The sequence below is a fragment of the Echiichthys vipera genome, assembly GCF_963691815.1.
Source record: "Echiichthys vipera genome assembly, chromosome: 21".
Classification (NCBI taxonomy): Eukaryota; Metazoa; Chordata; class Actinopteri; order Perciformes; family Trachinidae; genus Echiichthys; species Echiichthys vipera.
Window position 1 is genome coordinate 2,911,937 of NC_139846.1, and position 144,179 is coordinate 3,056,115.

General features: G+C 41.9%; 1 protein-coding gene and 1 pseudogene across 3 annotated transcripts; both read right to left on the reverse strand.

Moving 5' to 3' along the window:
- Nucleotides 1–34,582: 34,582 nt before the first annotated feature.
- Nucleotides 34,583–100,368, reverse strand: LOC310963267 (palmdelphin-like). 2 transcript variants are annotated; one of them, XR_014593686.1, is made up of 9 exons: nucleotides 100,267–100,368; nucleotides 73,168–73,218; nucleotides 68,353–68,433; nucleotides 55,619–55,749; nucleotides 46,216–46,330; nucleotides 44,182–44,206; nucleotides 41,070–41,180; nucleotides 38,476–39,844; nucleotides 34,583–36,286 (listed from the first exon to the last, which is right to left on the reverse strand). XR_014593686.1 is itself a non-coding variant. In XM_083936002.1 (8 exons), the coding sequence occupies exons 2-8, from the start codon at nucleotides 73,210–73,212 to the stop codon at nucleotides 38,541–38,543; spliced, it is 1,812 nt and encodes a 603-aa protein (XP_083792128.1). In that variant the 5' UTR covers nucleotides 73,213–73,218; nucleotides 100,267–100,368; the 3' UTR covers nucleotides 34,583–38,540. The 2 variants fall into 2 exon arrangements, 1 of the variants encoding a protein (XP_083792128.1); XM_083936002.1 differs by having other exon boundaries at nucleotides 34,583–39,844.
- LOC310963083 (peroxiredoxin-1-like) lies at nucleotides 92,149–92,736 on the reverse strand (annotated as a pseudogene). The gene has a single exon. The product of its transcript is annotated as a peroxiredoxin-1-like (transcript).
- Nucleotides 100,369–144,179: the final 43,811 nt, after the last annotated feature.

Here is a 144,179-nt window from a genome sequence, read left to right on the forward strand (position 1 = left end):
CTTGTTTCTGCTGCCCCATGACCAAAAAACAAACAACTCATACTGCTGAAGCCTCATCATCGACCAATAACTCTTAATATATGTATGGAATGTGTGTACCAATAGTCTTATCCTTTACTCCTACCCTCATAAATAATAATTTCAAAAATTTCACTGGCTGCTTTTCTTTTTTATTGTGTGCTTCTAGGTTGGACATTTTAAACAATTATTCAATAGGCAAGTCATGATCCACAAATTATTGCATGACACAAACTGATAAGCTGGATTTGACCCTCATTTAAACTATCACCACTTGCAAGTATTTTTATCCATAATTAGTTTTGAATTAAAACTGTTGGCACTATCCCTGTTTATATTGTTATAATCATTACTTTACTACTCCACAACTACAACAAGTAGCAGGAGATGTAGCATAGTAAGAGCTGAAACCAGCAGCCTTCCAGCTACAGTATGAGTGTTGATCCAAATGTGCACATGCCAGAGTCGTGTGGGTATCTGAAAATAATGCAATGTCTGGCCAGAATCAGGTGTTATCTGTGTCCATGGTGCAGTATAAAACTGTGTCTATGGGTTGCATATGCATTTTACCCAAAATAATGTGGCCACAAACGTTGTAATTTTCTTGCTAGTTTTTCCCAAAGCATCACAGAAGCGGAGAGTTTAGGTTATGTCATACGATAAACAAACAATTGCAACACTGCGTTTAACTTGAATGAGTATACCACGGACAATCGCTGGCCTTATATGGCAGACTGTTGACTTGGTCCTCCTCAGTCGTTTTTTGTGAACTCGCCCGCCTCCCAGCGCAGAGCCATGGCACTCTTGCGTCTTCCTCCTGTGTAGACCTCTGGAAACTAAGAAAGACAGCTGATTGTTTACCTGCTTTCAAAGGACCTCTTCCTCCTCCACCTCCACCTCCTCCTCCTTCACTTCCTCTCTTAGGTTATTAGACTGAAGGTGGGATAAGTAAATCATTTTTAATCTTATGGTAATGGCATCTTATGGTAATATTCATAGTTACATTTTGCTATAATGCTGTCTTTAAAAAATTAAGACATGGTATATTTAATCCGGCTGTTCAGTCGTAACATAACGCCCTTTCAAAATATGATTGCCGGTCCAAGTCTAGTATTTCTACAATGCAGCAGTGCCGTGTTCCCCGTTGTTTGAACGGATCGGACAGAGTTTTTAAAAAACAACGTAATTGTCATTTTACCTCTTTCTTATTGATGAAAAATGTGTCTGACTGACCAGAGAGGTGATCATAATTGTTCACATATTTGACCATAGACTATGTATAAAATATGGACGTAGCCTCTCGGCCAGGGCCCGTTCTCTCAACTTGATCCAATTGTACCCACCTCTGGGAGCCGCCATCTTGTCAGACTTTGACTCCTCCTCATTTCCTCTTACCAAAAAAGGGCATTTATGTGATGTTTGGAGGAGGGAGATATGGCCACCTGGCTGACGTTTACAGAATTAACCAAATTAGCTCACATTAGCTCCACTGCCCGGGAGCTAGGCTAACAGAACTAGTTAATAGATAAACAGGAGTGGGATTCATTGTTGAAATTTGTTCCGGGACCGGGAGGGAATGAGAGTCATTTTTAGCCTCAATTTATAGCCTCTATTTTTAGTTGGCTTGGCGAGTCTAGTGCAGGCACTTTTGTGTCTCTAGGGGAGATTACACTGGCTCCAGGAGTAAAGTGCAGACAGCCAGCATTTATGATATATGATTTAAACTGATATTCAACAAAGTACCATGCCCATAGACTGTAAAACGTTGACCCTCACAGCCAGAATCCTCCCTGTGATCCAGACTAGCTTTTAGTGAATGTGCCATCGATAGTAGGCTGTATTGCATACTATTAACATAACAGAGCTAACGTTAACATGGCGTGCTCTTAAACCATCTGTTTGTACAGTTGATCGAAGAGCAAACCATCTTGTCACTTATAGTAACACCAACACACGAATGACCACAGACCAGGTCCAAATGAGTTAGCATGCTAATCCTGACAACTTGCCTGCGAGGCAAAGTGAGGGTCAGTGGCTAGCTGTCACTCAGGGGTGTGGTCTTGGTTTGGACCCGGAAATTATATTTTAAAAGGGTGTTACATCAAACTTAACAGCCGGATAGATGCACACAAATGTAGAATATAAAAATGTGTAATGCAATGTTATTTTAGATATAATACAAAACATAAAGCATATTCAATTATTTCTATATTTCTATTATAATCTATATCTATAAAATAAGATTTTTGAGAAGGAAATGTTTGAACTTACTCTGTGATCACAGGATAAAGCAGAGCGATCCATCCTGTAGGCTGTTTTCATTGGTGATGATGGAGAGGACTTGCACTTCACTGGAACATCAACTAATAAAAAAAGAGCAAAATATTTCGTTTGAATGTATATGCACAGGAGAAAAGTATAACAAAGTATGTGTAGTGTTGTACATAATGTATTGTGGTCAGTATTTGCTGACACACCTGAATTGTCAAACGCCAAAGTGTCCATGTTATTTGACAATATCCGTTCATCATTGAACCTTTCTTTGCCATACAGATTTGCCCGCTCTTTCCTCAGCTCATCCTCCCGCTGCTTTACCATCTTAATCTCTTCATCCACCAGTGACATTGTGCTTCTTGAACGTAGCTTGAAAAATGGGTTGTTCAGGAACATTTTTTCTTGGGGCTGCTCGCAAGCTTTGTTGAGTGAGAACTCTGAGGCACTGCGAATAATCAGTTTGGATGTCTCTAGGATTATGACGTTGGAGCTGCTGTCCTCGGAGCACCACTCGCTGGACTGAGCTGACATGTTGTCTTTGCCATGTCTGGGAATGGAGGTGAATTCATTGCTCGGGTCGAGGATGATAACGTTGTTTGCTGATACTTCATGGTCCAGTAGTTCCTTAGTGGGTGAGGCAGTAATAATGAATGATGGTGTCAGTGGAGTACTTATGGATCTGGGTATACTTCGTGATGGAGTACAATCAGTTGATTTGCCCATCCTGGAGAGGCCCCTCTCTCTCCTGAAGTTTTCCTCCCTCTCCATCGCTATGCGAATTTCCCTTTCAACTGATGTTTCAGGGTCATCGTATGGGGACCTGTAACTGGAATCATCCAGACCAGAGTCCTCTGAGCAAGGGCTGAATTGGGTGTGAGGATAATCGCCAACCAGATTCAAGTTCTCCAGATCATGTGCTCTCTTTTGAGTTTTTTCAATGTTGCGGACAGGTGTGTACATAAGGCTGTGGCTGCCATGGAAACTTGGCTGCTTGGTTGTAGGTAAGACGATCTTGTTCATGGTCTGCTCCTCCATTTTCTGCCACTGTTTACGAGCCAGTTGGAAGTCCACGTGTTCTGTGCTAACATTCTCGCTCCTGGTCTCTTGTATCACACAGAAGTCTTTAGGTAGCTTCTTGTTCAAATCTATATTGATGTGTTTTTGGTGAGTGGCATGGTTATGATTTCCATCTCTGCCATTTTCATTCTCATCTTCAGATATTTTGGACAAACCTTGAAAGCCTAAGGGATTGTATTTAACCTCCTGTGGAGGGGTAGGAATAGAAATGATGTCCTCAGGTTGTTCCAGAACGCCTTCCGCTTGGGGAACATCAAAACTGACCTCTTCAAAGTTGTTGATGTCTTGTTCCTCAAAATCTTTCACTTCAACTTTCTGCACAAAGAGCTCCTGGGCACTCAGCTGAAGGCTATCCAAATATGAGTCATCATCTTCTTTATTTATAGAGGAAGAGAATATTGATCTCCATTTTTCATCTGTCTCACTGTCTGAGGAAGCTGCTGCAATCTCAACTATGAGGCAATCATCCATTTCATCAGTCTCAAGATTATGGCAGGATTCATTGGAAACATCTGACATTGCCTCTTCTCTAATACACTGCTCTGATATTGACTCCCCTGTAATGGGTGGGTCAACTAGGATGCCATGGGCCTCTGGGTCTGCATCTGTGTCTATTGCCGCATTTTGATAGCCATGGTCTTTGAGATTGAGACCACCATCATCAGCCTCAGGCTCTGGTTCAGGGTATAACTTTAACTCAGGGTATTGCTTCGGCTCAGGGTACTGGTCTGTTTCAGGGTCTTGTTCTGGCTCAGGGTAGGACCCCAGCTCAAGGTCTTCCTCTTGCTCATGGTATTGGCGTGTTTCAGGTTCTTGCTCTGGCTCAGGATACTGCTCTGGCTCAGGGACTTGTTCTTGCTCAGGATCTTGTTCTGGCATGTCCTGCCTCTTACGATGGGCTTCATTCTCATAAACACTGTCAGCACTGGAAAGTGTGTCAGACACAGATGAGGTGATTGACTCATTCCTGTTGAGCTCTTCATCCCCTGATTCTAGTATCAAAGCTTCATTTTGATCCTGACAAGGCATTTCTGTGCAAGCACTGGTCTCAATGCAGTCAGGCTTGTCAATCTCAATTGTGCCAGTTGGTAGGTCAGTTAATAATTTGCCAAGTATCACTGTTTCCCCAGGGATATCTGACGATTCTGCCTCTAAAAGATCCTGCTCATCATCTGCACTGTAATCCTTCCCCTGCTCAGGTGAATCAGCCACAGCTACCTCCACTTCACACTCCATAGCCAGCTCTGATTGTTCAGTGGTTTCCATGGTGACAGAAAAGGAGCTGTGATTCTTGGTCAGGTCCTTTCCATCTGCCTCTCTATCCACCAAAGTAGCCTTCTGAGAAAAGAAAAAACAAAGAAAATAGACTTTCATTTTCTTAGAGGGAGAAAGAGAATTCTTAGATTGTACCTTTTCTAAATGCATAGCTGGGTTGGGAATCAATGGCAGAATTTTTCACAGCAGCCTTTCTTCTTGATGGCATGAATTACAGCCTCCTCTGCCTGGTCTACTCCCAGTGTATCCCTACATTTAAAATGTCTTAATTTTCAGTCCATGCTTTGAATCTGCATGTGTGATATCCCCCCAAAAAGCCGGCAAAGACATCATCAAGTAGTTATAGAGATGATGAATTGCACTCAGCCCCAGTTTAAAAAAAACATGTGTTCAATATTGCACCCAGCATGTAACACAGCACATTAGAGGAATCAATTCATCATAGCTTGATTATATGTACATGTAAAGTGAAACAAATACAGCACTACACTGTTGCAATGCATACAATAATACACCCTGAATTGCCAGACTGACTTTTATTTGTTGGGATAATGAGTTTCATGATTAATACAGAACTCATCACAATGATTGTCATCCTCAAAGCCATCATCAGCAACACAGACAAGAACACTGGACTGGCTCAAAAACACTTCAGTTCAGATGTTATTGTGTATGTAATCACACCAATGTGATTTTGGCAAATTCTCCTGAACAAGTCTTAAAGTGCAATAAGCACACTAAAGTTGTCTATGGACAGCACTTAAACGTCATCTGGCATCTGTTGTTTGTGCTTGCCGTTGCTGTGGTGAGCAAATGTTTCCCTAAGTGCAGAGAGAGAGGAATCAAATGAAAAGCAGCTGAATATGGCATGATATGCCTCCCACACACTGCCAGAGTGTCTGGTCTGCAAGATTATTGGCTAAGCCCCACAATCTCTGTGCTCACACTTGCAAACACACACCCACACACTCACAGACATTTCAGTTAATATTTCTTGTCACTGTGAGGACCATTACTAGCTACATTTGATGACTTTTCAATTTCAAGCTACACTCCCTGAATGCCATTAACTCTTCCCAGCTCACTGCGGTAACTCATCTCATCTTCATCCGCTTATCCGGGGTCGGGTCGTGGGGGCAGCAGCTTTAGCAGGGGACCCCAAACTTCCCTTCATCGGGCCACATTAACCAGCTCTAACTGGGGGATCCCAAGGCGTTCCCAGGCCAGCGTAGAGATATAATCTCTCCACCTAGTCCTGGGTCTTTCCCGAGGCCTCCTCCCAACCCCGGGCCCCCGTCGGGGCATGGCTCCAGATGGGGGCCCCGGGCTTCCTCCGGGTAGGGTCTCTCTTCCTCTTCCTTGTTTGTCCATTGAGTCATTTTGAACCATTCTTAGTCCGGCCCCTCGCCTGGGACCACTTTGCCATGGGAGACCCTACCAGGATCACTAGGCTCCAGACAACGCAGCCCTCAGGTTCACAGGGACACTCAAACCTCTCCACCATGATACGGTGATGGTTCCCGGAGAGGCAAATTACACAGACTTAAGCAAAAACTTAATTCACAAAGCATTTGATTTGAGCACACATTAAAGTTGTACTACATAAGATTTGAGATACGTTGTTTCTAGCAGCCTCTTTGGCAGTAAGATGTAATTGCAGGCGAGCCTGTTCTTTCAGTTCCTCCATCTTGCTACATTCATGGTCACTATGTGTGTTGACAATGTTATTGTTTTTTTTTTTTTGCTCTTTTGTAAATTTTTTTGAAACACATTCACCTCTCTACTTCCAGTCCGTCCCCTATATGTTACCCTCTTAAATCCATACACACACACACACACACACACACACAAACACACATGTTCCTATTACACCTTTGTCCTTATTCAGCCTTACTTAGCCTGACTCAGAAGAAATTTCTGATTTCCCACTACAAGTTAACGCAGCATAACCATTGGTGATGATCTGGTCCGACAGACCAACTGCTGTTAGCAACATCACTAACATGGCAGCTGATTTACATTTAGCCTGGGAATGTCTCCACAGACACGGATATTGGAATACTCATCAAAAAGGTAGAATATCTTTCATTAGCGGGTCATATGATCAGTAACTCAGACAGTAATGAAATAGATGGAAATTTAAGGGTGTACAACTTTACGTTACACTCTTCTGTAGCCCCACTCAGCTGCATGAACCTTTATGTACAAATCAACACAACAATGCATTGATCCCTTTTAGTTCGTCTTTCAATACTTCCTGTCCACTCCAAGATGCTCCAAGTCCAGTGGTTCCTAGTGAAGATGTAAATCATTAATTCATTCATCTCCAACCGCTTGTCCCTATCGTCACGGGGGGCTGGAGCCGATCCCAGCTGACATCGGGCGTGAGGCGGGGACAGGACGCCAGTCTATCACTGGGCCCATAGAGACAAACAACCATTCTCACCTACAGGCAATTTAGTGTCATTTATTAACCTGCATGTCTTTGGACTGTGGGAGGAAGCCGGAGAACCCCACACAGACACAGGGAGAACATGCAAACATGCACAGAAGGGCCTATGCTGGGATTTGAACCAGGAACCCTCTCGCTCTGAGGCGACAGTGCTAACCACCACACCACCGTGTCCAAGGCACATTTGGGAGAGGTGGGCTTTTGTAAAGCATTTTTGCACATGTACAAGCATGAGCGTGCGCACGTGTACGAGCACGAGCACGAGGCCTACGGCGGTTCTGACGTCATTTTATGTGCACCTGTTCGGCCTGGTCGGCTCAGGATATGTCCAGATCCACGCGAGCCCGAGAAAACTCTGGTTGTTGACAGCCATCCACTGCCTCATATTGAGGAGGTGTTTCATGAGCTACGAGGAGCACGAATGTTCTCCTCTATTGACCTGAAAAATGCATATCATCAGGTACCTCTGCACCCTGAGAGCCGAGACCTTACTGGTTGTATAACTCATGATAAACTTTTTCGGTTCACTAAGGTCCCCTTGGTCTCGCATCAGCCCCAAGTGCATTCAAGAGGATGTCACAGATTCTGGCAGGTTTGGATGGTGAGACACGACTCAAAGCTATACTGCACCGACTGAACAACAGTGGACTGAAACTAAATGTGGTAAGTGCCTGTTCAGGAAAAATTAACTTTCGTTTTTGGACCAGGTTGTCTCTGCTTCAGGCATCCGTCCCAACCAAGATCATGTTACTGCTATATCAAACAATGGTGTCTATGGACCTTGCAATTGTTACTACAGAGCAGCTACATACTGCCTACCAAGTTTGCCCAGTACTGCGGCAGGTTATGGCTTATCAAAGAAATGGTTGGCCCTGTTCAGCTAAAGGCCCTGAGCCTGCCTTTCTGCCCTTCTGTTTAGTTTTGGTTGGAGGTACACACCGATTTGTGATTCCAAAGACTCTTAAGCCACAACTCATACTGCTTGGCCACAACACTCACCAAGGCATGGTGAGGACAAAACAAAGACTTAGGGAGCTTTATTGGTGGCCTGGTATTGAAGCTGCCATTAAGTCATGCACCACCTGCTCCCATCATTACAAAACTGCCATAACTAGAGCTGCCCCACTGCAACTGTTGTCCCTTCCCAATGCAGCCTGGGAAAAACTTGCCATGGGTATCGTGGGCCCATTCCATTCTGCTCCTCCTGACCGCCATCACGATGATGGAGTATTATATTAAATGGCCTGAAGTGGCATTAACATCAGATGCTACATATGCTACTATCATTGCATTCTTGTCTGCTGTTTTCAGTCGTGAAGACAACCCCCTTGTTTCGCTGAAAAGTAGTTTACTGATTCTAGAGAATACTGAGATCTTCAGAAGCAAATTTCTGTGAGGAATTATTATTTATAGAAAAAAGAGATATATGGTATATACGTGTGTGCCTGCATACATATATCATGCCAGTGGGTGGCAGTGTCACTCCTTGTAACTCCTACATTCTGAATATATGCTGCACTTGTCCTGACTCCTGATAAGTAAACATTGTTCCTTTTGATTAATTTGCCTGCGAGCTTCCTTTTCATTTTTTACAACATAACAATTTTGTTAAGCCTAATGATGCTAAAGGCCTAGTCTGCCATGGGATAATACTGTTCCTGATACTCTGAGCTTTTAACCTTTCTGTCTGTATCATTCATGTCTCATCAATGCATGTTACTAATTCAACTTCATATTTACCACTGCAATTGCTATTGTCATTGTCATGTGTAAAATCATAAATAAGTCATATGGTTTGGTGTATACCTACTCTGTAAAGTGTCCTGAGATAACCTTTGTTATGATTTGGCACTGTAAATAAAAATTAATTGAAATGGATTGAATTGTTATTGTACATTTTGAGGTTTTGACTTCCTCAGTTATACATGGGGGTGTAGGTATCATTTTAATTGTTTTAATAAAAAGTGGAGCCACTGAGTCCAGGGTTCTCAGTCATAAAATTGCAGGGTGCTATTAAAGTTTGCTCTGTAAGATCTGGATAAAATACGCAGCCACTTCAGAAGTTAGGTAGCGTTTTCTCACTGTTCTCACAAGGGCCTCCTGCTGATTAAAACTGTGGTCAGATCACAACAGAGGGCGCACGAATGGACAGGCCAAAAGAAATAACCAGGTCCAAGGTGCACCCACTGCTATGGGTCAGCTGCATGACATGTTCCTTAAAATCAAGGCAGTTTAAAAGGTTTCCCATTCATTCCACTTAAAGAATGACAGAATGACAGTATTTCAGTACAAAAAACAATTCACACCACTAGTGTAGCTTTCGTCATCGAAAATTATGACGAAATATTGTTGTCAACGAATCTTTATCACGTGAGGAAAACTAGACGAGACGCAACGTTAATGCTGGTCATGTGACGATAACTATAATTTAAAATATATTGCAATGTTTAAAACGAGACCAAATGTGGATAACAAAATAAAAACTATGCTAAAATGTCTTTTCATTTTCGTTGACCAAAATGAGCCGAAATAACGTTGTTTCATCTCGTTTGGTCACATTATTATTATTATTATTATTTTGCAGTTTTTCTGTTTTCTGTGTCTTGCGTCTGGGGCTGGGCGACGTCACTTCCGATATCCCCACACGCGGCATTATTCAGATTCAGAAGATGCAGCTGCTATGGGTTAGCTTTAACGACAACTAAGAAAGAAAAATTAGAACAAGGTCCGACACCGAGAAAGGGACAGATGGCCGGCCAACCAGGGATTGTCTTCGGGAGAAAAAGAAGAAACGACATTTGGACACACTTTCCTTACATAGACGTAGAAAAGAAAACGGAATGTGTTGTGGAAAAAAATGGGGAGAAATGCGGCCACAAAATCACAGGAAAAAACACCACAAAGTCAAGACATCAATGTAACGATACTCTCTGTTTGAGAAAGCTCATGCGACCTGCCAACTCATGAGGCTACGGTTAATGTGTCGACTTTAGCTTTAGACGTTATCCACTGGAAAGGAGAACGAGACAAATGTGTGTGACTAGCGTGTGTATGTATATTTGTTTGTGAGAGAGTGTAACGTGGGTTAACGTTTGTGAGTGTAAAATGGGTTTTTAGTTCCTACCTGACTGACTCACTAGCAATCACACTGAACTGAATTTGGCATCAACAACATGACTTATTCTAGACCCGTACATACATGTAAAAGAAAATGTTGGGTTCGTCAATACTACTAGGTACTTTTATTACATTCATTAAATATAATTGCATTACTAAAAAGAGACCACTATACAATTTTCTTTGACTAAAACTAGACTGAAATGTCATAAGTTTTTCGTCGACTAAAACTAGACTAAAATAGTCATGGACAATTCTGATTAAAATAAGACTAAAATGCTCAGATTTTTAGTGGACTGAAACTTGACTAAACTAAAAAGAATATAACCGTGACTAAAACTAATAAAAACTAAAATGACAGCTTGACACAAAGACTAGACTAATACTAAAAGTAAAACAGGCAGCCAAAAACAACACTACACACCACCACAACATTAATCTTAACGCCATTGACATCTTACTCTATCTAACCACCTCTACAGCAGGGCTTCTGGCTACTCCATCAATTGGTCTAAGTCCGAGATTCTGCCTCTTAACCACTTTGACTGGGATGCTACAACCATACTACCCAAACCATTAAATACCTTGGAGTCCCTATTTCAACTAATCGAAATTATATATTCAAACTCAATTTTACCCCACTACTAGAAAGCATCAAAGAAGACTTGACCGGATGGAACAAACTCCCACTCTCCTTATCGGCCACATATCTACTGTCAAAATGAAAATTCTTCCAAAAAGCAACTACCTATTTGCCATGACGCCTGTTAATATGTCCCTGATTCTCCTCTCTAAATAGAATTGTCAATATATTTTACTGGGAAGAAAAGAAACCTAGGATTAAATTAACCACTCTTCAAAAACCCGAACAGTATTGCGGACTGGACACACCAAATTTCTACTACTACTTTCTTTCCCACCAGCTTCAATATATTCGCCACTGGACAAACAACCATTGGAGCTCGACATTGAACAAACCATCTGCAATAATCTTCCCATTCAACACATTGCTTTAATAGACAAATCAATTAAAACACACCACTGCTTCAATTTTCATAGAGTAAACACCACCCTCACTGCCTGGTGGAAAGATAATGACAACCTCAACGCTCACGGACTGCATAACAGGGTACATCAATTTCTGTGTGGACAGCGTTGTTCCTACAGAGACTGTACTCTGTTTCCCAAATAACAAGCCGTGGGTCACCAGAGACATCAAGGTCCTGCTGAATGCGAAGAAGAGGGCCTTCAGAGAGGGGGACAGAGAGCAGATGAGGCAGGTCCAGAGGGAGCTGAAAGAGAGGATCCAACAGGGCAAAGACACCTAAAGGAGGAAGCTGGAGCACAAACTCCAGCAGAACAACTTAAAGGACGTGTGGAGCGGCATGAGGAGCATCACTGGCTACAAACCATCTGGTAGCCAGACGGTAGGAGGTGGTACTGAACGTGCCAATGAGCTAAATCTGTTCTTCAACAGATTTGATGAAAGGGCTCTGGACCACCTCCCCACAGCTCCTCTACAACCACCCACCTCCAAACCTCCAACCCTGCTGACACCTCCCCCTCAATTCCTTCCTGATTTTGCCCTACCTGTCCCCTCCCCCCCGCCATCACCTCTCTCCACCCCCACCAACACACACAGCAGACAGACCTTCACTGCAGAGCAGGTGAGGAAGGAGCTGTGCAGACTCCGCCCAGGCAAGGCAGCGGGTCCCGACAGTGTCAGCCCGAGGGTCCTCAGAACATGTGTGATCCAGCTGTGTGGAGTCCTGCAGTACATCTACAACCTCAGCCTGAGTCTCGAGAAGGTCCCTGTGCTGTGGAAGACATCCTGCCTGGTACCATTACCAAAGAAGGTGCGTCCCAGCACCTCAGAAGACTACAGACCGGTGGCGCTGACATCGCACCTGATGAAGTCCCTGGAGAGGCTGGTTCTTTCACTTCTTCGGCCCCTGGTCAGCTCATCACTGGACCCTCTACAGTTTGCCTACCAGCCGAGACTAGGAGTGGAGGATGCTATCATCTTCCTGCTCAACCGTGCCTGCGCCCACCTGGATAGAGCGGGGACCACAGTGAGAATCTTGTTCATGGACTTCTCAAGTGCGTTCAACACCATCCGGCCTGCTCTGTTGGGACGGAAGCTGACGGCGATGCAGGTGGACCCTCCCCTGGTTTCCTGGATTACGGATTACTTGACGGGTCGACCACAGTATGTCAGACTGCAGGACGGAGTGTCTGACACCGTGGTCTGCAGCACTGGAGCTCCACAGGGTACTGTTCTTTCCCCATTTCTGTTCACCCTGTACACCTCAGACTTTCAGTTCCTCTCTGAGTCCTGCCACCTGCAGAAGTTTGCTGACGATTCTGCAATTGTTGGCTGTGTCAGTGAGGGGAAGGAGGAGGAGTACAGGGGCGTTGTGGACTCCTTTGTCGACTGGTGTGCAGCTAATCACCTGATTCTAAACGCCACCAAGACTAAGGAGCTAGTGGTGGATTTGCCGCAGGAGTAAATCTGCCCCCACACCCATTTCCATCAACGCCGTGACTGTGGATGTTGTCCAGGATTACAAATATCTTGGAGTATACCTGGACAACAAACTGGACTTTTCCAAGAACACTGAGGCTGTCTACAAGAAGGGCCAGAGTTGTCTCTATTTCCTGAGGAGGCTCCGGTCATTCAATGTTTGTAACACCATGCTGAGGATGTTCTACCAGTCAGTGGTAGCCAGTGCCATCTTCTTTGCTGTTGTGTGCTGGGGCAGCAGACTGAGGGCAGCAGACGCAAAGAGGATCAGTAAGATCATCAGGAAGGCTGGCTCCGTCCTGGGGGTCAAACTGGACTCTTTGGTGGCGGTGTCTGAGAGGCGGATGCTGTCTATACTGCACAGCATCCTGGACAACAACACTCACCCTCTCCACCAGCTGCTGACCTCCAGCAGAAGCACATTCAGCCATAGACTCATTCTCCCACGGTGTAATACTGAACGCCGGAGGAAGTCTTTTCTTCCGGCGGCCATCAAACTTTATAATTCATCTCCCCCCGGTCAGGTAAGGAACAGTGGAGACACTGTATCCTGAAAATGTCACTTTGTCACTTTATACCATCACTGCACCACTTTATTCAGTTGTACTTTATTCAGTTGTACTGTCACTTACTTCAGTAAGTAATGCTGCTATACTACACTGTCACTTTATATCACCACTACATCACTTTATTTATTTATTAATGGTTTACTGTAACTATCTGCTGATACACTTACTGTGTTTTAGGACATGCTGCTACATTTCACTGTGGTTTACTGTAACTGACTGAAGTACGAAATGCTGCTACACTCCACTGTGCCATACTGTCACTTAGTTCTGTAGGACATGCTGCTACATTTTTAACATTTTTAACACTTATAACTTATCGCTCCTTCTCACTTATCTAGTTTGTACTTATTTTATTTCAATCTGCTGCTAAACTGCACGCTGCGTATTGTTGTATATTGTATATACCTACGCTTAACCACGACGTCTGTTGCACTCTGTCACACTTGGTTCATTGCTTAATTTATCTGACGTTAGCTTTATTTTGATTTGATTTATGTTTATGCTATTGTTACTCTGATCCTTTTCTGCCTTTGTATCGAAACTGTTGCACAATAATTTCCCTCGGGATAAATAAAGCTTCTTGAATCTTGAATCTTGAATCTTGAATAACGCCACAACCACCTTCAAGAAAGCACAACAGATACTGTACTTCCTGAGAGTTCTCAGGAATAACAATCTGACTCAGAAACGTTTGGTGGCATTCTATCGTTGCTCCATAGAAAGCATCCCCACCCTGGAAGAACTGTACAGCTCTCGCTGTCTTAGTAGGGCTAAAAACATTCTAAGGGATTCGTCCCACCCAGGCCACCAACAATTTGAATTAATTCCAGGTCTCTAAATGCTCAGACAAATAGACTTAAGAACAGTTTTTATCCAAAAGCTATAACAGTGCAGGCATTCTGAATAGGGCTTTCCTTGCAAGGGAATGATTTGAAAGAAATTCACATGAAGAAAGCTGTTCTTGATGCTTACTGCATCAACCTTTCTTTACTTACTGGCATTGTACCTAAAATTACAAAATAATTCCTATTTTTAAATCCGGTGACTGTAATGACATGAGCAATTACCTGGTCAATCAATTCTACCTACTTCTCAAAAGTAATGGGGAAAGTGGTATACAAGAGACCAAGTGACTACCTAGATAAACTAGCTATTCTTGTTCCATCTCAATATGGTTTTAGAAAAAAGAGCACAACCTTAATGGCAATACTTGACCTAATAGAACAAATCAATGACTGCACTGAAGAGGGAAAATATGGTGTTGGCATTTTCTTGGACCTATCAAAAGCCTTCGATACCATTGACTCAGATATTCTATTGTACAAATTGCATCACTATGGTATCAGAGGTATAGCACTTAAATGGTTCAGAAGTTATCTACATGAGAGAGAATAGTATGTCCATGCCAATAATTATAACTCTAACGATCAGCCCATAATCCTTGGGGTCCCCCAGGGTTCCATTTTAGGGCCACTTTTATTTATCCTATATATAAATGGTCTTATAAATTCCTCTAAAATATTTCATTACATTATTTTTGCTGATGAGACAAATTTGTTTACATATCCCAAGAACCCACTTACTCTACAAGATATAGTCAATTCAGAATCATCCAAAGTGGACTCCTGGTTTAAATGTAACAAACTGTCATTAAATGTCAGCAAAACAAATTTCATCTTATTCAAATCAAGCAAAAAAATTAAATATGCTGATCACTGCCAGATTAAAATGAATGGGCAGGAGATAAAAATAAGGTATTCCACTAAATTTTTGGGGGTCCTTATTGATGACTCTCTCAACTTTAAAGGTCACATCTACCACCTTATACATAAACTGTCCAAATATGTTGGCTTATTCTACAAACTTAGACATATCCTTCCTCTGTCTGCCCTTCTCACGTTGTACAAAACTCTCTTTGAACCACAACTTAATTACTGTAATGTGATATGGTGCAACACCTTCCCCAGCCATCTTAAAAAATGTATATCCCTGCAAAAGAAAGTCATACGAACTCTGTCCTGGTCAGAGATAAATCCCCCCACTCACCCTCTGTTACACCGCTTTGAGTTACTAAGACTGGCTGAGCTAAATGAATATCATAATGCCTGCCTCATGTTTCAAGTTGTCAACAAGCTGAATTCTAGACTGTGTAGTCTTGTTCCCATCTCCAGTCCCCAGCACACATACCAAATGAGAATCAAACCACTTATATCAGGAAAATGTTGTCGACCAGCATGAGTATTGTCTGTAGGGGGCTGCAGATATCGAACAGGATTGATGATGGCCTTAAGGTGTTGCCCTTTATCTCTTTAAAAAATCACTACCTATAAAACTATATCTAATATAGATCTGTTTCCTCACGGACAACTGGGATGTATGCGTATGATTGTATGTGCATGTCATGTATTAATTATGTATGTTTTGTGCATTTACTCATTATTTTTGCTTACAGGTGGTAACTGTGTATTTTTGACCACTACCTTTTCATGAACCATGGGGTCCCCGCCTATAAGCTTTTCTAGCTTCCTTTGGGAGACCCTTACACTCTACCCAATTAACTTTGTAATATCAACTGTATTATATTATATTATTTTTGAAGTGGTATTTGTGAATAAATGCAAATCAAATAATCAATCAATCAATGTTTCTTCATCTTTCTTGATTGACCCTTATTGACAAATTTTCCCCCGACACCATAAAAAAGACAATTGACTTCCGCAACTTCCACAACCTCAACCCCCTTACTATCAAAACACTATCACTAGAACCCCAAAAATTACATTCACAAATGTATAAATTACTTTCTCACCATGACATCACCATCTCTATACCAGCACACGTATGGACTTCAGACTTAGAAATAGCTCTGCCCACACATCAGCCGTTATCTTTCTGAAAATGTGAACTCCTGAACAACATAAGATAGCCTCGCATACATTGTAAAGTATGTCCTCATTCTCAATATTTGCCTGTTGGAACAACATTGCCGCTCTCTTGTCCCCCACCCTAAAAGGGAAAGTGTTCCACTTCATTTGTGGGTCAGTTTCATTCACTATCATTTTACGAGTTTTGAGCAAGTCATAATTTTGTCATTAAAGAAGGTCATGAAGTCATTACTACTGAGGGTTATAGGAATACATGGCTCAACAGAGCTGTGGCTCTCTGTCAGCCTGGCTACAGTGCTGAAAAGAAATCTAGGATGTTCTTATTCTCCTCTATTAAAGATTAGTAATAAGCTGCTCTGGCATTACGGAGGGCCTTCCTATATTTTTTTAGACTTTCTTGCCAAACTAAACGAGATTCCTCCAATTTAGTGTTTCATTATCTGTATAAAAGATTATAAAGTAGCAACAGAGTCGAGTGTTGTTCGTAGTGAGCCTGCAACCATGTCAACAAGGTGATCAATTTCAGAGAAACTAATGTTAGTACACAAATCTTGAATATAAGAATAAGGCATTAAATTAAATGCAGATGGAATCACTTCCTCAAATTAAGTTACAGCAATATCAGATAAACATCTAGTGTAGACACTTTTGCACAGAGGTGAGTAGTCCAGTATTATGAATTCAAAGGTTATTAAATAATGGTCTGATAAAATAGGATTCTGTGGAAAGACTATTAAGCCATTGATTTTCATAATGAGTTTCACCTTCCATTCTTGCTATCTTCTCTCCAATAAATTCCCATATCCCAGCAGCATAATTCAAAATAGGAGAAACACATGCATCATACAGTTGAGAGGAAGTGGAATAGCCAAAGTCTTTACATATTTTGAACTTGTTAAAGCTATGTTCTACATTCTGAAAATCAGTTGAGCCTCTGAGACAGATTTGAAAAAAGCACCCCCCCACCGCCACCCCACCCCCACCCCAACCAAACTCCTCCCCTCAGTATAATAACAGAAGCTTCGGTAGCTGAGCTGCTAAGCTAATCACTAGCCACTTAGAGTTTACAGAGAGGGAGGGGATGAGGCTGGATGACGAGAAGCATGTGAGACGAAATTAAATTCCCTTGTGGGAGTCATCTCAAAGGGATCAAAAAATAGTCTATACAATGTTAATAATAATTACCAATATTCCATATCATAGACTATAGCTTTCACAACAGACTGCAAAGCTCCGCTGAACCAGTCGAAGGTTTAATTCCATTTCCATAAGTAATAAATTCATCAAGAGGAAATCCCAAATATTTATACTCACATACATATTCCAATGTCATGTTCCAGAAAGTAAAAATGTTCCCAATTATGTGTTTTACTCTGATTTATTGACAGCCTCCATCTGTAACACAAGGTCTTTAATAAATTTTACATATTCTGTAAATCATCTTCTGATTCAGCCAGAAGAGCAATATCATCTGCATACAGCAACATAACCACAGTAAAGTTATTTAAATGTACACCTAAATAAGCATTCTTGATTGAGAAAAAAAGGAAGGAAAACAAGCTAGGGTACAGGACATCACCTTGTTTAACATCAAAGGGGTTTTTATACCAGGCCATTTGTAAATCATTTACCTGAACACAAGCAACAGGGCAACTATACAGGGATTTTAGAGTTTGATGGAATTTACCATCAAATGCACTACATCCTCCTGGTGAGTAATGTTACATACAGACAGGGTTAAAAGCGGCGTGAGTGCTCCTGCCGACCGTCCTAGGATCGTTTATAAGCAGACACGGAGGGAAAAAGTAGCAGACAGTGTCAAGCTTACGAACACCACAGAGCCCGTCTGTAAACGATGCTTTAAATCAATACAGACCAAGGGAGCCAACACGACCAACTTGGAGAAACATGGAGCTGACAGACTTGCTCAAAGAGTTCAGAGAGCTGAAGGTTAGAGATAGATAACATAGATTTCCCCCGGATGTAACGTTAAGTCATGCGAGTGTTTGTTTAGTGACAAGTGAACTTTTTTTTAACATCGAGGCAGTCGGGGGTAAAGCTAACTGTTTAACTGTCTGATGTGATTCACACATCTCTGCATGCAAACACTGGAGACATTAACTTTACCAGAACATGAGCTGGTGTTCACAAGTATGATCAACAACACAAGTTATAAATTATCTTTTTTTTAAGTCAATTAATGCTGGTTATATAATCATAGCATGTATATTTTTGTAAATAATTTATAATATATTTTGTAATTTAAAGTGATCTGATTAGAGCACAGCCCTCCACCAGGTCTGGGTCATTTGTGTTGTACTGTAGTTACTACTGTAGTTTGCAGGGTTTGAACTTTATCAACATAAAAATGCAAATTTTCCCTTTGTGGGGGGAATAAAGGATTATCTGATTTTATGAACTTAACATGTGAGGGAGCTATAAAGTTCAGCAGCTTTTACAAAAATATATATTTTTATAAGTGTTTTTAAGTGTTTTAATAAATACAAATAAATAAATAATTACTTTTGATGATGTTGGTATTGTGGTATTGTTTCAGTATCTGTAGGTATTTTAGGCACGTATCGTCATCATTTTGGTATTGTGACGACGCCGATTGAGAGCCGCACAAGCATATTGTTGGTTTAGGTCTTCTAAGACATCTTAGACTTGTAGTGGTTGTAAACCTTAAATCATATACAACATGCACCATACACATTTAGAGCTTGATAGAATTTAACATCCACCCCTGCTTTTAAAAGATTTAAAGCAAGCACATATATATATCCAATCAAAAGCGTTTTGGAAATCTACAAAACATATAAAAGTAGATTTTCTTTTCTGCAATCCTTGTCCTAACTATTGTTCTAATTGTGCAAATATGGTCAATGCAGGCTCGATTTATTCTGAACCCATTCTGCTCATCAACTAAATATTCTTCTGTTTTCAGACACAGGGTCAGCCTCACACTCAAAATGCTACTATAGAATTCATACACTGTGCTAAGACTGATGACTCCTGCAGGTGATTTGTATTCTAGGGTCATTCTTAGATGACTTAGGGTTAGGTTTGATAATAGATATATGCCATGCAGAAGGAACAATACTATATTTAAAGAGGTCGTGACTTTAATATTTAATTTGGGATTTATTCCTCTCCTATTGCTTTTCTAAGCTTAGACCTGTTTACTAGTGATGTGCAAATTGAGCTTCATGATGCATTAGTTGTATTTGTTGAGCTCTTGGTTTAAAGAGAAAGGCTCAATGAATGTTGATTCAGTGTGTTTTCAACCCTTTGTTGAACAGGGAGCTCCATCTAGTGGACTCAGAGAATAAAGAAAAATGCTTCAGGAAGCTTCATTGGGCAACACTACTGTTTACAGCAGGTCTCACTTCCTCCAAAGTGATATTATATTTCAAAAACAAATTAATTAATAGTTTTCTTGCCTCATATTTTGCTCCAAGTTATCCCTATATTCACATATCTTTAGGAAAGTATCGAATAGGACTATATCGAATGTGGAATAGGACTTCCACAGATGGCTGCTCCCATCTTTTAATTACAAACTATTTCCTGCTTTCCAGGATAACATTACTTAGAACAACCTCCATGGGTATTTCATTTATTCTTCTCTGTCCTAATTTATCCATTTCCCTCCAAAATAGTTGTGAACTTTTAGTTCGGAAGTAATCTAATCTCAAGGACTGCCCTCCCCTAAATTTCCTTTTGTAGAACCCTTGTAGACTGTGCTTGCCTGTTTTTTCTCTCAGTTGTTGTTTCCTCAAAGGATCATTACATCCCAAAATGTTATTTTCAGCTATTTTTTGTTCATTCGACAATGTTTGAAAGTGAGAGTTCCATTAAGTCGTTGAGCCCCTCTTTACCTGCTGAATTTGTTTTCATTTAAGTTCTTGGTTTGACATTTATCATTTCCAATGATCATATAACAAAAATCATTGTACCATCTATCAGAACTATTTTAAGTTGTCTAGTTAACTCTGATAATGCCAAGCTACATGTATCAGAGGACAGAAAGTTCTCAGGGAAGATTCTCTAACTCATTTAGGATTGTGAAAAGGGTATATTTTCTTCTGTTATTTGAACTCCAACTTTAAATGTTCACATCAATAATGAATGATCAGGTAAGTGACATTTTTCTCCAGTGAGATCAATTCAGGATGCAGCATTTTGATCAAAAAGATCTGTAGCAGTAATAACTTTAAAGTCAAGACAAGAATAAAGGCAAATATATAGTACACCACAGCTTTTCCTCTTACTGATATGGAGGTAAAATTATCCTGACTTAGAATTAGACAATTTAAGAGCATTTAGAATTCTTAGGAAATTTAAGGAAGGATTCACCAAGTCTATTGAGACACATATCTATAAGTGTGTTTCCACTATGGTTGAATACCCAGAATGTAAATGTAAAAAACGACTACTCGAACCCCTGAGAGAAGCCTGGTTGCTCTCATTAGGATGTTACGTGTGGTAGTAAAGACGCAACAACAACACAGCGGAGTAGAGTAGACACTTTTATCCAGTGTTGTAGAAGAACGCAGCCCAAAAAATGATGTGTGCACGCACATCTTTGCACAGGCTTGTTAAAATGAGTGCTGCTGTGGCCGGGTTGGATTCTGACCTATGGTCCTTTGCTGCATGCTCCCTCTCTCTCTCTTTCCCATTTACACACACACACACACACACACACACACACACACACACACACACACACACACACACACACACACAAACACACAATTTTTAAGATGTAGTCTTTTCTTTCTTGTTACTTGTACATGAGTTGACGTTGTGAATCATACGGGCCACCTTAGATCAACTATTCTGTAAGAGCGGCGCACCGCTGTATCCCTGATCAGCTGATCACTGGCGATCTAAAACCCATTCAGAGTGATACGTTACCTCCGAAGTCTGGTAAATCCCTCTAGGGGACACTGCAAGTAAACGGCCATTTGAGCGGGTGTGGACTGAAACTTTCCGAGCGGCCACATTTTACATTTACATTTTACATTAAAGCCACTATTAGAACATTGTCTAAATCCCAAATACAGTCCTCTTTTTCAGCAATACGACTTTTAAAGTTGGCACAAATCTAAATTGTGTCTGTATCCAAAGAATTAACCTGAGTGCTGCTGAATGAACAACTGAAAAACGTGTTGTAGTCTCTTACCGTTACAGATCCTTCTGGGGACAAATAACAGGAGGAAACCACTCTGGCGCACATTGCAACTTGTGTCAATGTTTGCTCTCAACTGCAGCGTTCCTCAAACACTTCTATAATTTTTTTGGGCTAAATCTTCATCTTAATGATAAGGTGAGCCCGTAATGACAACCGACAAATCGAGGTCATATTTGTTTGGAGCTTTTGCATGGCTTGATTTATTTTTTTTCTTCGAGCTGATCCAAGCTTGATTTAAGTACGCCGACTTCTAAATCAATATTGTCCTGTATTTCTTTCAAGCATTCTTAAATTCTCTCTTCAGGATCTATTCCAGCGATTCCATAGAGTACATCCACCTTGCTGTTCAGCTGTTTTTCCAATATTATTCATTTTCTCTTTCAGAAGCATGTTTGTCTCCTTATCCTCATCCTCGTCCTGCGAGTTGGCTATTGCATTGATTTTCTAGCCATTTCAGATTCCGTTTCAATTCTGTCTTTCTTAGGCCCTGTTTACACGTCCACGGTAATTTTTTAAATACAGAGACATTTCCCTGCGATTGTGCCCATCGTTTACACACAATTGGAGAATTCCCCTCTCAAAACGTTTGTCTCTAATAACTCCGGCCAGAGTGGAGATTTTGAAAAACTCTGTTCACGTGTTTGCATGTAAACAGAGAAAAACAGAGTTTCTTGCAGCAGATGTCAAATTATATGCCAGAACAAGCATTTTCAGTTTCCATTTCCATTTGGTTGTGGTGATCTTTAATCATTGGCTAAAGAGGGCTTAAGCTTCTCTATACACTGTCATCTACAGGTTTGGCACACTCTTGATGGCATATACACACGGGTTAGTCACTAACGAAAACAAAACGAAAGTCAACCGAAAGCCGAGGAAATATGACGGAGCGTATGTAGCGCTTGGCTTCACTGTGACTACGGGCTGAAGATGAGAAAAGACCAGTGTGTTTACTGTGTCGGAAAATGTTGGCAGAGGACAGCATGAAGCCAAATAAAGTGCAGTAAACCAGGGAGCACTGTTAGCATCATATAAGGTGGCACCAAATTTCTTAGTGCAAAAAAACCCACACCATAGCAGAGGAGCTTATATAATTTATTTCTTAATTTATTATTATGTGAGTTTATTGAATATTATTTCACAGTATCAAAAACTCCAAGTCAGCGAAGGTGTAAAGGATTTCATTTTTTGTGGAATTTCAGGCAAATTGATGCACTTCAAATCTTTTCTGCTACAGACTAAAAAAAAACAATGTTAATTAAGTCATTCTTTGTTGTAAGTTGATCTATATTTCTTTCTCTTTTTTGGTTTTTTGTTTTCTTTAATGTTAATAAGGATACAATGTTATGCAGAGGTGTACTTTACAGACAAATTATACTATTTATAGTCGCAACAACAAGTGTGTGTGTGTGTGGGGGCGTAAAGTGTCTTGAGATAAGTTTTGTTATGATTTGGCACTGTAAATAAAATTGTATTGAGACGGTGAAATGTCAGTTTATGAAAATAGCCGTCCATGTGTAAACGTAGCCTTCTATGATCGAATAAAATATAAATCACTGAGTTGCTTACAAAGCCTCGACTAAACTGAAGTTAGTCAGAGACACATGCAACTACGCTGGCCCAGTCAGATGATGTGTAAAGGAATTCTTCTCAGTAAGTGAAAAAAGATCATCCACACAGAAATCATATCCAGGGAACAGCTTCCAAATAACACAAATAGAACAAACTACAATGCTACTGTATACTGCCCATATGGAAAGGCTTTGTTGAAGGAGTAACCAAACTTTGGTGGCCTGCATGGATGCATGGACAGCTGTGTTAAACCGACACACACACAGGATAATTGGTACAACTGTCATTCAGATTCAGCTGAGACTGGAGATTAGGCTTAGCTTAGTTTCCCAATGACACACACACACACACACACACACACACACACACACACACACACACACACACACACACACACACACACACACACACACATGCGCACACACAATCCCAATTAACAGTGCATGTACTATCAGTGCAGTGAGAACCATAACTAAACCTTTAAAATAAAATGAGAATGCTACAATTTTGAAACTCTTTTGATTGCATTGAATTTCCACAAATCATCATTAAATTAGTAGAAAAGCATTAGATTAGAGGATGCTGAACAATAATGAATATGTCTCTATCAATTGTGTTCCAATAAATGTTTTGTGCTGCACAGATAGTGATTATTGTCATGCTTATAGAGACTAAAATGGCAGCTTGAAATAATAATATGACACTGTCATTGTCATTGCACCCCATGAAACTGTTACAAAAGGCCGTTACAGAAATAATTCAAGAGTGTTTTGTGATTCCCCACTTCTATATTTAAGCTTTCGCAGGGTTTAGGAGCTAAAGTTAGAACAAACAGGGGAGACCAGACATGTGTAAGATACATTAAACAAAAAAAACCTAACACTATAGGGTAGAAATCAGGACAGAGAGAGAAGCTCCAGTTGTTGAATGTTCACCCTTATGAACTGTTCTGATTTTTGCTTTAGGAAAAACCCACAATGCAAATGATTTTAAAATGATAGAATGTATAAAACATGGACATAGTGTCTGTGACGTCACCCATATGTTTCTAAAGAGCTGAAATAAAGCTCCCAGGTGGGCTTAATGAAGCCTGGCTTTAAGCTACCAAGCAAGCAAAGGCTAAGAAGCTAGTTAGAGTAAGACAGGCGGGGAGGAGAGCCGTGGGTGTCTTACTATGTGAGATTAATATCTTGAATATGAGTGTTTAGAAATAATAATGCTTACATAACTATAACATTGCACTACAATTTCACTCAATAACTGGAGCACATACTTCTTGACCGTTCCTTTAGTCCAATGAAATGCACAGCAAACCATATTATTAGTCTGATATTTGCATGAATAATTCCCCCAAAAGCACCAAACATTACAAACACGGCTGAGAACTGAAAGGTGTAGTAATGGTCGCAGACAGACATGCAGCTAGCAGCTGTTAGCCTCCTGTTCCCAGCAGCGACCTGCAACTCAAAGAAGTATCCCCCTTAATTATGCATAACGTTAAGCCTTAATATAACTCATACAGGTGAGTTACATAAAAATTCTTCCCCCAGGAACAGTTGGTGTTTTTCTGTATGTGCTTTCTTTCTGTTTTCTGGTCTGAGTTTGTTTTCCTGGCAGGTGATTCTTGTTGGCACTAATCACTCTGTATATCAACCCGGTACTGAGCCTCACTCAGTGCCGGATCATACCCTCAACATACCCTAATGTCTCCCTGTGTACCTGTGCCTCTTGTGTCCATTCATCGTGTCAGTTTGTATCAAGTTCTCTTCGTGTTTTTCTTTTGTGTTTAGTCCACCTTTTGTAAATAAGTTTTATTAGATTTGTTAATACTGTCTCCTGAGTTTTGTGTCTGCATTTGGGTCCCCTCCTCCGTGTATTCTCCGTCATCACACATGACATTTTGAGTTGCTGTAATATTGGTTGCCACAATTACTCCCTAATTTGAGAGCACACTCCTGCTGCAACATGTCCGGTTGTGTTGTGTTTGGTTTATAGAGCATTATTTGTAATTTCTGACGGCTGCCCACTGCTAAGATATTTACCTACATAGTAGTGGCAGAGAAAGCTGTAATATTTGTTGCTTGCGTTGTTCATTGCTCCTTAATTTGAGAGCACACTCCTACAACATGCCTGGTTGTGTGTTGTTTTTGGTTTATAAAGCATTATTTGCGATTTCTATTGGTAGAAATCGTGTTTTATTGCTGCAACAGAGTGTCTCAGAATGAGGGAGAATAGGTGCAGCAGCCATCAGCACTATGAGAAAAATAAAGTGTTTGTTGAACATTAATGCATGTAAACATGTAAATACAGAAAAATACATGTATTAATCTGAAAAAGAGTGTAGAAGTTAAATCTGAACAAACTAACCAAGTTCAGTTAGGAGCAGTAGAGACATTTAGCCCTTCGTGACATGGCACATTGAAGATGTGGTGTTGGCCATGTGCCAGCATTATCAGGAGGATTTTATCCTACAAACTGAACTTGCAATGAAGGGCATCTTTTATCAGTGTTCATTTGAGTGCAACATGCTGAATAACACCTAAAAGGCTTTCAGACTCTCTACATCTACTGGATGTGAAAAATCCTTCCCCCTGAAAATACAGGACAATTAAAGACTTCCAGTGTGGGATCAATGATAGTCAAAAGGCATCAGAACAGCACTAACTTCTGCTTTGATTTGATTTGATGAAGATGGCAAGATAAGGGTGTTAGAATCGTAACCTGATGATGGCGTTTATCACAGGCCATTGCAAAATCGACAATAACCTCTTAAAGAGCCGCCATTATTGTTTTGAATGTTTATCTCTCCCCGCTCCCCCTCAACTGCCAGTAACTTAGTGCTCTCCAAATAAAGCTTCATGAAGCATTAGTTGTATTTGTTGAGCCCACTAGATGGAGCTCTTGGTTTAAAGAGAAAGGCTCAATGAATGGTGATTCAGTGTGTTTTCAACCTTTTGTTGAACAGAAAAAATAAGGAAAATGCTTCAGAAAGCTTCATTTGGACATCATTACCAACTACTGTGCAAAGTACCTCCCATATAACACTGCCTGCTTTCTTCGAAATATACTGTATTTCAACCTGTTACCATCAAAAGAAAAGATTAGGGCTATTGGGGATTTCTGTCTTCAAAGCAGCAGAAACACAGACTGGGTGCATACAAAGCAGTCTAACAGATGAGACAAATGTGATAGAGACATTGTAGTTCACTGAGAGGCATACAAATCTGTCAAAGGGATACAGATGCCACAGATGCTTTTGTGTGTGTGTGTGTGTGCCTGTACATGTGCATGTGTGGGCACGTGTAAGTCTTTGTCGCAGCAACACACCTGCACTGAAGCGTTTCTGTTTGTGAAAGCCTTGAAAATGCTGGCTCCATCCCTCTCTACACTAAGAATTCATATGCAATCATTGCAGCGGACTGTGCAAGACATCTGCAGACTAAACTGCAAATATGGGGGGTTGAGGCTTTCTGGGTTTTCTTAAATAAACTACAAAAAGACTTCAAGAACACTGCAAGCTGCGGTAGCTTTTTCTAAATGAATTAGCTTCACCTAAATTACAGACAGACAGACCACTTTATTAATCCATTCTGTTTGATGACAGAGACTTTTACTCACAAACCCCCGGCTAAGCGCCACAGTGTTGGAGTTTACCCCAGTGGACGAGAGGGTCGCCTCCTTATGCCTGCGGGTGGTAGGGAGGAAAGCTCTGACTGTTTGTGCATATGCACCGAACAGCAGTTCAGAGTATTCTGCCTTCTTGGAGACCCTGAATAAAGACCTACATGGTGCTCTAGTAGGGGACACCATAGTTCTGCTAGGAGACTTCAACGCCCACGTGGGCAATGATGGAGATACTTGGAGAGGTGTTCTAAATCTGAGCGGCCGTCCGTTATTAGACTTCTGTGCTAGTTACAGATTGTCTATAACGAGCACCATGTTCGAACATAAGGATGCTCAAAGCTTCCATTGCAGAAGCTGCGGCGGTGAGCTGTGGCCTCAAGGTCTTAGGTGCCTCAAGGGGCGGTAACCCTCGAACACCGTGGTGGACACCAGTGGTCAGGGAAGCTGTCTGACTGAAGAAGGAGTCCCTCCGGGATATGTTATCCCAGAAGACTCCGGAGGCAGTTGCAAGGTATCGACGGGCCGGAAGGGCTGCAGCCTCTGCCGTGTCAGAGGCAAAGCAGCGGAAGAAGTTCGGAGAAGTCTGCCTGCCCCTGCGACCCGACCCTGGATAAGCGGTTGAAGATGAGTGAGCGAGTGGGCTGTCGATAATCTACATTTTCCTCTAAGCTACATCATTGTCCAAAATTATTACAAATACACCATTGGGGCCCACCGCTGCACTGAATGACATGTTCCTTTATTACCATGAACACACATATTGGAGTTTATTTTGACTGAATCATGCTGCCCAAATGCTCACTATAGCACCAAATGTGGAGTTATCTGATGCTGGTAATAGTCCCCAACTCATGCACTATTTCCCTGTGTTTGAGTAAAGTTTGTTAAACACTGCACTGTCCAGCTGTTATTTTAAGATGCTAATGTTCAGTATTGTTCTTCATGCACCTAACCTATAACTGGATTTAATCGATTGATTGACTGACTGACTGTTTGATGCACTACAATCACTAGTGCCTTGCCTGGAAGGGCTAAGGGCCCGACCGATATGAGTTTTCTGAGGCCAATATGGTGCCGATTTTAGAGGGAAAACTTCACAGATTACCAATATGGTGGCCGATATAATGAATTTTTGAGCTGGAATGAAAATAGACCTTTTCTATGGGATTGTGCAAATCTGACTCCGCAAATGTAATTGGAAGATTGCTTCCCTTAACAAATAACTTTATTTACGGAGTAAATATAGAATAAAGAAAAATAAAATATAACTAAATATAGATAAGTACGGTATGTTTAGTATCAGTCGGTTGCTGACCACACTCTGCTGGACAAACTACGTAATGACACTATAATCACCCCAAACATAATTTTATGTATTATACTGTATGTTCAGTAACAATGAATTTTCATATAAGAACACACATACGGCAATACCAACATTTCTTTGTGAGCCCAATATCAGCCAAGATTTCACAAATGTCCAGAACTACATAAATAAATGCATTATACGTTAAGGCACAAGGGAACCAAATCAAAACAAAAACCTTTACAGCATTAAAGATCACAATCACACAAATTTGATGCTCTTCAGGAATTCCTTTGAATTGAGCACTCAAGGACTGAATATAGTGGATAAGCAATTTCTGATTGTTGAGTCTGTTTAGTGCATAATAATGTATACATACAAAAGCAAAATATACCAAACCATAAATGCTCATTTCACACATTACAGAAAATATATATTTCCTCAAAGACAGATATGTCCAACTGGACAAATCCAGCTAAAGCTATATGTATGGCTAGATGGCACTAGTGAGATAAATCTATTTAAATTTGGGTCAACCAACCTTTAGACAAATATCATTAGTCAAAATTGAATATGTTATCTAATCAAAAACATAAGCATTTCCCCAACTCCATACAATGACAGTCCAACCTCCCTGCTTATTCCCACCCTTAAGCCCAGGACACACTCACAGACTGCTGCAGCTAGTCGAGACACAGCTATATTATCAACCCAATAACTCTGCTCTGCTCGAATGCTTGCGGCATCCCTCCATCCACATCACTACCAAACACATGAGGTAGCCACAGCAGATAATGCAGTGCTACACTCTGACACAAAGGAAAATCCTTGCAAACTTCCGGATGTGTATGAGTGTGTGTGTATTAATGGACCTACCTGAGACAGTGTAGCGGGCTAACGCACAGGGCTCTGCTCTGTTTCTGAGTGCAGCCTCACACTGGCAGCTCTGCCTGGCTGCTGCTGTCTCTGATAGGATGGCTGGTGGAAGGGGGATGCACTGGAGACAGCCAATACTTGAGCTTTCTCTGGTGAAGCCACATTCAGGCAGAGAAGAGCTCATCTTGTGCTCATACACACACTCTATCCCGTAGCTGGACTGATTTGAAGTGTCAGTCTTTTAAATGCCTGGAAACTACATTAATGTTTCATTGAAGAGTTTGGTATATAGTTGAAAATAATTTTGCATTGCTATAGGCCTGCTGCGTAAAACAGAAAATATTCACATAGCTTAGTTTCTGTCTCGTAAAATAGCCTGTATTAAAGCATTTGTTCAGTAAATGTGTTGTCTGTCAAACAGTTGCTTGTTTACACATGATCCAGCAGTTACAGAGCAACATGCATTCATTGTGTGTGATGTTTGTGTTTAGCCTAATCTGACTCACCGGATGCACAGTACAGGGGTCAGTTTCACAAAGCAGGTTTAGTGAAAACTCTGAGTCTTTTAACCCTGAAATGAGGGAAACTCTGAGTTTTCCGTTTCACAAAGGGAGGTAACTCAAACCAGAGAAAGAGGTGTAACTCTAGCCTGTTTCACAAAGAGAGGTAACTTAAACTCTCGGTCAGTTACCATGGTAACATGCTCTCTAAACCTAACCTGGTCGGGACCAGGTTTTTCTCAACAAACCTCGAGTCTCCGCCACACACGGTATTTGATTTCCTCATTCATTCAGTCAGCAGGCGAGTTTTGATGTAGTATAGTTCTGTTATCTGTTTTTTTCCGAAAATCATTGCAGAAATCAGACATTAGAAGCTATATTAGGTGGCGACTATTTCCACTACCATGGCATGTCCTTTTGATAATGATCCCATGGATGAAGGTGCAGCAATACTGCGCAGATAATTAAATATCCGTCGGGAGATGATTATCAAACTATTGATTATAGATTTTCATGCATTTCCAGGCAATTATTTTTTTGAGCGGTACAGTTTCACGTCACAGTCCATCATTTACGTACACAACCTCATCTGTCCTTACATAACCAACATTAACAACCAAAGTCATGCTCTCATATCCCAGCAGATATTGTGTGTTGCGCTGCTTTTTTTTGCAAAAAGGAGTTTTTTTATACAACGTATAAAAATCAGTCAGTAGGTCTACATTAGAAGTTATATTAGGTGGTGAATATTTCCACTACCATGGCATGTCCTTTTGACAACGATCCCGTGGATGAAGGTGCAGCATTGCTGCACAGAGAATTAAATATTTGTCGGGAGATGATTATCTTTCCTTTTTGATAAAGCTTACAGCTAGGGCTTACAATCCCTTAACAATGTTGTTATTTTTTAAATGATTTTGTTCTTTACTTTTACCTTACTCTACTCTACTTTTCCAGATACTCTGAGCTTCTCTCCTCTCTGTCTGTATCATTCATGTCTCATCAATGCATGTTACTAATTCAACTTCTTCCCCGGAGTTGTTTGTGCTTTGTCGTCTCGCAGGTCTCTGCTGATCGTGGTGGTGCCTGCTGCCGTGGTCCTGCATGACGCTTCCTGCTGCTATTATCACTGTTACTAATATATACTATCACTAGTCTAATAAACTATAAAATTTGCAGCAATAAAAACACCATCAGTGGTATGTCTTGCTGTATCGTAGCTGCCATTGCTACTACTCATCATTGACCATGTTTGCCACCATAATTATTATCATTGTCATATTCTATCACCTTAGCTGTGCTTCTTTCTACTATTCTGCTGTATTTACTGCCATAATATATAAGTCATATTTACATTACTATAGATATTATTATAGTAACTGTTACGCTTTGGTTGCTTGCATCTCTGGAAGTGTGTCTGTTTGTCTCTCTCTGTCCATCTGTCCGTCTTTTCTCTCTTTCTCTCTCCCTTTCTTTCTCCCCAACCGGTCAAGACAGATGGCTGTCCTCCATAGAGCTGGGTCTGTCCGACGTTCCTTTCTGTTATAGGGAAGGTTTTCGTTGCCACCGTACTCTATGGAGGAATTGTTGGGTATATGTAAATCATAAATAAGTCATAGAGTGTGGTCTTTACCTACTCTGTAAAGTGTCCTGAGATAACTTTTGTTATGATTTGACACTATAGAAAAACTTGTCCATGCCTTTATTACCAGTAGGCTAGACTACTGTAATGGTCTCCTTGCACGTCTTCCCAAAAAAACTGTCAGGCAGCTACAGCTTGTTCAGAACACTGCTGCTAGAGTTCTGACAAAGACCAAAAAATGTGAGCACATTACACCAATTCTTAAATCATTACACTGGCTTCCTGTACGTCAGAGAATTGATTTCAAAATCCTCCTGCTCACATATAAATCACTACATGGTCTAGGGCCGAAGTATATCACTGATATGCTCCCACTACATAAGCCTTCTAGATCACTAAGATCCTCTGAGGCCAATCTGTTAGTGGTTCGCAGAGTAAACTCAAATCAAGGGAAAGCGTCTTTCAGTCATTATGCAACAAACAGCTGGAATAAACTTCCTGAAGATGTGAGACTTTCACCCACTCTGACCACTTTTAAAACTAGACTGAAAACTTTTATGTTCACCTTAGCTTTCTGCTAAACCTTTGCACTTTTAACGTCCGCACTGTTTTTTTGTCTCTCTTTGTCTTTCTGTAATGCATTTTAATTCATGACATGTTGTGCTGTGAAGCACTTTGAGTCTGCCTTGTGTATGAAAAGTGCTATACAAATAAAGTTGCCTTGCCTTGCCTATAAATAAAATTGAATTGATTTGAATTGAATTAGCACATTTAAAACACAAAAATGTCAGATTGAATAGGACTTTGACTGTTCACACTGTCAAAAGCAAATCAGATATGGGTCCCCTATGAGCGAAACAATTGGATTCAGGTCATATGGAACTACAGTGTGAACTTCGGTGCGTTTACGCCTGTAATTATAGCTTTCCTCTAAGGGCGCATGTTAAGCCAACATGGAGGTGCAAACAAGTGCAGTTCCTCAAATGGCCACATGAAACTGGCTCCAAAAGTGAGTCAACTGGCCCCTGTATTTATTAGAAATAACCTGGCATCACTGCTGTTTGGGAATGCGTTTTCCACACATCTGTCAGTTGTGAATTGCTTGTTGACTGGTGTATAGAAGGGAATTTCTGGTTTGGCTGCACTGCCTTCTCCTGTGCGAACCTGGCAATATAGCTTATGGTTACATAGCTCCAGAGTTTGGAGCTTGTGTACTTTACCTGAATTCTGGAGTACTTGCTCTGAATGTGTAATATGACAAGCACCAAAGGGTTCCAACATTTAATAGGCTCTTAATGTTTCTGTGGTTTGCAGAAACCAGAAATGCCAACACTTTTTTTCTGGTGAGTGGGTTGCAGTCCAGTTCACTCACAACTCCAGACAACAGCATGGGTGTTACTAATAACTGTGAGAATGAATCACATTACACCGCATTTCATTAGAACTGTATTTGATATTTTTTCACATGATACATTGATTGATTGATTGATTAATTGATTAATAAGCCTGCATTATGGGACAGGTTACTCATCCCAACACATGTGGGCCTATACTTAATTTTCATTGATATTTGGAGCCAATTAAGGCATCTGTTTTTTTAGATATATTTTCTTTCTTAAAATATGTTCCCTTACATTGCTAATAGAGTGAAAATAGGTTTTCCACAACAAACAAGCCCACTGTTGTAACTTATGTCCGGCATGAATGAAGTAATCAGTTCTAATGTTTAAAGTTATAATCACTCAGATTTTCAATCGTCTGTTGAGTTACTATCTATCAAAGAGTTAGTGTAAACAGTGGTAATTGAGCATATCACTATGGAAGTAAATCTGTTCAGATCAGGTCAGATTTCAAAACTCATTTCCACCATTATTGTTCAATGTTCACAAATTCAGAATAAAAAAAATCAACATTAAACAATTTAATGTACCAAATTCAGATGCTAAATACACTGTATAAAATTAAACTAAAATATTTTCAACTTGCTCAAATTCAATAGGCCATATTCAGATGCAACATTCAATGTATACCATATATTTATACCATCCAGAAAGGAGAACTGTGAAAAGAGTGGCTGGCTAGTTTGCTAATCCACCACATACTTCACATATAAAGTATAAACATAATAATGTATGTATAATCACCTATATAGTAATCTATAGGTGTTTTTACACCGGGCAGCAAGCCGGCAATTTGGCTGCCTTGCAATATGGTTGTCATGAAGCATTCATTTTATTTGTTGAGCCCACTAGATGGATCCATAGATTTAAAGAGAAAGGCTCAATGAATGGTGATTCAGTGTGTTCACTCCATCTAGTAGACTCAGAAAATAAAGAAAATGCTGCATGAAGCTTCATTTGTACAGCACTACGGATCACAACTTTAAGCACACATTTGTATAATGTTTACATAGGGCCTGTTGTCTTTTGTTATTTGTATGTGTTATATAGGGTCTTATGTTTTTATGACATGGTGAAACCCAAGACAAATTTACACATTGTGCAAAATAAAGTATTCATATTCCCAAATTCAACATAAACAAGAAACTCCAGCATTGAAAAGTCATGCTGCAGGTCAGAGTCAAACCCAGGATGCTGTGGCGAGGACCCAGCCTTGTATATAGGCTATACCAGCTCTACCAGGTGAGCTACGGGACACCCCTTTGCCCTTCCTTCCTAACATCAGTCCTAGCACTAGCCTAGGAAATTAAATTTTGATGCTGGCTTGTGTGAAATGTATTGAGTTTTTTTTTTTAATTAAATCTAATCAGTGATTTGAGTTTGTTTTAAAATCAATATGGATAAATAAATAGATATAATCTAATCCCAGCTCGAGTCTAATTTATGTCCTAAAATATTGATATTTCAAATGTTTTTTTCAGTCAGAGTCCTTACTAACTTGTATCCACAAAGTGACGCCCTTGGTTACACTTTATTCTGGATTTGTCTTTCTCTTTTTAAGGCTGTTCAGGATGGAAGTGCGAAGTACATCCACAACGTGCTAATCAATCCACGATGAGTAAAACATGAGTCATGCTATCAACCAAAAAAAAAAAAAGATTTCTCAGTTCATGAGACGTGCATTAATATTAGAGGACAGTAGAATATAGTCACACAGTGGTTAAGTACATTCTTCCAGCTAATGAAAGACAGATGGACTATGAATATTGAATTTCAGTGACAGTGTTAACAATGGAGGGCCCTGGGTTTCTCAATTTTCAGATTTTTGTCTTGCATACAAAATTGCTGTTATATAACTCTATCCTTTAAGCATGAAGTCAAAGTTGGCACCTTCTTTTTTCCCTCCACCCTCCTCAAGGTTTTTCATAATGCCACAGATAGACACAGAGAGGAAGAGAAAGCAACCAAGGATAAGTGTTTTACAAGAGGAGCAGAACAATAACATTCTCTTTACTTGGTCCTTCAATTCCGAGCAAGCCTGCTGTCCTGGCTTAATACAGAAAAGTTTAGACCTTCACACATACAGCTCTTTTAGCGCTTCCATGTTTTTTCACTGCTATTTAAAGCTGTGTACTTTTTGCTTTAAGTTGCTGCCATAAAAGCATTATTAATTAATCAATTCATAAGTTTAAACTAAACTAATTATCTCTAAAAAGAGATCTCTAAAATAATTCTCAGATGTACCAAAAACACTGTCACTATGAGTTGATGGAGAAATATTTTTAATCACAGAGGCAGTAACATCACACAGACATGTTAGTTTACACAGTTAAGCAGATATTCAAACCAAAGCATGTCTTGTTCACTGCAGCATGATCTACATCTTTACTTGAAAAAAAGCACCACCCTAATTTACAGTTTATCTAGGTTGTAACAAATGGCTTAATTAATGATAAAAACGTGATTTATGAATGTTTTGTATCATAAAAAACACAAGGTATGCAGACACCTGAACATCCTTTTCGTATGTGATTGTTGAACATATGATTCTGACACAGCAGATATTAATGTGCTACTAACGTGCTTCTGATTTCAGGCAATCCACCAAATGTCGGAACCTGTAAGTCAGAGCTTTATGCAGGCCAGTCGAGTTCTTCCACATCAAACTGGGAAAACAATTTCTTTTTGGAGCTAGCTTTGCACACATGGACCTTATCATGTTGAAACAGGAAAGCAAAGCAGGAAACAAACTCTTGACACTTATTGACACTTGCTTTTAAAATACCACTGTTTGCTAGTCATATCCAACTACAGCTTCATGAAGCATTTTCTTTATTCCACTAGATGGAGCTCTCTGTTCAACAAAGAGTTGAAAACACACTGAATAGCCATTTATTTATGTGTGTTCTCTTTAAACAAAGAGCTCCATCTAGTGGGCTCAACAAATACAACTAATGCTTCATGAAGCTTCATTTAGACATCACTACTGTTTGCTATAGTGTGAAGATTCCCCTTAATTTGAGCTACAGTAAGGGGCTAGAGACCAAACAGGCCCAGACTCAAATAACAACATACATCTGGCCACATTGTGTAGCACAGTCATAAGGCATAAAGATTAAATTTGTTTTGCCAGATTGTGAAAAAATCCCTGTCACTGATTTATCGCACAAAAAAATGATTAACAATTCCAGACTTGATGACTCGTTAGAAGGAGAGTCAGCCATTAATGAACATGACTTAAACTGAACATCTGCAGTGATACAGTCATGAGTAACTCACTTTAAAGCTGAAGTTGGTAACGTTCTATGAAAAAAAATGTTTTTATATTTTCTGGAACTGTCACTATACACTGACAGCACAATGACAAAGACAATTTGTGAAACAGCAATGTCCTGTAACTCTGCCTCCACCTTCTGTTCCCAGAGGCCTCTCTGAGTCATGTTAATGGCACCTGCTAGTTTCCACCACGCTCAAAGAAAAACAACCAATCAGAGCAAAAGGGCCTGACTCAGAGTCAATGACTGACTGACTCTGAACTCTGATCAAACTGTGAAACTAAACAGCTGATTAAATATGAATCAATATTCTGTTACTGTTTTGCATATTTCTCGTATTTAAAGTGTTTTCAGAAACATATTCTATATATCTATATATGTCTAGGGTTTAACTGTAAAATGAGAAAGTTTGTGACGAAGTCAAAACAATACCACCTGCTGACTGGCTGGGCAAGCATTTTCATTTTACCACTAAACCAGTGGCGGCCGCTGGTCTTTCAAGGAGGGGAAGCTCATCATAAATGTGTTTGTTTATTTATATGTAAATTCTACCGTTCCTTGCTTTTCAAATTAGATGATCTGTGACCTTGTCGTACCAACTAGGCATCTTTTCCAGGGACTTGACCAGTGTCCTCTCAATGGCCAGCAGAGCTAGGCTGCTTAAACGGCCTTGGCCCAGCTGGAGCTGCTGCGCCAGGCTACTGTGAAGTGTGACCACCTGTGAGTTTGGGTGATCGTGGCGGGGAAAGAGGCTCCGCAGCTGCCGCTGCTTGTTGGGGAAAGAAACCGCAGAGTGACAGATCAGAGTCGCCAAACACAACGCTAGTCGTTTTTAACAAAGACAAAGTCCACCACTCACAACTCTCCTTCTTTCAGCCACTTCCTCGCTAATTTTACTTTAGCTTAGCAGTTAGCTTCATAGCTAGTGATGGCTTCCCTCGCTCTCTAAGATCCATGAGATATTAGTTGCCAATCATCAGATATTAGTTGCCAATCATCTGGATGACTTTTTACATAATAATGACTTATCTGATGACTTCCAGTCAGGATTTAGAATGAATCATAGCACTGAGACAGCACTGGTAAAAATTACTAATGACCTTCTAAAAGCTTCAGACAAAGGACTTGTCTCTGTACTTGTTTTACTAGATCTTAGTACTGCCTTTAACACTATTGACCATTGTATCCTGCTACAGAGACTGAAGCATCTGATTGGCAATAAAGGAACCGCATTAAGCTGGTTTAAGTCTTATTCATCAGAACGATCTCAGTTTGTACATGATATTGACAAATCCTCCATGCACACTAAAGTCAGTCATGGAGTTCCACAGGGTTCTGTCCTTTGACCGATTCTATTCACCTTATATATGCTTCCCTTAGGAAATATTTTAAGGAATCCATGAATTTTCATTGTTATGCTGATGATAAAAAATTATATTTATTGATCAAACCAGAAGAAACTGATCAGTTTGATAAACTTCAAATGTGCATTAAGGAAATAAAAAGCTGGATGACCGGCAATTTTCTGATGTTAAACTCAGATAAAACTGAAGTTATCGTACTTGGCCCCGAAGGCTTCCGAACCTCAATATCTAAAGATATTGTTACTCTGGATGATGTTGTGTTGTCCTCCAGCACAACAGTAAGGAATCTTGGTGTTATTTTTGATCAGGATATGTACTTCGATTCTCACATAAAACTAACAAGGACTGCATTTTTTTCACCTCCGTAATATTATGAAAATTAGGAACATTGTGTCTCAGAAAGATGCAGAAAAACTTGTCTATGCATTTGTTACTTCTAGGCTGGACTTTTGCAACTTCTTAATATCAGGCTGCTCCAATAGGTCTAACTCTGTAAGAGTCTCCAATTGGTCCCAAAATGCTGTAGCTGGTGTGCTGACTAGAACCAGTCTAAGAGATCATATTTCACCTGTATTACTTAAAGAGCTCATAGTGCCATATAACCTGTCTAGATCGCTGCGCTCTGAAAATGCAGGGCTACTTGTTGTTCCTAGAGTCTTCAAAAGTAGTTATAGTTAGCTTATAATTATGCTGCTATAGGCCTAGTCTGCTGGGGGATAATGCTGTTCTGTGATACTCTGAGCTTCTCTCCTCTGTATCTGTATCATTCATGTCGCATCAATTCATGTTACTAATTAAACTTCTTCCCCGAGTTGTTCGTGCTTTGTAGTCTCGCAGGTCTCTGCTGATCGTGATGGTGCCTGCTGCCATGGTCCTGCATGACGCTTCCTGCTGCTATTATTACTATTACTCATATAAACTATCATTAGTCTGATAAATTATAAAATTTGTGGGACTGTTTGTCTGTCTTCCTTTGCATCCGTCTTTGTCTCTTTCTGTCCATCTGTCTGTCTTTGGGTCTGTCTTTGTCTATCTCTTTCCATCTGTCTATCTCTTCTCTCTTTCTCTCTCCTTTTCTTCCTCCCCAACCGGTCAAGACAGATATCCGTCCTCCATAGAACCGGGTCCTTTCAACGTTCCTGCCTTTTAAAGGGAAGGTTTTCGTTGCCACTGTGTGCACACGATTGCTTGATAGATACTGTATATAATAACGATAATATTATTACTACTTTTATTAGAGATAGAAGATTCATGGGGAGTTGTTGGTTCTCTGTAAATTATAAATAAGTCATAGAGTGTAGTCTTGACCTTCTCTATATGTAAACTGTCTTAAGATTAATTTTGTTATGATTTGGCTATGCAAATAAAATTGAATTGAATTGAATTGAATTAAATTGAATTGAATTGAATTAATGCATATGAAAGGCATCTGTAGAAAGGCATCTGTAGAAAGGCATCTGTAGAAGGGCGAGATGCACTGTATGTTGGATTGCCAGCAGATTATGCATTTACACACAAGATATGTTCAAACTAATGAAGACCTATAAACATGATGGGCCAGAAAGAAAGAAATGATTGCTTAACAAATCACCTAAATTCCATTCATACATTTCTTCTTCAAGGATCCAGTTTCTCAGGAAGTGGTGAAGTTTCGTCTTATCTCCCTGTTGAACAGAGCTTCATCTTCTCCATATTTATTCTTCCTGTGTTTGCAGAATCATCCATCCTCTGTCCCTGAAGGTAGGGACTTGGGTCTCCAGACTTGTGGATGAATGTTGGCTTGTGGAGCCCTAAATCATTCCAGTTTGTGTAGGTATCTTCAATCATATCTCCACAGCCTGTAACCTTGGCTGTACCCATTTTTGGCTGGAATACTTTGCTCTTGTATCCCTTTGGGTGGTATGAGAGACACTCTTCCCTGACACTTTCATTTTTATCATATTGGGTCTCGTCATCATGCTGATCACCACCCTCATCATAATTTTTAATGTTATCATCATTGTCATCATCATCATCGCTGTTGCCTATGATCACCAGCTCAGCCTGGATGTCTTCTTCATCCTCGTCCTCAGCATTCTCATAACCCATGAAGATCATGGTAACAGGTTCTGAGTCTAGCTCCTCTGGCAGGGTGTTGACAAGGTACAGAGAGGCGCTAGTCTCTGCACAGTAGGGTGAATGTCCATTAAAATTATGCAAGCTCTCTATCAAGGCATCAGGATCAACATCAGACTTGTGGCTGGCTAGTGAAGGACTATGACTATCTACACTCCTGTGAATCGGTTGCACTGGTGCTGGCATTCCTTCAGACCTGGCTTTGACTGAAACAAGGGCTGCTGGGTTTGGACTGCTCCCACCTGTCTTACTGTTGTTAAATCCTTGTGGAGTTTTGGCACCAAAGTGAGGCTGTGAACCCTTTGATTGTCCTGGAATGTGGTAGTAGGGCAGCTTGGTTTCTTCTCTTTGTCTTTGGATTATTGATGTGGAATATTTTTGGATGAGGCTAGGGCTGGCTGTTTTGCTTATGGTTTTCCATCTATCCAGGTCTTGGCTGTGCTGGCTTTTCTCTCTGAGGATTTGACCTCCATTTTTGGATGAGAGTGAGCTCTGAAAGAGGCTGGGGCTCGGTGTTTTAGGTGGTGTCCTGGGTGTTGAAGGTCTGCTACTCCCTGTGTAGGGTACAGAGTAGACAGGCTGATTGTACTGCACCTCAGTGGGTATGTTTTTATCTGTGGCCTGGTGCAGCAGCTCTTCTACCTCTGTGGTGGTCAACTCTCCAACTGCTCCATTGTGCATTTTGCATCTGTCTGGGTGGAGTGCATATACAGACTTGCGCCCATCATCATACACCTTTAGCCCTCTCTCCTGGATGGTTTCTGGAGTGATGCTTGCTGTAGACACCACCTGATTCTTGCCTGTTCTCTTGTCATGCTCCACACTAATCTCCATTGCAAATGTAGCTGAAATGGAGAAAATACTTAGATAAAGGTCTCTGAACAAAGACAAGAAAATAAATATTCTACAATGAAATGACTTGGAACTGAACATTTTTTATGTTATATTTTCATTTTACAATAGGTAGAAACACAGAAAACTTGTCTTACTTAAAATACATTCCTAATATATTGCATTTAAATTGAAATCTATTAATAGCAACCACATAACACAACATTAAATTAATCAACAGCTTTTATTTTCTAACATCCATTGGTGCCAGCTTCTCAGTTATAAGGATTATGTTTCTTTTCTTGTTTCCTATGTGATAGTGAACTGAATGTTTTGGGGCTTCAGACTGCTCAGATTTAAAGACTGGAAATTGTAAATGGCATCAACTGTTTTGACATTTTGTACACAAAAAGATGAACTGGGGAAAAATAATCAGCAGACTAGTCAGTTATAACAAATAATTGTAAGTTGCAGCCCTAGGTATATCAAATAATGTGTCTGACCAACAAATTAATATTTTGACACTTCCTTATCTTCATCCAATTAATTGACCTCATGTCACTGAATAGTAGGCTGAACATAATTTAAATTATATAGAATAATGCACATTTAACTATATTATTACTATTTAACACATACGTATTAGTGAAAAAATACAAATCTAAATTCCATGATAAACTGCAGCAGCCCATGGGTTCTGTATATGCTGAAATGTGTTTGTGAGTTGGTCCATATGGGACAAACAATATTAAGATTTGTATATCTGAACACAAAACTGCAACATGTATGCAATACATGGTTTGCTCAACATCAAGGAAAAGTATGAATACTTCCACATTAAGGCAGTTCAATTTTTTAAAAGTACCTCTTTCTCTCTGTTTCAGCCCTCCATCCAGACTAAATATATGATATGAGCGTTTATCCCTTATGAAAACGTTTCTGTCTCTGATGTGTAACTCCAACAAGGTTCCAAAATGGTAGGCATAGAAATGTTCAGTTCTCCTCAAAGTGAAATCTCATTGCTTTATAATTAGCATCCTGGTGACCAGACAGTTATGTTTAAAAAGCACAAAATGGATGTCTGCATAACCATGGAGCTAATAGACTATCTATAGTTCTATTCTATCTAAAGTTTCAATTTGACTCATTTACTCTCTCATTGTGTACCAATTGACTTTTCAACAGATAATCCTGACAGATTTATAATCAACGAGCAAAGCAGAAACTGGATGTCTGTACCTTTCTTTGGTTCTTCACTACCAGGCTCATGTATAGGAGGGGTTTTCATTGGTGTCAGTGGGATGAATGAAGGGATGTCTGGGAGTGGTGAGGGGACATTATCTGTCACATCTGAGGAGAAACATTTGACCAGTAAAAATGCATCTTGTTGAATTGAGGTGTCAAACCATTATTATGGTAAGTATTATGTAAGGGTTAATGCCCGACAAGGTGTCCAAATACCAGGCATTAATGGATGACGTGGAGGTGAGAACTGTTAGGAAGAACATTTGCCTTTGAAAGGCCATTAATAACTGATAATTGGAAACCTTGAAGCCTGCCTTTTTGTGGTAAAATTAAAACGTTTTTAAAAAATATCAACTTGTTGACCTTTGCTACTACTAGTCTACCAATACAAAACGTAATGCAACCCAGTTCAGACCAAGATTTGCAACGAGATGAGTTGACAACTACTTGCAGTGTGCAGGTCTGCAACAAACCTGCCGGTTCACAACAGTGAGACGAGGCGAGATGGTATCATCAGCTGGATATAATTTGTAGCATCATAAAATATAAATGAGGAAAGAGTTAGTGAGATACTCGCTACAGCTGCATTTCTAGTTGTGATAAAACGGCGAAAATAACGTTTTATTTCCCTGATTCACTGCTTTGTTCTGGATTACAGTGCTCGCTCTCCTTATTCATTGTATTACTCGCTCAACCCTCTCTCACTCCAGTCTCTCTCTCTCTCTCTCTCTCTCTCTCGTTCTCTCTCTCTCTCTCTCTCACACACACACACACACACACACACACACACACACACACACACACACACACACACACACACACACACACACACACACACACACACACACACACACACACACACACACACAGACACACTCGTTGAGCATCCTTCCAAAAATGCTGGACTGAATTGCAGAAGACAACATACAACATAGCAACAGAACATAACGACCAAATGCCTCTTTTTTCTCTATATTTTGGCTTCTGTCTGTTTAAAGTGATAGAAGTGAGTAGCTGGTGAGACGCAGTACTGCGGTACACCATCATACTGTTTGAGCCTGTGAATGTTCTCATTTGTCCAGGTCATCGTCATCCCCCAAGCAATTTCAGTCAAAAGCAATTGGGCTTGGTTATTTGTCTAGGAAGACGTTTCCCCTCTCATCCAAGAGGCTTCATCAGTTAATGTATGCATCTGTGCAGGCTGGGACTGGTCCAACTAACTGGTGTGGAGATCCAGGTATTTAACCTCTCACAAGGCCGATGATGTCACTAGAACACTTTGTGCTCCAAGTGCCAACAAGGCCAACTCCTAACTCCTCAGGCCTGGACTCTGCTGTCCACTTACACTTACATCTCAAGGAGGAAGCCCACTCCTTTGATGACAACAATGTCCAAATCCTGGACAGAGAGGACAGATGGTTTGAAAGAGGAGTAAAAGAAAAGTATGCAAAAGTAGAGAAACCATCGCTAAACAGAGGAGGAGGTCTGAGACACCACTTATCTCCAATTAACAATGCTGCCCTTTCATCCCTTCCCAGGAGATTCAACAATCTAACCTCAAAGAACAACTGTTCACGAATGGCCTCCTGTGACTCCAACGACTGTCATTAAGACTCAATAGAGCACTAACAAAGTCGAAACCAACTTCCCACCAATGATTGTCAATCTAACGACAGTCGTTGGCACTTGGAGCACAAGGGGTTCCAGTGACATCATCGGCCTTGTGAGAAGTTAAATACCTGGATCTCCACACCAGTTAGTTGTACCAGTTCCAGCCTGGTCAGATGCGTACATGAACTGATGAAGTCTCTTGGATGAGAGGTGAAACGTCTTCCTAGACCAATAACCAAGCCCAATTGCTTTTGACTGAAATTGCTTTGGGGATAACGATAACCTGGGCAAATGAGAACATTCACAGGCTCAAACAGTATGATGGTGTACCGCAGTACTGCGTCTCACCAGCTACTCACTTCTATCACTTTAAACAGATAGAAGCCAAAATATAGAGAAAAAAGAGGCATTTGGTCGTTACGTTCTATTGCTATGTTGTATGTTGTCTTCTACGATTTAGTCAGGCATTATTGGAAGGAGGCTCAACGAGTGTGTGTGTGTGTGTGTGTGTGTGTGTGAGAGAGCCTCAGCGCCCAAGGTAGCGGTGCGCACCGCTCAGTTTTGCCTCACTGCTGCTGCGCTCAAAATTCAAATCAGGTGAACTTTGACCTAGTTGCCTCTGACCTTTCAAAAGCTCAACCAATGAGACAGAAGCTTTGAGTGTGATGTTTACGTTTCCTAGGCAACCAGAGAGCGACATCAAGCCTGTTAGAAAGATTGAGAAAAACGTATTGTGTGTCTGAGTTTCCTGAACTATTTAACGTTACATTAGAATCATAACGGTTGTTTTAATACTAACGTTGATTCAGCCATTAACTGGGTCTCTGCGCCCAACCTCGTAGTGAGCCCAGCGCAAAACTCTTATCATGTGAAGGCCCCTTAAGTGTCTTAAGAAAAGGGCAGGATTCAGGATGTGGTTAGCCTAGCTCAGCAAAAATACTGTAACCAGGGGGAAACACGTAGCTGTTCAAATTAGGTATTGATATGTATAATATTTTAGACTTGGACAGAGCCAGTCAAATTATTTCCCCCTGCTTCCAGTCTTTATGCTAAGGTAGACTAACCACGTCCTGACTTTATTTTCATATCTCACTCAAACTTTTGCATATTCCAAGGTGTAGAACTATTTCTTAATAACTATGTTGAGATCTGAATCATTTTGTGGCCATCTGGACTTCATCATTTATCTGAGGATGTGTTGTTTATGGTCTATCCAAGCCAGGCTTCAATAATTCCTCCTGATTGTTATCTCCACATTATTTAACTTAATAAAAAACATTGTTTCTGAGGTGTTTCAAGATACCTACTGTAAATATGTATCTATTTAAATCACTGACATTCCTTTTTTGTTAATTATAATGTATGATCTATTAATAATGAATGCGAATATAGCCTATTCTTACATATATTAAGAATTTTAAGTAAAAAAAAGAAGTTAAAAAAACCCAAAACATTACAGAACCACACCACACCAAAATGCTACAAAAGTCTTTACCTTTCTGGAACTCTGCGTTTAGCTCCTACGTGTGAAGACAGAGTAGTTGAGGGTCAAAGTGGTGAGGGAAGCAGAAAGTCACACTTATTTTTCTTTCAGCTTAAATACAGACAGCAACCAGAAAGTGAATTATGCATATTAGTCCTATTGCACCGCACACCCACCATCTGAGCAAGCCATTTAGCTGTCATCTCATTCACTAAAAGCAGCCTCTCAAGGATCAAAGCACACCCACACAGTCCTCAGTGAGTGCTTCTTGTTAGAAACAAGCATAGGTTAGAAGAAGAGTCACCTGCAGCATGTGGCAAGTAGAAAACAATGATATTTTAAGTCAGCACATCTAACAGAGTTAGAGTGTTCTAGAACCTCCAAGAATATTGTGATATTTAAGCAACAGTGTGCAGTTAGCTGAGTTGTGGCTAGATGAGGTTGGTTATGGGTTTCGGCTATGCATGTGGAACTGAAGTGACATCATTAGCTATCAGCCACTAGAGTTGCAGCAAACCACTAGTATCATTCATTTCAGTTCATCATTGTTTCATTTCTTTCTATAATGGAGGTTTACCAGCTGCGACAGCAACCCTGGCATTTTATTCATTGTGTGTGTGTGTGTGTGTGTGTGTGTGTGTGTGTGTGTGTGTGTGTGTGTGTGTGTGTGTGTGTGTGTGGGTGTGTGTGTGTGTGTGTGTGTGTGTTTGTGTCATGGCAAAATGTGTACCTACTGTAGGGGAAACTACCGCAGAGGAGTATTTTGCCAGTTGTTTGTCTGTGGAAAGATTTTTCTCACTGCAAGATACAGTCACAAACCTTTACAGGTGTGTAGTTGAGATCACAATGAAGGCCAAGTTTGAAAATGGGTGTCATCCAAGCAGGGGGGCCGACATAGGAAAGGGTCCCACCAACACGCACACTTTACTAGTGATGTCCAAATGAAGCTTCATGAAGCATTTTCTTCATTTTCTGAGTCCACTAGATGGTGCTCTCTGCTCAACAAAAGGGTTGAAAACACACTGAATCACCATTCATTGAGCCTTTCTCTTTAAACCAAGAGCTCCATCTAGTGGACTGAACAAATACAACTAATGCTTCATGAAGTTTCATTTGAACATCACTAGTCATTGCTCCACCACTGGCCTGATTTGGAATCAAAGCTGATGTGAGCTCATTGCAAGATGCTCTCCAGGTTAAAATAAAGTTAATTGTTTGAAAGAAGAAATATACATTACGAAACAAGGGGTGACTTAAATAAATATACTTATACTTGGTGTTAATGTTGCTGTTTCCCAATTCCATACTCCATACTAACAAATGCACATACAAACGTAATGCAACCCAGCCTTCGGTCTAAACAAAGTGTTTAGAACATGAAATAACACTGCACACACAATTATAAACTTTAATCTGAAACTGTGATAATGATGCAGCATCAAACAGCATTGGCCAATCAAATATGCACTAACTTAGATTCTAATACTAGCAGTACTGTACAAATACCATTGTTGAGCTTTTATGTGCCCAGTGACATATACGGAAACCATTCACTCTCAAAGTCACACCTACGGGCCATTTAGATTTCACATAACCTGAACAATAGACTGTTGACTAGTAATGATTAAATTGTTAACTCTACAGCTCTTTATTCACTGTGACTAATAACAAAATTTCATAACTGAAGGCAGTAATGGCACCAGCGAGAAGGGACATAATAATCAAAAGAGAAGCCACGCTGAAACAACCTTTAAGTGCACAGTGTTTTCTACATCAGTGTCTGTCAGGAGCAGCTACAGTTCTCTCCCAACATATCCATTAGGAGCAATGTTTGAAATATACAAACCCATGTCTTTACTTCACTTTATTCTCACATCAGGAATCAGCAAATGGTGTTTGTTTAAAGCTAAAGGATTGATACCATAGATAGCATCATGAGTCATTGCCTTGAGGTAAAAAGTTGTGTTTTTATCAGCAAGCAACACACAGTAGTAAGAGACCGCAAAGCAAGCACAGTATTATAAGGCAGCCATTAATTGAGCCTACCTTGATAATGTCCTCAGCTGTCCTCTCCACCTCCTTTAACCGTTTCAGAACGACTTCTTCATTGGCAGAGATGTTGAGCTCCTGTGATTCCAATGCCTCAATCTCCTTCTCTATTCTGTGAAAGAGAGGAATGAACTGTGTTGATTTCTGGAACAAGCACTAGCAGAATAGCATTTTCAGAAATTATTAACTAACAGCAGCAGCAAGGAGTATTTAAATGGGTTTTTATAAAGCAAGCACAACACACTTTCTTCAGGGCTCCTGAAAAATCCATGTCAGCTGCATAGATGAAGGAAGGAATGAAAGGAGGAGGGCTGAAAAATAGAAAGGAAAGAAGGAAAATAGGAAAGGATGAATGTTGAAAGATGGGAAGTAGGGAAGAAAGGAAAAGTTACGAAGGGAGGAAGGAATATTTGGAAAGGAGGAAGGCTTGACAATAGGAAGGAAGGGAGATACAGAAGAAATAAGAAAGGAAGGTAGAAAGAAAGGGATGAAGGCAAGATACAAAAGAGAAGATAAAAAGAAATGAAGTAAGAAAGGAATGATGAGAGGAAGGAATGATGGAAAGGGAGTACGATACAAAGCAAAGAAAGAAGGAAGGAAGGAAAGTAAGATATGAATAAATAAATGACAATAGAAGAAGGAAGGAATAATGAAAGAATTTTAGGAAGAAAAGATAGAGAGGAAGAGAGGAAGGAAGAATATAAAAAAGGAGGAAAGAAAGATAGGATGGAAGAGACTGGAGCATCTAATTGGCATTAAAGGAACCGCATTACGCTGGTTTAAGTCTTATTTATCAGATAGATCTCAGTTTGTACATGTTAACGACAAATCCTCCATGCACAGTAAAGTCAGTCCCACAGGGTTCAGTCCTTGGACTGGTTCTATTCACCTTATATATGCTTCCCTTAGGAAATATTATAAGGAAACACTCCATACATTGTTATGCTGATGATACACAATTATATGTGTCGATCAAACCAGAAAAAAACGATCAGTTAGCTAAACTTCAAATGTCAATTAAGGACATAAAAACCTGGATGACCTGCAATTTTCTGATGTTAAATTCAGAAAAAAGGAAGTTATTGTACTTGGCCCCAAAGGCTGCCGAAACTCAATAGCTAAAGCTATTTTTACTCTGGATGATGTTATGTTGTCCTCCAGCAGCACAGTAAGGAATCTGGGTGTTATTTTTGATCAGTATATGTCCTTCGATTCTCACATAAAATTAATGACAAGGCCTGCATATTTTCACCTGCGTAATATTGTGAAAAATAGGAACATTGTGTCTTAGAAAGATGCAGAATAACTAGTCCATGCATTTGTTACTTCTAGGCTGGACTATTGCAACTCCTTATTATCAGGCTGCTCCAATAAGTCTGTTAAGAGTCTCCAGTTGGTCCAAAATGCTGCAGCTCGTGTACTAACTAAAACAACTCAAAGAGAACATATTTCTCCTGTCTTCGCTTCTTTGCACTGGCTACCTGTAAAATCTAGAATATAATTTAAAATCCTTCTTCTTACCTACAAAGCTCTTATTGGTCAGGCTCCGTCATATCTTAAAGAGCTCATAGTACCGTATTACCTGACTAGATCACTGTGCTCTGAGAATGCAAGGCTACTTATCGTTCCTAGAGTCTCCAAAAGTAGAATGGGAGGCAGAGACTTCAGTTACCAAGCTCCTCTCCTCTGGAACTAACTCCCAAGTGTTATTCGGGAGGCAGACACTGTCCCTATGTTTAAGCGTAAACTTAAACTTTCCTTTTTGATAAACCTTACAGCTAAGTGTCGTCTTTACCTACTTTGTAAAGTACTGAGATAACTTTTGTTATGATTTGGCACTATATATAAAATTGAATTGAATTGAATTGAATTGAAGATAGAAAGAAAGGAAGGAATGATATGAAGTAAGGAAATGTGTCATGATCACATCATGGCAGCCCTTCTCCTTTTTAGTCGCTGTGTTTTGTCTCTCTCTGTCTCTTTTTTCTTGTATGTGCTCCCCTCTCTGTGTTTTCCTTGTGAGCTGGTTTTCCAGGCAGCCTGATCCAGGTGGATCTCGTTGGCACTAATCACCTGCCTTCCTGTTTATTAAGCCCGACCTGAGTCTCATTCAGGGCCAGATCGTTTCTCCAGATACTGCATCAGCAGAGTGGTACGTTTCGTGATCTTTGGCTTCCCATGTACCTAGTTATTCCTACTCTTCTCTGTGTACCTCTGTGTTATTGCTCCTGTGCTTCTTTACCTCAGTCACCCGTGATCCTGTCTACCTGTCTGCCTGCCTGCCGCTTGTGTTCTCCCTGTGACCACCTCACAATCGTTTTCAACCAGAAGGACGGCATTGCCTCATGGAGAGACGCTCCATTTGGAGTTGAGAATTCACCGACACTGGACATGCTCAGGAAAGCACCGCACTCACTTCACTCCCGCTGATTTTCCCCTCGTGCACTAGACACTTTTGTATATAGTATTTTCACCAATTAAAACACTTAAACCTGACTCTGTTTTCCGTGTCTGCATTTGGGTCCCAGTCCTTTGTGTTTTCCCTGTCACCGTTTGTGACAGAATGATCTGGACCCAGCAGACACTGAAGCAGACCCTCAGATTGTTTCCGTCCGCCACGGCATCCTGCTTGGCCAACATCCCCAGATGCTGCAAGATCCTGCAGCGCCTGCTGGAGAACCGGCTCTATGTAAAGGCGTTGAAGTGTGGACAACTGTTCCAGTCAGTGGTACGGCCGACACCTGTTCCCAAGTTCCAGATGGCGGTCCAGTCGACACCTGTTCCAGTCGGCGGTCCGGTCGACACCTGTTCCCGAGTTCCAGTCGGCGGTCCGGTCGGCACCTGTTCCAGTCGACGGTCCGGTTGACACCCGTTCCAAGGTTCCTGTCGGCGGTCCGGTCGACACCTGTGTCAGTCTGGGGTCCGGTCGACACCCGTTCCTGAGTTCCAGTTGGCGGTACAGCCGACACCTATTCCTGAGTTCCAGTCGGAGGTCCGGTCGACACCCGTTCCCGAGTTCCTGTCGGCTGTCTGGTCGACACCCCTTCCCGAGTTCCTGTCGCCGGTCTTGTCGACACCTCTTCCAGTCGGCGGTCTGTTCGACACCTGTTCCAGTCGGAGGTCCAGTCAACACCCCTGCCCGAGTTCCTGACGGCGGTCCAGTCGACACCTGTTTCAGTCGGCGGTCCGGTCGACACCTATTCCAGTCGGCTGTCCGGTCGACACCTCTTCCAGTCGGCTGTCTGGCCGACACCTGTTCAAGATAGCGGTCCGGCCGACACCTATACCCGAGTTCCAGTCGGACGTCCGGTCGACACCTGTTCCCGAGTTCCTGTCGGCGGTCTGGTCGACACCTGTTTCAGTCGGCGGTCCGGTCGACACCTATTCCAGTCGGCTGTCCGGTCGACACCTCTTCCAGTCGGCTGTCTGGCCGACAGCTGTTCAAGATAGCGGTCCGGCCGACACCTATACCCGAGTTCCAGTCGGCAGTCCAGTCGACACCTGTTCCAGTCGGCGGTCCGGTCGACACCCCTTCCCGAGTTCCTGTCGGTGGTCCGGTCGACACCTGTTCCAGACGGCGGTCCGATCGACACCTGTGCCAGTCGGGGGTCCGGTCGACACCTGTTCCCGAGTTCCAGTCGGCAGTCCGGTCGACACCCGTTCCAGAGTTCCTGTCGGCTGTCCGGACGACATCCCTTCCCGAGTTCCAGTCGGCGCTCCATTTGGAGTTGAGAATTCACCGACATGGACACGCTCAGGAGAGCACCGCACTCACTTCTCCCTCGCTGCTTTTCCCCTTGTGCACTGGACACTTTTGTACATAGTATTGTCACAAATTAAAACACTTAAACCTGACTCTATTCGTGTCTCCGTGTCTGCATTTGGGTCCCAGTCTTTTGTGTTTTCCCCGTCACTGTTCATGACAAAATGCAAGTAGAAAGGAAGATAGGAAGGAATGAGGAGAAATTGGAAGGAAAGGAAGGAAGATAGAAAGAAGGAAGATGTGAAGGAAGAAAAAATAAGGAAGTAGGATAGAGGGAATAGGGAGAAGGGAGATTGGATGGAAAAAAGATAGAAAGAATAAAGACAGATAGGCAGGAAGGAAATATTAAGAAGGAAGTAAATGAAATGATAAGAAGGAAGGAAAGGGGGAAATAAGGAAGTAAGGGGAGGGAGGGAGGAAGGAAGGAAAGGGGGAAATGAGGAAGGAAGATATGAAAAAGAAGAAAGACAGAGGAATGATGGAAGATAGTGCTTTCCTTTCTATCTTCTGTCTTATCTTTTCCTATTTTCCTTCCTTCCTTCCTACCCTATGTTATTTCCTATCCTGTCTCATAGAGAGATAGGCTTCTAAAATGTGCCTGCTCCAAATAAAGGCCTGGTACTCTGCAATCAAGGATAATAAAGGCATTGTTCACTCGAGTTTTGCAGGTAACCATGGCATTTGCACTTTGTTTGTATTGAGGAAGTTGAGCAGATGATTGATCCCAGTATGTTTTGTTTGTTTTAGTGCTACTCACTCACTCAGCGACATACTTTACTTAATTTACTGCAGGTTTGAGCCTCACTTTGATGCGGTTTGAAAAACAATGTGGGGATGAGGGGGTTACATGTTTACATTATTGTAAGAGTAATGTCTTTTTTTTTAAATAAAAAATGAAATTAGGGGTGGGCAAAAAAAATTGATTCATGTAAAAATCTAAATTGGATGTTTACAAACTCTTTTTCTGTCTCACCGTGCGCACTTAACGGCCTCCGTAGTACACCGTTGCAGAAAACTAACGGCTAATCATTTACTACAGGAGCCGTTTAGCTCAAACATGCAGAGAACACCTGGTAGTTTGATCAGATCGAGGTCATGTTCCCACCACAAACTAATCGCTCCAGAGTTCATTTGAGACCGAGCCGAAAACACCTCCTCAGAGGGTGCGATTGTTTTGGTCCTAACCTGAGTGTGATTACTGTGTTCACTCTGGGAAAACAAACCTGAGCAGGTGTGAAAACGCCCAAACTGTAAAAAGCCCAATATGAATTTGAGGCTGCCGAAACTAAGAGTGGATTGTATTTGTAGTGATTCAATTGTATGGCTTGTGTATATTTATATTGATTGTTGTAATAAGTTTCTTATAACTCATATAAACCAGATTCTGTAACATTTAGCTTTTTCATAGTAGTGCTGGTGTTATTGTATAGAGATTGGATAACATCTGTTGGGCTGTGGCCACTTTGAGGTTTTGACACATAAGCAGGTGGATGGACACATTCAGGTTCAGGGTCCTTTTCTGCAGCAATGACAAATCTTTGTACCTGTAATCTGAAATATGCATTTATGGTTTATGAACATGTTTGAACAGACTTCCTAGGAAAATCCTATGGACACGTAGAGCTGTAATAATACCTTTTTTCCTGATCATGCAATATTCATTCAAAATAATCAACATTATTCAGATAATTGTTTCGGGATCATGATAAACTAAAGCGTGTTTTATGCTGTAATCACAAAATAATAATTAAAAAATAATGACATTTAAAGTCTCTCTAGCCTCCCATAGCAAGACATAATTTGGATAATTTAAAGTCTAAATAGACTAAAAGAAAAAGAATGAAATGGATCAAATTTTGAAATGTGACATGTCCTTCCTTCATGCTTTGCTGCACATTGTTCAAAGGATTTACTTACAGCAGTACAACGGTCTGTGTTAAGATAGAGGATGTGAAGATTGCATGTGTTGTTACTACAAACACTAAGCCGGGGCTAAGTAGTAAAACTGTCTGTGCTTTGACTGACACACATGCTGCTGACAGGTCATTGAGGTGAATCCGTCTGCTCCTAATCCCTCACTGCTTCCCAAAGTGGATCACAAACACACAAACACAGGCACAGGGCAGCCTCCAGGTTGTAGAACAAGCCTATCAGTGAGTGGGTGATGGTTCAAAGCACTTTGTGTCCCGTGCTCCCAAAAATGACATCTGTTTGCAAAACTGTCTTAGTGTGTATTCTGAGTCTGACCTGGTATCAACATTGGTCTGAGTGATCCGATCCCAGGTGGATAGCTCTCAGTCTTTCTGTTCACACCTGTGTCTCCACATGCATCTTCAGTGACCACTTGTGATCTGATTCCACTTCCCCGCTCTGTTTGTAAATCCCCACGTACATAATTTCTGTTTAGGATATAAAGATAACCAATATATTTGAATCCAAAAATCATGTTTGTTAATGGTGTGTGTGAATTTCAGTTGTTCCTCTTTCACATAAATCATTATTACCGAAACGTGAGATGACTCATCAAAGAGCATTTTCCTACTTCCTACTTTTCTCTCTCACAAACAAACCTCCCAATGTGGTTTTTGACATTGGACCTCAATGCGTCCTCAGTTCGTCCTGAGAGTGTTTTCACCTGTAGTTAGAGCTGTGCACTTGTGTTCGGATCACTCAGACCGCATGTTAGTGCCAGGTGCTATCCAAATTAAGCATTTTAGATGCAGATCTCTGTTCAACAAAGGGTTGAAAACACATTGAATAACCATTCATTGGGCCTTTCTCCTTAAACCAAGAGCTCCATCTAGTGCAGGGATTCTTGAGATCTGGGACAAAACATGTATGTGTCATAAATCAAAGTTTTTTGCTTAAAATGTGCAGAATATATTTTTAAAAACCTAACCAAAATCCTAAACAGGTCAAGGACAGCACCACAAAGTGTGTTTTGATGTTGTCTAACATTATGTTTGTATTATACTGTAAATTATATATGTGACCAGTGCCTACCAAAAAAAAAAAAAAGAATGTCCGGGAGCGGGGCTCATCACAATCCAATGCTTAACAAAGTCCAAAAACTAATTGTAAATTAAACTTTTTCAATTTTATGTGTAATTAAGTAGTATTTATTTCACAAACATTAATAATAATAATGTTTGTTATGTACTTTCTGGTCAATTGAAAAGGTGTCCAGAGTTTTCATCAACACCATCAGACTTTTTTAAATTGGGTAAAAAAAACAGGGATAATTTAGGGCAGCTATAACTCAAAGTGCCCCATTCCTTCCTCCTTTGTCTTCGTGGTGACATGAGAAAAGTTTAGCTCTGGTAAGTTTTTAATAATCCTTTAAATTCCATATCTATTTACTAATGTCTCCTGTGAGACTGCCATGTGATATAAGGAGAAATGTGCTTTTTTGTCAACACCATTAGACGTCAACACCATCAAAATTTGTGTCCGATGATGTTGATGCTTTCTCTGATGGTGTCGACAAATGCCCTTTTAGTGTCTATTTTAATCATTTTAATGTTGTTTATACCAATTATATTACTTCTTATGCATGTTTATTGTTATTTAGGTTTCTTCTGTCAAACCTAAAAACCTAGTTGTGATACACAGTAGTGTACCTGAATGTGTTTAAAGTGGTAATAAAGTGGTGCATGCTTATCAGGGTATTCAGGTTAGAATGGCTAAGCAGAAGTTGTCCACTGAAGAACGAAGGAGAAGGAATAGAGAGTATCAAAAGAGAAGGAAAGGAAAAATTGACTGTAAGCCTGAATTGAAATAGGAAAAAAAGGGTGAACAAGGGCAAAATTAAAAAGATCAACAATTTGGAAGGGAAAAAAGAGGCGTAACACTCCACCACATAGTAGGTATTAGCAGCCGGGTATCACTGCAAAGTGTGAAATAGATACGTTGGTCCACCTCACAAAGCGTGAGTGGCATGTTTTGCCTGACCAAAGTGTGAAGAGTGCATGCTTTCTTCTGCCCATCTAAATGAATGGAGGAATAGCTCCAACAGGAGGCAACCCGTTCTCCAAGCATTTCATGAAATATGAAAGCATGAGACGTAAGCCAGGGGAGCTGGGTTCAAGTCTTGTCTGTACTAAACTAATCCACGGCCTTTATTCTAATCCTAACTGTTTTTCCTGCCTTACCATAACCAAAATTTCTAGTGAGAAATATACAAAACGTGACATTCATGGTTTGCAAGGTGGACCAACTTATCTATTTCACGCTTTGCGAGGTGGACCAACGTATCTATTTCACGCTTTGTGAAGTGGACCAACGTATCTATTTTACACTTTGTCGTGATACCGGGTTGCCTTTAGACAACAGCATTTAGGAGGTTCTTTTAAACAATTGATGTTTTGAACTAGATGATCCAAGGAGGGAATTAAGGCCCATCGACACGGAAACATGTTTTCCTATAACCGCACAACTTTAGTATCCTTTTGGCCGACCATCTACACCTAGCCGGCGTTATTGGAGCCTGAAAACGCTATCTTTTGAAACTGTCTGGATGCCCAAACTGCATACTTTGATAAATGATTATGCATCTGCATTGCCCCACCTCAGACCTCTAACCCCTGCGGCGTCACATAACAACAACAGTGCTGCTGCGTGAGAGGAGAGAGACAGACCCATAGACTGTTTACTGAAGTGCATGGGAATTAATTAGGCCGACCACATATTTCTTCCTTTTCCCTAATGCTAAAGAAGTCAAAGAAGTGAAGTCGCTTAATTGGTCGCTTTTCATAAATAAAGTTGCTAAGAAGGTGTGAAAAATCTTGCAAGAATGTGCTTGCCTGTGAGTGCTTTGGGACGGGGAAGGGGCTCACAGCAGCACCTGCTGCTCGTTGAGGAGACTAACTGCGTGATTCGTGCATCAGAGTTGAAAACACCAGAAAAGTCTCCAATAACACAAGAAACAGTTGACAGATTTCTCTCTAGGATGTTTACAGCGTCTCTTGCCTCTTCTTCGCCGTTGTTGGTGTATTTCTGCGGCAGTTACAGTGCCACATACAGGCCTGGCATGTGTACTACAGTGCTTTTTTGGGTGGTTTCACTGGTTTCGTGTGGTCACTTCTTTTTACATTTAGGGGCATGACCTCTTGAGTGACAGGTTTGGTAAGAGGAAATGAGGCGGAGTCAAAGTCTGACAAGATGGCGACTCCCGTAGGAGAAGGCGATTGGATCAAGTTGAGAGAACGGATCCCGACGGGTATGCTACATTCATTTTTTATACAGTCTATGTGTACAACCTGTTTGTTCTGCTCAAAATTATCTTGTATGTGTCTTGGATTTAAACATTCAGTTACAGGGATTTCTCTGTTCACTAACCATGATGTAATAGGCAAGACTCTGTGGTGCCCTTACGTTTAAAACCAATCCTACGCCTTGTATGAAGCTTTAATGATAGATTTTTTATTAGTTTCAGTTATTTGAAATGAATTTGCTCATGTATTAATTGCAGTATTCATTTATTACTTTTGTCTGTTTCTATAGTGAGATTTCAGACCTCATTAGTAGAATAGTTAAATAGGCCAAGAGTACTCCTGAAATAACAGAAAGAAGCGCCAGCTCTCTGCCTGGTGTGTGCAGTGTGGGATATACTGTGGGAGTATGCAGTTTTCGGGTTACCTGATGATGTTGCTCTTTAGCTGGTCACTCTGCTGCTCTTCGTCCTGAGCCTGAAGCTTCATGGCCTCCTGTTCCTCTTCTGACTGCTGAGTCAGACCATCCATCAGCCACTGCTCCCGCAGTGCTTTCTTCTGTCAATCAAACACACCAACACACAGGCACCTTCAGGCTTTAGGTACCACAAGAGTATTCAGACTTCTATTCATATTTCAATCTTTCCAGGCCTCTCCACTAAGTGCCCTCAGAGTAAGTATAATGATGTGATCACACCAGCTGCGATGGACACGATAGAAGCAGCGTGATTTCATACAAAGTCAATCTACGGTCCAAATATGATCCAAATATGATCCAAATATGATCAAGCAGAGCGTTACTTGCGTTTCTTGCGATTTCATCACATCTATTCCATGCAGTGTGATCACAGCATGAGAGTTCAGTTGTACTTTAAGAGAAGCGTTATAGCTCAGACCATTTTATTTCTGGTAATCTATAGTTCAGTTGATGATAGGTGGAATTTTAGAAGCAAAGTAACTCTTGGTGTGATGATCTTGTGGATCTGTGGATCTGGTCTGTGTTCTGTGGATCGTGTATCATGGATGTTTTAAGTTAACCATATGGACTCACTTAGTGAGGATGGAACCAGGGGCCCATGTCAGCAGGACCCTAGCCTAGGTCAGAAGGATAATAATGAAGGAATGATATTCTTATGAGTTATATTTCAACTTGGTGCCAGAAAGTCTGGTAAACAACTTGCATAATATATATGTGCATCTGTTAATCAAGTATATGCTGAATGAACTGAGTATATGATATGTGGTTTTATCTGAATGCGAAGAGAGAGACTTGCATTGTATCGCCCAGCATACCGCAGTGCCAATTTCCTGAACAGAAGATCCTGTGTTTGTCCTCTTTGATGTCCATCTTTCCTAGTCATGCTATCAGGTAAGTTCAAATCTCTCACCATTAATCACCTTTTCAAATGTGTTACATCTTCTTGAGCTAATTTGGAACTCCAGACAAATGGCTACTGACTATCAATGTGTTAATAAATGCACTACCACACAGTATCTGCAAAAGAGGGCATGTGGTCAGTTTGTCAGTAAGAGGAGAATAGTTCAGACACTTGAAGCTAAGTGCTAAATGCACCTTTAATTGAAAGCTTATATATTTGACGGGTTATTGATAAATTGAAGAAATGTTCTAACATTAACTAACTTTACCTTTTTATTACACTGATAAGAATACACTGTTGTGACAGTTCAAAGATGCACATGCGTTATCATTTCCCCTCCCCACTATTAAAGTTACTGTAGGCAACTATGAGAGCTGGTAAAAAATGTTCTGCTCATTTCGGTGGCTTTCACTGCACTCACAGTAATACATCTTTTCAAGCGGTAGTGCTAAACCACGATCAGTACAGATGTTCTTCCTTTCATTTGACCTAAGATCTGCCTGAATGCCGTAGCATTAAGGGCGGTCAAACATGACTTTTTTCTTGTACATTTTACTGGATGCAGTAGCTGCAGTGCACACCAGGTGGCACATGTGAGCAGCGCAGATGAGTTATACAGTCTATGGTAAAGATGGCAATGGGAGAAACAAGATGAAAACACATGGGAAAGAATCACAGCCCTCTATAAAATTATCTGCTGGACTTTTACAGTATACTTACACATTACAGAGTCTTAATTTTATAGAGGGCATGTTATGTTATGTGTTATGACCAGAGACGTATAATAAAATAAGTGTACAGACATGCTTCCAGCCAAGTCTGAGTGTGCACCTAAACCTTCAGTTATACAGTTTATGGTCTCAGTCTCTAGTTTCCAGTCTTCTTCAATACAGAATGCTGTTCAATTAGACAATTATGATGCCATTTGGGAGTAAAATAGATCGAAAGCAGCGGATGCTTTAGGGTGGGGCTGCACGGCCACCGGTCAGTCAGGATATGTGTAAACATAGTTGTATGTGTATCCACGGCACTGTGGACTTTAAGGACGCACTCACACTGTCCATCCGTACCGTGCCCCAGGACGTTACACGGCCAAAGTCTAGTTCATTTGACCAGTGTGAATGCTCCTAGAAATACGCTTGGCATCCACGGCCCGTTTGGGAGAGGTGGGATTTGTAAAGCACGTTTGCACATGTATGAGCACGAGCGTGGGCACGGGTACGAGCACGAGCAGGAGGCCTACGGCAGTTCTGATGTAATTTCATGTGCGCCTGTTCGGACATAGAAAAAAAGAAGGATGGACCATGCACGGACATTTAAAACAGTGGAGGCGGAAGGTTCACGTTGGTGTGATGCAGAGGTGGAGTGTTTACTGCAGATTTGGTCGATGACGTATAGGCAGGCAAGAAGCATTCCGCCGAGGCCCAGGTAATGTGATACAAACAGGCCTGGCCCGTGGGGGGAGAGGGAGGGGGAGACAAGTACCCTAAAGCACGGGGCACAGTACGGATGGACAGTGTGAGTGCGCCCTAAAATAGCCCTGACTTGTTTTTGGGTGTTGTCTGTGTTAAAGTCTCAGGGGTTTGACCCTCACAGTGTGTTTTCACTTCATTACAAAGCTTGGCACCAATTTTTCTTCAAACCCAGGAACCCAGGAACCAACTGTACAACCTGATATGTTCTTGGACTGCTTTTCTACAGTTGACCATAACAAATTAACATCTACTATTTACGCATCAAAGCCCTCTACTTGTCTCCTAGACTCTATTCCAACTAGGTTACTTAAAGAAGTGTTACCTTTAGTTAGCACTCCTGTATTAGATATGCTTAACATGTCTTTATGAGCAGGTTATGTACCACAGTCTTTTAAAGTAGCTGTAATTAAACCTCTCCTTAATAAGCCCAGTCTTGATCCTGATGTACTAGCTAACTATAGACCTATATCTAACCTTCCTTTCCTCTCTAAAATTCTCAAGAAATTAGTCGCCAATCAGCTGTGTGACTTTTTACATAATAATGAGTTATTTGAAGACTTCCAGTCAGGATTAAGAATGAATCATAGCACTGAGACAGCACTAGTAAAAATTACTAATGACCTTCTAATAGCTTCAGACAAAGGACTTGTCTCTGTACTTGTTTTACTAGATCTTAGTGATGCCTTCGACACTATTGACCATAGCATACAGAGACTAGAGCATCTAATTGGCATTAAAGGAACCGCACTGAGCTGGTTTATCAGATAGATCTCAGTTTGTACATGTTAATGACAAATCCTCCATGCACACTAAAGTTAGTCACGGAGTACCACAGGGTTCTGTCCTTGGACCGATTCTTTTCACCTTATATATGCTTCCCTTAGGAAAAATTATAAGGAAGCACTCCATAAACTTTCATCGTTATGCTGATGATACACAATTATATTTGTCGATCAAACCAGAAGAAACCAATATGTAAGATAAACTTCAAATGTGCATTAAGGAAATAAAAAGCTGGATGACCTGCAATTTTCTGATGTTAAACTCAGATAAAACTGAAGTCATTGTACTTGGCCCTGAAGGCCTCCGAAACGCAATAGCTAAAGATTTTATGATTTTTTTAAAATCATTTTAGATCAGGATATGTCTTTCAATTATCACATAAAGGACTGCATATTTTCACCTCCGTCATATTGCGAAAATTAGGAACATTGTGTCTCAGAAAGATGCAGAACAACTAGTCCATGCATTTGTTACTTCTAGGCTGGACTACTACTACTACAACTGAAGGCCTCCGAAACTCAATAGCTAAAGATATTGTTACTCTGGATGATGTTGTGTTGTCCTCCAGCACCGCAGTAAGGAATCTGGGTGTAATATTTGATCAGGATATGTCCTTCGATTCTCACATAAAACTAATGACAAGGAATACATATTTTCACCTGCGTAATATTAAGTCTGTTAAGAGTCTCCAGTTGGTCCAAAATGCTACAGTTCGTGTACTAACTAAAACAAATCGAAGAGAACATATTTATCCTGTATTAGCCTCTTTGCACTGGCTACCTGTAAAATCTAGAATAGAATTTAAAATCCTTCTCCTTAACTACAAAGCTCTTTTTTGGTCAGACTCTGTCGTAACTTAAAAAGCTCATAGTACCGTATTACCCGACTAGATCGCTGCGCTCTGAGAATGCAGGGCTACTTGTCGTTCCTAGAGTCTCCAAAAGTAGAATGGCCTTCAGCTACCAAGCTCCTCTCCTGTGGAACCAGCTCCCAAGTGTTATTCGGAATACAGACACTGTCCCAAAATAAAACTTTCCTTTTTGATAAAGCTTACAGCTAGGACTTACTAGCCCTTAGCAATGTTTTTATTTTTAAGCTGATTTTGTTCTGCTTAATTATGCTGCTATAGGCCTAGTCTGCCGGGGATAATACTTTTCCAGATACAGGTCTGTATCATTCATCTCTCATCAATGCATGTTACTAATTCAACATCTTCCCCGGAGTTGTTTGTGCATTGTTGTCTCGCAGGTCTCTGCTGATCATGGTGGTGCCTGCTGCTGTGGTCCTGCATGACACTTCCTGCCACTATTATAATCTATAACCTTAGCTGTGCTTGTTTCTACTATTCTGCTGTATTAACTGCCATAACATATAAGTCATATTCACATTACTATAGATATTATTATAGTTACTGAAAGTGTGTCTGTCTCTCTCTTTGTGTCTGTCTTTGTCTCTGTCTGTCCATCTGTCCGTCTTTTCTCTCTTTCTCTCTCCTTTTCTTCTTCCCCAACCGGTCAAGACAGATGGCCGTCCTTCACAGAGCTGGGTCTGTCTGACGTTCCTGCCTGTAATAGGGAAGGTTTTCGTTGTCACCGTACCCTACGGGGGAATTGTTGGGTCTATGTAAATCATAAATAAGTCATAAAGTGTGGTCTATACCTAGTTTATAAAGTGTCCTGAGATAACTTTTGTTATGATTTGGCACTATAAATAAATTGGAATTGAATTGAATTGAATCACACTTCACCGGAACATTTTGTCATCTGGAAATACAGCTTTCGGTTGCACTTTGCTAACCAAGCTACAGCAGTTAGCACAGGGTCTGTGTGTCTGCAGGTGAACAGAGCCGACAACCAGAGCACGCCGCTCAAACAGCCGACTAAAGTATGTTGTTGAAAATCATCAAAGTTTCCCTCTTTAATGAATTAGCATTTAATACAGCAGCGCATCCCAATGACACTGGTTTATGTTGTGTTTCAGTTCAACCTGGAACTCGTAAATTCTTCACGGTTGGATATTTCAAGTGCAGCAAGCTTGGAATAAGACACAGCACAGAGCCACAGGTCGGAGTGGAACCTGTGCTGCTGAGGAGGAGTTTCAGCCTCTGTACATGGAGCCTGCTTTAACCACTGGACCACCGTCAGTTACTGTAGCACAGCCGTCTGCTCTGGGACTAATTCATCAGATTGTTACAGAGACACTGTGAATGTTTTTGTCAAATGCTTTATTTTTGTTTGATAATAAACACTTTACCTTTATTGCTGCAATAATAAAAGTAGGCTCCAGTGGGGTGTACTAGGAATACAAATACGAGTGGTAGCCAAAAAAAAAATACAAACAAAAATAACAATAAAAGAGAACAATAATCTTTCTTTATGTTGCCATTTTCATTATATTACATATTACAGCGTGCTTTACAAGAGAAAAAAAAAAGTGCCAGTTGTAACCAATGACATACATGAGAATCAGGGGTGCAGTCCTGTCGGAACATCTGCACTTTTTTCTCCAAGTGAGAAAAAAGAAACAGGAAGCCGAAGCAGGAAAAGCTCAAACTGAGAGATATAACTCGAAGATATTTAATTGAGTTTCCTTTTAGTGAAAGGCTCTGACTGAATTTAAATTTCCTCTGGTAAACAGTCAACTGTTGTGTAGTGTGTGTCTAGAGCTTCTATTGTGAAAGGTCAGAACGTTGCCTTTGTCGATGTTGAAAGTCAAATAGTTTTCCATCTGATTCATAGATGAATGAGGTCTAGCAGCAGACCTTTGTGGTTTTATAATCCTAATAAGTAAACTACGAACCTGATTGGTTGATGTTTTTATGTGCGGTGCAAAAATAACGTCACTTTTCGCAGTGTAAATTTCATGTTTTGTTAAAGTTAATGAGAAAAACAACAGTTATAAAAATATATTTAACTTAAAATGAATCACAGGAAAAAGACACGGTGTGTAAAGGCCTTTTTTACAGTTGACTCATACCAGGTCTATGTAGACTGACAGTAGGTCACACAACCTTTATAAAAGGCAGTGGCGAACCGTGAGCACTACAGCTGGGCCTTCACCTCACCGCCGAGAAGAAAAAAAATCATCGCGGAAAAAAGCAACAGTACAACGAATTAAAAGGGTTTAACAAGTGCAAATTTAATTAACGATGACAAGGATGTAAACAAATAGACCATAACGTCAATAACATTCTCCGCAACAAGAAACATTCTCAACATTAACTTCGGAAAATCTGGAAATATAAAAGGTCACCCAGAATGTCACCCCGTGACGCTGCGGACACAGAGGCTCATTTCATCACCTGGGACAGCGCTATGAAATCACGGCGCATGACAAATCATTCACACATATATTCATTAGCATTATCAATCTACAATACAATTTCAAAAGTTACACAAAGCTTGTAATACAAAGACTATTTTTTAAAGTTGCAATGAAGTGCAAATGACTCTCCATGCGCAATTACGCATAGCGCAATGAATACCGATGTCAAATAAATTGAAGTCACAATTTTTACTACTATACCTCCTTAATTCTCCACAGGGAAAGGGACAGACAAGTGAACATGAAGAGAATAAAAACCCTCTAAAAATCCAACCACACACTTATGATACGTTTGATACATTGATTGATTGATTGATTGATTGATCACATACTGAATTCAAGGCAATTTGCGCTGGGACAACCTCCGCAATAAATACAAATTCCCAAATGTCCACTTGGCCAGTAATCTTAATCCCTTGAAATAATAATCAAGGTGTATTATAACAGAGGCCTACCTTAAATAAACACGAAGTCCATTCGTCGGTCTCTCTTTGTGAAGTGGGCGATGGCGGCGTCATAAAGTTTGTCCTTTGATTTGAGCTCCAAAAGAAGTCCTTTCTCTATGGACATCAGTGCCAAAGCTCCCAGGCGGTCCTGTCCAGTACTGTTCCTAGCGTGCGTCTTGATGCGCTTCAGAGCCGAGAAAGACCGCTCCACGGAGGAGGTGGACACGGGGATGGTCAGCACCAGGCAGGTGAGGTGATACAGCTGCGGCATGCTCTCAGTCAGCTCTTTAAGAGTCAGAAAGTGCAGCAGGTCTGCTGGGCTCCTTGCCTCAAAGTTTGCCATGTTGTACATGACCGTCAGTTCAGTCTTGAGCCTGGGGAGGTCAAAATGCAGCCCGTAGCTTTCCGTGAGGCTCTGGAACTCAGAGCTGGGGAAGTTTTCTCTGTGTGAGGTAAACTTCTTGGGGTCCAGAAGGGCAAGGAACATGAGTTTTTCATGATCCTGGAACCTGTTCCTCAGCTGGGTGAGGATGTTGTCCAGGATTTCACTGTGCAGCCGCTGGTACGCTGCGCGCACATCTCCGACTCTCCGTGCCCTGCGCCCGCTGGGAACCCCGACTTCGCGCACAGTGTCCTCATAGATGGAGTCAAATTTTGCCTTTTCTCTCTCTGTGGTGCTGCAAAAGTCCTCGATGCTGGACAAACAGAACTGCATGTCACACTCCTTATTCTGCAAGATCCCAAAGAGCATGTCGGAGTAGGCAAACACGGAATTGAATGTGGCGAGGAGAAAGCAGAACTCGAAGTCCATCAGCAGTGCAGTGTATCCATCAGCGCTGTGTACAGCATCAGCATCAAAATCATTGTGGTTGTCAACAATGAATTCAAAGAGCTCCAAGAGTTCTTCTCTCCGCTCATACACAGTGCAAACCAAACGTGATGAGAAGTTCCACCGTGTTGGAGTCACTCTGGGCAGTCTTCGCTGGCATATTTCATCCAGGAGTTTCGTGCGTTTGGCTGACCTTGTAAAGAAGGCTGCGAGGCCACTTAGGTGGGAGAAAAAAATTTTGCACTCTTTGATTTTGGCAGCACTTTGAGACATGACGAGGTTCAGAGAGTGCGCATAACAGTTAACAAAGAGAGCTTGTGGAATTTTTTCCTTTATTTTAGCTTGCACCCCATTCAGTCCAGAGGCCATGACTGCAGCTCCATCGTAACACTGGGCAATTACTTTATTGGTGCAGGCACAGTCCTCCAGAAACTCCAAAACTTGACGAGCTATGGCCTCTGCGCGCTTATCACCACTGACATCACCAAACTGGAAAAAGCGCTCCTTGACACCACCGTCAGTGGTGTAACGCAAGACATATGACATCTGAGCAGAGTTACTTACGTCAGTTGTCTCGTCTACCATAACGGAGACAAAAGACGTGTTCCTCACCTCCTCCCTCATTGCTTCGGTCATTACATCTGCCACCGATTGAATCAGGTCATTCTTAATTTTGCTGGAGGTGCCAATGAAAACAGTGGCCGAATCCAGATGACAGCGCAGAGGGCTGTCATACCCCGCCAAAAACTCCAGAAGCTCCAAGTAGTTCCCCTTGTTTTCAGAATCTTTACTCTCATCATGTCCTCGAAATGCCAGCTCTTGCTTTCCAAGAAATGTGACAACATTGATGAGACGTTTCAGGATTTCTCTGTTCTGCCTGACCTTGTTGTTGTGGGCCGTTGTATGATTCCGGCGCTGCTCATCTAGCTGAAGATCAATTCTTGTGTCCCCATAGTTTTCAAATTGACCATCGCTTGCAGGTGTGCCGCAGAATCTTGATGTCGATGGGCTGACTTTGTCAGATTTGTAAGGCTGACAAATCCGCCGCTGACCCAGGTGGATGACTTGTCAGTTGTAAAAAGTAAACAACTCCAGCAGTACAGCCTGTTTGTTTCCTTACAGCCAGTCAGTCATCCATGGATACCGCTGATAATTTTCGGTCTTGAAATGCCTTTCCACTTTCTTAACCTTTTCTTTTAATTCCAGCTCTGGAGTTGGTCTTCCGTTTTTTATTATTTCAAGTTTTTCTGTGAAGGCCCGCCTTGAAAAAGGCGATGCTATCAAGCTAGCCACAACGTCACTCTCGTCTTCCGCCATTTAAATCAACCGCTCTCACCACTCTGCATAGATTCGCTGCTTGGACTTCATGAAGGCCTTCGATCTTTTGTTTAATTCCGGCCCTCTTGAAATCAAACCGTGATTGGTCGATTTGCCCGTCACTCACCACACCAAAACATATAGCTTGGCCTTCCCCGGGATTCGTGAAGTCCTAACCAATGAATGAGCCAGCTAACCTGGCCTTAATAGAGACAGACGATTATGATTGGATAACAGGTTTTCAGGACATGAACTTGACAGAAAGCTTAATTTTAGAACAAAGATGAGAGAAAATGTATTAATATATTGTATTAAATTAAATGCGATATAAATAAAAAAAAAATATTTTTTTTTTATTGAATACTTCATTATTATTATTATTGAATTTATTATTATTTCTTATTTATTTAGGCCTTCTCTGAAGGCGTAGAAGGCCCTGAAGGTTCCCCACTGATAAAAGGTGTACCATTTTATAATGCACATGCACACATGCATCTGTCATAGATGCGCTCCAGTAGTAAAACATATAGCACTACAGCCCGAGAACTTCATTTCATGTAGAAAAGACATAGCTCATACAGTAACAAGTAACCTGCCCGACACTGCTCCACCGAGCTGGTTAATTCTTTTGCTCGGACTGATGGGCCATTTATGACCAACCCCCACACACAAACCTACAATAGACAGTATCACTTTAACAGCAGATCTCACCGTATTTTCACTTCATCACACTTAACCGGAACATTTTCGGCCACTGGAAATAACCTAACGTTACAGCGTTCAGTTGCAATTTGCTAACAGAGCTACAGAAGCGTTACAGGGTCTGTGTGTGTGTGTGTGTCTGTGTGTGTGTGTGTGTCTGTGTGTGTGTGTGTGTGTGCGTGCATGCGTGCGTGCGTGCGTGCGTGCGTGCGTGCGTGTGTGCGTGTGTGTCTGCAACTGGCTGTCTTGAGTCAGCTGGTTGAAATTCATCAAAGTTGCCTCTTCAGTGAATTAGAGATAGAGAATAATAATTTTTATTTAGATTGCCGTTTTCATTATATTCCATTTTCTAAGCAACAGCGTACTGTACAAGAGAAAAAAAAATGCCAGTTTTAAACTATGATATACATGAGAACCTGCCAACACTACCCCAGAGTTTCTTGATCCTTTGGTTTGGGCTGATGGGCCATTTGCCATCATGTTGTCTGTGTCAACAACCCCCACACACCTACAGTATAGGCAGTATCACTTTAACAGCAGATCTCAATGGAGGAAAAAAACAACAGCTGAGTTTCTCCGGTTCTGTGGCTTCACGTCCTCAGGGCTGATAGACAGGTTCAACCACGGACCTACAGTATTAAATGGGAAAAGGAAGAAAAAGAAAAGACAAAATAAAACGTTTGTTATTTCACAATTTTTGCTATTTAAACTGAGATTACACATTGTGCTGCCAGCAGAGTCTAGCGTTTTAAGCTTAAAAAAGGACATGCAGATGTTATATTCTGAGCTGATCAGCTGATGTGGGCTGTTCAAGACGAACGGCCTACTGAAGAACGCAGCGCAAACCAACAGTTTATATATCATTAGCCTATCAACGGATGATCTCATGCATTTATCCTCAAATTTGAAATAAATTAAACAACAGGATCACAGGAATGCAGCCGGAGTCCCTGCTCTTGCACCTGAGGAAGGAGCAGGCCGACATCGCTAGTGTTTTTTAAATTGTACCCACTAAAATAAAGGGTTTTTAACTTTTTCAAACCCACCTGAGTGCCTTCACTTTTTTCTTTTAGAAATAAATTAGATTGGGGTTATCTGTAATTCTGAAAATTGAATTTGTACTATTTAAAGACTACTCAGCAAATACAAAAATCAGCTGAGCAAATGCATTTAAATATACTGTCTGCCACATTAACGCTAGCTGAAGAGACCATTTAGGTGGACAAACTGAATTAAAACACATGTAAACAATGATGAAATCACGTCACGTCTCGTCTTACCGTTGATTCGGCTCCACAGCAGAGAATTGGCTGAATAAATATGATGAATATCAGTCTTCCAGTCAACATCAAGTCCTGTGAATTTCAGTCACCAGAAACATGGCAAGACACAGGTATCTCAGATTTCGGTTATTATTTTTTTTAGCTAACTGTAGCCTCTTTGCTGTAGCTGTAAGCATCACATTACTTCTTCAGCTGCTTATTTCCTGTGGAGTCAACATGCAGAAATAAGGACAATGCCACTCTGTCATTGCAACCCACTTTGTGGTCGGAGGGTGTATTTTCCTTAAATCCTGTCAGCAGATTTCAAGCATACTGCTGCCCCCTAGTGTCTAATGTTATCAAGTGCAGTCCCCCCGCTTACCGCCGCAATGGCCCTGTCGTGGAACGCAATTGGATGAAAGGAGGAACATCTGTAGGTGTCTGCTGATCGTGGTGGAGCCTGCTGCAGAGGTCCTGCATGATGCTTCCTGCTGCTTTTATTAGTATTACGCATATAAACTCATCATTAGTCGTATAAATTATAAAATTTGTAGCCATAAAAACACCATCAGTAATATATTTCATTTTATTACAGCTGTTATTACCACTACTCATCATTGATCATATTCACCACCATAGGTATTATCATTGTCATATTCTGTCACCTTAGCTGCACTTGTTTCTACTACTCTACCAATTAACTGCCATAACATATACGTCATATTCACATTACTATAGATATTATTTTTGTTAATGTTACTTTTATGGTTGCTTGCATCTGGGACTGTCTGTCTGTCTGTCCGTCCATCTGTCTGTCTGTCTTTGTCTCTCTCTGTCCATCTTTCTGTCTGTCCTTTCTCTCTTTCTCTCTCCTTTTCTTCCTTCCCAACCGGTCAAGACAGACCTCCACAGAGCTGGGTCTGTTCCACGTTCCTGCCTGTTAAAGGGAAGGTTTCCGTTGCCACTGTGTGCACATGATTGCTTTTGCTGCTCATGGGGGAATTGTTTGGTCTCTGTAAACCATAAATAAGTCATAGTGTGGTCTTTACCTACTCTATATGTAAAGTGTCCTGAGATAACCTTTGTTATGATTTGGAACTGTAAATAAAATTGAATTTAATTTAATTGAACCCAGACTATGCCCTGGGTTTTGCTTTTTAGGCTTCACACAGGTTACTGTAGCTTTAGACACTTCATTGCTCTATGATCAATGTGGAGCACTCCAATATCTCCCTTACTCTTCTTCAGATGAAAATGACACTTTAAATGGCTGAGATATGTAGTACTTAAATAGATTGACTGTGGGCCAGAGTAAGTTGACTCCAAAAGTAATACAGGTGTAAGTACGATATTACAAAGTAATATAATGCTTGTGCAGAGGGATTCCAGCCAATATTTGTAGGTGTGGCCTAGCTTTGTATTGTAACGGAGTTTCTCACGAAATGAAACACTTAGTTGTTATGTTATTAGCTAGCTAGTAAATTAAATCACACAAAATTCATCCCAAAGTTCCTCCTGAGAGTCTTTATAGTCTCCGTCCAGTTTCTGCTGAAGACACACCTCTACAATTAGATGTTGGAATCACATTCAACACATTTGGTGCCATTGATCTCCGTTTCTTGTTGTTATTCCAGTAAAAAGTACCTTAATGTACTGGAGTTTTAATTTCTCCTCTTCAATCTGTCTCCTTTTCTTGGCGATGTTCTCCTGGATTCTTCTTTTGTCCTGGTGGGGGCAAATCAAACACATTTGCATCATGTGCACATGTTACAGCATGGAAACTATTCCACCTGTTGTCCATTGACACTTTAACCTTGAGCTGACAGATGGACAGCCTTAAATAGCTAAAAAAGCAACACAACTTTTATGACCTGACCCTACCTGTTGTTGTTGTTGTGTGTGTGTGTGTGTGTGTGTGTGTGTGTGTGCGTGTTTGTGTGTGTGTGTGTGTGTGTGTGTGTGTGTGTGTGTGTGTGTGTGTGTGTCTGTGTGTGTATGTGTGTGTTGGAGTGTGTGTGTGTGTGTGTCAGTGAGAGTGTGAGCGTGTCCCTTTGTACACTAGAACTTTCCCTGCTAATTAGCACCTCCTGTACAGAAAATAATGTATCTTACATTTAGACATTTAAAGTTATTTAATAAATGACACACTGCTTAATGGCTTTAACTTAGCATAAAAACACAAGCTCTGTGTTCCTGGATGTCACAGTGAGGGCACACTGTGGGCTAAAGTTAGCTTCTGAATCTTGGATCAGAGTGGCACTAAGCCCCAGTGAAACAGGATCTCCCTGATGACGCCTGCAGGTATTTTTAGTTCTGTCTATGTCTGCGTCTGATTGTCCTTTTCAAAGACTTTGGCACCATGATAATTACTCATCATGTTTTTTTTTCCACTTTCACATATATGGGTGGGGATTCAGATGTGTCTGAATTGTCTACAGAGGACCCTCACCGACTTACTTCTTCACAGCTGACTGGAGTTTAAATGAAAGTGTTCTGAATTAGAATATTCATAATATTTATTTAGTAATAATCTATTGTCACTGTTAGATAGAAAAAAAAGAAGCCATGTTTACACTCCCTTCAGTAATGACTGACTATAGTTCCCCCCTTCTAATTAGTCAGTATTAGTTAACTTAGTGTCTAAGGCTATGTTCACACTGCAGGTCTTAATGCACAATTCCGATTTATTTCTCAAATTAGATTTTTTGTTTGTCTGTTCACATCACTTCTTTAAATGTGGCCTGTCTACAGATTGCTGTGTGAACAGCTCACGCTCCTGAAGTGACCCTCATGCACAGTTGATCACTGATGACACCACAGCACAACAGTGTTTATAGAAGCAAACATGGCAACGGCAACCAGTATTGTAGGACTTCATGGCTTAATGAAGTGTCACCCCAAATACTGATGAGGTCTAAAACTTTGTTATCCCTCCACTGGCCGCCTGCTTCATTGCTGTCCTCCATGTTTGTTTTGATTCTGTTTCTGGCTCCCGCCTTAGGCACACTTTTTTTTTTAATCAACTTTATTTGTCAGTCATTTACAAAACAGTGCAGCGCGGGTCAGAATCACGTCAGTCGCATTCAAAAAAATCAGATACTTAGACTTAGACTTTGACTTCTCTTTATGACTCCCGCAAGGAAATTGAGTTTCCAGCAGCTTACAAAAACACAAGGGAGATGAAAAAGTACAGTATAGGATAACCAATGAACTCTTTGCTAAATAAGTACAGAAAGTATAAAAACAATAATAAACAGTAAACAATAAAGTCTTACTCAAATATATAAGAGGTAGATGTAAGAATACAGGTCAAGTAAAATTCACGGAAAATATGACGGAAATGACCAGTAAGATTCAATTATTGCACTTAAGTGGTGGATAAAGTTATTGCACAAAAGAAGAAGATTATGTCCAGGTATGTAAGAGTAGATTATTAATTGCACAGTGAGTGGCTCCCACCCCTTCCCTTCTGTCCTCTTTATTTCCTCCTCCCCCAGAGTGAGGAGTTGTAGAGGATGATGGCCTGAAAGACAGAGGAGATCTTTAGCCTGTTGGTCCTACACTTAGGAAGGAGCAGCCTTTCACTGAACAGGCTCCCCTGGTTGCTGATGTCAGTGTGCAGGGGGTGGCTGGCATTGTCCATAATGTCCAGCAGTTTGTCCAGTGTCCTCCTCCCTACCACTGTCACCAGCGAGTCTAGTTTCATGCCAACCATAGAGCCGGCCCGCTTGATCGGTTTATCCAGTCTGGAGGTGTCCTTCTTGGATATGCTGTCACCCCAGCCACCACAGTGTAGAAGAGGACACTGGTGACCACAGACTGGTAAAACATCCACAGCAGTTTCCTGATACATCCCACGATGGCTCTGTCATTGGCGTACTTCTGTATGTGACACAAATCTGAGTTGTAGCAGAAGTCAAGCTGTTGTTTTTTGGTGGGAGAGTCTACAACCTGGTCAAAAACAGCCAAAGTAGAATCCAAAGTTGCATGGAAATGATACGTATCCGATTCAGTACCCCATTTAAAAGTGGCCTTATTTTGACTGGAAATTGTTTGATGATTCAATGGGACCTGTGCTGTTCACACTGTTAAAAGCAAATCAGATATGGGTCAGATATGAGCAAAAAAATCTGATTCAGGTCACTTAGAACTGCAGTGGAAACGGATCCTTAGTTCTGCTTCTGCTTGCTTAAAGCAGAAACTCAAATGAGACAAATTGTTGATGTGGAGCATTCAGCTTCTGTCCCACCAATCAGATTCCTGATGCTTTCAAACTGGGTGATTTGTTGGAATCCACGAAATCCAGGTTTTTGCTCCAGAGAGCTGTAAATATTGTCAAGAGTGAATATCAAGACAAACTGGTATCTAACTACCATGCCTCCAACCCCAGAAACATGTGGGCTGAGCTAAGAACTATTACAGACTACAAAAGAAAAACTAGCAGTGCATCTCTCTCTGCTGAACACCTTTACCAAAGTCAGGTAAAATATTGAGAGATGGCACGTCTATCCATTTCTTTATGGTGTAGAGCAGAAATGATAATTAATATGTTACCTAGATTAACATTTCCTATATCACTTAACTCCACCATATTTGTTCAAATAAACCAATAAGTTATTAGAGGATTCATGTGAAGGGAAAGGAAAACCTAGAACCAGATTCCGTTCAATGTAGTTCTTCAGGCTGACAAAACTCAGATCGATCAGCGCTGATCAAATATGACTCGATTTACTGTATGTACGTATGTATGTCTATTTCTCTCCTTAAATGTTTTCAGAAACATTTTAGTGTACTGTTCAGCTGTGCCCATTGATTTTCGCCAAACAAGCACCTCCATTTTGTTGCTGTGATGATTGATTGTAGACCTATCCAACAGCATCTAGAAGCATTTTGCTCTGCACCGTTGTTAATGGCAAAATGTGGTCCTGGAGACACCTACTGTAGTGGGAACTGCCACAGAGGAGGTAAGGAGTGTATGCTCAGATGTCTTTATGTATGTCTGTCTGTCTGTCGGTCTGTTTTTCTGTCCAAACCATGCAAGATACAGATAGATATTTTGCAGGTGTGCAGGTGAGATCAAAATGAAGACTGAGTTCAAAGGTGGGTGTGGTCCGAGCAAGGCCGCTGGAATAGGGGCTTGGAAGTAGGGAAGGGCTTATTACCCCCCACTTTACACCCTTGACCCCATCTGGTATCTTGGCTGGTGAGATCCTATCAAAAGTTGATCTCTTATTTTGACTTGTTTTAAAGCAGAGATCTTCAACAGGAGTCAGGGACTCTCAGGGGTTCTCAAAGTTAGTGCAGGGGGTCCGCCATTGGGGTCTCCCCAATGTTTTCTTTTCAAAAATATGTCTGAAAATATAAATTAACATAAATACAATGTATTGTTAGCAAAGATGAAATCCTCCCCTTGACATAAGGCTTACTGGCTTTTTGAAATACATACTTCAGTCTCTCAACCAATGTATTCTGCCAATTTTGTATTTGTGTTATGACACTAAATACTTACAAAACACTAATTACAAACATTTTAATTCCAGACTTTTTATAGCCTGATGTTAAAGAAGCTGCTAGGGCCCACATGTTATGTGTTAGGCGTTTGTGTTATGGTGCTGACGGCACTATCTTCTTATAGTGCTCACTGCATATATACTGTTCCTCTCTTATCTGTCACTCTGCCGTTTCTAGTTATGCCAAAATGAAGCTTCATTTAGAATTAGTTGTATTTGTTGAGTCCACTAGAGGAAGCTCTTGGTTTAAAGAGAAAGGCTCACTGAATGTTGATTCAGTGTGTTTTCAACCCTTTGTTGAACAGAGAGCTCCATCTAGTGAACTCATTAGCCATTTCCACATATTGATATTGCAAGACAACTTTTCTATCGCAACTATCGCAACATTTTAATATCGCAAGATCTCGTCACACCCCTACTTGACACATATCAGATTGTCTTTTAAGGGAGAGATGCACACCCCTACTGATTTCAATAATTTCATAATTCACGGTCATGGCAACAACAAGCAGGTTTCTGTCTCCGCATGTATGCAACATGTTGGGCTCTCAGGGTCACCATGCTTTTTTACATAACCTTCATCTATTTGTTATTGGCAAAATAACAAATTTACCTAATGTGTATACAATTCATAGTGTCCTAGGAAAAATATACACACATACACACACTATTGTATTGTTACTACAATGTAACCAGTAGCCTAAAATAAGTAACCAATGCCTGAACAGTCATCTGATGTCAGCACTTGCAAATGACTTGTGTTGGCACTTTGATAAAAGATAAATCAGACCACCGACTCAACTGTGGTCATTCAGAGTTGATTATGAAGTTGAGTGGCCCTTTCACCAAATAACAGTTACATTCCACCCCCAGCACAGCAGCTCTCAACATGTGATAGAGATTATTTGCCTTCTCATATTACTACCAGATGCACAGGATTTGTACTTACTGTGATTGCCTGGAGCCTCTCCTTCAGCAGGTCAGCCTCTTCCATGATGGTCTACAGGACAAGGCAAGGCAAGGCAAGATTATTTGTATATCATAATTCAACAACAAGGCAATTCAAAGTGCTTCACATAAAACATTAAAAGCATTGGGAGAAAGAACACATAAAACATATACATTTAAAACACATAAAAGGTCATTTAAAACATATAAAAGTTTTTAAATGAATAAAAGGGCATTTTTAAAACATATAAGATGGTTACCGTTACAGAAGTTACAGTGCAGTTCACTGAAAATCAGAGGCCAATAGAAAAGTCTTCAGTCTTGATGTAAAAGAACTAAGAGTTGCAGCCGACCTGCATTTTTCTGGAAGTTTGTTACAGATTTGTGGTGCATAAAAACTAAACGCTGCCTCTCCATGTCCACTCTGGGGACACAGACCAGACCTCTCCCAGACGATCTGAGAGGTCTGGATGGTTCGTAGCTGAGCAGAAGATCAGAAATGTATTTTGATCCTAAACCATTCAGTGCTTTGTAAACCAACAGAAGTATTTTGAAATTAATTATTTAACAGACAGGAAGCCAGTGTAAATATCTGAGAACTGGAGTGATATGATCGAATTTTTTGGTCTTAGTGAGGACTCGAGCAGCAGTGTTCTGAATTAACTGCAGCTGTCTGATCGAGTTTTTATGGAGACCTGTAACCATTACAGTAGTCGAGCCTGCTGAAGATAAATGCATGGACAAGTTTTTCTAAGTCCTGCTGACACATAAGTCCTTTTATCCATGATATATTCTTTAGATGATAGTAGGCTGACTTTGTAATTGTTTTAACGTGGCTGTTGAAGTTTAGGCCTGAGTCCTTGACTACACCTAAGTTTCTGGCTTGGTTTTTTTAGCATTACTGTTTGAAGTTGGGTGCTGACCTCTGATCGTTCTTCCTTGGCTCCAAAAACAATAATTTCATTCTTTTCTTTGTTTAATTGGAGAAAATTCTGCTCCAATCATCGATTTGCTTGATGCATCTGCTCAGTGCTTGTATTGGACTATAGTCGGCTGGTGATATAGTTATGTAGATTTGTGTGTCATCTGCTGTGGTATGTTGTTGTTTATCACGATCCGAGCCAGTGGAAGCATGTAGATATTAAACAGAAGATGCCCCAGAATAAAGCCTTGGGGAACTCCACATGTAATTTTTGCCGGCTCAGATGTGTATTTACCTATCAACATAAAGTAGTCCGTGTCCTTCAAGTAGGATTCAGACTATTTTAATGCTGTGCCAGAAAGTCCCACACAATTTTCCAGACAGTCTAGTAATATGTTGTGATCGACTGTGTCAAATGCAACACTGAGATCCAATAATACTAAGACTGAAATTTTGCCATTGTCCGTGTTTAAATGGATATCATTGAAAACCTTAACAAGGGCCGTCTCGGTGCTGTGGTGTGGTCTAAAACCTGACTGGAATACTTCAGCTGTTCATTAACATGAAGTTGTTCAGATGCTTAAAAACAGCTTTTTCAATGATTTTGCTGAGGAATGGGAGGTTTGATATTGGTCTATAATTGTTCATTAGTGAAGTGTCTAAATTGTTCTTTTTTAAGATAGTCTTGAAATCAGCAGTTTTCAGGGCCTGTGGGGACACATGAGAGAAGAGACGTGTTTACAATCTGTAGAAGACCTGAGGCCATGCAGTTTGATACATCTTTGAAAAGGTCTGTTGGGAAAATATTGAGGCAGCAGGAGGAGGATTTCAAATGTTATATAATGTCCTCCAAGGTCTTATGGTTAATCAAATAAAATTTGCTATGGCATTTGAGTTAGTGTTAGGTGGACACATGAACAGCACATGTACTGCACCTGATGTGGAGGCACTGGCTGTTTGCCTAATTATTTTAATTTTGTCATTGAAAAAGGAGGCAAATTCATTGCAGGCTGTGGAAAGCAGTTCAGGGGCTACTGACACAGGAGGGTTTGTTAGCCTGTCGACAGTAGAAAACAAGGTACGTGCATTATTATTGTTTTTGGCAATGATGTCTGAGAGGAAGGATTGTCTTGCATTTTTGAGCTTCAAGTTGTAGATTCGAAGTTTTTCTTTATAGATGTCATAGTGAACTTGGAGACTTATTATCCGCCACCTGCATTCAGCTTTCCAACACTCTCTTTTTTCTATTCTTACCAATGTGGAATTTCTCGATGGAGACTTTTTTTTGCCAGAGCTGCAGCCAGGGTTGGTTTCTGACCTGCGGCCCTTTGCTGCATGTCGCCCCCTCTGTCTCTCTCTCCCATTTTCACTCACACATACACATACACACACACACACACACACACACACGCGCACACACACACACACACACACTGTACTGAGCTTTTCCTGAACTGAGATACACTATATAACGTCCTCTGCGCTGGTGACAACACTTTTTGATAACTACTAGAAATTTTAAGGTGGATGTATGTATGTATGTATGTATGTGGTGCACTGTCACATCCATTACACCTGCACTGAAATTAATTCCACCAGCCAAGCCATGTGGTAATAAAAGAAACATGAACTTGAACACCATTTGGTGTGAATGTAATGAATAGTAAAAAAAAAAAAAAGTTGACATATGACAATTTCTGTTAGAAATTGACATTTGACAATTTCTGTAAGAAATTCAGCAATTGGAACACTTTTGTAAACTGCAAAGAACCCCCATTACTGTGAACATCTGTAGGGAAGCTATCCATCCCTTTGAATGCTCCATGTCTCTAGTCTGTGGTTGTAAAGTTGCATGAGGCTGTGTTTCAAAAATGCTCTGGAAACTATGGAAATAAATAGAAGAAAAATATTACAATATAATTTTAGAATAAGACAAAATACCACATTTGTGCTGCAGGAGAAAAAACTGCATGTTTTTATCCCCAGACTCCACTCACCTTGCCTCGTGTGAATGGGTAGTAGACTGTATAAAAAATGGTCAGAGCCTCTCCGTCGAGGTCCGTTCTCTCAACTTGATCCAATCATACAGTATTTGCTTATGGGAGTCGCCATCTTGTCGGACTTTGACTCCTCCTCATTTCCTCTTACCAAAAAAGGGCAATCGTTGGGGGGAGGGAAATACATCCATCTGGCTGATGTGTACCGAATAAGCCACATTAGCACCACCGCCTGGGAACTAGGCTAACAGAACAAGCTACCGGATAAACGGGAGTCGGAGTCATTGTTGTGATTTTTTTCCTGGGACCGGGAGGGAACGGAAGTAATTTTTAAAATTTTGTAATGGGAACAGGATTTTTTTTAGAGAGTAGAGACTGATAGAGGAGGTTAGTCTTTAGCTGAGAACACAAGTCAAGTGCAGGCACTCCCGTGTCTCTAGTGGAGAACACATTGATTCCGGTAGTCAAGTGCAGGCAGCATTTATGATCTATGATTTAAACTGACATTTAACACAGTGCCATGCCCACAAACTGTAAAACACCGACCCACAGCAGTCCCCCCCATGTAAAGAGGCTGAAGGTCCTCAAGGCAACAGCCGTGGGTTCAACTCCGACCTGCGGCCCTTTGCTGCATCCCTCCCCCCATATCTCTCACCCCATTTCCTGTCTGTCCTTTAAAACTGTCAAAATAATAATAAAAAAAACAAAACAAACAACACCAACGTTCACAGCCTGAATCCTCCCGATGCTCCAGATTAGCATCTAGTGTTGTGTCATCGATAGTAGGTTATATTGCAAGTCACGGTGCAACTGTGGCTGCTTTATTAGCATAACAGAGCTTACATGTTGTGTTCCTAAACCATGTGTTTGATCAGTTGATCGAAGAGCAAACCATCTTGTCACTGATGGTAACACCAACACACGAATGACCACAGTTCAGGTCGAGATGATGGAGTAAGCATGCTAATCCTGACAACTAGCCTCAGAGGAGAAGTGAGGGCCAGAGGCTAACTGTCACTCAAGAGGCCACACCCTTAACTATTCATAAACCTTTACCTCCAATAAAATAAAAACTGGTCTGGAACAAAAAAAATTCACCCCCCTCAGTGTTGTCATGGAGATATGACCTAAACATACAGACTAGAGTGGTTCTTGTACCAGGCCTTAAATAGGTTTAATTATGCTGTGAACACAGCCTTTTTTAACATGGGGGTCAATGGGAAACTGCTCTATTATAAAACCTGCCCCTAGTGGCCAATCGACGGACGGCAGTTTTTGGCACTTCATTATTCGATCAACCAGGAAGTCGCTGTGGTGGGGGCTTGGTATGACTGCTGTATGTTTAAGGTGGTGATCTGAGGGGCCGTGGGTGCTGAACAGCGGCCACACCTCTGTCAGTTTGCCCCAGGGCAACTGTGACTGCTATCGTAGTTTATCACAGCATGTATGTCTGTGTGGATGAATGGAACCTGGAGTCTGTAAAGCACCTTGAGTACTTAGAAAGAAGACATATAGATCCAATCCATTAAACTTTCTTGAGTATCATGGGTGGTACAGTATGAGAAAAAATATTGAATGTTGCCAGCATTATCCTTTAAAGGTGTAATGTTGTAAAAACTCAGTGTGGTTATTTTTATACAATATACACACATCTATAATGTGATCGGAGGCATAGTTCAATATACACTGTTCAAAGGTCTACATGCTGTGTCTAAGTTTGAGTGAACAGTTTCTGTGGCTGCCATCACTGATTTACTGCAGTACATTATAACACACAATATGGATTTGCATATATCAGCATTGACAGGGAGGGAGAGAGACAGAAAAGTCATATGTCTGTGTTACATGTCAGATGGATGATTGATCCAGGCCTCAGGAATACACTCACTGTACAGGAATGTACCATGACTGTTTCGATGCTCTGTGTTATAATGCACATCAGTGAATGAGAGGATCACTGATGGGTTAAGATGACCCTGACCCTCTGCAAAGTAAGGATAACAAGTGCTCACATTACTGTCTGAAAGCACAAGGTTCATATCGACAGAATGTGAGGGAGGAGTCAGCAAGACACGCAGACTGCAATAATGTACTGTGGGAGAAAGGAAAAGCAAACAAGAGAAAGAAAGAAAGAAGTAAGGTAATAAATAAAGACAGAAATAAAGAAAGAAGGAAGAAAAGGAAAGAAAGAAAGAAAGAGGGAAATTAAGAAAAAGACAGAAAGAAGGAATGAATGAAAGAAAGAAAAATAATGAAAGAGAAAGAAGGGAGCAAAGAAAGAAATGAAGAAAAAGACAGAAAAAATGAAGGAAATTATTAAAGACTAAAAGAAATGTAGAAGGAAAGAAAGGGAAAGAAATAATGAAAAGGAAAGAAAGAAAGAAAGAAAGAGACAGAAAGAAGGAATGAAAGAAAGAAATAAGAAAGAATGAAGGAAAGAAAGAAAAAGAATGAAAGAAAAATAAAGAAAGAATAAAAGAAAGAAATGGAAAAAACAGAAAGAAAGAAGGAAGGAAGGGAAGAATTTAAGAAAAATACAGAAAGAAGGAAGGAAGGAAATTAATTTAAAAAAAAAGGCAGAAAGAAAGAAAGAAAGAGACAATGCCTTCAGGATCACATCATCATCTGCAAAAAGCAGAGACAAGATCCTCAGCCCACCGAACTGCAACCCCTAACCACCACGACCACACCTCAATATCCTGTTCATGAAAATCACAAACAGGATTGGTGACAAAGCGCACCTCTGGCGGAGGCCAACCCCCACCGGGGACTAATCCGACTAACTGCCGAGAATCCCGACACATCTCGGGATGTGAAGTGCCGAATGGTTTTCCAGAAGCACCTTGGCGCTGCTCAGGGTCCTTCTCCATGACAAGGTGACAAGGTGCTTCTGTATGTGCTTTCCAGAAGCACCTTGGCGCTGCTCAGGGTCCTTCTCCATGACTTCTCCAAACTTCTCCCACACCCGCTGCCTCAGATACCTTGCAACTGCCTCCGGAGTCTTCCAGGATAACATATCCCAGAAGGACTCCTTCAATCGGACAGCTTCCCTGACCACAGGGTTCCACCACGGTGTTCGGTGCACCTACGACCTTGAGACCACAGTTAACCGCCTCTGCTTCGTCAATGGAAGTTTTGAACATTGCCCACTCTGGTTTAATGCCCCCAAGCCCCACATGGATGCCAGAAAAGCACCGCCGGGGTGTGAGTTGAGGATCTCTCGGACAGGGGCCTCCTCCAGACGTTCCCACTTCACGCGCACTACTCTTTTGGGCTTACCCGGTCTGTCCAGAATCTTCCCCCATGCTCTGACCCAACTGATCACCATCTGGTGATGAGACAGCTCTGCCCCTCTCTTCACTCGAGTGTCTAAAACATATGGCCTCAGATCAGATCAGATAACCGTGTCTTGCCATGTTTCTGGTGAATAATACTCCCAGGACTTGTTGACTGGAAGACTGATATTCATCATATTTATAAGCCGGTAAGACGAGACGTGACCGTCCTGTTGTTTGTGGATATCATCATTGTTTAAATGTGTTTTAAATCAATCTGTTTATCCACCTAAATGGGCTTTTCAGCTAGCGTTAATGTGGCACAGAGTATATTTAAATGCATTTGCTCAGCTGTTTTTATTAATACAATATATTTAAAGTTAAAACTGTATATAGAGTATACCTGTTTTTGCTGAGTAGTCTTTAAATAGTACAAATTCCATTTTCATAATTACAGATAACCCCAATTCAATTTATTTCTAAAAGAAAAAGTGCAGGCACTCACATGGGTTTGAAAAGGTTAAAAAAAACTTTATTCTAGTGGGTACAATTTAAAAAACACTCCTTCCTCAGGTGCAAGAGCAGGGACTCCAGCTGTGTTCCTGTGATCCTGTTGTTCCATTTATTTCTAATTTGAGGATAAATGCATGAGATCATCCGTTAGGTTTTTCAGTCGGCCGTTGGTCTTGAACAGCCCAGATTAGCTGATCAACTTAGAATATAACATCTGCATGTCCTTTTTTAAGCTTAAAACACAGTGACTGTGGTGACAGCACAATGTGTAATCTCAGTTTAAATAGCGAAAATTGTAAAATAACAATTTTTTTATTTAGTCTTGTCCTTTTCTTTCTTTTCCCATTTAAAACTGCAGGTCCGTGGTTGAACATGTCTATCTGCCCTGACGACGTGAAGCCACAGAACCGGTGGAACTCATCTCATCTCATCTCATCTCATCTCATCTTCATCCGCTTATCCGGGGTCGGGTCAGGGGGGCAGCAGCTTTAGCAGGGGACCCCAAACTTCCCTTTCCCGGGCCACATTAACCAGCTCTAACTGGGGGATCCCGAGGCTGACACCAGGGACAATAGTAAAATGCATCCCAGGGGCCAGAGCGGGCGACATTGAATCCTATTTGAAACTTCTGGCTAGGGATAAACGTAAATATGGTAGGATTGTTATTCACGTCGGCAGTAATGACACCCGATTACGTCAATCGGAGGTCACTAAAATTAATGTGGAGTCGGTGTGTTCTTATGCAAAAACTATGTCGGACTCCGTAATTTTCTCTGGTCCCCTGCCCAACTTGACTTGCAATGACATGTATAGCCGCATGTCATCATTCCGTCGCTGGCTGTCTGGATGGTGCCCGGTAAATAATGTGGGCTTCGTAGATAATTGGCAGTCTTTCTGGGGAAAACCTGGTCTTATTAGGAGAGATGGTATTCATCCTACTTTGGAGGGTGCTGCTCTCATATCTAAGAACCTGGACGCAGTTGTTAGCGGTCTAAAACCATGACAACCCAGTGTTGGGATCAGGAAGCAGAGTCGCAGTTTAATACACCTCTCTGCGCTGCCCTTATCGCAGGTGCCCAGGAAGCAGAGTGGCAGTCTTACACACCTCTCTGCGCTCCCTGTGGAGCATTTTCCAGCTCAGTTTAGTATACAAACACTGTCTGCCCCACGATCATTTAAATTAAACAGATCAAAAATGAACAGAAGAGGAGCTATAAAGAAAAACTTGATACAAATCAACGCAAAATCTGCGACAATGCAACAATATCAGAAAATAAAATGTGGACTTTTAAACATTAGATCTCTCTCATCTAAAGCTGTATTAGTAAACGATCTGATATCAGACAACCATATTGATTTACTCTGTCTGACCGAAACCTGGCTGCGTCCCGAAGAATATGTTAGCCTAAATGAATCCACTCCTCCCAGTCATATTAATACTCATATATCTCGAGGCAGTGGTTGAGGAGGAGGCGTTGCAGCTATTTATAATTCAGGCCTATTAATAAACCCTAAACCTAAACTAAATTATAATTCATTTGAAAGTCTTGTTCTTAGTCTTTTACATTCAACCTGGAAAACTGTGCAGCCAATTATATTTGTTATAGTGTACCGTGCTCCTGGTCCGTACTCTGAATTTCTGTCCGAATTCTCAGAGTTTCTGTCAAATTTAGTCCTTAAATCCGACAAAGTAATAATTGTAGGTGATTTTAATATTCATGTGGACAGCGATAATAATAGTCTCAGTATCGCGTTTATCTCTCTATTAGATTCGATTGGTTTTAGTCAGAGTATACATAAACCTACTCACTGTTTTAATCACACCCTCGACCTTGTTTTGGTTTATGGTGTGGAAATTGATGACTTAATAGTCTTTCCACAGAATCCTATTTTATCAGACCATTATTTAATAACTTTTGAATTCATATTACAGGACTACTCACCACTGGGTAAAAGTGTCTACACCAAATGTTTATCTGATAGTGCTATAACTAAATTTAAGGAAGCGATTCCATCTGCATTTACTTTAATGCCTCATCCTAATATTCAAGACTCCTGCACTAACGTTAGTTTCTCTGAAATTGATCACCTTGTTGAAAGTGTTGCAGGCCCTCTAAGAACAACAGTTGACTCTGTTGCTCCTTTAAAAAAGAAGATAATAAAACAGAGGAAGTTAGCTCCGTGGTATAACTCACAAACCCGTGAATTAAAACAAATATCGCGAAAGTTGGAAAGTAAATGGCGCTCCACTAAACTGGAGGAATCTCACTTAGTTTGGCAAGAAAGTCTTAAAACCTATAGGAAGGACCTCCGTAATGCCAGAGCAGCCTATTACTCATCTCTAATAGAGGAGAATAAGAACAATCCTAGATTTCTTTTTAGCACTGTAGCCAGGCTGACAGAGAGCCACAGCTCTATTGAGCCATGTATTCCTATAACCCTCAGTAGTAACGACTTCATGACCTTCTTTAATGACAAAATTATAACTATTAGAGGCAAAATCAACTCGCTTGGCACTATTTTTTCATCAAACCCAGGAACCTTACAAACTGTACGACCTGATATATTCTTGGACTGCTTTTCTACAGTCGACCTTAACAAATTAAACTCTACTATTTCAGCATCAAAACCTTCTACTTGTCTTCTAGACTCTATTCCAACTAGGTTACTTAAAGAAGTGTTACATTTAATTAGCACTCCTGTATTAGATATGATTAACATGTCTTTATCAGCAGGTTATGTACCAATGTCTTTTAAAGTAGCTGTAATTAAACCTCTTCTTAAAAAGCCCAGTCTTGATCCTGAGGTACTAGCCAACTATAGACCTATATCTAACCTTCCTTTTCTCTCTAAGATCCTCGAGAAATTAGTTGCCAATCAGTTGTGTGACTTTTTACATAATAATGAGTTATTTGAGGATTTCCAGTCAGGATTTAGAGCAAATCATAGCACTGAGACAGCACTGGTGAAAATTACTAACGACCTTCTAATAGCTTCAGACAAAGGACTTGTCTCTGTACTTGTCTTACTAGATCTTAGTGCTGCCTTCGACACTATTGACCATCACATCCTGCTACACAGACTAGACCATCTGATCGGCATTAAAGGAACCGCATTGAGCTGGTTTAAGTCATATTTATCAGATAGATCTCAGTTTGTACATGTTAATGACAAATCCTCCATGCACACTAAAGTTAGTCACGGAGTCCCACAGGGTTCTGTCCTTGGACCGATTCTTTTCACCTTATATATGCTTCCCTTAGGAAATATTATAAGGAAGCACTCCATAAATTTTCATTGTTATGCTGATGATACACAATTATATTTGTCGATCAAACCAGAAGAAACCCATCAGTTAGATAAACTTCAAATGTGCATTAAGGAAATAAAAAGCTGGATGACCTGCAATTTCCTGATGTTAAACTCAGACAAAACTGAAATTATTGTACTTGGCCCCAAAGGCCTCCGAAATTCAATAGCTAAAGACATTGTTACTCTGGATGATGTTGTGTTGTCCTCCAGCACCACAGTAAGGAATCTGGGTGTTATTTTTGATCAGGATATGTCCTTCGATTCTCACATAAAACTAACAACAAGGACTGCATATTTTCACCTGCGTAATATTGCAAAAATTAGGAACATTGTGTCTCAGAAAGATGCAGAGAAACTTGTTCATGCATTTGTTACTTCTAGGCTGGACTATTGCAATTCCTTATTATCAGGCTGCTCCAATAAGTCTGTTAAGAGTCTCCAGTTGGTCCAAAATGCTGCAGCTCGTGTACTAACTAAAACAAATAGAAGAGAACATATTTCTCCTGTATTAGCTTCTCTGCACTGGCTACCTGTAAAATCTAGAATATAATTTAAAATCCTTCTCCTTACGTACAAAGCTCTTATTGGTCAGGCTCCGTCGTATCTTAAAGAGCTCATAGTACCGTATCACCCAATTAGATCTCTGCGCTCTGAGAATGCAGGGCTACTCGTCGTTCCTAGAGTCTCCAAAAGTAGAATGGGAGGCAGAGCCTTCAGCTACCAAGCTCCTCTCCTGTGGAACAAACTCCCAAATGTTATTCGGGAGGCAGACACTATCCCCTTATTTTAAAGTAAACTTAAAACTTTCCTTTTTGATAAAGCTTACAGCTAGGGCTTACGATGAGACTTTATTCTGCTTAATTATGCTGCTGTAGGCCTAGTCTGCCGGGGGATAATACTTTTCCTGATACTCTGAGCTTCTCTCCTCTCTGTCTGAATCATTCATGTCCCATCAATGCATGTTACTGATTCAGCTGTTTGTGCTTTGTCGTCTCGCAGGTCTCTGCTGATCATGGTGGTGCTTGCTGCCGTGGTCCTACATGACGCTTCCTGCTGCTATTGTCACTGTTACTCATATATACTATCACTAGTTTAATAAACTATAAAATTTGTAGCTGTATCGTAGCTGCTATTGCCACTACTCATCATTGATCATGTTTGCCACCATAATTATTATCATTTTCATATTCTGTCACCTTAGCTGTGCTTGTTTCTACTATTCTGTTGTATTAACTGCCTTAACATATACGTCATATTCACATTACTATAAATATTATAGTTACTGTTAGGCTTTGCTTGCATCTCTGGAAGTGTGTCTGTCTGTCTCTCTCTGTCCACCTGTGTGTCTTTTCTCTCTTTCTCTCTCCTTTTCTTCCTCCCCAACTGGTCAAGACAGATGGCCGTCCTCCACAGAGCTGGGTCTGTCTGACGTTCCTGCCTGTTATAGGGAAGGTTTTCGTTGCCACTGTACTCTACAGAGGAATTGTTGGGTCTATGTCAATCATAAATAAGTCATTGAGTGTGGTCTTTACCTACTCTGTAAAGTGTCCTGAGATAACTTTTGTTGTGATTTGACACTATAAATAAAATTGAATTGAATTGAATTCCCAGGCCAGTGTGGAGATATAATCTCTCCACCTAGTCCTGGGTCTTCCCGAGGCCTCCTTCCAGCTGGAAGTGCCTGGAACACCTCCCTAGGGAGGCACCCAGGGGGCACCCTTACTAGATGCCCGAACCACCTCAACTGGCTCCTTTCAACGCAAAGGAGCAGCGGCTCTACTCCGAGTTCTTCGCGGATGGCTAAACTTCTCACCCTATCTCTAAGGGAGACTCCAGCCACCCTCCTGAGAAAACCCATTTCTGCCGCTTGTACCCGCGACCTCGTTCTTTCGGTCATGACCCAGCTTTCATGACCATAGGTGAGGGTAGGAACGAAGATTGGCCGGTAGGTCGAGAGCTTTGCCTTCCGGCTCAGCTCTCTTTTCGGTGCGGTAGAGCGACTGCAACACCGCCCCCGCTGCTCCGATTCTCCGGCAAAACTCACGCTCCATCGTCCCCTCACTCGTGAACATAATCCCGAGGTACTTGAACTCCTTCACTTGGGGTAAGGACTCATTCCCTACCTGGAGTAAGCAATCTACCGGTTTCCTGCTGAGAGCCATGGTCTCTAATTTAGAGGTGCTGATCCTCATCCCAGCCGTTTCACACTCGGCTGCGAACCGATCCAGTGAGTGCTGAAGGTCACTGGATGACGATGCCATCAGGACCACATCATCTGCAAAAAGCAGAGACGAGATCCTCAGCCCACCGAACTGCAACCCCTGCCCACCATGACTACGCCTCGATATCCTGTCCATGAAAATCACGAACAGGATTGGTGACAAAGCGCACCCCTGGGGGAGGCCAACCCCCATCGGGAACGAATCCGACTTACGGCCGAGGATCCGGACACAGCTCTCGCTTTGGGTGTACAGAGAAGTGACCCCCTCACCCCATTCTCCCGCAGCACCTCCCACAGTATCTCCCGAGGGACCCGGTCATATGCCTTCTCCAGATCCACAAAACACATGTAGACTGGATGGGATCCTCCAGGATCCTTGTGAGAGTGAAGAGCTGGTCCGTTGTTCCACATCCAGGACGGAATCCACATTGTTCCTCTTCATTCTGAGGTTCGACTATAGGAAGAACCCTTCTTTCCAGCAACTTGGAGTAGACTTTACCAGGGAGGCTGAGTAGTGTGATACCCCTGTAATTGGCACACACCCTCTGGTCCCTCTTTTTAAACAGAGGAACCACCACCCCAGTCTGCCACTCCCGGGCACTGTCCCAGACTTCCACGCAATGTGGAAGAGACGTGTCAACCAAGACAGCCCCTCCAAACCCAAAGTTTTCAGCATTTCTGGACGAATCTCATCAATCCCTGGGGCTTTGCCACAGTGGAGTTGTTAGATTTTTTATTTATTGAGATCTGACGGTCCAGTGGTTAAAGCAGAACCCCATGTAAAGCGACTAAACCTCCTCCTCAGCAGCCCACGTCAGGTCTGAGATTGTGTACACAAATTTGAGCCTGTGTATTTGCAATGCAGCACAGCAAAATCTGGCTGGAAATAATTAACAAACCTCAGCTGTCATTAAGCATAAGCAGTCACATATTAAGAACAGATCAACGGATTCTTAAAACAGATTCTTAAAACGAATAAAAAAAATAAAAATTGTGGTTGGAGCAATTGATTGTACTCATGTGCGTCTGAAGGCAAATGTACAGGTGATTTGTGATGCCAAGCTATCGCTTTTAAACGTGGTGGCCAGGGGGACACACACAATTCTTTTATATTTCAAAACAGCTTGGCTCCAGCCCCCCGCGACCCCGACAGGGACAAGCGGTTGAAGATGAATTAATGAATGAATGTGTTGGCGCGTGGCTGCAGCAAGACGCACTGCAGAGCCAAAGTCATCTCCTCAGTTAGTGGCTACCCTCAATAAATTGCATTAAATCAAACAAGGTATCAGATGATTACCATTTTGGTATGGTTCCACTAGGTGACAAAGGTTATCCAATAACGGAATACCTTATAACCCCTCTGGCAAACCCTGCTACAGAGCAGGAGCGCAGGTTCAGCAGTGCGCACACACGGACACGGGTCACAGTGGAGCGCTGCTTTGGGTTGACTGCCTCCGTTATTCTTTTCCATACAGCGTTTTTATGGGCCCCTTTTATTCCACTCCTAAGACTGCCCAAAAAGCACACATTTATTTTGCTTCATCTCGGATAACAGGATGCCAATCTCTGTGTCGGAAAAGTTTCTTTTCTAACCAGTGTTTCTTCTCTCCGTGTTTGACCTCAGTGGGCGAGGCCTCCGAACCAGGAATATCTAAGGGCGTAACATGTTAATGACGACCGAATTCAGCCGCATTTATCAAGGCCCGCTCATTCGTACGCTGAGATTGGTCAGATACGAATGTTTCATAAATCACACGTGTGTCCTGACGTACGACCAATTCTGTGCTCAGATCTGCGCCCGTTTTCACGCAAGATTGATAAATGAGGGCAACTGTGTCCTGCCTTACATTAGAGAAATTTCACTTCTCAATTAGAGGCTCTGAGAAGAAGACTTGGGTTCCATTTTGAAATTCTCTGGGAAATCCTGGGCAACAAAGTAATGTCTAAGACAGCCACTACAGTTACTTAATGGTGGAAGAGACTCAAGAAGAATGGACCAAGATCAAACCAGAGCAGTGTGAGAAGCTAGTGATTTCCAGTGGGCGCAGATGTGCTGAAGTCATTCAAAGCAAGGGCCTCTACACTTCCTATTCATTTTTTAATTCTATAGCCCTATGGAAACATTGTTGAAATTTTCTCTTCTGACACAATGGTTACTGTTCTCTAATTTTGTTCACAGTTTTTTCAGTGTAACAGGGTTATTTAAAAAAAACATGGTAGTACAGTAGTGGTATAGTCACTGTCATCTAATAGATTTCAGCAGCACTGTAGGAAGCTAATTGGAACATATCCTGGCCATGTGTTCTTTTTTTCCAATTAATGTTGAAAATTACCCATCCTTCATTCACCTTGATATTGCTATTCATCTATTGATTTTGTTTATTAATTGATAACATCTTTCTTAAGGGTAAAGCAAATAACTTTTTACTGTGAACATGTGCAGATGGTACCACTGCAGATGTCCTTGACAGTCTGTTCTAAATACCATATCGTATGCAATAGGCGCTTATATTTTTACACATTTGTGCTCAGCCCCCTTTCACACCCACACACATACCAACTGAGATCAACCTTTCACCCACACATGGCCCAGGCACAGCAATCGTGACACACAGGGAATACATGCATTTGCATGTCAGCGTGTAGACAGAAAGTACTTCTCATGTACAATTGTAGGAAATTATGTAATTCACACACTTCTCCTCACAGCTCCTAAAACACCATTAATACCTTAATTGTGAGATTCATACGCACACAAGGGCCTGGTTTAAGCAGCCATGTGTTTGATGATGATCTGCATTTTAAAAGGCCTCAAGGTTAAAATAAAGTTAATTTTAAATGGTAGACATCTATTTTTTATTTTGGGTAAACATCAATCAGTGTTTTTTTATTTCAACAAAGGTATTAGATTTAAAAAGTAACTGAAATTCTGTTAAAACACATTTAGACTATTTGCAACCTGTTTAAAAATCTAATTTTAAAGCAACATTTAAATTATGAGTAACTAATCCTAATCGTCAACTTTTGGCACGTAAGGGTAGTTATGTTACCTAAACCTCAACCTCACCTTTTGATTTCTAAAAGTAATGAAGCGTAATCACTGCAATCAACTTCTGCTCACCATTTCCGGCATAATAGGGCTATTTCATAAGATATCATACAAATTGAATCAGGGATCTTGAAGAATAAACAACCATCGGAGCATTTTCAAAGTTTTTCATTCCATTGTTCTGAACTGATCCGGAGACTTTGCTGATCACCAGCGACTTTGTCTTTATCAAAAAGAACAAGCGTTGTGTTTGGCGACTCTGTTGTGTCACTCTGCAGTTTATTTCCCCAATGAGCAGCGGCAGCCCCCATCACGATCACTTACACTCACAGGCGGTCACACTTCACAGTAGCCTGGCGCAGCAGCTCCAGCTGGGCCAAGGCTGTTTAAGCAGTCTAGCTCTGCTGGCCTTGAGAGGACACTGGTCAAGTCCCTGGAAAAGACGCCTAGTTGGTACAACAAGGTCACAGATTTTTTTTCTTGAAAAGGAACAACATTTCATGTGAAGAGATTAATCAAAATAAGGGAAATGTATTGTTGTTTAGCTACAGTGTGAAAGTGTGGGTGTCAGTCTCTTCTTTTGTGTATGTTTGTGGGTTTCGGGACAAAGCATCAGCGACGAGGAGAGTTTTTCCTGGCACATATACAGCAATTGATTTGTACCTCATAAGCCGCATTCGGAGACGATGACATCTCTCAAGGGAACATTGTCGAGGCTCTGGCTGTTGATGAGTGTCACCAATGGCTTATGACCGGCCTGAATTCATCTTGGCCACACAGATACTTATCAAACTTTTCACAAGCCCACAAGCCAGCCAGGTACTCCTTCTCTTTCTGGGCATAGTGGGCATAGTGTGTTTTTCAGCTTCTGAGAGACGTCTGGAGCGGTAGGCTGCTGGCTTCTACTCTTCTCCGTGGAGCTGAAGCAGCACAGCTCCTAGTCAATAACTACTGGTGTCTGCAGATACAGCTGTAGGCCTTGTGACGGCATAAAAGTAAGAACAGTCGCTTTAGTCAGCATTCTTTTAATATCCTCAAAAGCAGACTGCTGCCAGTGTCCCCAGGTCCAGATGTTCTTGTTCTTTAGCAGCTCATACAACGACTGTTCCACCACTGCAGGATGAACCTCCCCAGGTAATTCACCATGCTCAGGAGTCTTTTTAGCTCCTTCACTTTTTCAGGCAGTGGCAGCTGGTGTATGGCCTCCACTTTGTCAGGGTCTGGTCTGACCCCTGATTGGTCAATGAGATGACCCAGGAAGCGTAGCTGGCTCTGCCTAAGGGAGCATTTCTCCTTTTTGAGTTTCAACCCTGCAAACTCAACACGCTGCAGCACCTTCTCGAGTCAAGCATCATGTTGCTCCATCGAGGTCCCAGCAGATCTTCCACTGAAAGACTACTGGTGCACTTGTTATGCTGAAAGGCAATCTTTTGAAACAGTATCTGCCAAATGGTGTTGTGAATGTTGTCATCTTGCAGCTGTCTGGATGCAGAGGGATCTGCTAGAATCCACTGGCAGCATCAAGTGAAGAAAACACAGCTGCACCGCTCAGCTTGGCTGTTATCTCGCCTAAGGTGGGTAGGATGTAGCGTTCTCTTTTGACTGACTTATTTAGTTGTCAGTTCAACGCAGACTTGGGCTGTGCCCTTTGTTATTTTTCAGAACTGGTACCATGGGAGCACACCATTCAGTCGGTTGTCACCTGCTAGATGACACCATCCTTCTCCATCCTCTGTATTTCCACTTTCATCTTCTGTAACATGAGAGAGGGCACATACTGGATTTTGACTGGTTCAGTTTTAAGAGTACCTTTCTCACTGTGGGTTAGATGGCTGATGATGCATTTAAGCTCATCTACTCGCCTCACCAGGTTCATCCTTACTGACAGGGCCCCTACATTCTACGTAGGCTGTGAATAGATAACATTTTCCTTTGTGACTGGCTGTGGCATTAAAGCGGCCCAGACACAGTAGCTCACCTCCAGGGCTGTCCAGAGGAATGTCAGGTGGCTCCAGTGTTCTTTCATGGTTGAGTGTGTAAAACATGTCCTCACTTATGACAGTGACATCAGCTCCTGTGTCAATATTAAATTATCCTGGAGAGGAATCATCTTGTTGCACAGTCCACTGTTCACTTTTCTCATTAGTATCGCACACTGTACCCAGGAAATAAGAGGTCTGCTCTTCTCACCGAGTCTCTGTGACCTCATCTACTGACCTGCTGAGACAAACTCTGGCCCAGTGTCCCATTCTGTGACAGTTTGTGGCAAGTATATCTTTCTGCAGGGTACTTTTCATCACTATTATGCTCTGTTTTCCCACATTTGCTACATTTCTTCTCATTTCACAACAATTTTCTTTACTAGCCTTTTTGTCACTGTTGTGGTTTCCAGTTTGTGCTTTTAGGTTTAAACTGCATCTCCTGTACTGTACTGGTCTCCTTGCAGACTCACTTGTGTCGCAACCTCCTCTGACTATCTGACGGTCTGTATTGTGTGCAGCGTCAGGTCCGCCATCAGCTGCAGCCTACGGGAGAGCTCTTTATCCGATGATGTGGTCGCGGATATTTTCAGGAAGAGCTTGCTGACATAAAAATGTGTCCTGGCCAAGACAGGCAGAAGCTCGACTAACAACGTTTCTGACAAACATGAGTAGCCAATACTAAATAAATGACTATAATACAATAAAAATATATAAATTACATGTAAAAACACAAAATATATTGAAATCAATCAGAATCATCAATATATCATTCAGAATATCTACATTCAGATGTGTCTGCCTCCAAGTTATTTAATAATCTGTAAAATCATCCGATGAGAGCAGGACCTGGAGTTTTAGGTGTGTCTGTAATTAGTTCGGGTAAAGGAAGCAGCAGACTTTGTTTATTTACACTAGATTATAAAGTGTTGTGAGTTTTGACCTTGTGTAATTATACAATACGGTTGCAGTCCAACTCTTTATTATTATTTATTAAAACCATAAGAGACTTGATTAGGACTTGCTGCTTCCATCAGAGACTTGACTCAGACTTGCAAAAAGTGACTTGTGGCTACCTCGGGTATCTCTGTGTATTCAGGTTTTGAGCTGTACCTTGAGGTAATCAAAGCATAGCATGTATGCCCCAGTACCAGGAAAAATATCAATATTTTTTTTCTGAAAAAAGGAACAAAAAACTTTAGATTCAGTGCTCTGTCTTTGTGTCTGTCTTTGTCTTTCTCTGTCCATTTGTCTGTCTTTTCTCTCTTTCTCTCTCCTTTTCGTCCTCCCCAACCGGTCAAGACAGGTGGCCGTCCTCCACAGAGCTGGGTCTGTCTGACGTTCCTGCCTGTAATAGGGAAGGTTTTCGTTGCCACCGTACTCTACGGGGGAATTGTTGGGTCTATGTTTATCATAGAGTGTGGTCTTTACCTAGTTTGTAAAGTGTCCTGAGATTACTTTTGTTATGATTTGGCACTATAAATAAAATTGAATTGAATTTAATTGAATTGCTTGAGACTATGAGGTTGCCCCAGCAATCTTACACTGGACATACAAAGATAGAGATCCACAACAAAACATTTATCCAACAAGAATCTGAATTTTGTTGGGTTTAATACATTAGACTGGACGCCATGAGATAGTGCTTCACAGGGACACCTCTTATCTGAAGGCAAATGCTATAATTAGGAAGTCAGCTGAAAGACCTTCACATTTACTGCTTGGAGAAGAACTCTCTGCTCTTCTGGACGTCAAGGAGGATGGTGTCGCTACCAGGTTTCCAGCCAGCGGGGCACACCTCCATATTTGTCACTGTGCTGGAAAGCTTGGACCAGGCGCGGAGTCTCATCCACAGAGCGACCCAAAGGCAAATCGTTGAAGGTGATCTGCCTCATTATGCCCTTGTCGTCAATCACAAACAGACCTCTGAATGCGATGCCGTCATCCTCTTTCAGCACACCATAGTATCTGGGGATCGACTTGGTGAGTTCTGCCACAAGGGGGATTTTCATGTTACCCATACCTCCCTGCTTCATTGGTGTGTTGATCCACGCCAAGCGACTGAAGTGAAAGTCTACAGAGCAGCCGATAACCTGGCAGCCGAGGTTGCTGAACTCCTCTGCCCTGTTGCTGAAAGCCCTATCTCAGGGACACACAAATGTGAAGTCCAGGGAGTAGAAGAAGAAGATGACATACTTCCCTTTGTAGTCTGACAGCTGGATGTCATGAACTCTCCACTCACTAAAGCTGTGGCTTTGATGTCTGGAGCAGGCTGGCAAAACTTAGCATTTCCAAAGGACATGGTGGTGGCAAATGACTGTCTTTGCCTGAGGCCGCGGACTGTGACTCAGTGGTAGAGGGGTCGTCCTCCATTCAAGATCTCGGCGGTGCGATCCCCAGCTTCCCCGGCCCGCATGTCGAAGTGTCCCTGAACCCCGAATTGCTCCCTGTGCTGCAAGGGTGTGTAAATATGTTGTGAATGGTTAGATAAGATGGTATGTCTGTGTGAATGGGTGAATGTAACAAGTAGTGTGAAGGCACAGTAGGCTATATAAGTACAAGTCCGTTTACCAAGTCCAAGTCCAAATAAAGGTTGAAATTTGAGTGATGGAGGGAAGAAGGTAGGAGAAGAGTTAGCCTGTCCACCTGTTGACACTATGGAGTCCTGATATGGAGGCCTGATCCCACACTGCTGAAAATAGATATGCTGCCTGGCTCACAGCTGGACTATCCTGACACTGTATGCACCAGAAAGTGCATGTGTGTTTGCAGCAGGTTCTTCATTGTTCCTGAAAAAGAGCTGATGGAGGATAAACATGTGGCACACCTTGAATATATGATAGCAGGTGTGAACTGCAGTCAAACATAACATGATTTAGACATAATTCTGTTTTGTTTGAACCAACTGACAACTGCCAACGGCTATAGGAAATATGTATCCTCAAAGCAATTTCAGTCAAAAACAACTGGACTGAAATTGCTTTGAGGATAACGATGACCTGGACGAATGAGAACATTCACAGGCTCATAGGAAATATGATTTCTATTTTATCTCATGCCTTATAACCTGGGAAGAAAGTAGTATTTATGAAATGCTATGGGCACATGTTAATGGATGGCAAAGTCAAGGCAGTCAACAACAGACTGGCAGTGCTATCACAGCGATGGAAGTTAGATTAAGTACAGTGCTCTAGTTAGCCAAAAGCACTGGCATGCACAAGCTATTTGGGCAGTTTCCAAAGCTTCTTGGCTCATCGACTTTCACTTCTCACTTCTCCCCTTGAAAAGCTACCTCTCATTACATTCAAAACAATGCAGATAGGGCTGAGGTAATAGTTTGTGTGATGCAAATTAAAAAAGAAAAATAGTAGAACATAGTAGTCAGAATGGCTGAATATAGGTGAAAAGAGTTAGAGAAAATAGTTTATAACAAAAGACTGCTACTTTATAATAGAAAAAGATATAGACAATAATATATTGTATCCTATCTGAAAGAGGCAGTGCCTTAGTAAAGGTTACATCATCATTGAAACAAACTGGCTGGTACAACAGTGTGTGCTAGTGTGAACCAGTGTAAAGGCAATGGTGTCCAGTCAAGTTCTGAATTACCACATTTGAAAACCCTGCCATAATTATGTCCTACTGGCTGCATCCTAGTGATGTCCAAATTAAGCTTCATGAAGCATTAGTTGTATTTGTTGATCCCACTAGATGGAGCTCTTGGAAAACAGTAGCAAATCTAACAGCTAGCTCAACCACCCCTTTATTACCTCATGCACAAAAGCTGCTACAGTTTTTTCTTACCAGTGTTAATGAGTGAATATGAGCTGTGATGTCCAAATGAAGCTTCATGAACCCCTAGCTAGACATGAAGTACTTGAGCAGGTCTGCTCAATGAATAACAGGTTTGCTACAAATTGTAAAGTGCTTTGTCCATTAAAGTTGAAAAATGCTACATAAGGGCATTCCATTTACCATTTTCAAAGGTTCCTTTGCAAGTTTACCCGTAACACCTTTCTCGGCAAAGAAAGTCAAGGAAGTTTATGTGTATCTCTGGAGAACCATAATTCCACTTGTGTTCCTCATCTTTGACGTGTTGCTGCAACAAGCTCATCAGGTTTAATATGTCCACCTGTGGCCAGTGGTGAGAAAACACTGTACAACACTCTACAACAGTGGCTATCTCAATAACAGACTTATGACAAGCCAACATATTGTAATTGTCACTGAGTGATGCATCACTTACTTACAGTGCACTGCATACTGTGAATGTCTCAGGACTATGAGAACGCCATGCCATCAGGATGACCTAACCCTACAGTGGGATGTTATTGGTTCAGAGTTGACTTTTAGAGCTTGGGTTAAGATTGCCCAGTTAACAGTAACATGAAGTAATGAAACACAAACTTCTTTGGACCCGGTTTTGCTAAATTTCCACTGCACACTATTGCTTGGCTTAGTTGGATTCACTTTAGGTACCACGTATTTTTTTCTCAATTTCATTTTCTACTGCAGATACTGTAGCACCTCCTAAGTGTAGACAGAATTCTTAGCTGATCGTGTCATCACATTAAACTGCCATGAAACCATCTTCATCTTCAATGTGGCAAGAACACACAGTGTGTTCTTTAATTGGATCCTAACTTAAGTAAATAAAAACATTGAGGTTTCTATTTATGGATACTGGGCTATTTAAAAATGGTATTTTTTTGACTGATGTCGACAAGTAACAATTAGCGTGGCAGTTCTCTCTGACCAATCAGTGATCTACAGTGTTTAAACTCTATCCTTTAGTATTGACTTAGCTTGATGGAACCTTGACTGAGATAGTAAAATATACCAGATCATCCACAGCTGTTGTCAAAGGAAAACCATAAAGAAGAGTCCCTAGCAAGTGAAAGTGCAGACGTCCTACCTTCTGAATAATGTCAGGCTACTTCCCAGTATGCTCCATCACCTTGCTATTATTATCATATATCTTTTGATGATACTTTCATCTGAAGAAAGGGTCCACACACTTCCCATCTGTGAACTCATATTTTCGGCCATTAAAGTCACCAAAGTCAGCTCTTTGAAATCATCTCTTCCGGTTCCGGCGGTGTGTTGAGCGGCAGCCAGCAACAGTTGCTCTCTCTCTTTAGCTATTTTTTCTTATTTACTGTCTTTTTTATTAGTGCTTTTTTCCTGGAAGTCGTCGTGCTAACCATAGCCAACTATGTTTGTGAACTTTCTTACATGTTTTTTGTCCGTTTGTCTCATTCTTGGGACTATTCTTGCCAACCGTGTCTCCGTCTCGATGCAACAATGCGGCGGCTCCATTGTTTACACCCATGAACAGCTGTTGTCGCTAACACCAACGGTGCTGATGCAGGAGAGGCCTGAAATCCCCACAGAACTGAGGAGAAAGTACAGGGGATGTAAGGCTGGATGTAAACACCGGGAATAGAAGAGGAGATATAAACCATCTCTCCCTTCCATCACCATGGTGAACCTAAGGTTGCTGGCTAATAAGGTGGACGAGCTGGCGGGCCTGGTGGGGACTCAGTGGATGTATCGTGTGAGCGGTGTTCTGTGTTTCACGGAGATGTGGCTCCACGAGGACATCCCGGACTCTAACGTAACTGTGGACGGCTTTCAGACTGTTGGGGCGGACAGGAGTCACCGTGAGAGTGGGAAGAGGAAAGGTGGGGGACTTGCAATTATTATTAACAACAAGTGGTGTCATCCTGGTCACGTTACTGTAAAGGAGCGCGTGTGCAGCCTGGACATTGAGCTGCTTGCCGTGAGTCTGCGGGCATACTATCTGCCGAGGGAGTTTTTTTCACACGTGATCGCACTGGTTGTTTACATTCCTCCGACTGCAAACGTGGCGCGCGCGAGTGACGTCATCCACACCATCTTCCCGGGCTTTCAGACACGGCACTCAGACGCATTCATTGCCATATCTGGGAACTTCAACCACATCACTCTGGCTGCAACACTGCCCACTCAAGCAGTTTGTGGACTGTCCCACCAGGGAAAACAAGACACTGGACCGGCAGCTCCACTGCCCTTCCTCCTCTTGGAAGATCGGACCACAACCTCATCCACCTGCAGCCCCTATATAAGCCCCAAGTCCAGCGGCTTCCTGTGAACACCAGGACTGTGAGGAGATGGTCACAGGAGACCGATGAAGCTTTAAAGGGCTGCTTCGAACTTACCCCTATACTTATCCCTAGACAGGGATTTGCGCTGTGATTCACATGAAGAGGACCTTGATGATCTCACGGACTGCATAAAAGGGTACATCAATTTCTGTGTGGACAGCGTTGTTCCTACAGTGACTGTACCCTGTTTCCCCAATAACAAGCATGGTGCGTATTGTTGTACATTGTATATACCTACGTTCAACCACAATATCTGTTGCACTCTGTCACATTTAGTTATTGTTTGATTTATTTTATGTTAGCTTTATTTTTATTTGTTTTATGTTAGCTTATTGTCACTCTGATCCTTTCCCACCTTCGTATTGAAACTGTTGCACAATAATTTCCCTCGGGATAAATAAAGCTTCTTGAATCTTGAATCTTGAATACACAAAGGGGCTATGTTTATCTTCCATACAGAGGTAGCCACACATGTCAACACCTGTCTCTCTCTCTAGCTGTGTTTAGTTACCTGTTGTTGATTTCGACAGTCCTTGTAGGACAGGTCAGAGGTCAGCTCTCACCAATCATGAACCACACAAAAGCATGGCAGTACTCAAGAGTTCTAACAAACAGCTCTTAACCTGATGTATCTGTGAAAATAATGTAACCCACAGTAGAACCCCAGTGTAAAATTTACATGTAAAGGCTTCCTCATTCATACTACTTTAGTTTGCATATAGCTTATATACAGTTTGATTAAAATTCCTTCAGGTTTCTCCACAGTACCCATGACCCATGCTAGACTCATGTACCAATGACATGACACTAAAACATCCCTGTCTGTCTGGCCATTCCGCCAAGGTCCTCCTGACTTCTAATCCCTGCTCCTTCTTCCTTAATCTGATCTCTGAAGGATTAACAGGAAACAGGCTAACACAGATGCCTTCACTAGTCTATAGCACGATCTGCTAAACATCCGTTTATCAAGGTGATATTGGCCTTTAAATGCCACTCAGATGTGATCCATTAAGTTTTGTGGACTTCAGATATCTGCTTCTATCGTGCAATCCAGCGTAAATTAAAAAAAGTAATTTTAGAGCCTGTGAATGTTCTCATTTGTCCAACTCATCATTATTCCCATAGCAATTTCAGTCAAAAGCAACTGGACTTGGTTGTTTGTCTAGGAAGACGTTTCACCTCTCATCCAAGATGCTTCATCAGTTCATGTACGCAACTGACCAGGCTGGGACTGGTCCAACTAACTGGTGTGGAGATCCAGGTGTTATTTATCTTTCACAAGATCAATGATGTCACTGAAACCCTTTGTGCTCCAAGTGCCAACGACTGTCGTTAGAGTGACAGTCGTTGGTGGGAAGTATGTCTCGGCTTTGTTAGTGCTCTATTGAGTCTTAACGACAGACTTTGGAGTCACAGGAGGCTATTTGTCAACAGTTGTTCTTTGAGGTTAGATTGTTGAATCTCCTGGGAAGGGATGAAAGGGCAGCATTGTAAATTGGAGATAAGTGGTGTCTCAGACCTCCTCCTCTGTTTAGCGATGGTTTCTCTACTTTTGCATAGATGGCTTCTTTTACTCCTCTTTCAAACCATCTGTCCTCTCACCATGATGTGGACATCGTTGTAATCAAATGAGTGGGCTTTCTCCTTGAGATGTAAGTGGACAGCAGAGTCCAGGCCTGAGGAGTTAGCTCTCCTGTGTTGGGCCATGCGTTTATGCAGTGGTTGTTTTGTTGTTTTGTTCTTGTGCAATGAGCCTGTGAATGTTCTCATTAGTCCAGTGTCTCTTATACCCCGCCAGAGAGGACCCAAACACTGCATCCCTGTGTATTTCAAACCCAGTTACACACTCAGACAGAGACTAGTTAATCCCAAGGACAGAACACCACACACCAACAAGAGCAATCTGGTTTATGCTGTTCAATGCAACGAGGAATGCAAAGATCTTTACATTGAAGAAACAAAACAACCACTGCATAAACGCATGGCCCAACACAGGAGAGCTAACTCCTCAGGCCCGGACTCTGCTGTGCACTTAAACCATTGCTAAACAGAGGAGGAGGTCTGAGACACCACCTATCTCCAATTTACAATGCTGCCCTTTCATCCCTTCCCAGGAGATTCAACCTCAAAGAACAACTGTTCACAAATGGCCTCCTTTGACTCCAATGACTGTTGTTAAGACTCAATAGAGCACTAACGAAGTAGAAACCTACTTTCCACCAACGACTGTCACTCTAACAACGGTCGCTGGCACTTGGAGCACAAAGGGTTCCAATGACATCATCGGCCTTGTGAAAGGTTAAATACCTGGATCCCCACATCAGTTAGTTGGACCAGTCCCAGCCTGGTCAGTTGCATACATGAACTGATGAATTATCTTGGATGAAAGGTGAAATGTCTTCCTAGACAAATAACCAAGTCCAGTTGCTTTTGACTAAAATTGCTTTGGGGAAAGTAATTTCAGAGTTATCAATAAGTTGAGTTCTTGAGCAATAATGACATTTTTGGCGAGACTGCAGCAAAGCTGGGGAGCCCAGCCCAATAAACACAAAAGCCACTGCGTGATTGATTGACACCACTGGTCAGAGTGATAACATTGGTCGAGTTGGACCTTCTCCATTGGCCGTTCTTTGAAAATGAATCAGTATGCACAGTCAGCCGAAAACGGTTTTGCCTCCACTTTTATGATCAAACAGTATATCCACTTTCACTTACTGACACCAATAAATAGTTCCAGCACTGAACTCGAAACCCCAGAACGCTAGAATATTGTTGTAAAATTAATTGATTAGTCCAAATAAGTCATTACCCTGTATGACTCATGACTTGACATGACGCAGGCTGATCGCTTGACACACTTGGCAATGAACCTGTCAACCCAACTGGTGGAATTGTTTTTTGTCTTAGTGACTACGATCCTGAGACACTAGATGAGGGTGTTTTGCTAATTCTCCATATTCAACCTTTAACACACAGGCATGAGATTGCTATCCCACTGAACATCTCACTCACAGAAAGAAAGCAAATAAGCATATTTCCAAAAATGTTCAGCTTTTCATCTTATCCTTTATAAGAAACAAAACTGAATTGCGTTCTATATTAAATGATAAATCATTAGAACTTTAGTTTATTCTAGATGTACTTTATAAACGTTCTCCCTCCCCAGCTGCTGAAATGTTGAAATGACTGGGCTGAGTGGGAAGGAAAGGGCACGAGGTCACTAGTTTTCTGCAGGCAGCACAGAACAACAGCATGTATGTGGGAGTGCATGTCTCTGTGTATACAACAATTACACCCAGATAATACCATTTTCAACATGCTTACATCTTGTAAGTTTAAAAGATGGTAATGTTTTTTACATCTGATTTTTGAAGAGCATGGAAATATGACGAGACGTCCTGGAGTGACTCTATAGGCTCCGTGTGTTCATCTGTGAGTAAAGTTCTTGTTAGCAAAAGCCAGATCCCTGCTGGGAGGCTGCAAGCAGACAGCTTAAAGGAATTAAAAGATTACAGAATCAAAAGACCCTTGAGGATCATGTTAGCTCCTGTAACAAGTTACCTCTAATTACCTGATTTATGGGTGAAAGTATGTACAGAGAGTACTGGACAACATAGTGATCACATAGATGCACGGCATTACTGTGACAGAAGCAAACGGAAACAGTGATACAGAGGTCTACTCACCGGGTATGTGCTGTTTGTGTCCTCGAGCAGGTGATAGCAGAGTGTTTGAGGAAGGTACTGCCCACTCTCACAGAGGATTCAACATTACTGAAACTAAGAACGTGTAGGCTGAGAGGGATTCAGAGTGACTGGGAGGACTCACTCACTCACTCTCTCCCCCTCTCTCTCTCTCTGTTTCTCTCTCTCTCTCTCTCTCTCTCGCCCCCTCCCCCCCTCTCTCTCCCTCTCTCTCTGTGTCTTTATCTGCTCTGTGTGAGTCTGTCATGGAACCTAACCATGTGCCTGAAATACTTCTGCAAAACAATTGCTCCACAAATGTGCGCACACACACACACAAACACACACATATACACACACCCACACACACAAACACACACAATATGTATACATACAGTAAATGCGGCAATACACAGATGTTCAGACCTAGAATAAATGTATTTCACTTTTTTGACAAGTGTCCACAGTGTGCATGCCATGGTTTTAAAAAATGTGTTCACATCAAGCTGTCCTGTCAACAGTCAATGGGGGAAATGATTTTTGGACCACAGGGGATTTCCTTGTTACAACATCACTTTTGGCCACTGAATAATAAGTGTGTGTGTGTGTGTGTGTGTGTGTGTGTGTGTGTGTGTGTGTGTGTGTGTGTGTGTGGCAATGGTAATGAAGGAAATATACAAACACAACTGGCAAAACATTGCTCCATGGCCATTCTAGTAATTATAAACTATGTGAGCATCAAATTACCTGCACATATTCTATGTTCACCACAATAATTAGTGGTTGCTTGCTTCTATGGGACTGTCTCTCTTTCTGTCTTTGTATTCTGTCTTTGTCTCTCTCTGTCCATCTGTCTGTCTTTGTGTCTGTCTTTGTCTCTCTCTGTCCATCTATCTGTCTTTGTTTCTGCCTATGTCTCTCTGTCCATCTGTCCGTTTCTTCTCCCTTTCTCTCTCCTTTATTTCCTCCCCAAACGGTCAAGACAGATGTCTGTCCTTTATAGAGCTGGGTCTGTCAGACGTTCCTGCCTGTTAAAGGGAAGGTTTTCGTTGCCACTGTGTACTCAAGATTGCTGGATAAATACTGTATATAATAACTATAATAATGATTACTACTTTTATTAAAGATTTGTTGCTGATCGTGAGGGAATTGTTGGGTCTCTGTAAATCATGAAATAGTCTTTAGTGTGGTCTTAACCTACTCTATATGTTAAGTGTCTTGAGACAACTTTTGTTGTGAATTGGCACTGTAAATAAAATGTAATTGATCAGTTGTGTGATAAAAGAGGTGTTTTTAGAATGCTACATCTTCATCATTTTGGAAGAAAGAGACCATACATTCAAAGCATGTTTTGTTTTTTTAAATAGTTGTTTGATCTACGGCACACAGTGTGTGTGTGTGTGTGTGTGTGTGTGTGTGTGTGTGTGTGTGTGTTTTCAGCTGTCCATGCCCATGATGGACGTACACAGACATCAGTGCTGACACACAATTGTTGTACCACTCCTCCATATTTAGCTTCAAAGAGTGTGAGCAGTGAAGTGCAGCTGGGCAAAATCTGCATGTCGTTCTCTTTATGACTCAACTCAAGTTATGATAGACCAACAGTTAAGTTGAAACTGCAGGTACTTTGATGGGCAAGACACCCTCAATGTGAGCTACATGTTATGCAGAAGCCATAAGACTATCTGATACAACGTATTTGTTAGAAAATGGTGGTTTATTCTTGAAATCCTTTTGAAACACTGCCACCTCAAAGCTTTAATTGGAGAGGTTGCTGTTGCCATAGAAACATTACCCACTTCACATTTGTACATGGTTGGTAGACAGACTAGAGAGAAGGAATGCCTACTATAAATCTGCTTTTCAGGCTGTATTTCCTCAGAATGTCAGGTGCATTTCCACTTTGGTTCGAATACCCAGAAGGAGGCGGGTCTATCTCGCCAAAACACCCCTAATTTGCATGTGAGTCGCTCGAGCGACCGTTTGAGCAATCATTTGTTGGACCTGTGGGGGAGCAGGTCCAAAAACGGCCGCTCAAACCCCTAAGAGAAGCCCGGTTGCTCAGCGGGATGTTACGTGTGGTAGTACAGGAGCCACAACAACACGGCGAGGTAGGGCAGACACTTTTATCCAGTTGTGAAGAAGAACAAAGCGCAGAAAAGGATCTGTGCACGTGCATCTTTGCATGGGCTTGTGGCCGGGTTGGATTCTAACCTGCGGTCCTTTGCTGCATGCTCCCTCTCCCTCTCTCTCTCTCTCCAATTTACACACAAACGCACACACACACACACACACACACACACACACACACACACACACACACACACACACACACACACACAGGTTGACTGCCTGTCTGTCAACAAACACTTTTACAGCGCCCAGAATTTTTAAGGTTGAAGTGTTTTCTTTCATGTTGTACATAGCCTGTGAATGTTCTCATTTGTCCAGGTCATGGTTATCCCCAAAGCAATTTCAGTCAAAAGCAACTGGACTTGGTTATTTCACAAGGCCAATGATGTCACTGGAACCCTTTGTGCTCCAAGTGCCAACGACCGTTGTAAGAGCTACAGTCGTTGGTGGGAAGTAGGTTTCAGCTTTGTTAGTGCTCTATTGGGTCTTAACAACAGTTGTTGGATTCACAGGAGGCCATTTGTGAACAGTTATTCTTAAAAAAAAATTAAGAAGAAGTTATTCCTGAAAAAAGGTAAAGTGGCCGATCATTTCCGCTTTACTTTGGGAGGGACCAAGATTCCAACAGTGACTGAAAGACCTGTCAAGAGCCTGGGCAAAATCTTTGACAGCTCCCTGAAGGATGCAGCGGCTTTGCAGCAGACCAAGAGCGATCTGACGTTGTGGTTCACAGCCATTGACAAATCTGGTCTCCCAGGAAAGTTCAAGGCCTGGATGTACCAGCATGGAGTCCTACCTAGAATTTTCTGGCCCCTGTTAGTCTATGAGGTACCAATGACAACGGTAGAGGCACTAGAGAAGACCATCAGCCAATTTCTCAGGAGATGGCTGGGTCTCCCTCTGTCCTTTAGCAGCATTGCCCTGTATGGCCATTCCACCAAGCTGCACCTCCCTTTCAGTGGACTAGCAGAGGAGTTCAAAGTAACTCGCTCCAGAGAGGTGATGTTGTACAGGGACTCTGCAGATGGCAAGGTGGCCTCGGCAGGAATCATGGTCAAGACTGGCAGGAAGTGGCAGGCACAAGAAGCCGTAAGCAGAGCGGAGGCACGGCTGAGGCACAAAACCTTGGTGGGTACCGTGGCGATGGGGAGGGCAGGCCTTGGTAGCTTTCCCAAACCTTGCTATGACCGGGCCCGCAGCAAGGAGAAGCGCCAACTGATGCAGGACGAGATTTGTGCAGAGGTGGAGGAAGAACGCTGCAGCAAGATGGTCAGCTTGTCCAAGCAAGGCGCGTGGACCAAATGGGAGCACACGGAACCTCGCAAACTCACTTGGGCAGAGCTCTGGAGAGCTGAACCTCTGCACATAAAGTTCCTCATACAGTCTGTGTACGACGTCCTCCCAAGCCCAGCCAACCTGCACACCTGGGGCCTTGCAGACACTCCGGAGTGCAAGCTGTGCCAGAGGAGGGGCACCATGGAGCACATTCTGAGTTGCTGCCCAAAGGCTCTAGGGGAGGGGCGGTATCGCTGGCGCCACGACCAAGTTTTAAAATCTGAAGCAGTCTATCACCTTCATCAGAGCAGGGCAGAAGGTAAACCACCAGCCCAACGCCACAGGAGGGCTCCTCGCCACTGCTCGTGACTGGCAGCTCAAAGTCAACCTGGGAAAGCAACTCAAGTTCCCGGAAAACATCGCCACCACTTCACTCCGCCCAGACATGGTCTTAACACCGGAGTCAACCAAGCAAGTGGTGCTTATGGAACTGACGGTCTCCTGGGAGGACAGGATTGATGTAGCGAACGAGCGCAAGAGGGCCAAATACTCAGAGCTCACCACAGAGAGTCGGCTCAATGGCTGGAAAGCCCGCTGTGAACCAGTCGAGATAGGGTGCAGAGGTTTTGCAGGGCACTCACTACAGCGAGTGTTCAAACTCCTCGGAGTTAGAGGTCTGCAATTAAGGAAAGCCACCAAGAACATCCTTGAGGCCACAGAGAAGGCTTCCCGGTGGCTGTGGATCCGTAGGGGGGATCCGTGGTGCGCTACTTGGACACAAGCCGGAGTCTGATCACCTCCGGCTGGGTCGCCCGGGTGAGGGTGTCTGATTATTAAAGACCCGAAACACCCTATGACCCCGGGTTTATCACTGATGACGTGTCCATGTATCACGTGAGGTGAATTCAAGTTCTAGAGGTTAGATTGTTGAATCTCCTGGGAAGGGATGAAAGGGCAGCATTGTAAATTGGAGATAGGTGACCTCCTCCTCTGTTTAGCGATGGTTTCTCTACTTTTGCATAGATGGCTTCTTTTACTCCTCTTTCAAACCATCCGTCCTCTCTGTCCAGGATGTGGACATTATTGTCATCAAATGAGTGGGCTTTCTCTTTAAGATGTAAGTGGACAGCAGAGTCCAGGCCTGAGGAGTTAGCTCTCCCGTGTTGTGCCATGCTTATATGAAGTGATTGTTTTCGTTACAGAACTCCATATATACAAACAACAAATATTATACAGAAAGCATATATACAGTATAAGAAAAAAAGGAGGCCATTTGTGAACAGTTATTCTTAGAGGTTAGATTGTTGAATCTCCTGGGAAGGGATGAAAGGGCAGCATTGTAAATTGGAGATAGATGACCTCCTCCTCTGTTTAGCGATGGTTTCTCTACTTTTGCATTGATGGCTTCTTTTACTCCTCTTTCAAACCATCCGTCCTCTCTGTCCAGGATGTGGACATTAGTGTCATCAAATGAGTGGGCTTTCTCTTTAAGATGTAAGTGGACAGCAGAGTCCAGGCCTGAGGAGTTAGCTCTCCTGTGTTGTGCCATGCGTATATGAAGTGATTGAGATCTTTGCATTCCTTGTTGCAATGAAAAGCATAAACCAGATTGCTTTTGTGGGTGTGTGGTGTCTTGTCCTGTGGATGTGCTAGTCTCGGTCTAAGTGTTACTGGGTTTGAAAAACACAGGGATGCAGTGTTTGTTGAAGATCCTAATGAGTTTCTCTGATACCCCAACCACATACGAAATTGCTATGTTGTTTCTCTTGTTTTCTTTTTCTTTTTCAACCACTTTGGTTCTCTTTCTGGAAGCAGCTGTCGTTTTCACAAAGGCCCAGCTGGGGTAACCACAAGTTGTGAGGGCGCCTCTCAGGTGCTTGCGTTCATCCCCTTGTGCCTGTGAGCTGGTGGGTACGTTATAACCTCTGTGTTGAAGGCATAAATATATTTTTGTATATATGTTATTTTTAATAACTTACATATTTAGATAAATATATAATGATTAAAGGTTGAATATGGAGAATGAGCAGAGCACCCTCATCTAGTATCTCAAGGTCATAGTCACAAAAAAATTCCAGCAGTCTGGTTTCCTGGATCATTGCCGAGTATGTCAAGTGATGAGTCATACAGAGTAACGACTAATTTGGACTAATACATACATTTTACAACAGTATTTAACGTTAGCCAGTCTTCAACTGGAAGTCTTTCTTAGAGTGGTGTGTAATCCATTAGCTAGCTAGCGCTCAACTCAAAATGATCAGAATCAGAATCAGAAATACTTTAATAATCCCAGGGGGACATTTTTTTTCGTTACAGAACTCCATATATACAAACAACAAATATTATACAGAAAGCATATATACAGTATAAGAAAAACAGAATATAAATATACCTCTATGTTATAGACTATGTTATAAGGCACTAATAAGAGAGTATCAAGACCAAGAAAAGACCAAGACCAAGACAGACCAAGCCAAGACCAACACTGGTTCAGCTCAAGACCGAGACCAAAGAAATAAGAATAATGTTTTTTTGCCATGTTGCATGAGTTTTAGAACATAAGCACCAAACTGGGTTCAGCTGCTTAGTGTAAATATGACATTGTATTTAGTCAGAATCAGAAATACTTTAATAATCTCTGGGGACAATTGTTTCAACTACAGGCACAATAACACAAAGACAGTGCATGTCTTGTGTGTGAACTCACTATAAATGTTTTCATCAGTTAGCTAAAAATCAATTATCTTGTCTTCTTGTCCATTCTCTGGTGAATTGATGTTTTCTTTGTCAACCTTTCTTTTTTTTCAGAGTAGAAAGAAACCTTGCAGTGGTGATTTAACGAGACAGAAATGATTGAGATCAACAACAGAGCAGAGCTTGGCAAGCTGCTGTCAAGAGGATTCAGAAACCCACGAAGAAGAGCGTAGCGGGAGCGTGCGTTGTGGTTGCGCACCTACAGGGAGCACATGGAGCAAGTCCCCCAGTGCACCGGGATCTGATGTGCTGAGACGGTCGCGCTTAGATGGATACGAGAAATGACAGCGGTCATGAACGCTTACACTATGTTGCACCTCGTAAACCAAATGGTAAACACGTGTCCCGAACCGTGACAAGCGTACCGAACAGGACCGATTTTTTAAATAAACCATTTCACCCGTAGTAAAAATGTATCATGAATTAATATAGGCACTGTATGTTCCAAATTTTACTATGGGTACTTCACATATTTTATAGGCCGATTGATTTAATTCTATTTTTGAGGTGCTTATCGGCGGGGATAACAGGGACTGTGGGAGCAGCAGCAGAGAGTGAAATGCAGGTGATTTCAGTCTTTGTTCAGAATCAGCGGGAGCATCACGCTAGATCTTTTGATCGTGTGTTAATATTTTTTGAGCTGTAAAGAATTTGGGACATTGGGACAAAAGCAAGCACTGGCATTAAAAGAGACACAGCTTGTGGCTGAAAAGGAGGAGCTAAGGATTCAAACTGCCCTGGCAGTGTCTACTGCAAAGATTAAAGTGTATGAAGAAAATGTTTCTGAACCAATTGATGAAATGAATGAATATCTTGATGAAGCAATTGTTTCACATGTTCAAACGGGTGTTGATGTGCAGAAGGTGACAATTCCCCCCACATATCCCATGCAGCTTCCAGTCTCATCATTGGGAGCAAAACCCAAGATTAAAGGACCACATGAGAGCTATAGAGAGGCGGTGCGCCTACTGAAGGACTGCTATGGAAATCTTAAGGGGGTTAAGATTGCAACAACAGTGGCTGATAAATTGGCCGCAGATTAATTAGGAAGATGCCAAATCCCTCCACAGTTTTTCCCTTTTTCTTGTGACCTGCATGAATGCTGTGGGAGCTGTTGACTATATGGAGGAACTGGATAACTCGGCCAACATGAGAGTGGTGATTGCGAAACTCCCCTAAAAATAAGAGAAAGATGGAGAGCTGTGGCCTTTGACATCACAGCAAGAAGGCAAACCTGAGTGAGATATGTGGATCTGGCAGCCTTTGTGGACAAAGAGGCAAGAATAGCAAATGACCCCCTCTTTGGTGACCTCTACAGAATGGCAGTTGAAGGAAAAGAAAGAAAAATACCTTTTGCTATAAAAATGTCAAAGAAAGAAAATCCAAGAGGCAGTAGTTTTGCCACCAGCGTGTCATTTTGCAGTAAAGCTGTCAATACAAGTAACAGGCCCACCACATTATGTAACAATGCTGCCCTCACCAGGCCATGTCTGTATTGTAGGACAAATCGCACAATGGCTGAGTGTCACCAATTCCTAGAAAAATCACACAAAGAGAAGCTGGACTTTTACGAAAGAATGCCATGTGTTTCGGCTTTCTATTCAGGGAGCATCTTAGCAAAAATTGCAGAAGGAGAATGACATGTCAGGTGTTCTCAGAAAAACACCCAAGTTTGTTGCACATTCATAAAGATTGAAATGTTACAAAGCAAACCAACACAAGCTGTTAAACTGAATACACTGAATATCAAAAAAATTATTTCAAGTGCTCTTTTGGGTCTGGATGAGGAGGCATCTCTTGCAACTGGGTCCGGAGACAGCTGCACCCTGGCAATTCTTCCAGTGCGTGTCAAAGCAGAACTGGGGACAAAAGTTCTGGAGACCTATGTATTCATCGATCTGGGGAGCTCCGGAACCTTTTGTACTGATGCACTGGTCAAACAGCCTAACCTGCATTGTAAAGGTACAGAAATAGTTTTAAGCACCATGAACGCAACCAAGCATGTAAAGGCTGTTTTGTAAACAGACAAATATGTAACCCTCTCAAAGGTAAGAAAGAAAAGAGAAAAAGAAAAGTTATATTTCATTGTGTCATTTGCAGAAAATATCATGCAAGAGGTCAGGGGCAAAAATGGCAGACTTGCCTGAAGATCGGCTGATTCCAGACAAACCTCCCTTCATACACGTAGGGATGGGCTACTTTGGACTCATAGAAGTCAAAAGAGGTCGCACAATCATTAAAGGTATGGTGTATTGTTTACCTTCTTAACAACACATGCTCCTGACATCAAAGTCACTCACAGCCTGGACACAAGCTCATGCATAAATGCTGTCCGACGCTTCATGTGTAGAACAGGACAACTGGATCTCTGTCATGAACGCTGCGGGGAATAACTCAGAGGAGCAAGACCCAAATGCAGACACGGACACGAGTAAGATTTAAACGAATGTTTAATTGGAAAACAAATGAAAAACAGTGTCCAGGGAACGGGGAAAAAAGTAACGGGGTCCGAGTGCAGAAGATAAAGAACAAACTCGGGGATCAGGAGACAAACACGAACGGGTGGTAGAAAAGCAGGAACTCGGGGAACTTAAACAAAAGAAACAAATAACGAAGAATAGAGCAACATGAGTAGAAAAAACGAACATGGGTAAATGGGAGCCAAACAAGAAAGACACGATACCACGTAAATGCAAAAACGTTCTGGCGTCTTTTTTTTTTTTTTTTTTTTTTTTTAAAACACTGCTTCCCATGATTGTTACTCCCGAAGATGGTGGAAGCAAGCCTAGTATCTGGCCGATGTATTTTGGAGATGGACAAAAGAGCCTTCAAGAGCAGCAAAAGTGAAACAGAATGAGAAGGAACCTCAAAGTTAGAGATCTCAGAAACTCACAGAGAAATTCATGGTTACTAGGCAGAGTGGAGCAGACTACGCTGGATGGCAGAGGTCTTGTTAGCCAGGTACAGGTCAAGACTAGGAGCAACACCCTCGAAAGGCCCATCAACAAGCTTTGCTGAGACCTGAGACTGACACCTGACTAATAACTAATGACTGACGACTGGTTGACATTAATAAAGGGGTGTAGGCGGATCACTGCCCCAGAAACGACTATTTTCTTTTACAGCAAGGACCCAGAAGATCACATACTCCTGTATTGCTATATGTATGAACTATAAGGATAAAAAAGATAGTATGGGTTAGAAAGGATAGTAAGTAGTTAGAAATGTTTGCTTAATGTGTCATAACAGTGATGATGCTCTGCTTAAGTCAACTATAAGTCCCCCTGCCTTATAATTAGGGGCCGGGTTGTATAGGCTGATTGAATTATTTCTATTTTTTGAGGTGCTTATGGGCAGGGATAAAGGAGACTGTGGGATTTCAGTCTTTGTTCAGAATCAGCAGGAGCATCGCGCTACATCTTTTGATCGTGAGTTAACATTTTTTGAGCTGTAAAGAATTGTAAAAAATAAATGAAACAACTGAGACATGAGCAATGACTTTTTGGTTTGTGGGACACATTGAAGATCAGACACCCGCTGACTAGTGTCACCTAATTTCCTTTGAAAGTGCCACTACACATATGTTATCAATCTTCATACATCCAGGTGATCTATGTATGTGAGTGACATCACTCTTGATATAGGGGCATATCATATTACATTTCAGTTTAATATTAGAAAATGGTGTGCCACAAGGTTCCATTTTAGGCCTGTTGTTTTTTACTCTCTATAGTAATGATATCCTTGCCTCAGAACTGTAAAGCGTGTTCTTATGCAGATGAAAACATTCTTCAAAGCTGACACTTTTATCCAAAGCAACTTCTGAGAAGTGCATTCAACAATTAAGGTACAAACCAGAAGAACTAGAATAAAGTAAATGTCAAATAAGCCAAACTACAGAGTGCTACATATAGGTGCAGGATAAAAGTACAGTTGGGATATAAATCATCTGCTTAGCCAAGTGCAGTTGAAAGAGATGAGAGATGCGTTTTTAGCCTGTGTAGACTTTCTGCTGTCTGATTGTCAATGGGGAGCTCGTTCCACCATTTGAGAGCCAGGACAGTAGACATATACAGTATGTTGGCTTATCATTTGATTTAGAATGTTGCGATATGCTTAAAGTCCCCCTGCACTTAAAAAAGTGTTTTTCTTCTGTTTCTGTCCTCAATGTCCTCAAAAAATGTCGATGATACTGACTATAGTGACTTGTATCTGAGGAGTTTTCACATTCCTCTCCTGAAGGAGCAAATGTCTGTGCACTTCTCTGAAATTCCAACGTATCCGGGCAGCTTTAGTGTGTGTGCCACTAATCCATAAACCAATCACTATCTGATGTAAAACACTATTGGACAGTGGAATAACTTCGACACAACACCAGCAAAGAAACGTGAAACCTCCAGCTCAGAGCGCACTGTAAGTACAGAGAGAAAACAGACACTAATAAAAGATGCTAATTACACTTATCATTATGATACGTCTGCTCGTTCACCATTTTAGTGACAATCGACTCCTCATCTGAGTCTGACTGACACCAGGCTCACGATGCAAAAACTACAACTTGTTGCAAATCACTAACATTAGCTCCATGGCAAGGCAGTTCAGGCTCCATGTTCGTCTATCCACCTGTGGGGCTCAAGGAGTTGCACCTGACATACGAGTCAGAGATCCAAGTGGCTCCACTGCCCCACTTCATCCTATCTGAAGCTCAAACATGTAGTACTTAAGGCCCCTAAACATGAAACACGGCAGAAACGCTTTGTGTAGTGGCAGCGCCCAAGGTAGCGGTGAGCACCGCTCAGATTTTCCTCTCTGCCGCTGCACTCAAAGTTGAAATCAATTGAACTTTGACCTTGTTGCCCATGACCTTTCAAAAGCGCAACCAATGAGATAGAAGTTTTAAGTGTGACATTAACATTTCCTAGGCAACCAAAGAGTGACATCAAGCCGGTTAGAAAGATGGAGGAAAAACTTATTGCGTGTCCGAGTTTCCAAAACTATTTAACGTTACATTTAAGTCGTATCACGGTCTCGGAAGAAAAGATTATGCTTAAGGATTTATAAGCAGACACACCAGGTTTGTGAATAGGCAGATTACGAGTTGTTACAATGTGAACATTGATTTATTTACTGGGTCGCTGTGCCCAACCTCGCAGTGAGCGCAGCGCAAAAAGCTTATCATGTGACGGCCCCTTGAGGCTAATTCTCTCTGATGTGTTTCGTCATCTTGATGAGCGGTTCTCTTTAAACCTCAGGCCTCTTCATAAACCTCCAGTAGAAGCTTTTGTTTCCCATATCGGAAATAATATATTAGAGTAGATTTTAAATACTTTCACACGTGTCTGGAGTGGGACATTAAAATGATCTTCCCCTGGACATGATCAGCACCACCCAATCTAAAGACACCATTAGAACACCAATGAGGCAAAGCACTAAGTAACCCTTTTTTTCCCCATTTAACCATCACAGTCATAACACAGTCTTTTTAATCATTTTATCCTTATCCTCGTTCTACACTAGTATTACTCTAGTGCCCCTAGGCTGGCACTCCGGTTTCCATGGCAACCACTGAAGTGAAGTGGAGTGTCTTTGCTGCTCCAGTCTAAATATAGAGTGCTTATAAACACACCAGTTGGGCAGTCCAACCTCAGTTATCATTTTTAACAAAGACAGAGATAGTGACTGCACCATAGAATGCATGGCACAGAAATACAGCACTGAATGGCAAAATGCATTTTTCTTTTTTTTTCTCTAAAGGGCAGATGAGAGGGTAATTATCTCAGACAGGTTCCACAGTAAACTGACCAAATCATGCAATGTCTAGACATTACTGCATTCACTGCACAATACATTGGTACTGCCAATATCAATATCTTACAGTGATTCTGTGTTGAGAGAGAATCCTTGTTTTTGTGTTACACTGTATGCATAACCTGTTGTAACTTGTAAGTCATTTAGCAGCTGACAAGCTTATTGAACGGTTTTAGGCATATAGAACAGGTCTGTGGTGTAATGTAATCAGTTTGCCATTTGACCTGTCAATGATGTCACAGGGCAATATACAGTATGGATACTAGAACAAAACAGATCAATAAGTACTTCCATAAATTGTATGGAAATGACAATAATAGAAGCTACATTTCTAAATTATAACATGAATAAAAGGGTTACTGGAACTACCATCACCTCTATATAGGGAAAACAATATCATATGGGTAAAAAAATAAAGAAATAATACAAATAAGGCTGTAGGAAGCAGGTAAGACAAAGATCCTCATTCATTCCAGAAGGTTCAACTGTGATCCAAAAAGCTTCTCTACAATGTATTCATAATATCTCCACCTCTTAGGGGATGGTTTGATTTTTTACAATTCCCCAGAGTTTTAGAGACACAGGTGAGCCGTGATTACACTGAACATAGTGATGTGCGATAGCATAGTCCATGTATCCTTCTGTGGATGATGCCAGATGGTATCAGCTCCAGACTGATCAAGTGTGCAGACTTGCTCTGTCAGGTGGTTCTGCATATTTTCAACTAGGGATGCACTAATCCGATATTAAGAACGGATATCGGTCCCAATATTGACAAATTAGCTGGATGGTATCGGATGATTTGCTAGATCCATGGACCGAGCCATTAAATGAGTTTGTGAGGCATGGCACAGTACATCACGCGTGAGCGGCGCTATGCAGCATGCCAGTTGACTCAAGCTCTAGCAATAGGTACCAAAGACTTAGCTGTATGGAGGTATTTCACCTAGTTCAGCCACTGTATTTGATTATTCCTGTTTCCACTAACTATTTACAAATAAGTTGCATTACTGTTTGTTTATTTTGCCCTTAGTAGAAGGTAGATGTGATAATTAGCTTGGCAGATAGCTACAGTGGGTAAGGCAAGTATTCAGACTCCCTTAAATGTGAATATGACTCACATGCAAGTCTGCATAGAGTGTGCCAAAAAACACATGAAGGACTTGCAGACTATGAGAAATAATCTTCTCTGGTTCTGATGAGGCCAAGAGACTTCAGTCGGGCCACTCTGCCATGAAGCCCTGATTGGTGGAGGGCTGCAGTGATGGTTGACTTTCTAGAACTTTCTCCCATCTCCCCCTGCATTTCTGGCGCTCATCCACAGTGATCTTTGGGTTCTTCCAGGTTTGCCGGGCGGCCAGCTCTAGGAAGGAGCAGGTTGTCCGAAACATCTTCCATTTCAGGATTATGTGGTGCCACTGTGCTCTTCGGAACCGTGCAGCACAAATTGTTTTGTAACCTTGGCCTGATCTCTGCCTTGCTGCATTTCTGTCTATGGTATGTGCTATGTGGTGCTGTGTGAACATATATGAGGAAAAACAACTAAAATGATTTTAGCAAATGGCTGCAAGAAAGAGAAGAGAAAGAGTCAAAAATGTAAGTGGATCTGAATACTTTCCATATACTGTAGAAATGTAGACCAGGTAGAACAGACATCCACGAGAGAGCTAGTTCATTGAATTCAATTCAATTAAATTTTATTTACAGTGCCAAATCATCAAGACACTTCAGAGTAGGTTAAAGTGCAACTTGCAGGTTATTTATAACTTTTATTTATAGTTTTTTTTATGTTTAACAAAACATATGGGCAGAAATTGGAGGTGAAAGTGGCCGTTTTGAGCATTGCACCTAAAAACCTCTTTTTTTTCGACATCATACATCAAACACATTATATTATGTTGGAGAAGGGAGTCATAGGTTTTAAAGGTTTTAGTTTTCCTGAAACTGGCTTTTTTTCTGTAGTTTTACATTAAATTTAACCATTTGTCATCATGGTGATTTATTTTAGTTGTAAAGGAAGCACAGGGAGGCTTCCGGTTGTGTGAGAAATAACCAAAGATGACCTGCCTTATTCATCTATGATTGTAAATCCTTGATTAGCATAAGAATCAAGCTGGAAATGAGTGTTGGGGATTGTAGATAGGAGTCACAGGGTTTGCAAATGGTAACAAAGGGGGGTCGTAAACACTGATAACACCCACTGGGGTCATAAATATGGGGTAGTGTGTTTTTGATTGCTTTGATGTGCCTTGTGTTTGTAAGGACCTTTTGATGTCATGGCTTTAAATGTTGAAGTGACTGGAGGAGAAGGAGAGATGGTAGGACACCCGGGGTTGGTAGGACCGCTCTCCTGTCTGCAGCAGTATTTAGTAAAGATATGATTTGAGAAACACAGATGGACTCCAGAGAATTTCTTTCACATTTGGCGACGAGGATGGGATGGACGCTCTGCTGATCAGGCCTGAGTTCTGACTGAAGGTTAAACCGGTAAGGAAAAATTCCGCTCCACCAAAGGAGGACAGGATTCCGCCTGATGTTAGGAACGGGTGCTGGACAGCAGACGCTCCATCGATTTTAAACGTGAGTACAATGTTTTTTAGATCATATCTCGTGTGTAATTTTGAAGACAAGCTTCATTTACTTGTGGGGTTTTTGAAGCTCAAAAGAAGGTGTGTGTAAACCTAGGCGACAGTTCGAGAACCTGTGTGTGGTCTGCTGTCAAGATATTCTGTAATTCCTGTGAGTTTGAATATAAGGTCTGACGAGTCTATTTGTAGAGGTCGGATCGTCTTCATGTCCTTTGTGGTTTTGAAGACTAGTTTCATTTTCTGTGTGATTTTGAGGCTCTGAGAAGGCGAGGTATCCTAGGTGACAGTTCGAGACAATGTGGTCTGCTGTCTGATATTCTATAAATCCTGTAGGGTTGAATATCGAGGTCCAATGAGTCCCGTTTGGAGATTGGACCGTCTTCATATTTTCTGTGTAATTTTATTTTGTAGAACTAGTTTAATTAAAAAAAAAAATATATGCACTTAAAGCTATATAAGTGATGTCTTGAATAGACATAAATGAATATAATGTGTTGTGAGAGGTTGGTGCAACCTAACAAATGAGAGAAAATACATAAGCATTTAGGGAGAAAAATGAATGATTTATGAATCAATTATTTAAAGGAGTAGAAATTTTTGAAATGCAAATATAATTTGCATGAGTGTAGGGATTCCCAACTACAATAAAATGGGCGTATGAATGTGGTAAGAAAAATAAACTTTGGGGTAACTAATTTCAGTGTCTAAATATCCGGTTTGGATATTAAAAGGGTGCGTTGCTCTGAACGAATGTGTCTTATAAACCACCTGGCTGAAAGATTATCCAAAGTTAGTGTATGTGTGATAAGATCTAACCATGTTCGGATGGAAAGATCAGCATGTGTGAAATCTGTCTGAGTGAACAATAAGCCCATTAAAAGTAAAAGTACATCCCAGTGGGTTAACAGAAAAATGGGAAACAAAATGGGAAAGTTAAAATTTTTACAGATCCTGCTAAATTTATAGCAGATAAATGGGTTAATGTGGTTGAGAGCTTCCATTTTGGCATTACTAGACTAAGAGGTTTTTTTATTTTTTTTATTTTTTCGTCTTTTATTAGGCACATATTAGGTACATATATAGTGAAGAGGGTAAAGATATGAGAGAGAAAGGGACAGCGAGTAGGGAAAGATAGGAGGAAAGCAAACTCAGTTATAGAAAGACAAGAAATTAAAGAAATAAGTATGTGTGACAGAAAGAGAAGTGAATGATGATGAGGAGCAGAGATTAGGGATAAAAGACAGGTCCTCCTCATGCTGTCCCCAGGCCATGCAGCCCTCCATCAAGCCCATATGCATATTCCCAGAAGGACTCTGACAATGAGGGGGAGGGGAGACTGAACCTGCATTTGATGTGTCAGTTGTCACAAAACCAGTGACGGAGGAAAACAGACTGAAACAAAGAAAAAGATAACTTTGCTTCTCCAGAAAGTTCTCTCTCCAAACAGCAACTTCTTTTCGACTACTGGCCTGAAGAAAAGGAAACGGATGTCCACGGCACCAGATGTTCAGTTGAATTGAACACTGAAGAGCTTGTGTTCAGGACGTGGCAGCCAGAGGTACTAAAAGATTGCAAGGAGGGGGAGCGAGAGAGGTGTGAACTCCGATGGGGCAACATTCGGCTGGCCATTTGGTTCACTATACAAGCAGAATGAGGCACAGAATCCTGGACAAAGATGGCCTCATCGAGACAACATCAGAAGGAGAGAAAGAAGGAGACTGGGACAATGGCTCAATGCTGAAGATCCAGAGAAGTCCTGGTTGCGTGTTTTTTCATCGTTCCCCAATGAACAGGCCATACAGACAGCGGAGGAAGGTCAGAGCATTTGAAAATCACAAATTAGAAATTAAAGATAAAACATCCACACTAGATGACACGTTAGTTGAACTTAGAATGAACAGGATGTTAATGTTCAACACATACATACACTTGCATATACATATAGGAACATTTATTAAGAATAAGTATTGGTGTCAATAGGGAAAATTAGGGTTTTGCAGTAAGAGTTGTTCATTAGACAAACAGAAAGTTAAAGTTTTGATTGCTATGCTCAGACAAAATCTTTTTTAGCTCACATAAGAAAAAAATCAAGTTATTGAAAGCAACACTGATTATTCCTTATAAAACAAACATGCCATTGTGGAATATCTCAAATATAACTCCCATTTTACCTGAAGAGGCATCATAGATGTCACAGGTTTGAGTTTCTGGTGATTGATTTTAGAAAATGCAATATTGATGCATCACTGTAAATCCTGACTCATTATTCTGGGTTTTTTGCTTTCACTCTCAATGGTATTTGAATTTTTGGAATTTAATGGTACAGTTTTCTGGGAAAACCTGGTTTAAAAAACTGCCATAGTGATGGTGAAGTTTTCAGAAACATACGTCTTGTTTTTGCAAATTGAAGCATTAGATATAACAATAATAATAAGGATAATATTATTAATAATGATAATAAGTGGGTCCTGACTGCATCCATAAAAACTGGATGGGTTTTTAAAATAAATAAATAAATAAATAGATTAAATTCTATTGCCACTTATGGATTATTATTATGTTCCTGTGGAGATCTCTCCCTGTATAAAGAAACTTGGCCAATGACTGACTTTTTAGACTGTGACTACTGAGGCAAACATCCTCTACTGACTTAAAATGACCTAACTGATCGAGCTCTGATTGTTTCTTTTTAATTTTCGCATGATAATTGTATGTCAGTAGTTTTATGTCGATTAACAAACACTAACATCTGACCCTATTGTATTTTCAAAGTGTGCACGTTCTGCATGATACTCATTGTCACACTAATGTTTAATGTCAGCCTGAAGCGCTGTACCGTCTTAATTTTTGAGCTTTTGATCCTACAGCTGAAGATGGAGAACCATTCTTGAATGGAAATGTTTAACAGTGGATCAAAACCATGGGAAGCATTGTTTGATACATAGTGTCTAACGATAATTCTGTTTTTCTTCATAGATGGTTCTGCAAGGAGTCCATCTAACTGCTCTTTCTGTGTTTGCCTTTGAACTAAACTGCCAAATAACTCGTCTGCTAAAGCGAAGAGTTATTTGTATTAATCTGTACTTTTCTTTCTGGGGGCAACAGATGATACAGTGTCAGAGTCACAATATGCTTTAATATTGTCCCTAACTTTCACACTCTGGGAAAAACTGTGGCATTCTCACTCCTACAGGAAAACCTTTTGTTCTTAACCTTTTGTCTCTAACACTTTTACCTGTTTACAGTTAAAAGAGTTCACGCTGATTATAACAACTCAGTTTTCACAGGGCAACGCCATTGCAGATGATGGTGCTAAAGAAGAACATGGGACAGTGGTAAAGACTGTTTCCGACGGTGTGTTAAGTGCTAGTAACCTCTGACACCAGGACATGGAAGAGAGAAGAAAATGGCATCCATGGCATCGAATGAGGCAAAATAAAGCAAAGAAACCTATATAGTGGCTCAGATGAAGAAACGGTGTGAATAGAATTGTGTTTGTTATAATGTTTTTCGTTGTTTTTATTTTTCCTTGTCATATTCGGAGAGTTAACCTCTACTAATGTTTGTAGTGTGTAGTCAAAGAAAGAGTTAGTTGATGATATTGTGTTATTTCCAAAAAATTATTTGACACTTTGTGTCAAAAGGGGGGAATGTGAGAAATAACCAAAGATGACCTGCCTTATTCATCTATGATTGTAAATCCTTGATTAGCATAAGAATCAAGCTGGAAATGAGTGTTGGGGATTGTAGATAGGAGTCACAGGGTTTGCAAATGGTAACAAAGGGGGGTCGTAAACACTGATAACACCCACTGGGGTCATAAATATGGGGTAGTGTGTTTTTGATTGCTTTGATGTGCCTTGTGTTTGTAAGGACCTTTTGATGTCATGGCTTTAAATGTTGAAGTGACTGGAGGAGAAGGAGAGATGGTAGGACACCCGGGGTTGGTAGGACCGCTCTCCTGTCTGCAGCAGTATTTAGTAAAGATATGATTTGAGAAACACAGATGGACTCCAGAAAATTTCTTTCACAGTTGGCACCTAGACAAGATGGCAGGCTGATTGAACGCTCACCCTAAAACGCAGATTGTCTCCCCAGATTCAATTGCTTACACTATTCAATTGCTTACACTTACACTAACAATTTTACACTATGGAAGGGGACAAGATCATCAAAGCTCAAAGTAAAATGAACACAAGATCTGGGAAAATGGATAAAGTACCTGCACAGAACGACGACGACGCTATTGCTAGCTCACCTAGCCTAGCCGGACCTGATTCAGCTGAAGCCAGCCTGCTAGCTACTAATTACATAGAGATAAAGGCGAGGCGTGCCGATCTAAAGAGTGAGCTGCACTCATTCTGGTCTATGTTGAGTGAGGATGTGAAGAAGAAGTTGACTGAATTTCAAGATTAACCTGGCCCTGAGAGATATCAGGGGGGAACTGAAAACCACAACAATGCGAGTTGAGGAAGCTGAACAGCGTGTGACCGAGCTTGAGGAGCGCAACCTCGGCCTCGAAGATTCCCTCCGACAATTGCAGCGGAAACAGGAATCCATGCAAACAAAAATGCCAACATGGGTTGCTGCCAAGACTCATGTGGCTGTTAATGGTGTATGAAGTTCCGTTGACAAGCGTTGAAACAAGCAACAATCAACAAGCCCGATCTTCCTCCGAAGGTGGCTGGGAATCCCTCCAAGCTTCACTTCAGTAGGCCTCTACCTAAGATCAGGGCAGCTCCAACTTTCTCTGTCATCCGTGGTGGAGGAATTTAAGGTAGCAAAGTGCAGAGCAATAATATCATACAGAGACTCCAAGGATGAACAAGTCAGGCATGCAGGCATCGTCACAAGATCAGGACGCAAATGGGCAGCTGACTTATCTGTTGCACAAGCTGAAAGCATGTTGAAGCTACATGAAATTATTGGAATGCCATGGACAGGAAGACAGGGTCTTGGAACTTCCCATGTCGAGCAATGCTGGAAGGCAGGATCCAAGGACAAAAGGGCCATGATCCAGGAGGAGGTAAGGAACCTGGAGCAAGTGGGACCTACCCAAGAGGAAGATCACATTGGAAGATCTTTGGAGATCCGAGCCTTTCCGCATCTTATTCTTGCTAAGGTCGGTGTATGACACACTCCCGACTCCGACAAACTTGCACAAATGGGGCTTAAGGGAGGAGCCATTGTGCAAGCTTTGCGGGGAGAGGGGTACCATGGCACACATCCTGTCAGGGTGTATAACAGCACTTGCCCAAGGAAGATACAGGTGGCGCCATGACAAGCTGCTCATGACACTTGCTAACAGCCTAGAGCAAGAGAAACGCAAGAAACGGCAACCACATGGGAGAGCAATACCATCAATTAAGTTTGTAAGAGCGGGTCAAAAGCAACCAACCACAGTAACAATCTGTTGCAAAAGGCCCATTCATGGGAAATTAAGGTAGGGAAGACTGCAATTCCCCCCCGGTTGTCCAGACAACCCTGAGGCCAGACGCAGTACTGTGGTCTGAAGAGGCAAAGAAGATCATCCTCATCGAACTGTCCCATGGGAAGAGGGTTGTGAGCAAGCGTTTGAGAGAAAGAGTGCCAAATACCAGGATCTCTTGCATGACTGCAGAGGGAAAGGCAGGCACGGCTCTTCCCAGTCGAGGTCGGTTGTAGAGGATTCCCCACCCAGTCAGTGTGGAGGATGCTCACAGCCATTGGGGTGAGGGGGAGGGAGAGAAAGACAGCAGTTCGCAGGATGGGAGGCACAGCACCACTGGTGAGCCACCAATGTTGAGGGTGTTGCGGTTCAGGGTTGAAATGCCCAATGATCGTTGATTAAGAGGCTCGGTCACGGCAAAATAATATCCGCATTTCTGGGATACCTGAAGGTAAGGAAGAGAATAATATAACCGACTTTATGGTTAATTTACTGAAGTCAGAGTTGGCCATTCCCGGCGAGATCGATCTGAAAATACAACGCTGTCACAGGGCTCTGGGTCCGCGACCACAACGGGATGCCCCGCCGAGTTCCATAGTAATTAACTTTCAGGAGTATAAAACTAAAGACCTGACCCTGTCGTCCGCTTGGAAAAAGAAGGAGATCACGACTAGCCGACGGAGACAATTAGGAAAAGAAGAGAGTATGCAGGAATAAGGAGAGTGCTTAAGGAGAAGGGTGTGCGGTTCTAGACCCGCCCGCCGTCAAGCTCAAGGTGTCTTTGGACGGAGGACCCAAGATTTATAATGACGCAAGAGAAGCTGAGCCCGGTTCAGCTCCAGGACCTCGCATCACATTGTGGGAGAGGGTCGGAGGCAAGCATCGTCAACAAGCATCCCATTTGGAGCAGATTAGAGAGAAGCTGCGCGCTTTCATCCACGATCCCCAGGAAACCTGACCTCAACGGAGGTCACTAAAATGAATGTGGAGTCGGTGTGTTCATATGCAAAAACTATGTCGGACTCCGTAATTTTCTCTGGTCCCCTGCCCAACTTGACTTGTGATGACATGTATAGCCGCATGTCATCATTCCGTTGCTGGCTGTCTGGATGGTGCCCGGTAAATAATGTGGGCTTCGTAGATAATTGGCAGTCTTTATGGGGAAAACCTGGTCTTATTAGGAGAGATGGTATTCATCCTACTTTGGAGGGTGCCGCTCTCATATCTAAGAACCTGGACGCAGTTGTTAGCGGTCTAAAACCATGACAACCCAGTGTTGGGATCAGGAAGCAGAGTCGCAGTTTAATACACCTCTCTGCGCTGCCCTTATCGCAGGTGCCTAGGAAGCAGAGTGGCAGTCTTACACACCTCTCTGCGTTCCCTGTGGAGCATTTTCTAGCTCAGTTTAGTATACAAACACTGTCGCCTCACAGCAAGAAGGTTACAGATTCGGTCCCGGCCTGGGCCTTTCTATGTGGAGTTTGCATGTTCTCCCCGTGTCTGCGTGGGTTTCCTTCGGGTACTCTGGTTTCCTCCCACAGTCCAAAGACATGCACGTATTAGGTTAATTGATGACTCTAAAAACTGCCCGTAGGTGTGAATGGTTGTCTGTCTCTGTACGTCTCTATGTGCCCTGTGATAGACTGGCGTCCTGTCCAGGGTGTACCCTGCCTCACGCCCGATGTCAGCTGGGATCGGCTCCAGCACCCAGCGACCCCGGGATAAGCGGGTGAAGATGAATGAATGAATGAATGAGATCAAAAATGAACAGAAGAGGAGCTATAAAGAAAAACTTGATACAAATCAACGCAAAATCTGCGACAATGCAACAATATCAGAAAATAAAATGTGGACATTTAAACATTAGATCTCTGTCATCTAAAGCTGTATTAGTAAACGATCTGATATCAGATAACCATATTGATTTACTCTGTCTGACCGAAACCTGGCTGCGTCCCGAAGAATATGTTAGCCTAAATGAATCCACTCCTCCCAGTCATATAAATACTCATATTCCTCGAGGCAGTGGTCGAGGAGGAGGTGTTGCAGCTATTTATGATTCAGGCCTATTAATAAACCCTAAACCTAAACTAAAGTATAATTCATTTGAAAGTCTTGTTCTTAGTCTTTCACATTCAACCTGGAAAACTTTGCAGCCAATTATATTTGTTATAGTGTACCGTGCTCCTGGTCCGAATTTCTGTCTGAATTCTCAGAGTTTCTATCAAATTTAGTCCTTAAATCTGATAAAGTAAACATTGTAGGAGATTTTAATATTCATGTGGACGATGATAACAATAGCCTTAGTATCGCGTTTATCTCTCTATTAGATTCGATTGGTTTTAGTCAGAGTGTACATAAACCTACTCACTGTTTTAATCACACCCTCGACCTTGTTTTGGTTTATGGTGTGGAAATTAATGACTTAATAGTCTTTCCACAGAATCCTATTTCATCAGACCATTTTTTAATAACTTTTGAATTCATATTACAGGACTACTCCCCTCTGGGCAAAAGTGTCTACACTAGATGTTTATCTGATAGTGCTATAACTAAAATTAAGGAAGCGATTCCATCTGCATTTACTTTAATGCCTTATCCTAATATTCAAGACTCCTGAACTAACATTAGTTTCTCTGAAATTGATCACCTTGTTGAAAGTGTTGCAGGCTCTCTAAGAACAACACTCGACTCTGTTGCTCCTTTAAAAAAGAACATAATAAAACAGAGAAAGTTAGCTCCGTGGTATAACTCACAAACCCGTGAATTAAAACAAATATCGCGAAAGTTGGAAAGTAAATGGCGCTCCACTAAACTGGAGGAATCTCACTTAGTTTGGCAAGAAAGTCTTAAAACCTATAGGAAGGTCCTCCGTAATGCCAGAGCATCTTTAATAGAGGAGAATAAGAACAATCCTAGATTTCTTTTCAGCACTGTAGCCAGGCTGACAGAGAGCCACAGCTCCATTGAGCCATGTATTCCTATAACCCTCAGTAGTAACAACTTCATGACCTTCTTTAATGAAAAAATTATAACTATTAGAGACAAAATCAACTCGCTTGGCACTATTTTTTCATCAAACCCAGGAACCTTACAAACTGTACGACCTGATATATTCTTGGACTGCTTTTCTACAGTCGACCTTAACAAATTAACCTCTACTATTTCAGCATCAAAACCTTCTACTTGTCTCCTAGACTCTTTTCCAACTAGGTTACTTAAAGAAGTGTTACCTTTAATTAGCACTCCTGTATTAGATATGATTAACATGTCTTTATCAGCAGGTTATGTACCACAGTCTTTTAAAGTAGCTGTAATTAAACCTCTTCTTAAAAAGCCCAGTCTTGATCCTGAGGTACTAGCCAACTATAGACCTATATCCAACCTTCCTTTTCTCTCTAAGATCATCGAGAAATTAGTTGCCAATCAGTTGTGTGACTTTTTACATAATAATGAGTTATTTGAGGATTTCCAGTCAGGATTTAGAGCAAATCATAGCACTGAGACAGCACTGGTGAAAATGACTAACGACCTTCTAATAGCTTCAGACAAAGGACTTGTCTCTGTGCTTGTCTTACTAGATCTTAGTGCTGCCTTCGACACTATTGACCATCACATCCTGCTACAGAGACTGGAGCATCTAATTGGCATTAAAGGGATCGCACTGAGCTGGTTTAAGTCATATTTATCAGATAGATCTCAGTTTGTACATGTTAATGACAAATCCTCCATGCACACTAAAGTCAGTCACGGAGTCCCACAGGGTTCTGTCCTTGGACCGATTCTTTTCACCTTATATATGCTTCCCTTAGGAAATATTATAAGGAAGCACTCCATACATTTTCATTGTTATGCTGATGATACACAATTATATTTGTCTATCAAACCAGAAGAAACCCATCAGTTAGATAAACTTCAAATGTGCATTAAGGAAATAAAAAGCTGGATGACCTGCAATTTTCTGATGTTAAACTCAGACAAAACTGAAGTTATTGTACTTGGCCCCAAAGGCCTCCGAAACTCAATAGCTAAAGACATTGTTACTTGGGACATTGTGTCTCAGAAAGATGCAGAGAAACTTGTCCATACATTTGTTACTTCTAGGCTGGACTATTGCAACTCCTTATTATCAGGTTGCTCCAATAAGTCTGTTAAGAGTCTCCAGTTGGTCCAAAATGCTGCAGCTCGTGTACTAACGAAAACAAATAGAAGAGAACATATTTCTCCTGTATAAGCTTCTCTGCACTGGCTACCTGTAAAATCTAGAATAGAATTTAAAATCCTTCTCCTTACATACAAAGCTCTTATTGGTCAGGCTCCGTCGTATCTTAAAGAGCTCATAGTACCACATCACCCAACTAGATCTCTGCGCTCTGAGAACGCAGGGCTACTCGTCGTTCCTAGAGTCTCCAAAAGTAGAAGTGGGGGCAGAGCCTTCAGCTATCAAGCTCCTCTCCTGTGGAACAAACTCCCAAGTATTATTCGGGAGGCAGACACTGTCCCCTTATTTAAGAGTAAACTTAAAACTTTCCTTTTTGATCAAGCTTACAGCTAGGGCTTACGATGAGACTTTATTCTGCTTAATTATGTTGCTATAGGCCTAGTCTGCCGGGGATAATACTTTTCCTGATACTCTGAGCTTCTCTCCTCTCTGTCTGTATCATTCATGTCTCATCAATGCATGTTACTAATTCAGCTTCTTCCCCGGAGCTGTTTGTGCTTTGTCGTCTCGCAGGTCTCTGCTGATCGTGGTGGTGCCTGCTGCCGTGGTCCTACATGACGCTTTCTGCTGCTATTATCACTGTTACTCATATATACTATCACTAGTTTAATAAACTATAAAATTTGTAGCTGTATCATAGCTGCTATTGCTCATAGATACTCATCATTGATCATGTTTGCCACCATAATTATTATCATTTTCATATTCTGTCACCTTAGCTGTGCTTGTTTCTACTATTCTGTTGTATTAACTGTCTTAACATATACGTTATATTCACATTACTATAAATATTATTATAGTTACTGTTAGGCTTTGCTTGCATCTCTGGAAGTGTGTCTGTCTGTCTCTCTCTGTCCATCTGTCCGTCTTTTCTCTCTTTCTCTCTCCTTTTCTTCCTCCCCAACCGGTCAAGACAGATGGCCGTCCTCCATAGAGCTGGGTCTGTCTGACGTTCCTGCCTGTTATAGGGAAGGTTTTCGTTGCCACCGTACTCTACAGAGGAATTGTTGGGTCTATGTAAATCATAAATAAGTCATTGACTGTGGTCTTTACCTACTCTGTAAAGTGTCCTGAGATAACTTTTGTTATGATTCGACACTATAAATAAAATTGAATTGAATTGAAATTGAACGCCGGGATCTGAACGTGTCCGATATCCCTCAGCGTACTCAGGTGAATTGATTATTAGCAAATGACTGGTAACAACTGTTATCCTCTCCCTCCTCCTTATTTAATTTGATTTAAAGACCAACTTTTAGCTTAAGACAAGCCGGTTTGTTTAAAGTGGGAGAGTGGACTGATGGAAAGACTGCCATGGTAGAATACAACGTCAATTGAAGTAATTTTTGTAACTTCAAAGAGGGGCCCTTTTGTTAAAACAGGCCTTCCCCTCAGTTTTAAAGAGCATGTAAGTTCTCTAATTGTGGAAGTCATCCTGTTGTATGCTCACTGTGTTCTGTATTGGTCATATTTCAATAATTTCTCGTAACCAAGTTCAAGGGTTAAGTGTTACAGGTTGCAACAGGCTATTATGGACACAAAGAAACAAAGCAAATGGACTATCAGGAATATAAGATAATAACACTTAACGTGAATGGGCTAAATAATCCAGTAAAAAGGAGCAAGGAGGCCACTTCTCCTCTGATGCTTTAACCACACCATGTAATGATGCAAGATGGCGGTGCATTTAGACGCAGCTGCTGAGTGCTCTCCCTTTCTGTGTTTTGTTTATTTACTAGTGTGTCTATCCGCAAAGCAATTTCAGTCAAAAACAACTGGACTGGTTGTTTGTCTAGGAAGACGTTTCACCTCTCATCCAAGAGGCTTCATCAGTTCATGTACGCATCTGACCAGGCTGGGACTGGTCCAACTAACTGGTGTGGAGATCCAGGTATTTAACCTCTCACAAGGCCGATGATGTCACTGACACCCTTTGTGCTCCAAGTGCCCACGCCCGTCGTTAGAGTGACAGTCGTTGGTGGGCAGTTGGTTTCGACTTCGTTAGTGCTCTATTGAGTCTGAACGACAGTCGTTGGGGTCACCCGGGCCATGTGTGAACAGTTGTCCTTTGAGGTTAGATTGTTGAATCTCCTGGGAAGGGATGAAAGGGCAGCATTGTAAATTGGAGATACTGTAAGTGGTGTCTCAGACCCCCTCCTCTGTTTAGCGATGGTTTCTCCACTTTTACATAGATAGCTTCTTTTACTCCTCTTTCAAACCATCTGTCCTCTCTGTCCAAGATTTGGACATTGCTGTCATCAAAGGAGTGGGCTTTCTCCTTGAGGTGTAAGTGGACAGCGGAGTCCAGGCCTGAGGAGTTAGCTCTCCTGTGTTGGGCCATGCGTTTATGCAGTGGTTGTTTTGTTTCTCCAATGTAAAGATCTTTGCATTCCTCGTTGCATTGGACGGCATAAACCAGGTTGCTTTTGTGGTGGTGTGGTGTTCTGTCCTTCGGATGTACTAGTCTCTGTCTGAGTGTGTTACCGGGTTTGAAATACACAGGGATGCAGTGTTTGTTGAAAATCCTCCTGAGTTTCTGTGATACCCCAGCCACATATGGGATGACTATGTTGTTTCTCCTGTTATCTTTTTCTTTCTCAACCACTTTGGTTTTCTTTCTGGAGGCAGCTGCCGTTTTAACAAAGGTCCAGCTGGGGTAGCCACAAGTTGTGAGGGCGCCTCTCAGGTGCTTGCGTTCTTCCCCTTGAGCCTGTGAGCTAGTGGGTACGTTATCAGCTCTATGCTGCAGTGTTCTGATAACGCCAAGCTTGTGTTCCAAAGGGTGGTGAGAGTCAAAAAGTAGATATTGATCCGTGTGAGTGGGTTTTCTGTATACCCCTATGTGGAGGCTCCTGTCATTCTCCATATGGACGTCACAGTCCAAGAAGGGCAAGCTGTTGTCTTTAACTTCCTCTCTGGTGAACTTGATGTTACTGTCCACTGAGTTGATATGTTCAGTAAAAGTTTGCACCTCTTTGAATTTGATCTTAACCCATGTGTCGTCCACATATCTGAACCAGTGGCTTGGGGTTACTCCTTTAAAGGAGTTCAAAGCCTTGCCCTCTACCTCCTCCATGTACAGATTTGCCACAATAGGGGATACTGGTGAACCCATGGCACAGCCGTGTTTCTGTCTGTAAAAAATGCCATTAAACTGGAAATATGTGGTATTCAACAATCTAACCTCAAAGGACAACTGTTCACACATGGCCCGGGTGACCCCAACGACTGTCGTTCAGACTCAATAGAGCACTAACGAAGTCGAAACCAACTGCCCACCAACGACTGTCACTCTAATGACGGGCGTGGGCACTTGGAGCACAAAGGGTGTCAGTGACATCATCGGCCTTGTGAGAGGTTAAATACCTGGATCTCCACACCAGTTAGTTGGACCAGTCCCAGCCTGGTCAGATGCGTACATGAACTGATGAAGCCTCTTGGATGAGAGGTGAAACGTCTTCCTAGACAAACAACCAGTCCAGTTGTTTTTGACAGAAATTGCTTTGCGGATAACGATGACCTGGACGAATGAGAACATTCACAGGCTTACTAGTGTGTCCATTTATGCTATTCGCGTCCTGTTCGGCAAACACCATCTATAACCAGCAGGATTTCTTAGGAATAGGTTTACACATTAAGTGGTCTGTTACAACTGACTTTATTCGCTCGAACGAAATACCCATGGATATAGCTAGGCGCCCCCGGTCAACCTGGATGACCATCCCAGCAGGGAGGCGCTGGAGGCTGCGTCGGGAACGAAAACAAAAGCAGGGATGCAGAGCTGGCCTGTTGCTAAGGCTAAGGAAGCGGCCACACAAACTGCCGCTTCTGTGGAAGAAAACATGATTGAGAAAGTGAATAACAGGGCTAGGTCACCGTGTACTGGGGACATAGGCCTGATAAGCACATTCTGTTTAGAAAACAATAGAACTTTATTTGGGCATGATGACGTCTGCACACGAAGTAGATGCCACTGATTGTAGATGTACTGAGTGTGTATTGGAAAGACCTGATGGGGCGTGTAAACGTCGTCAGCACGCAAACATCAGTATAAGACAGGAAGTTCTGTTAAGAGACACTGGAAATTTAGGAATGTAGGATTTTGGATCTTGGAACTCTGTGATGAGTGTGTTAAACCTTGATTCAATAATTTCCCCTCGATTGCTGTGAGACCTCTCTGTTGACTCCTTATTGTAGACCTTTCTATTTTTATAATACATTGTGCTACCATAAATTGGTGACCCCGGACGTTTGATCGGTTTGGACCTGCTTGCTGGGACGACGGCTGAGCTCACCATTGCAGGGGCTGTGCATAAGGCGCCAAAAAGGTAGAAACTTTTATCCTATCTCACACAGTTGTATGCCTGTTGAGGCTTAGTCTCGACTCAGGGTAGCATTTTTGAGTTTCATTCCAAGTTGAACAGGCTGAGTCAGCTGGGAGGTCTCTGGCTGTCTTGTGTGTCCCTGCATGCAGGAAAGCTGCTGTAATTCTTTAAAAATTTGCTATGACATAACAAGAATTTGAAACATTGGACTGTGTCAGCAGCTGTGATACAAAAAGGAAAAAAAGAATACTGTCCAGAAAAAGTGTGAAATCGTGCGTGTGGATGACCGGTCATTGTGATTGTGATTAATAGGGGGAGTGGATGAGTGTTTCAATAAAAAAACGGACTGGATTTTTGGTATTGGCTTAAGAGAATATTTCCAAAGAGTTTGGAAATATAATATGGAGGGGCATGCGCTTTAGAGTCTGTCTATGTAGGTCACACGCACATGCTGACCCGCTACCGCTACCGCTACGGGCTGATCACCGTGGTACTACAGAGTCAACGAAATCATTTATATATACGCAAAAGGAAATTCACTAGAAACTGAGCAGGATCTTTTTGAGCACTGTATAAGGATATGAACACACACACAGCAAACAGGAAAATGTGTCTCAAGAGGTCTATTGAAAGGCTCACAAATAAAGTAATTCAGTCGGTAAGGAATACACAGCTTATGAAAACTCCCATAGAAATATATATAAACTCATATACATGTATGATATGTAAAGCACCGGTTAATAAGGGAAAGTTAACAGCAAAAATAAATAAATAAACGATTTATAAAATCTCTTTATATAGATCTGTAAAAATATATCTATAACCTATAAATATATATGTAGATCCATAAACTGGATTCTAGAGAATCTTTGACAGAACGGGTTAATCACTCACTGACTCTCTTTTAACAAGGATGTTTGTGTGTGTCTGAGATCTGTTTTGACTGAGCGTGGAGTATTGAGATACTGCATGTGTCTTGAGAAACTGCTATCTGCATGTTGAGCAGCTGGCGTTCATGGTTCCAAGTAGAAAAGTTCATGCGACTCAGCTGTGATCAGAGGAAAAACAGCGAAATAGAATTGTGTAAGTACATACTGTGAATTAAAACAAATGAGGTTTTGCGAGCGTTGTCATTTTTAGGTTGTGGCACAGTTGAAATTCAGATATAAAGGCCGATCGCCATTTTGAAGCAGTGGGGCAGAAGAAAATCGGAAATAGGTGTGGTTGTGCTATCAATCGCCATTTTTAAGTTGAAATTTAGGAGTTAGGTGTGGTTTGGAAGACCGCCATTTTTAAAACCTGATTTTGAATCAAACGCTGTGCAGTTAAATTCTTGGTGCAAGTAATTTTTGTCAGGAGTGGTTTGGCAGACCGCCAGATGGGTCATAGCGCCTGTCCGTCACGTAGTGTAGCTCGTCCTTATCCCTTTGTGATTCGCTAGTCGTGTGGTTTAAGTGAAAAAAACGCTCACAACTTGATTCTATTAGTTCTTACGATTCCAACGAGGTGTCATGCTTCAAGATTGACCAATGTGGACGGAAGATATAGCCCCGCGTAAGGACAAAGGGGCTCTGTCGCGCTAACGGGGCTAGCGCGCTAGCGCCGTTAGCGCTGTGACGCACGGTGACAGACTGAGGCTGGCGTGAATACACGGACTGACACTCGCTGTTCTGCTGCTTTTATGCACTTTATCTTCCTGTGGCTGTGCAAGCCAAGGATCTGTGTCTTGTAAATAGTTGTTTGCAGAATATTTTGGCCAGCACTTTGCTATTGCACTTTGTAGTGGCACATTGTTGTTGTTGCTGTTGCTGATTTCCATCATTATTGTTACTATTTTTAATTACTATGTCCCTACTATTATTATATCATTACAGTTATTGTTGTACTATAGTGAATACATTAATCTGACCCTTTTGGAGACAAATGTAGTCCTTTTGTAGGGTTTATGTGTGTGTGTGTGTGTGTGTAGGGGGGGGGGGGGGGTCCTATTTATTTTTTTATTTTTTTTCTTCAAAAACTGTTTTCTCTTAGATCCAAAATGACATTTAAATTAAATTAAATTAATTTTACAACGTGGTACCTAAGAAATCTCAAATGGCACTAATGGTGCCAAATTGTGCCAAATCGTGCCAAATATGCCAAACTTGAGGACGCCTATATATTTCTTCAATAAGACCTCTATAATTGTTTCTCTGCTTTATTTCAGCAGCATCAAACTTCTCACAGGTGATGTCCAGATGTTGTTCCATGGCTTTATTGAGTTTTTTGGCTACTGTGGCATTATTTTCAAAGGGATATTTATATAAAATGACAATTTTTTTTTGGCGAGGGAAGAAATTCTTCCATTTTTGCTTTGTTCCATCTGCATTTACTCTGACACACTTGGATTAATAGTGCTGCTTACACTTCTGATGCCATCTCACATGTGTAACCTTTATTGTAATACCAAGATAATGCACATAAAGCTTGTAATTACAGAGATATACCCTATTTATTCTGAGCATGTCATTTTCGAGCAGGAACCTCAAAAACGGACTCAGGGAAGAAGAGGTTAAGAGATTCAAGAAAATCAGATCCCACAAACACCTACACAAGCGTTAACACCAGCGCAACAATCACCAGGAGCTGCCAATGTATACCAACAATCTCGTTGGCTGGATATGGAAACTCATATCGTTCAAGGGGAAGTCCCTACAGAGGACGAGGACCATGGCAAACCAGTGGTGAATGCTGGGAGTGCGGCATGCCAGGTCATTTTGCAGACCGATGTCCAAAGAACAATGGATTCAGAGGGGGCAGAGGCAGGACAATGCAACGTGGAGCTGGAGGCTCGGCAGGCCCCCGGGGGAGACCTAATTTTGGATACTAGGGGTGCCCAGAGAATCCTAAAGGGGAGGGTCAGTTTCCGGTGTTAGTGGTGGAGGCTGATGAAGAACCTATGCTGCAGGTTCAAAAATAAGTAGACAAGTACTTGCTTGTGGACACTGGAGCCACTCACACATGTGTGGGTCCAAAGTTTGCCACGCACCACCCCATGCCAGACAGATTTGTTGAGACGGTAGGATACTCGGGACAAAAGCAGCTAATTCAAATGACGGCTCCAGTGAAAATAACCACAGAAAACAAAGAATAACTAAGAACTAATTCAAATGACGGCTCCCGTGAAAATAACCACAAAAAACGAATAATAACTAATAACTAAGAACTAATTCAAATGACGGCTCCAGTGAGAATAACCACAGAAAACTAAGAAATTAAAATCCAAATTCTGGTTGCGAAACAAACACCTGTCAATTTGATTGGAAGAGATGCATTGTGTAAAATAAACCTGACAATTTTGTGTTTGTCAAAAAATATGCAAAATTCAGTTGAAAACACCTAAATATTAAAACGTACAACTTTTCAGAATCAGAATCAGAAAACCTTTAATGTCTCGCAGACAGGAAAATTCTTTTGTCACAGCAGCAACAGAATATGACAAAATATGATAAAAAATAGCAAAAATAGATAAAAAATAGCAAAAATAAGCAATAAAGTTAAATTTAAAAAGGGAAGAAATAGAAATAGACATATGTACATATTCACATGATGTTGTGCAGTTGTTCTTGTTTTGTTTGTTTGTAAAAATGTGATATGGAGTGAATAAATATGATTAAATAAGTCCAAATAGTGCAAAAAGCAGAAGTGCCCATAGTACAGGCATATTGCACAGTGCAGGGTACTGGATGAGGTCAGTAGTCTATTGGGAGCAGTGCTGATTGTAAAGTCTGACAGCAGCAGGAAGGAAGGACCTGCGGTACCTCTCCTTCGCACACTTAGGGTGTATCAGTCTGTTGCTGAAGGAGCTGCCCAGTGCTGTGAGAGTGACCTGCAGGGGGTGGGACTCCTGTACCAGCAGGGATGACAGCTTGTCCAGCATCCTGCTCTCTCCCACCACCTGCACTGAGTCCACAGGGCATCCCAGGATGGAGCCGGCCTTCTTGATAAGTTTATCAAGTCTCCTCCTGTCTGCTGCTGATATGCTGCTGCTCCAGCAAACTACTCCATAGAAAATGGCTGATGCCACCACAGAGTCATAGAAGGAGGTCAGGAGTGCCCCTTGCACTCCAAAGGACCTGAGCTTCCTCAGAAGGTACAGTCTGCTCTGACCTTTCTTATATGTTGCTGCAGTGTGGTCAGACCAGTCCAGTTTATTGTTCAGGTGAACTCTCAGGTACTTGTAAGATGTCACCATCTCAATGTCCGTTCCCCGGATGTTCACCTGTGTGCAGGGTTGTTTGTGCCTGCGGAAATCCACCACCAGTTCTTTGGTCTTCCCGGCGTTGAGCTGGAGGTGGTTCCGCCGGCACCAGTCCACAAAGTCCTGAATAAGTTCTCTGTAGGCTCCGTCGTCACCGTCCCTGATGAGGCCGACGATAGCAGAGTCGTCAGAGAACTTTTGTAGATGGCAGTGAGGGCATTGGTGGTAGAAGTCTGCGGTGTACAGGGTGAACAGGAAAGGAGCCAGGACAGTGGGACCCAAATTATGACCTCAAAGCCCATATAAAAATAACTGAACAAACCCAAATGAGTGCTATATGGGGAGATCTAGATAGATCTAGAAAGAGTGACTGACGCAGAGGTACCAGAGAAGTTAGAAGAGAACAAACTACTTAGGACAGAGGTGGTAACAGGAGGGAGATTAAGGTTTGGTGGAAAGAAGAGAGGTGACGATTTCAGAAATCCTAAAAGATGACAGTAGGCAAGTTATATGTGAGTGGATGTCAGATAAGTTAGGAGCGTCAGTGTGGGACTATGGGGCAGTAAAATGCGTGCTGGTAGTGCGAGAGGCGTTGTGTGGATGGATCATGGAAGTAGATAATCAAAGACACAAATGAGAAGAAGTCTAATGGAGGACAGGGAAGTGTATTTGGATGTTATATGACAACCACGAGGAATTCCATACAAGTTTAAGGCCTAGATGAGATTAAAGCTATGAACAAATAGAAGGAGCCGCGGGCCAAAGGACAAAAATGCTGGTAGAGAAGCACTTGAGTGGAGAGGACTAGAAGCAATAGCCGGAGAGTGGGGAGCGTTATGTATAAAAGCTATTGCGGTGATTTTCATAGTGTTAATTATTGTAGCGTCCCTACAATGTTGCATCATACCCATACTGAAAAGGTGGATCCAGGGAATGTTATATAAGCGGGCAGTGAAGGATACAAAACTACAAATGGCTCACTTGGAGTTGGTCAACTGAACCACTACCCAGGGCAAAAACTATGGAATGTCTGCATGGTTTCTGATTCTTTCTTTTTCTCTTTTGGAGCAGTAAGGAGGATGGTGAAATGGACACAAACTAACTGAGAGAGAGCTTATCAGGACTGTGCCATGAGACATCCTCTCACTCTGAAATATTCCACCACTAAATCTTGGTATTGGCGGAGTCGGCGACTTCAGGGACTGATGATGGACGATGCCGACACATGCACCCACATATTAACCCACATATTATTCCATTATTGTTTAAGACTGTACAAGAATGTTCATGAATTTCATATGTGTTTGCTATAAAGAGTGTAAGTCGCATTATAAAGGTTACATCATAATCATATACCAGAAAATAGTTACAGGTTTTATGGTAATAAGACAATCAAAGACATATCACAAATAGTGACTTCAGGAGGGATGTGATATGGTGGATGTGAATAATTGTTGATGTTATAATCACCAGATCACAGTGGATGATCTGCATAGTTGAGAGTCAGGAAAGAAGAAAGTAGTGTTTTCATTCATTATATTCAGTTAGATTAAGATTCATTTTTCATTCTAATCAAAACATGATTTAATGATTTACAGTTGCTCAGGCTTGCACTACATTTGATGATTTCAGTTAATAGTTTTACAGGTAATAACACTATATCATGATTGTGGTTATAATTTACAGTTTTACAGTTTATAATTTACAGTGTTACAGTTACAATTTACAGTTTTTATAGCTTAATTTACAAATGTTTTATCACTGGTTGATTTTTATCACATGCTAAAAGATTAACGTGAAGAAATCAATGCATCCGTTGCTCGCGCCCAGCGCAGTCGCCCATTATGTATGTATGTCAACACAGAGGCCATTGGGACTATGCAGGACTTTTCTCCTCCCACGTCCAGCTGGGAGGAGGCCTCCAGGAAGACTAAGGACCAGGTGGAGAAATTTCCACACTGGCCTGGGAACGCCTCGGGATCCCCCAGTTAGAGCTGGTTAATGTGTCCCGGGAAAGGGAAGTTTGGGTTCCCCTGCTAAAGCTGCTGCCTCCGCGACCCGACCTCGGATAAGCGGATGAAGATGAGATGAGATGAGATGAGATGGTACAATGACAATAAAGACAATTCAAATTCAATTCAATCCCTAAGAAAGGCAAGGACAAGGGAGAATGTGGCTCGTATAGGCCAATATCTATTTTAAATACAAACTATAAATGATTTGCCTCAATTGTGGCCAAAAGGATTGAACACATTGTCTATGAAATGATAGACCCAGACCAAACAGGGATTTGTTCGAGAAATACAAACACAGGACAATATTAGAAGAATACTCCACATCATAGTCTATATTATCAAGGGATTAGTGCAACACTGATTGGTTTAGATACTGAGAAAGCGTTTGATTCGGTTGGTTGGGGCTACCTTTCTAAAGTATTGCAACGTTTATGGTAGAACAATGTATTTATAAAAATAGAAAGGTCTACATGAAGGAGTCAGCAGAGAGGTCTCACAGCAATCAAGGAGAATTTATTGAATCAAGGTTTGATACACTCATCACAGAGTTCCAAGATCCACAATACCAAATTTTAATTCTCTTAACAGTACTTCCTGTCTTATACCAAGTTCTGCGTGCTGACAACGTTTACACGCCCCATCAGGTCTTTCCAATCCTTTACACATTTACAATCAGTGGCGTCTACTTTGTGCCCAGACGTCATCATGCCCAAATACAGTTCAATTGTTTTCTAAACAGAATGTGCTTATCAGGCCTATGTAGTACACGATGACCTCGGCCTGTTATTCACTTTCTCAATCATGTTTTCTTCCACATATCCCTCCCGTGAGGGCTTTAACCCTTATTAAAGTATTATCGTTAGAAATCAATTCGCCATCCGCGGCTCATGCAGGTGAAAAACCTCCGGCCTTCATTTTGTCATCATGTAATCATTCTTGATCATCTCATCATTCTGTGGAGGAGAAAAGTCCTGCATAGTCCCCATGGCCTCTGTTTTGACATACATAGATAATGGGCGACTGCGCTGGGCGCGAGCAATGGCTGCATTGATTTCTTCACGTTAATCTTTTAGCATGTGATTCAAATTAACCAATGATAAAACATTTGTAAATGAAACTATACAAAACTAAGTTATTAAACTGTAAAAAATGAATCAATGATAAAACATTTGGAAATGAAATTATACAAACCTATGTTAATAAACTGTAACACTGTAAATAATAAATGCAATCATGATATAGTGTTATTACCTGTAAAACTTTCAACTGAAATCATCAAATATAGTGTAAGCCTGAGCAACAGTGGATTAGCGCTTGCCTGCGTTGTGTTAAATCAGAAGATGAAATTAGAGTATATATATATCTTTATCTGAAAATGAATCATAATCTTATAATCAACTGAGCTATAATCAACTGAGCTATAAATGTAGTGTAAGCCTGAGCAACATTAGACTAGCGCTTGCCTGCGTTGTGCAGTTGTGTTAAATCATGTTTTGATTAGTATAAAAATGAATCTTAACCTAACTGAGATTTGATGAAAGGACTAGATGGTACAATCCCAGGGACTATGCATGGCAGGGGCGTCCTCCTCCCTGAGCCAACCTTGCGCCTGACCGCATACCTGAGTGGAAAAGGAGTTGCTGCTTTACAGCCATGCTTAGCCCTGGGACACATCTTCAGTTGTGTCCTCAGATCATGGGGCGTTTCGGCCAATTATCACAAGACACCCTCAGCTGAGGCAGGACAACCGCAGGTTGATCAGACCTGGGTGTGTGTCCCAGGGTTAAGCATTTGGCTTAGCCGCCCAGATGGTGTCACTCCTCTTCATCCACAGCTAATGGCTCGTTCTCTCAGCAGTGTTGGCCAGCTCTTGGCCTGTCTGTGAGTGTGACCCCTGATTCCTACCTCCCTAAGGAGCTTCGCTGTCGAGCTGGCCACAAAACCCCTACAACCGACCTCCACCGGACGCACCCTCGCCTTCCAGCCCCTGTCCTCTGCCTCAGCCGCTAGGTTGGAGTAGCGAAGTTTCTTGCATTCATGCGCTTATTCAACAGCATCCTCCCAAGGAACTGTCAGCTCAATGATGTAAACGAGCTTGCAGGTGTTGGACCATAGGACAAGGTCTGGACGTAGGGTGGTCATTGCGATCTCCGGGGGGGAAAATGAGCCTCCGATCCAGGTCCGCCTGCATTTTCCAGTCTCTGGCTGCTTTCAGTGGGCCCAGGTCAGAGTGTGAAGCCCTTGCCCTCTGCTTTTCCCCTTCCCGAACGAACACTGGAAGGTGTTGCCCCAAATCGTGGTTGTTGGTGGGCAGGGCATTGATGGAGACCCTCTTGCACTCAAGCTTATCAGCTAGACACCTGAGGACCTGGTTGTGTCTCCACGTATATCTGCCTTGAGTGAGGCTGGTTTTACAGCCCACCATGATGTGCTTAAGTGTTGCTGGGGTCGTACACAGGGGGCACGCAGGGTCCTTTCCAAACCACTGTTGCAGGTTTATGGGAGATGGTAGCACATCGTATGTTGCTCGAACGATGAAGCTCAATCGGTTGGATTCCATGCCCCAGAGTTCGCTCCATGTCAGCTTCTTCTTCTCAACACCCTCCCACCTCATCCAGCGGCCCTGTTTGGCTTGTGCTACGGCTTTGGATCGTCTGGATGCTTCCTCCTGTCGGCGCACCTCCTCTACGACCATGGTTCGTCGCTCGGTGGTAGATGCCTTTCGCCACAGAGGAGTTACAGCTCCAAGGCCAAAACCTGCTCTGCCTTGCTGGACATGGCCCACTACATCACGGTGGAGAAGAGCAGTCTTGGCCTGTAGGACAGCTGTGGCTGGGGTCCACTTCCTCCCCGTTGCCAAGGTGGGAGGGGCACCTCTCACTACAGGGTCCCGAGAATCAGTGAGGGACATCTCCAGCCTCACCTTCGCACACTTGAACTCTTCAACCACGCTGGAGATGGGCAGTGACAAGGCTCCGTCACTCTAGAGTCCAATGCTGCTGAAGCACCTTGGGAGGCCGAGCCACTTCCTTACATGGGAGTTCACCAGCCTTTCCAAGCGAGTAGCGTGGCATATAGAGACCTCATACATGGTCAACGGCCATTGGAGTCTGGGTAACAACCCAAACTGAAAGCACCAGAGCTTCTTTCCCTGGTAGTGCAGTGTTGTTGATCTGCCTAAGGCCGTTGGCTGTGTCCTGCTTCAGTTGTTCAATTTGCTGGGTGTCTCTGAGGTCTGCATTATACCATCGCCCAAGGCTCTTGATGGGCTTCTCTAGGAGTGTAGGAATTGGTTCACCGCTGATGTGGAACCGCTCACCCGTCAGTTGGCCTTTAACAATTGAGATGCTGCGTGACTTGCTTGGTTTGAAGTCCATTCGAGCCCACCGAATGTTTTCCTGGAGTTTCTGCAGCAAGCGTCTCGTGCATGGTTTTGTTGTTGTTACGACAGTCATGTCGTCCATATAGGCTCTAATAGGCGGAAGACGCAGGCCACTCTTGGTCCTCTCTCCTCCCACTACCCAGCGGGATGCCCTTATGACCAACTTGCCATGACGAAGGCCAGAGGAGAAATTGTGCAGCCCGCCATGATGCCGATTTCCAGATGCTGCCAGGCGGTGGTGTTGCCCTCAGATGTTACACAAAACTGGAGATCTTGGATGTAGCTTTTGACCAATTTTGTGATGTGGCCTGGTACACCAAAGTAGTTGAAGGCCGTCCACAAGGTCTTGTGAGGGACTGACCCAAAGGCGTTGGCGAGGTCTAGGAAGACCACATGTAGATCTCTCCCTTCCCTTTTTGCAGCTTGTATCTGGTGCCATATCATATTGGTGTGCTCCAAGCATCCTGAGAAACCCTGAATCCCGGCTTTCTGCACTGATGTATCAACAAAGTTGTTTCTTTGGAGGAATGCAGAGAGTCTTTGGGCAATGACACTAAAGAAAATCTTCCCCTCCACATTTAGCAGGCTGATCTGACGAAACTGGCCTATGGATGACGAATCCTTCTCTTTGGGGATCAGGATGCCTCCTGCTCTTCGCCATGCTCTCGGGATCACACCTTTCTTCCATGCTACCTTCATCAGCTTCCACAGGTATCTGATGGCTCCTGGGGCATTCTTGTACAACCTATAAGGGATGCCATTGGGCCCAGGTGCCAACGCTGATCTTGCCTGCTTCACGGTCTTCTCCACCTCGCTCCATGTAGGGGGTCTTATGTCCATTTGGTGTTCAGGTGCATGAATTGGTGGCATGTCGTTTGGGATAGTAACTGGCTCATGCTTTCGATCATCAGAGTAAGTCTTACTCAGGTGCTCTTCCAGCTCTTTTAAGGGCACCTTGAGGCTCCCACTCTTCTCCTGTTCAAAGAGGCCTTTGACAAACCCGCAGGGATTGCTAAAGAAGAGGGTTCTTGTACGTTCTTTCCTCTTTCGTTGTCGTCTGAGGTGTTCTGCTCTGCGCAACTTTGCTAGGCGCTGCTTTATTTCAGCCTGCAGAACTTCAATTCCCTCTCTTTCCATCTCTGTAGCCTTTCTCCACAGCTTTCTCAACTGTCTTATTTCTTTCACCAAGCTTTCAATTTCCCGCTGCCTCCTGGACTTCGACTGGTTTGGTAGGCCTTTCTGCTGCCTCTGTGTCTTTTGCTTTACCCCAAATCGCTCGGCGCCATAGCTGTAGATGACGGCTCCCATATTGTCCAGTTTTCTTTCAACAGGACCCTTCTGCTGTTCTAAAATAAGGACCAGGTCTGAGTCAATGGTCTCCCATTCTCTCTTCTGGTTGGATTTGGGCCACAGGATCAGAGGTTTCCTTCTTTCCATCTTCCTCTCCGTTGCATGCAGAGGCTGGTTGGGCTCAGTGTTGGAACCTGCTGCTTCTCCTGCTGATTGGTTGAGGTCCGGGATGGAGACTTCTGCTGACTGGCTGGGCTCCGGGATGGAGACTGCTGCTGGTTGAATGGGTTCCGAGTTGGAGACTTCTGCTGACTGACTGGGCTCCGAGCTGGAGAATATCGGTGGCTGGCTAGGCTCCACGTTGGAGACTATTGGAGGGTCTATGTGACTCTGAGCTTCATTTGAGTTGCTGATACCCTGAGGACTGTGGGGGTTCTCCTGCCTCTGGGCTTCACTCTACTGATTTGACCTAGTCCTTAAAAAGTACTGATCAATGCGGGACCCTTGCTGAGCTCGCTGAGACATTTCTTTTTGCCTTGATGGATTTTAAGGCCCATCGCTGTTGTTATCTTTGACCAGCCACAGATGCAGCTCTGCAGCATTTGTCCTGTTGGCAGACCATTTGTTGCTGTGCTGGTTGTTCCGTTCGTTGTCAGTTCCGTTCCGTTGTCTGTCACCGTTAGTTCCGTCCGTGCTGGGTCATCTTCCGCCCCCGCTCTCTCAGACCCTGGGGGTATTTTCTTTCTTGACTTTTTCGTAGCAATGAGGGGTTGAACGTTGAATAGAATATAGTTGCTGTTAAATCATGGTTTGATTAGAATAAAAATGAATCTTAACCTAACTGAATATAGTTGCTGTTAAATCATGTTTTGATTAGAATAAAAATGAATGAATGAAAACACTAAACAATTAATGAAAATTAATCTTAATCTAACTGAGTATAATGACTGACTTTCCTGACTCTCAACTATGCAGATCATCCGCTGTGATCTGGTGATTATAACCATCTAATCCATACCATATCCCTCCTGAAGTCACTATATGTGATTTACCTTGATTGTCTTATTACCATAAAACCTGTAACTTTTATCTAGTGTATGATTATGATGTAACCTTTATACTGCGACTTACACTCTAATATTGGATAGCATACACATATGAAATGCATGAACATTCTTGTACAGTCTTAAACAATAATAGAATAAGATGTGGGTTAATATGTGTCGGCATCGCCCATCATCAGTCCTGGAAGTCGCCGACTCCGCCAATACCAAGATTCAGTTGAGCAATATTTCAGCGTCTCATGGCACAGTCCTGATGAGCTCTCTCTCAGTTAGTTTGTGTCCATTTCACCATCCTCCTTACTGCTCCAAAAGAGAAAAAGAAAGAATCAGGAACCATGTAGACATTGCATAGTTCATTTGCCGGCCGTATTGTTTGGTATGTATGTGCAACATTGCTCCCCAAATATGTAGCATACTCCTCCTTGTTCGGCTAGCAGCCAATCTAACGCCAGCCTGTTTTGTCTCGTCATTTCAGAGGTTGCATGTAACTGTGCACCAAATACTTCAAAGCCCTCTAAGGTGTAATTGAGCAGCCTCTGTTGGTTATAGTATACGTAATTTATCCACTCTACATTCTTGTTAACGGTGATCCACGGTAAGATAGACTCAATACCCGCTTTTATCTCATCTCGGGCCTTAAACTCGTATGGAATTCCTCGTGGTTAACCTATCACATCCAAGTACACTTCCCTGTCCTCCATAAGACTTCTTCTCATTCGGGTCCCTCCTGCAACTAACTCGTCCACTCCTGAATATATCACAGTTATTGGCACCTTTAACCTTACTAATGTACACAACCCAACCCACCTTGCTGGTAATACATTTATCACTCTATCCCCTCCACACATCCAATAACTGTCTGCAATGGGAAAGGTCTGGTCACCGAAAAAAAATAGTGACGGCAACTTCATGGTTACTTTAGCACAATCCTGTTCTAAAGTCTCTGAGGGGTTTTCGAACCACACTAGTGCTGTAATTGATGTCTTGCTTACATGTGGAAACCAGGATAGTACCCATGTAACACTACACTTTACGGTGGTGTTTCCTACTTCAACACCAACTTGGTCCCTGAAGACTCGTCTTCGGGGGGGCGTCGTCTTCAACCGCCTGTGTCTTAAAATTGGCACATTGTACGTCGTATTTATTGTCTCCAAACCTCAAATTTGAATGTATTCTCTGAGAACCATATAGTAATCTACGTCCAAGACCACACACAGGTTGGCGAAAGAACATCGGCTCATGTTTATTCTTAATAAACTGTCCTATTTTACAGACTTGTTTCTGATACTCTGCACACTCTCTAGAGTTATACTTTTCTGGGATTACCGTAGGTCTCGCTCCGGGACTTTTAGAACACACTAAACAGTCGTTTGTCGTCAGGTCTTTGGCCGTAGCCCACACACTCTTGTACCAATAATTATGTGCGGCTCGGGCCTCCAGCTCATCTTTAATCTCTCTATATTCTTTTGGCCATACCCACTTAGGTTTAAATGTTCTCGGACCTGCCACAGGAAATGCTCTTGGACCGGCCGTGGGGCTGTCTCCATTACACATCATGTCCACCAATACCTCCAGCTGTGGTCACTTGTTTTGGTTCTACTGTGGTGGTTAATTGGGTTGTTGTTCTGATTGTAATGCTTTTATGTGTGGTCGTGGTTCTGGCTGGTGTTGTAGTATTCTTAGTTGTAGTAGTCGTCTTAGTTGGTGTTGTAATACTTTTAGTTGTAGTAATAGTCTTAGTTGCTGCCGCCCCAAAACATCTTGCCCATATCGCTTTTATGTCACAGAGGGCCAGCATTTTCCCCACAGTTTCTTCTTCAAATGCTCTTATCCGTTTGCTGGCTCCTTCGTGAATGTCAGAGAGTCTTGAGACAAGACCTGCAAGGTCGACTGTTTGCCACGGCACATAATGCCCCTAAGTGCCCTTTATTAAAATTGGATACTGGCCTGCCTCATATCTGTCTGGGTTACGTATGTTTGGCCTGTATCTAAGGTCAAATTCTCTCGTCTGTGGTCTGTCGATTTCTGGTGGCTGGAGAACCTCTGTCCACTGTTGGAGCTCTCCATTTGTCTGTCTGTCCTGTGCTCCTTCATGGTATACATCTATGTCTTCCTCGAAGTCTTGTATTTGGGATCGATTCAAATCTCTGTGTAGGTCAGTGCCTGCAGTATCCATGTTCAGCGAGTAGGACTGTCCTGCTTTGCTTGCATCTAGGTCCTTGTAGCAGTCCAATATGGATGGCCTTTTCCCTGTGCTGCAAAACTTTGGCACCAGGCCTGATTGGCAATTAGCTCTTGTCTGAGTTTTGTCGCTCACACCTTGTTTCTGTGTTGTCATACTGTCGGGGGCCCTGGCCTGCGAGTCCTGAGGTCCACATATCTCCTCCATCTCCCTTGGCTTGGGTTGTACATAAGGCGGAGGGGCCTGTGGTATCACTTCCTGTAGCCAGCTATCTCGTCGGCCCAATCAGCTTTGAAAGACTCCTTTCTTCTGCCCCCCCTGCTCTTTTGCTTTTCCCTGTCATCTTTCTCCTTCTGCCTGAGGTTACTTTTCAGAATCCAATTGTCTGAGACTAAAACTGCCTGTATTGGGAAAACCGCACTCAGTGTCCCAAAATTTTAATTGGTCAACGCAAGATTCACCGTAGTTTTGTTCATGTACTGGAGATTTGGGCTTAGGGCTAAACCTTCGTCGCGTTTGCTTTGAGTTGGCCCCATCTCGCTTAGTTTAGGTCTGTCTAGAGTCGCATTGGCGTGTCAATTATGTGCTTCATTGTTCCTCTGAGGATGCTATTTCTATGTTTCACTGGTAGTAAGTTTGGGCCTAGCTTACCTTGGTTATGCTAAGCTCCTCTTTAGTGATATTGAAAACAATTGAACCGTTCACTCTTTAGCTTTAATGCTAGCTAGTTTAGCTTTAGCTATATTGGTAATGCTAACTTAGGTTATGGCAATACCCACAGTCTAATTTTGATATGCTATTTTTCTCAATGCTAATTAGCTTAGCATTAGCTATGTTAGTTATGCAAAGCTAGTCTATGGTAAAACCCACAGTCTAAATTGATATGCTAGGTTTTTTTTGCTCAATGCTAATTAGCTAAGCATTAGCTATGCTAGTTATGCTAAGCTAGTCTATGGCAATAGCCAAAGTCTATTTTGATATGCTAGTTTTTAGCTCAATGCTATTTAGATTAGCATAAGCTATGCTTGTTATGCTAACTAGTCTATGGTAATAGGTGCAATCAATCGTAAATGCTAACACTTAGCTTAGCCTTTCTGGTAGCTATGCTACTAGGGCCTATAGCTAACTGCTAGTCCCTCTCAGCTGGTGCTATCTGTTGCACCCCCCTCCTGTCTGGCGGTTTGCCAAACCACTCCTGGCAAAAGTGACG

Bases quoted from the DNA above. Each gene is read 5' to 3' on its own strand.
- LOC310963267 (XM_083936002.1), bottom strand. From the start codon at position 73,212: ATGGAAGAGGCTGACCTGCTGAAGGAGAGGCTCCAGGCAATCACA. The intron at 46,331-55,618 runs GTAACCCGAAAA...TCTCTTTCACAG, and splicing joins CTAAAGAGCAACATCATCAG to AATAGAGAAGGAGATTGAGG. The intron at 39,845-41,069 runs GTACAGACATCC...TCTCCATTTCAG, and splicing joins TAGTGAAGAACCAAAGAAAG to CTACATTTGCAATGGAGATT.